Consider the following 103,757-nt stretch of genomic DNA (forward strand, 5'->3'; position numbering starts at 1 on the left):
CTGGAAAGTCGAGATTCGTCGCGCTGATAACATTATAAAAACAGTCTCAAAGGGTGTAAATAAAGACAGCGTCTGATGTATTATGTGAGAGAAAAGTTTTTCTTCGAAGTTTAGATTTAAACTGAATTGGAAGTTCAGATATCTTTTAGCAAAAAGGTTACTTTATAATTAATTTAAAACTGTGTAAATTTATTAAGTAAAGTATTTGAAGTAGGCTTTATTCAGTGCAATAATGAACCACTAATTTTAATCAAGACTAGTCTATGGCCTAAATAATAACTGAATAAGTTGTTACGAATCTTCTTTTTAAGCACTTTTTTAGTAAATCACTATTATTCTGTTAAATCCTATTATTATTATAAATGCGAAAGTTTGTATGGATGTATGGATGTATGGATGTTTGTTACTCTTTTACGTAAAAACTAATGAACCAATTGCAATGAAATTTGGTACGTAGACAGCTGGATAACTGGAATAACATATAGGCAACTTTTTATCCCGATATTCCTACGGGATACGGACTTACGAGGGTGAAACCGCGGGGCGCAGCTAGTAGAACTATATACCCTACATTATTTTATGTTTATTCCTAAGATTATTGTATTTAATCTTTTTGGCTTTAATATTCCATAACAAACTAACCACGTGACTAACGGGGTGAAGTTTCATAAAAAAAACAATTATGTGTATATATATATATATATATATATATATATATATATATATATATATAATATTTTAAATGTGAAAATTTAATTGATTGGATGTTTGTCCGTCAATCACGCTGAAATTACTGAACGAACTTTTTGAAAATACAACAAATTTTTGTTTATGAATTACCTCCTATTTCTCCTGTATAATACACGCGTGAAATCAAACACAAGAAAATGCTATAGAAACTTAATTCCCTTTAACTTTTCCATACTTAGTTATAAGCGCAGACATCTATTCACATAACTAACAGCAAAGGGCATATTTAACCCTTCTCAAGCAACTTAATCACTAGCAAGTAACCAAGTAATTATTATTTGCCATTAATCACTACTTGGACACTTTAATTGCGAACGATGTTTCTATGAGCTTTTTCTTGGCTTACTATTCGATTGGTATAACTTTTCATAAAAGTATTGTATACATGCGATATTTTATTATAGTCCAGCTGCGTCCGGGTTTCACCTGCGTAAATAAGTTTTTTTTAATTGCATATGATATGAAATATTCTTATAACAAAATATTCTCTGCTTGGGACGAGCACATAGTAATATTATAATCATATAAATAATTGGAACTATTATAGAAAAAAGTCGTTATAAATTAAAAGATACCTGTTATTTTTTTTGCAGACTTGCCAAAAATCATGTGGGTATGATAAACATAATTTGAAATATTGATATTTATTTTCCAGAAATTTTGGGTAAATCTCAACTAAACTGAAGATCTTAAGACCATTTTAATCATTTTGTTTAAGTGAAATCGTCAATTATCTACACGTTTACAGTTATAGCTGTGGCGCAGATTGATTAATTACCATTAAACTATGAATCCGATTCAAAGACTGCGATTCAAGACAGTAAATCTCATCCTTTGTTGTGTAACTGTTTATTGGCTTATGTTATATACCGAAATTACGTATTATAGAATCGTTTACTATTTCAAAATAAAATCTAGTTAAAAGTAATGCTAAGTTTCATTTCACATACATTTATTATTGAAAACAATGTCAATCCTACTAATATTACAATCCTATCCTACTAATGTCATAAATGCGAAAGTTTGTAAGGATGTATGTGTGTTTGTTGCTCTTTCATGCAAAAACTACTAAACAGATTGCAATGAAATTTGGTACGTAGACAGCTGGACAACTGGAATAACATAAAGGCAACTTTTTATCCCGATATTCCTACGGGATACGGACTTAAGCGGGTGAAACCGCGGGGCGCAGCTAGTTGAACATATTTTCAAAATTTTTATTCAGTACATGCTTCCCGCTCGCGGCTTCGCCTGCCTCCGTATTGTTCTTACCTTTTAAACCTTCCCTGGACTATTCAGAATGCACCAATACCATGATTATAAAAATCAGACCAACCATTCTCGAGTTTTAGCGAGACTAACGAACAGCAATTTATTTTTATATATAAGATTTGAGTACTTCCCAGTGATTATTATAAAATATCTTTACAACACTGAGGGTCCCGATCGCAATGGTTTAAAATTTGTCAAGGTCGTTTTAGAATTCTTTTTCTTTTTATCTATATTAATAGCTGTGCTGAATATGTCTTCACCAAACTCCAATATATTAAAACTATAGAATAGTTAGTCATAGTATTAGTAATACAGTTCCAGTGTGAAAGCGAAGCGAAATTGTGATATAAATACTCTGTGTCACCCCAAGCAATAAAGTGTGAAATATTTTATACTGATATCTTAATATGACAACTATAAAATTCGCTCTTCTTACTAGCAAGAGAAGTGAAATTCAGTTTATTGTCCACCATAAATCCGTAATGTCTTGTAATCGTGTTTCTGCAACTATTGTCTACCCCTTATGAGAGAGCCATTTATTGTCACTTCATAGTTTTCATTATGCATTTACTTCGAAAAACATTAACTTAATAGCATATCTATATAATATAAACAAGTTTTACTTTGATACGTACCAACGTTATTTATTATTTTTCCTTCGCTTGGTAACAGAATGCCTTGGAATCCCACAGAGTTGTATCTTAAAAGCTAGTCTGACCAGACATCGGCTCATTAAAAATCACTTGTTTGGCGACGAGTTACTGACAAAAATGTACCAAATAGAGATAACAGAATAACACCGTTATATTTATTGTGTCGAAAGTATTTTGCTTGTCTAATCATCTTATTTTTACCACATACGCACATCACACTATCTTGTTAAATTAATCGAAGTCTATATACTAAAAATAGAGTAATGTAAGAAAAGAATTATCTTGATAATTTGATCTATTAGATTAGTGTAAAGCTAGTGAATTGAATGCTTTTTATTGGTAATCAACGACACACACACACACTCACTCACGCACACACACACACACACACACCTCTTCACTCTTTATTATATTACCCCTTATTTTTTAAACTAATTTATAATACAATAAACAGTTTCCATTGTTTATATAAACATAACATTCCAAGAACGTTAAATTCATGTTAAATTTTAATTGTAAAATATGCCAAAAACTATTAAAAGCCTAATATTATTCCAAAGGTAACGCTGAAACGACGATGACGACACTCTTCGTTGCAGAGATAAGTTGGTTGCATTGTCAATTTTAGAGTACTATTGTCACTGAAACACGTTCATTACAATATCCTACATCATTACAATGTTAACTAATACTTTATGTATAAACAAGATTACAAAACAAACCGTAAACCTTTAAGTCCTTCACAATACGAAGGTTCATAAGTTAATCAAATAACACACATTTCTTACAACCCTTCATCCGCCGAAATAATTAGAGGCGCCGCTATACAACCAGTATTATTTCCCCCATGCAACCCATGACCCGTCTCAAATCGGGTCAGTGACAACCGATAATTTGCAGTCCTATCTATCGATTTTATTGTCATCTTCAACAGTAACTCATAAACATTACTGGAGATAAAGCGCAGCCTCCGACGAATAATATCACAATGTACGTTGGTTTTACTAATTTTCTGTATGCGAATATTCTAACTCTATTCGTTCATTATTTATCGAGTTTGTTTATAGACAAGTTAGTTTATTGCAATCTTGATTAGTTGCATTAATGTTATAAAATTTAATTATGTTTAATTGAATGGAATTTTGTTTCATTAACAGAAACTTGTCCTTACACACATATGTTACTGTGTTTGACACAAGTTATATTCCTTTTTCTTATTATATTATTAAATTGGAGTATTGCAATTTTTAAATAATTTATTATTAAATAGATAGCAACAGGTATCGTAGCGCGTAGCACTTAGCGTAGTTTTGAGATTTTTTCATTTAAGTATATGAAAATGTTAACACTTTCTAAATATTTTTAGTATCATAAAAATAACACAAAAATGCAGGCCAATACTACCTAACACGATATAACAAAAAGTCATAACACAAAACAATATAAACATTCGATATTTCACCGGATCTTTCAGTAGCCCCCTTGCCCACTGGTGTCATATTTGAGATAATATCGATCGAATTATCTGTAAAGATGCTTGTTGACTTTTGCCCTATTGACCTCATTCGTGGACCCCAAATTTGGTATTAATAATACATATGGTAGGGTCTTTGTGGACTTTTCAGGCGCGTGTGATCAGTATGAAAAATGACTTTGTAGATCTGGCATCTAATATATATATAAATTACAATGATATTATAGTATCTAGCATACTGTTATATTATTTTACATAGAGTATATATTCATAATATGAGCAATTGCCTTCAATAGTACTTGAAATATCCGATAGTGGTTTGAATGAATGAAAATTGCCGATTAAAATATTGAAAATTGTAGAGATGACGTTAATAATATTATATATATTGCAACAAAGTATACGTCACAAGTAATAAATCTTTAGACGTCACTATAAGTGCTGTATTAGAAGGCGAAATTTGATACATGGGTTCTAATTAACAAGTTTGGTAATTATTAAATACACACCAGAATACTGTGGAAATAACAACGTTCGGTAATTTATCGTCGTCTCACGCACTTCACAAAACTCATCGAAAACGTTTATTTTTCTCTATTTTCTTATAGAATAAATCAACATTAGTTTTCTTCTTCCCTCTAAATACGTCATTGGTCTCATAGACTGATGTTAAATACACCTTCTCTTATACATAGACTTATAAATATTAATCTCGTTCAACAAAGCCAACGCAGTGACAGCGTGCCGTTTCAGTACCGAATGCTATCGCGTCACAATTAACACATTTCCATTTGAATATCCAATCCAGGGAAATCATATTTTCGCGGGCAATTCCGCCGCGAAAAACTTGTAATAACTGGTATATGGCAACAACGCTTGCTCGTTATTAACTGCATATTTTAGATGTTAGATTGTTATTGAACCTTTTGACTTTATATTTTAAGCGCAATTATCATTGCCTTCTTAAATAAAAACTTTTTTAAGGATGCGAACAATATTTAAACATTAAACTAAAATTGGCATCAGACATAAAAAAACCGGTCTAAAGATATTTTATGTTAATCATGTAACAGAAATAATGTATGAAAAGTGTATAATATTATTGCGATAAGATATATATGTTCTATTATAGTTTATATGTGATATATTTCTTCCGTGCGCGAGTTTTATTTTGATTTTTTATTTATTTTCCAAAGAACTTATACACTATAAAAATAGAAGATATTAAGTACAACTTGTCACGGGACTTAACTCAAACGGCTGGAACGATATTAATTAATGTTGTGTGTCTTCAGGTGGACACGAGAATAGTTTATTGGCAGAGCAAGCAAAGAGCCATGGGCTACGCTGGCTTTTTATTTACATAACGTTATACTTGTGTTATTAATGATCGAATTATCTCAATATTCAAAACGCAAAGGTGACTTTCTGATCTATAAACGCACATCCCAAAATATTGGACAGATCGGGCTGAAATTTGTCATGTCATTCTTAGTGGATGCCTACAATGTTGACTAAGAAAGGATTTTGATAAATTCTTCCCCCAAGAGGATAAAATAGGGAATGAAAGTTTGTACAATGAAAATTTATTTTCACCACGCGGGCGAAGATGCGGGCAACAGCTAGTTATAATATAAGAACAACAGAAAGCATGTCATATATTATGAATTGTTCGGTTACCAAGCCATTCGGGTCTCTCGAGGCTCCAGTATCTAAATCTAGACAACAGCGCGCTTCGTAAGCACTGAACATAAATCTATGTAAATTCCGCCAAATTCCCGCAATATAAGAAAAAATATGACAACGTTTCTTCCAAAATAAGAATGTTATAAAGTTTATAATGTAATATTACGAAATGAGATCGATTAGCTTTTATATTTAAGTAGAGTAGTATTTTAAAACGTTTGAAACGCATTTTTACTATTCCATACTGAAATGAAAAGCTAGAGATTGTGTTTCTTTGTTTGAACGTGCAAGTCTCAGGAAAAACTGGACCGATTTTAAAAACTCTTTCGTTGAACATGATCGCTGAGTGCTACGTACTAAAATGTACCTACCGCGGGCGAAACCAGGGCTGACCATTACTTGTGTATTTAAAAAGAGATTAAATAATTAATGAATTTGTAGTATTGGCAGCGAATAAAAAATCAAAATCAAGATCGAGACTAATTCAGTCGGTTTTATTGGCATATTTTTAAACTTACGAGCATTAAACAATACTAACAGTTAGTTACCTGAAAGAGATCACTCTTTAGTGATAAGGCCGCCCACTGTGCTGGTTTAGTATTAAGTCATTTATTTTAAGGATGCGTTATATGCCAGCACAATAAAGTGTAAATTAATAAATATAAAAATTAAACATACATTTAGTAGAAAGTTATTCTATTAATAGGAAGACATTCTTTATGTATTAAGCCATTAAAATTAATTCTACGCATGTTTTTTGTCCAGTTACTTTACTCAAAGGTTTCTGTAGAATAGAAAATAATATGTAGCTGGAGACCTACTTGCAAAATTTAGAATAAAACCTATAATTTCACGATGTTAACAAATAAAAAAATAAATAAATAAAATTCTAAATTTTTAACTTTATGTCAAAGAACAGACCTTGACAGAATTAGACAGGACTCATAAAAATTTATTCAAATCTTCAAGTTTCTCAAAATGCCTGTTTAATTTTTTCTAAAATCATAAACAATACTATGGAATTGTAAATACGTAATAATAACCCAGTAAAACATTCACACATTCAGTCAATTTAAATACTAAAATAACCCCATATAGAATGGATAACTCAAGTGAGTATTATCAATATTTATATAACTTCTTATCATATGCACATACGTACATATTGTAATATCACACTATATTGCTACTACTACTATTTGCTTATGCAACTATATGGGAATATATGGTGTTATCACCATTACATTATATTCAAGACAGGATACACAAATGTACCCATATTTTACAAGTTCAATTAATGTCAATGAAATAGGGGACCAGCCGTTGCCATCTTGTCTTGAAATTAGCTGGTACTGGTGCATCTGTGGCCCTATTTGCATCCAAAAGAATTAAACATTTTCTAATCAAGATTCAATCGAAATAGACCCATTATTATTTAGTCTTTAAAATACAGCGAATAAAGCATTTTCTAATCAAGATTCAATCGAAATTTCCCATTATCTTGAATTATTTATTTATTAAATTACAGCCAATACAGTTTTGTTTACATTTTACTGATACATAAATCAATTAATGCTTTGACAACATTTGGTTTTAATATTTATTGGCTGGTTTGTTTCACTTCACATCACGGTCCATATAAAGGGCATGACAAATGTCACAATAAGTTCAAGAGACACCACGTCCAAAAGCTAGTCAAATATCAATAGAAATCAGAAACTTAAAGCAATTTTAAAAATCTTACACTGCAGTCGATAAGTGTTTGGTATCGTAAACATTGTCAAAGCGTTTGGAATTGTGTCCGCCGTTTAATTCGTATGCAGGAGGCACTTGATCCCCGAAACGTGCGAAGAAATTAGATTTTTCTTTTGTTATAACAATATTCTATTATTGAGTTAGACACTAAAAGGGCTAAGAAACTTAGTTTTGTCCTTTGAGCTGTGAACTTAACACTCAGTCAAAATACATTAGCTATAGCTGATGATCTAAAAATGATCCTGAATTCCCGCTAGCCTATATTTAAAACTCAATATCAATTGAGTAAAGCATTATTTGTTGTTCAAAAGAAAAATTTTGATAAACCTTGCAGATAGGACGTTAGAAGATTTATTAAACTTGACAGACACAGAGGAATCGACCTCGTCCAATTCCGGAATTTACGAATCTAATCAACCATTTGTACTAGAACTTCACGAGATCAAGAAAGACGAGCCTCAGAGCGAGAAGACCGAGAAGACTCCACCGACTGATTTGAGGATTAAGAAGAGAAGGAAGAAACGTGCGCAGCCCACCGTTGACAAGAGCAGCACCTCTGCGTCAAGCCTGTCGGATAGCACCCCCAAAGTCGAGGATCTTGGAAAGGAGGAGTTTTATGACGCGAACGCTAGTTTACATGATATACCAGGTAATAATACACAGTAAAATCTATTAACCACTTATTAATAAATGGTTAAACCTAACGAATATAAATGTCAGAGAAAAAGTTATTCTGTTGGCGTGAATAAAAACGTAATGTTTTCATCATTTTATGTTGCCCAAAATACTACCTACCCTGAATGATCTCTATTTTTATTATTATTGTTGTGCTTTATACAATTTAATATATTTTCTTCCAGATAACCAAGCAAAGCCCGCGGCGACAGTCGCCTTGGCCCAAGCACATTCGGAACACGGTCAAGATCCAAAGACAGATCAAATTACCACAAGTCAAAGAACATCCGCCAGCCCTCCCCAACCATCTGCTGTTACGGTAATACAGTGTACTTATATTGCTTAATTCTTAAAAGTTTATAAGAAAATTAAAACTTAAATCTTTGTTTATTGGCAAATTATTAGACCATTTACTATCGAAATTTTTGTTATTTAGGTTAAAAATTGTAAATAATTTTTAAGATGAGTGCCTATTTAATTTAATATGACGGTAATATTGTAATTTCAGAAACCGGTAGTGCCTCCAGATGCAAAGCAATAAGGTATTTTTTTTAAATTAAGGACTTTATTTTCAAAACTATATAAATACTTACTTTAACTTACTGTCCGCGGATTCGTCCGCATGTAAAACCGCGCGGCACAGCTTGGTTGTACCCATATAATAATTAATTATTAACCTCCATTAATCTCACGAGAATGCTTAACTAGTATTACTTTGTTTATTACGTTATATTATTTTTACAGGTCCTCTGAGAATCATTTACTTCCAAGAAACAATAATATATCAGTTACAATATAATAAAGTATATATGAAATAATAATGTGTTATTAATTCCCAATGTCATCACATTTCGAGAACACCTTTAATATTAATTGCTAATTTGTTGTAATTTAAGTAACGTTGCAGTACATATTCAGTGAATCTTAAAACATTCTTAATTTCAAGAAATTCGTACAAATGTTTGATGAAAGTTGAAGCGCTTATTTTAACATAACATGGATTTTCTCAAAAGTGAGATTTACTCCCATATGTATATGGTTGATGAACTATTGCTCAATAAAGGCTTGCCATGGATACAGGGCATATTACATGTTGATAAGCTCTCGCCCAATGACAAACAGTTTCAGCATCATTGTTCAACAAATGACGTTTACCATGAATACTATATATGAGGCTTATGCATACTATAGGTATTAACCTCATTATAACTCTGTAATTTATTAAAAATATGACAAAAACCATGAACCAATCAAAATGACACTGTCAAAGCGTACTCATATCGAAAATTTATTGTTGTGTTGAGATTAAGATTTTGAATATTAGCTTTGATTGATTTAAAAAACTATTATACTCGGGAGTCCCGCTGTATAGGGACCTCCCGGGCTATTGGGAGGTAAATTTTTATTAACAACTATCAGTAATTTTAGTGTAAACTCGAAAACATGTTCGCTTTAATAGACACATAAATAAAAGTCACGTACGAGTGTTATTGCAATACAGTTATGGAAAAGCCCATTCGCATCAAAAGTAAAAATAAAGCGGCTGCATCAAAGCAAAAATCAGCAAAGAAAAGAAAGAGTGATGGTAAATATTATTAACGCAAATTTGAAATAGAATGTTTAAGAATCTATTATTATTAAATCGTTTATCACCAGGTCCTACATGCTCAATGTTCTTAGCTGAATTGACAAAAAAGCTCATGTTGAAAAAGAAACAAGAAGCCGAAGCACCTATTAATATAGTCCGTTAGTGTACAAATACCTTATTCATTTCCATTACTCACATTATTATGGATTTAAGCAATCGAATTTTTGGTTTTATAGAAACAATAATTGAAAGTCTCACTAACGCACTACCGGTGAGATTATCAAAGAGGTCTCCTCCAAGAAAAGATTCTCCATTAAAAATTGAAACGTTACAATCTTATGCACCCGAATTATTACCGAATGATACTTTAAATGTACCGAGACCAGTTATCATAGCAGCAGATGAGCCTCCAGAAATTGAAAACCCAATATTAAAAGGCGGTTTCAAAATGCCTAAAATGCCAGTTGCCAGTAGTGATGTTTTTAAGCCATCAGAGAGGCGGATAAAAATGCCAACTGAAGATGTTGCAGTGAATACAGGGGGTGATCATGATGTTGCTGGTGAAATAGCGAAGTACGTGGGCACATTGCGAAAAATTTCACTTATAGCTGAAGAGTTTAATCAGAAAACAGGTAAGTCCGAAGTCCGTGGCGTAATCAGTCAAGTTATTTAAATATTGCTACAAAAATATATTTTACTTCTGATAATACTATTGATTTATTATCTGCTGTACCATTCGTATATCTTTGACTCAGATAGGTTATTGCAAGTATAAAATTTTATTTATAGTGAAGCGAAATCCGTTTCACCTTGGTATATTTTATGTATGTTTTACTATATATATCGTATTTCAAAAAGCAATAGAATATTTCCATTACCAAACACCAATCGTTATCTATAATTTAACGTCTATCATTTTTATTTCAGCTAAGAACTTAAAGGAGATAGTGGACAGCGTGCAGGAAGATCTTATTAAAAAGCTAGAAGAAATCAAAGCAGAACAAGGAACCAAATCAAATAATCAATTGAATGTTATAATCGAATCTGAATGTTCATCATCTAAGAAATAACTGTTGGTACTGGCAGATAAAACAAATTTGAAACCATAGCTGACAGCTTGTCAACATGAATTAAAGATTGTTTTGGGTTTCTAAAATTCTTTGTAAAATAAATCCCTAAAAATATAAGATTTATTTCGTTTTATTTACAAAATTTTAAAGTGAATGTGTGTTATAGCATGCATATGTTTCTATAATACTATCAACAATAAGAGCATCCAAAGGTACTTATTAGCTGTTCCATTTTTTATATGAAATACTTTCGAGATCTATTACTCAAATAATAAATTTTACCAATTAAGTGTTTATTTAAAGTACATTAATGTTAGAGCAAAATGGATGTTTCACGCGAAGTAACGTCCAATTTATCCAAGTCGAAGGATTACACAGTTGCCTTCGGTCGTATGACTTCGACTAGGAACAAAATAAACAAAGGTAAAACAAGCAGTTTCAAAAAAATATTTATCAATTGAGACATAAACACTTATAAACAATATAAAATTATAGATAACAAGCACAAAAGTGAGGACGACAAGAAAGAAGAAAATAGATTGTACAGAACCAGACAGCCAGTCAATTTTAGAAGAGTTATTCCAAATAGCAACGGTCGAATTGATATTGCAGGTAGGTACTTATTATAATTGCCAAAGTAACACTGTCTGTCTCTCTGTTTGTCTCTTTTTCGCGACTTATCTCTTAACCGATTTTGATGAAGTTTTGTACAGTGATAGTTTGAGACCTGAGAAATGTCATCGGATAGTTTATTCCGGAAATTATATGCGGTAACTATGTAGATAATAGGCTAGACTGCCTTTCTTTTCTTACGCGGGTTAAAAGCTAGTATTGAAATAATAAATTATCTATATTTCTTTCATATTATGTTGCTATTATATTGCCCTTTTACCTTCAAAGGTGACCCAACAACCATAAATAGACGTCCCAGGCCCTCGCCGTCTAATCGACCAAGTAAATAATATGTTTATTTAAATGCTCTTATGCTATTTAACTGCCTTTAGACCCAAAAAACGTTTTTAAATTTATCACATATTTTTAGAACAAGACAAAAAACTAAAACCAAGTCACATTCCAATGCGAAAGGTAAACACTCTAAAGAAAAAAGCATCAAAGGAGAAGAATCAAGGTACCTTGTCACAAAATAAAAATATCCAAAGACTACAAATATACAATACTTCACCGGGTGAGTATTTGAAATGAGTCAACTGTATTTTATATTTTGAATTAACACGGAATAATTTGTTAAAATATAATTAGAAGTTTCAGATTTTTCAGAATTGCATGATATACCAGTTACCGTAGCTACGACGAGACCTATACCAACTTTAGGACAAATTTATGGCAATTCAGTCATTAATAGCGACATATACAATGGTACTAGTATTTGTATATAAATAATTAGACGATTTATTTTATTCTAAGTGTTGACCTTAAATAGATTTGTAATATTTCCAATAAAAATTAGTACAATATCTTTGAGTCTTATGCATTCATTTCAATTCTTACTTTTTCAATCACATATTTTACACAATGTACAATTGCTTTTAGATTTTTTCCTGGGACCAGTAAATGAGAACTTAGAAGTTCAATTCGTGACCCCAGACAACAGCAATAACATAAGTGACATATCTCCTGAAAGCGGATTCAACGTGGCCAATAATAAAGGTTGCAATCTTGTGTAGATTAAGATATTTTTTCGAGCTTTAACACTTTTATTTTAATAAATCACTATTAAACCAGGATTTATAGGCTGTAACTTTATGCTGGGATATATTTTTATGGCAGAGTATGCACAGAGTAACGTGGGCCATCTGATACTAAGTGGTCACCGCCCATAAACATTCATAGCATTGGTGGTGTGTTTAGGTTAGGTTAAGGTTCTTTCGCTGTTTTCGCATATAGTAGATCGTTCCAAAGCGCCACTGGCGTAGGGGTAGTATAAATATCTTCGACATATATGTACTTCAAGAAAAGTTGTGTCGGTTACTCTATTTATAACTCAAGAACGGCTTAACGAATAATGTTGAAATTCGGTACAAAGATAGTTTGTGACCCGAGAAAGGATTTAGGGTAGTTTTTATCCTGGCAATCGAACGGGAACGGTAACTTTGCTAGTAACACGTGGTCCATCTTTCCTGCGATTAGGTACGCGGCTGGAAAGCCTTTAGCACGACTTAATTTAGTGAATAATCTATTTACTTCTCATCCCGGAAACCGATACGGTGTCTGAGAGGGGAGGGGCGAAGTCAGTCATTTATCGACAAACGTGTGTAATATAATTCTATATTCTAAAATATAATAAAAAAGTGTAATATAATTCTATTTATAGAACGAGTGACGGTCGACCACCATTCTTCGTTTACAAGCAACGCGAATCACCGAGCGAAATATTTTCAATCAACCAACGATAATGTTAGGGACTGGTTATCATTTGAACTCGATCATCCTACAAGAGACAATGAATCAGGTAAACATTTACTGTACTTATTAAGAAAAAAAATAGCATTTGCGTTTGCTGAGTGTTTAGGATTAGAGGGTTAAACTGAATCGTATTACTATGACTTCGCCGTCCGTCTGTCCGTCTGTATCTGATTTTACCGAGTTGATACAGCCGGTGCCATAGACCGTGATTAACTATCACGGTCAAGACAGTGAAAATTCGCAGAAAAGATTTTTTATGTCTATGACATGCTATTTTTCACGCCGGTTTTATGTGGGGGTCTGGTACTGCCCCGGTGTGAGCTAGCCCAATCCGTACCGAAAGCTGTCAGTCAGTCGATAGTGTCCCAATTCATATAGTCCAAATGTATTTAACCGATTATTTTTTATTTACAAAACTACCCCAATTTGGTAGTAGAATCTTAGTACATTATATAGTAGATTTTATTGATATTATCTCTTTATTACATGTTATTGCTTCTGTCAATATAGAACAATCTTATTTATCATCTATCATTTCTTGAATTATTTTATTCTATATGCAGGCTACCATTCCGATTGTCATGCAAAATGTATGTCAAGTGGCGTGAAATCCAACGGCTTTTTGGATCCGAGAGCAGAAATTATCAGAAAATATTCACTCCTTTTCAATAACAGAAATCAAACTAAGAAATCAGTATCCACGACGGATATTGAGAAAAACACCGATGGTAAGTGAACTATGACAATAACGTAGATCATTACTTTTTACACAAAATTTAGTAGTCAAATGTAAAAGGCACAACACGCAAGCTTTGGTCAGTTTCGGTTCTTGCAGTCAAAAGTTCCGAGATAAAAAAAAAACCAAAAAGTACAGTCCATTTGAGAACTTCCTTTTTTGAAGTCGGTTAAAAAGTTTTATAAATTAAAACTTTAGATTTCTTCATTTTTCGTTTTAAGGCTACTAATCTATGAGATTATTGCCGGTAAAATAAAACATCTTGAGAGATCAACAAAACGACAGTTTCCATGGTTACGCTAGTACCTACTCATTACTTTGCCATACGTCTTTGCAATGAATAATAGAATATAATTTTCTATAATTATTGGGGTCTCTTCACTGAATTGACTAATAACCTTGGTGATTTCCAAGATAAGAGATATAAAACTGAACAAATAAGATTTTTTACGCATTATTGTACATATTTGAATATTTTTTTTTAAATAGGAAAAATTTCGAACCCTCATTCTTCGCTGTCTCATAGCGACGCTTATACTCTCGGCAAGAGATTTGAAAAATTTTAAATCTTTATGCGCATTTGCTATACACTACAAATTGAAATAAAAAAAACGGTCGGTCAACGCGTAATTCATGTAACTGTAAAGCTATAAATGGCTTAATCAGCGTAATTAAATACCGGTATTGCTACCGGTAATTTCCATCGCTCAATCAGCAAATTGGACGATTGCTTCGTATATCTCACAGGCGTTCCATATTATTTAATTCCAGCCAAATCTATGACGGTACAACAAACTGTGATAATAGCTAAGGACTCTAAGCTGAAGCAAGTGAACCCGTTGCCGAAAATGAATACAGATACTAAGCCTTTGAAGCCTCCCAACGGTATCTATATTATTTATAGTTAACTTTTTAAGATTCGTAAAGGTCCATTTACCTTTTACTGCTGATTTTTTTCTCAATATATTTGTAAAAAACATTTGGGATATATTATGATCAATTTCTTAAAATGTGAAATATAGGGTTCCAATAATTAAATTCTTAAAATGTTTAAAATATATTGTTTAAAGGTCCTCTGATCATTGTGTTAATATGAATGGTTTAAAATCGATTTTATCGAAAAATGTTTATTGATAAATGTTGAGTTATTTTTCAATTGAACTTACAATCGTCTAATACAATTATAACAATATCGTTTTCCCCATTCAAGCTTCCAAAAATAAATAGCAATAAATTATCATCATTGTAATTGCTCGCAGATTTCTACGCTACCTTTAAATTCCCTTCAACGCCGAACCCAACTCGTAAGAGAGAGGCGTGCAACAGCATACAAGTCCCATCGTACATAGAGTGCCCTTCGGAAGTTCTACAAAGGACCACTAACTTTGAAACAGACGGTATGGTAGCAATATATTATAGGGGTCTTGACGGGGTGACTCGCTGTACACATTCCTTCGAGATTGAAAGTTGCTTTTGTATTATCCAAAATTACTGCATTGTTATTAGAAATCCAGATTTTACAACACTTAAGATAATAAAGGAGCTTTGGATGTTTATAGGTTGTAAAGCTTTACTCCATGAATTTTTGTATATCCGACTAAACGTTAAAATATACCAATATTACATCAAGTAGGCACTTCGAATTCCAAAAAACTCAGTCTCCATTTTAGTAACTTTAATTTTGAAGGAATGAAAAAACAAATAAATATACAGCATCTGAAACGGATGTCAATCTGTGCCGTATATAGAATACTAGCTGCGCCCCGCGGTTTCACCCGCGTAAGTCCGTATCCCGTAGGAATATCGGGATGAAAAGTTGCCTATGTGTTATTCCAGTTGTCCAGCTGTTTACGTACCAAATTTCATTGCAACCGGTTTAGAAGTTTTTGCGTGAAAGAGCAACAAACGCACACACATCCTTACAAACTTTCGCATTTATAATATTAGTAGGAAGAATCCACCTCACAAGCGGACACTAAACGTACGTAACGTCCTAATCTTCCTAATCACAAATAACAATACTCCACAAGGCAACGATACATCAAGCACAGGGAAAGACGTGGACATACAAGATGACCTCTCCAGCCACGCGTGCGAACACATGGACGACAGCAGTGAGGCCACTGACCAGGTAACCATCATATGTTAAGATCCGGTAAACGTTTGTTCAACAAGAAAGTTAAATTAGCACGTTGCGGAATTACAAAGCGGATAAAGCATGTTAAAAAGTTCTCGCCCGAAGATTGACAATAAATATAACCTTTCTGGCTAGATTCACGCTCATGATCAATAATTTTTATTGACAATACTTACGACAGTTACAGGTTAGTCATCTGATGGTAAGCGATCACCAACGCTCACTCAACGAAACACATAGCATTCGTTTTCTTATATTTCACTTCTGCAGAGATGTGGTATCTTCCCCAGCGCGAGGCGACCCAATTCCTGCTAAATCATGCACAACTCCCAAGATACGATTACGCATTACACTATCCTATTATACAACAAAGTTATGATCCAATTGTTACGTCATGGTTACCAGTACGACTGGAGGCTTCCGAGCTCACAGTGCAGCGCCATCTTCAAGTCATCTAAGTGCTCTGAGACCACGGATGGTTCATGGAGACGGAGGGAAGAACTGCGTAAACCGTCGAGCGACTTTTCGTCGCAGAAGTGTCCAGGTTTGCGACTATAAACTTATGAATTATACAGAATTATATTTTTTGGTATATTCGATAATAATACACAGAAAATATATCATCTTCATTAACCTCTGTCTTGATTTTCTTATAATGTACTACGTTCTGAGAAAATGAATAGATCTAGTAAAATAATACCTTAAAATATCCATCTGTCTCATATCTTATCATGCTTTGTATTCTTTCATACAAAATTTTAAAAAGTATATCTATGAAAGTTATTATATTCAAATAGGACTGGAATAACATAGAAGCTACTTCTTATCGAGATACCATTGAATGAAGCCCCGTAACATTTTAATTGCCTGAACTTTAAAATTATTTTCAATATATTATGTTTCAGCAAATTGCAGTTATCATGAATATTATTACCACTATTGCTGGAGAAAGGAGGTCGCCACACGAGACAACAACATTCAGAGACTTCGCGATTCCTTGGGAAGATGTAAAAAGTGTCAGAAGTATAGGCGTTTTTCCAATAAGAACAATAAGAGTAAGTTTCCGAAAAAGAAATTATATCAGTAGTGCATTCCAAATGTGTATATGCATGCGTGTGTCTATGTTACCCTGTATAAATAAATAGGTACTTTGTTTATAATTACCCCTGTTATTATATTATATTATGCGTAAAATTCAGACACTAGATGTTATATCTTTTCTATTTTAGTAGTAATATGTTTTTGTTAAATTGTTAATGAACATATTTCTTAAATGGAGGCGGGCGTTGACACCTGTGCCACAGCTAAACAAGCTTTTATGGGTGTCATCGTTAATTTTGGTTTAAGTACACTGTGTAATTTCGTTCCAAACAAACAATTTTTAATTTTGAATTTTGAATTGATTAAGCTTCTAAAAACATTTCATTTTACAGTATCCAAACGATTTGTAGACTTGAAAAACCGCATAGTGTTTGGAAGAGGGTGTAAGCATCGCTGGAATCGCGTTTGGAGAAAAACCACGCAACGGTTCACGAAATGGTCAAAGTCATCATCAAAATTCGCTAAATGTAAGTATAATCTATATTATGGATGTATATTATAAATATTTCCAAGTAACGTTTTCACACAAAAACTGCTGGACCGATTTCAAATATTATTTCAACATTAGAAATTTGCAACTTATTTAGTTACTTGTGAGTGTCATAGGCTATATATGTACCATGGGTAAAATCGGGACGGACAGCTAGATATATATACATCGGTAACTAAGAACGTTGCTATGCAATTTGTGTTGTGTTTAAAAAGTCCAAGCATTTTCTGTGCGTTAGTAGCGTAACTGACATGAATATATAATTGAGACGGTCTGTGTTTAAATTTCGTTGATGTCCTTGTATATAATATTCTCGAGATTTTTAGAAACAGAATATTCAGATCAGGATATTTGTAGAAGAAATCAGTCTAAAAAAATTTGTAACATGGAATACCTATTACTAACAACATTAGAATGTTCAAAATCTCCCTATTTCAAAATATAACATACTTTTATTTACAAATCAAATGATATTTTGTACACTAATATTCAGACATTGAATATTAAAACTGTTTGCTCAATTTATTATCAATAACAAAATAAAGGTGTCTAAGAAAAACCGTGGCTGAATGTAGAAATGAAATTTTCTCGGAGATCGACTCAAACTGCTGATCTTATTTACGTCTAGAGGACGAAAAACTGAATATCAATATCGTGTGAAATCTTATTTGGAGGGAATCGCACATTGACGTCTATATTGAATCAATCTTAAGGAAAGGTTTGGTTTGGAGAGCGCAGAACTTATGAGACCTACCCATACGGTAACGATAAAGGGAAATAATCTAGTAAATTCAATAAAGATTCCGTATTAAGTAGTATTCATTTATCGAATGATCAACTAACCTATTTTTAGAATTGATAGGTCATACAATATCCACAATTTACAATGGTATCGTACTATTACTTTATAAGAAACTCTTTACGATACATGCATTCATTTTATAAAAAAACTATTTTTCTCTTTTAGTTCGAATGGTGAATTACTTACAACGTTACAATTTGGACAACGCTGTCGTCCAGACCACTGTTTTAGTTTACAACGAAAGAGGTAATGAAACAAATGAAATATTTTCATTAATTTTTATTCAAGAGCGGACAGATATAGACACTCGTATATACAGAGCCAAGGCCTCTGTAGGTATGTTGCTTATATAATAAATTAGAGGACTAGGATAGGTTGGGTAAATGACGATGAAAAGACACGTAACATTTACATTTTGCTCGTGTGAGTAATTGAGAATTCTATGAGTGTGTGTACTTTCTTTCCTACGGTGCAGAGTTATCCTTATTCCCTACGTATGCTTATCTGAAAAAACTCTGGGAATAATAATTTATAAAAACAAAGTGAAATTCCATGTAATACATAATTTCATTTGATGTTTCGTCGTTGGATCATCAATATCGGCTCATTACTATCCCCAACGCATCCATTACGACTTTGAAATGTTAAGACAAATCCCGGGCAACCCTCTGGAAACGTTTTCAGAATTGATTTTAAGCACCGCGAACAATAAACACTTGGAAGAATCAAATGCCCGAATGAAAAATTCTCCGAGCATCGTTCAGCTGACATTATCTTAAGAGGTTTCAAAATATAATTTGGCGCATTAGCACGGCCATTTGAGACGCCGGATCGGAGTACATTTCCTCGTAATGCTGCGGATATTTTAACCCATGACATGATTTTACTTTTTAGGGACGGACGCGGTGTCAAAGGCGCACAGGTCTGCGGCCATCACCACGGATACTGTGCGACCGAGGAATGAATCCAGTATGTTGTTGAGATTATAGCTTGACTAATAAAAACTAGAACTTTGAACCTTTTTGGTCGCTGTGTGAAGACCATCTTGGTCGCTGTGTGAAGATAATAAAGCTAGGTTCTTAGAATACTTTGTAGTAATTATAACAGGAATTGTCAGAACTTAATTCTCTTAAAAATATTTATGGAGTAAAATTTTATAAGCATATTTTCATTCAATTGACATTTAGTTAACAGTCATCATTCAATATGAATAAGCCAAATTTCTAGAGAGTCTGCTACTTGAATACACAAGCAAATATTTAAAATTTAAATATATTTTCATGTAGGTGGTAAATAATAGGCTATAATATTCGGATAGCACTCTGACAACACGAAACCTTTTTTGTTGTAATTTGGGCTTCGCGAAACAAGGCACTATACGACTAAAGGCCAATTTCAAATAAAACGTAAACTCCTTTTCATATGATTGTGTCAAAATATCAGTCTACTACGTTTATAACAAGCCATTAATTGACAAGCGTTTTTTTGGTATTTGTTGATATTCATTATTATGTTATACTAGCTGCGCCCCGCGGTTACACCCGCGTATGGCCGTATCCCGTAAGTATATCGGGATAAAAAGTTGCCTATATGTTATTCCAGTTGTCCAGATGTATACGTACTAAATTTTATTGCAATCGGTTCAGCAGTTTTTGCGTGAAAGAGCAACAAACACACACACACACACATCCTTACAAACTTCCGCATTTATAATATTAGTAGGAAGTGAGAAGTAGGATATTAGGATTATTCATGTATGGTAAATTAATATATTTAATAGACCTTAAAGCGTGAACTCAATTAGATCCAGTGAATTTAATTGAATTATTCATCGTCTAAAATAAAAAAACGGATCATTGCAAATTTTTTTTTACAATTTTTTTCAGTCAATTCCGTTACTACGAGCATTAAAAATTGTCCGAACTCTCATCCGAATCACGTCAATGTTGGCCCATCAGAATTCTCATTCGTCAAACTATCAAGTAAGTATACTTAATATTCAGTTCTATAGCATTGAAATGCTTAATAATTATGAAATTTTTAAACAATAGAAAAAAAAATTGATCAAGAGGCGGAACTCGAAACCGCGTCATTTCGTTTACCCGTTGGTACTACGGCTACGGCAAGATGACGCGAGTTCGAATGTTTGAAATTAGGCTTCTACAAAGACGGACTCCCCAAACTGATAGTTCCTTTGTATTTATTGGGCCTATTATTTTATACAACACTAGCGGTCCGCCCCATCTTCACCCGTGGTACATATATTATAGCCTTCCTCAATAAATGGGCTATCTAACACTGAATGCATTTTTCAAATCGGACCGATTTTTCAGATCGGAGTAGTTTCTGAGATTAGTGCGTTCAAACAAACAAACAAACTCTTCAGCTTTATAATATTAGTACAGATTTGAAGGAGTCGCGTAGAAGTTGAAATTACGAGAAATACTACAAGAATTCAGCACCCAGTAATACGACACGTGCGTTGCTTAATTTCCCTCGGCGCATATTCAACTCAAATCCTAAATGCAGAGCTGTGGTCTTAATTTTTTTTCTAAAACGGATACTTAGGTTATATATTTGTGTGTTTGATTAGCTGCAAAGACATATAAACAATCAGATGACGCAGTTTTAGTTTTCACTGAGGTGAAAAGTTGTATCGGCAACTTATTCAACTGTTAACTTATATAAAAATTGCTTTTCTCATAGTCGGCCAATTCTTTTGTCATAGTCGGCAATGGAGCTGGTGGGTCGCCTGATAGTAAGCGCTACCACCGCCCATGAACATTTGGAGAGGCGTAAGTTCAATTGCAGACCTTGCGCCTCTACAAATGGATTGCCGACTTTAAATTGGGAAGGGATTAAGAAAGGATTGATGGAGGAATAAAGGAAAGGACTGGGAAGGGTAAGGAAAAGGCTATTGGCCTCCGGCTCCCCCACTCACCGTACGAAACACGATAGCAAGTTTTATCCAGAGTTAAATGTATGAATGACATGTTCTTTATTTATATTTATTCTGTCTTTCAAAGAACTACCAATGGTGTCTCAAACAACGTCCGTGGAGAAGTCGTCACCTTTTCAAGATTTGAAAACATTCAAAGAGATTATAAAACTTATGGATCAGTCAGCAAAATTAAGATGTAAGATCATTTTCACTAAATTCATAGAGACGTAAGTTGAGGAGGTATGGATGTTTGTTACTTTTTTACTGAAATACTACTTAACGGATTTTCATAAAACTTCGTCAAGTTATGAAGGCCCGTGGTTTCGTCCGTAAGTAGAACTGCCCGGCATAGCTAGATTATTTGTTTAATTAGTAGTTTATGAGGACGTTGTAAGAGTAAGAATAAGTTCAACAGAAAAAGTTTAGTTTTTTCATTTTATAACTGTATTTAAATATAAATTGTTGTTAATTATATTTTATAACCAAATTTCCTTCATTTATAAAATCTTGTACATTTTCATTTGAGTTCCACAACATAATATCATAACGTTACCGCCATCTAAGGGTTTTAAAGGATTTCAATTATGTTCTCTTTTATTTAATTAAATCTTCAGTCGCGTCATTATACTCTGAAGAAACCAAAAGTGTAGTGTTAAATGACCTTTAAATTTTAAGGTTCTGAAAAACAAAATATTTAGCTTAAAGTTGACCGCTCATTTGAATAAATATGTATTAAATAATCGAAATATATACATACTAATAATTGCATGTTAATATTTTATATAATTTGGGATATAATGAATTATTCATGTAGTCTCTAACCATGGCATTTATATTTACAACTAACTTAAATTTTAATGTCACATTGCGTAATTATTTGCATTTTACTTGACTGTGTAACTGTGTAACTCATTAATGTATTTTATTAAATGCAATTCGAATACTAATCTTATAACGACTTAGGTATATGATTCGTATTCAAATTATTATATATCTCCATCTATATTTGTAAAATTTTCGTGTCACAATGTTTGTTACCGTACTCCTGCGAAATGGCTGTACCGATTCTCATGAAATTTTGTGTGCTTATTGGGTAGGAGGTCTGAGAATCGACCAACATCTATTTTTCATACCCCTAAATCATAAGAGATAGGCAGAACAGCGTTTGTCCGGTTAACTAGTTCTATTATAGATATTTTACGGAATATTATTTCATTACGCTTCCTTTCGAAATATTTGCCAACTCATTGAGTGACATACCCCGTAAAGTCATACAAACCTCGTTGCAAACCAATATTCATTGTCACCTTTAATAATACTTATTCTAATTTCGCCTCGTTCCTCTTGAAAGATGAATAATGCGTAGGCGGCAGGACGACAATGACTCTTGTATTTCGCCATTTTTCTTTCACATTTTTCCATTTTTTTCCAGTGAGTCGTCAACTCAGTAAGTCGACGAGTTATGTGGTGATTCCGAATGACAAAGCCGAGAATGGGACAGGTATTTGTTGTTGTTTAGCTGTACAGCTTGTTTATTTGTACCGAAAGTGAAAATGTAGCGGATGTATAATAACCAGCTCCCGTGTCCCCTTCAATAAAGCGGCTTGACGGAACACAGTGTGGTTATAGTCGGTAGGAATCCGACATAGCCCACGGCTTCTTTTCCCGAAGGCCGTGTGTATCTATGTAAGATTTCCCCATTTAAAAAAAAGACAGTCTGGTATACTCCTGTAGGTATATGTCCCAACACGCGATCTGTAGATCGCAGTTATAGTATGGTGTTATATAATAAAAAAAATATAGTTTTACTATATTACAGTACATCCAATATCTAAGGCTTCTTTTACTTGAATTTCAATAGAATTTGTTGAACTGGAAAAGGTAATGGCTTTAGTTACAGAGACGCTTCCACCGCTGACGAATAAGATTACAAGCACCCTGCTAGCTGCACACCTGAAAGAGCAGTTGCCTCAAAACGTGTGCACGCAGATGATAATAACGTGTAACAACGCTGGTGGGTATAATATCTTCAATTTTTAATCCCAAATGAATTCATATCTCGGTTCGTCCGTGGCACATAAAAAGCCTATAACACTCGAGGCTCACTAACCTGTGAAAGTACGGTGAAGGATCTTTGAAATCGGTCCAACGTTTACTGAGATAAGCCCGCAAAACAAACAATCACTTCAGTTTGTTATCAGTAGTATAGATTAAAGATTCAATACAGTTGTAAAATTATACCCAATCACATTTTCACATTACTTTATCAAACACACACCAATGCAATTTGAATCCTAGTTCATAGATTAATACTCCTACAACATTCCTTCCTATTTCCGAATCATAAAGCTGTTAGATGCTTCCATGCGCCCTACATCATCGAATATTGTACTATTTGTCCGTGAATGTGAATCATTGTTTAGTTTCCCAAACCCTGGATACTCTGAAGTGAAGCATATATCTTATGTTAGTGTCGAGGTGAATGTGTGTGTGTGTGTGTGTGTGAATATAACTCAATTTTGTGATGTGTGCTCAAAATTCGTTTTGATGAGTCATTGTTAGTGCACTATAACAAACTTTTCACAATAATTATTCTTACTTTAAATATTAAGACGATTATCTATATTATGTAAAAGACATGTTTTTATATTTCTCCTTTAATCCGACTGCGTCTGATGTAGTGTTAGAGGGAAAAGTTTTTAGAGTGTATGTGTGTATGTATGTATGTGACTCTGTATATCCATATCTTTGGTATGACCCTACCGCTGAAACGACGGAAAGGTATTTACCAGAATTATAGTGATAATGATAATCAATGTACCAAAATTAGGTATATAAGAGCACGACGAAAATCTCAATTTTCGAAGGATTTGTTATTTTTTTACAGCTTCTACTTGAATTTTCTTAATACATACTTGTAAATACAACTCGTTCAAAATATTTTTTTTTTTCTTATACAGTTTGTCTTAAAGTAGTTTGTGGTTGGAAGAATATTCCAATTCATTGGTAAGCAAAAAAATTGCTTGTGTCAAGTGATTCCAGGAGCTTATGTAGAAATAAATTTTATCACTATAAATGTAGAAATAAAATAAAATGATTGTTATATTATATATAATGTTTTATAGCCACCGACATAAGATTCAACCCAACATTGGAAGCCTCGGCGACAACATCAGAATTATACTGCGATTCTAAATATACTGAAGATTTTAGCTCCGAACACAAATCAATGAGTAAGTCAAATATTTTTCACATATTTGTATACTATATATGTATATATAAGCATCTATATCGGAGTGGGAAGTTAGCTAACAACTGCGTTCTAGAAATATCATCAGAGAAAAATCTATTATATATACATCAAAAGTTCTAGAAATATCATCAGAGAAAAATCTATTATATGTACTTGGAAAAAACAGCTATCGCTTAATTCCACTTGGCACTTCTGTGTTTATTTTTATAGGAGAGGAGAGAGGGCCAAAAGCGCATGTAATAATTTCATTACTAAAAGCGATTTCTATCTTACCTTCTGGTTCCGTTCTGTTCTGTTCTGCTATATTATAAATGAGTGATAGAATACGTATGATCCTTTTTTGAGTAGTAGGTGTCTTTATCTGTAAGTAGCTTTTGTCCGCGGCTTTGCACGCGTTAAATTCGGCGTAGTTATAAGATGTTATTATTTATATAAACCTTCCTCTTGAATCACTCTGTCTATTAAAAAAACCCATTAAAATCCGCTGCGTAATTTTAAAGTTTTAAGTATACATAGAAACATAGGGACAGAGAGCGACTTTGTTATATACTATGTAGTGATAATTACATAAATGTGAGTATATGTGTATTCGAATTATCCTTGTAACTAAACAATGTATGAACTTATTTCGATTATTATTATTATAGAGATAGATTAGATTTTGGAGTTCCTAGCTTATCATTTGTTAGATAAATATAACGATGTTCAAGATTGTGAAATAGGATGAGAAATTTTGTATCGACAACGGCAAACGTTAGATAATATTCAAAAATCACTTTTGAAGAAGCATTATCACTATAATAAATAACCTGTGATATTATTTTAACAGTGAAATCGATGCGATTAACTCCCGAAGTGTCGAACACAAAAATATCCACGGGCACGATAACTTTCGATTCTGGATTCCTCAATACATCTAGTGTTGTTACAGGTGAAAATAATTTAATATATATTTAAAAAAAATTGTCCACAGTAAAATCTTTTTAATTATAAAGCGCATTTCGTAACGAAGGAGTTTTTATATACCACAGCTCAGAGGAATTAATTGATTTCGTCCACTTTTAAAACTAGATAATATAAAAAAAATATCATTTAATTAATAGGATATTACGATATGTTCAAAGACTAATAAAGTTGCCACCAACTGCGCATTTCCCATTGTTTATTTCCGTTTACGTAAATAAAGGCTTGAATACAAAATTGTTAAATCCTATCCTACTTCCTACTAATCCTACTATCCTATCCTACTATTTTTTATATTATAAATGCGAAAGTTTGTAAGGATGTGTGTGTGTTTGTTGCTTTTTCACGCAAAAACTACTGAACCAATTGCAATGAAATTTAGTACGTAGACAGCTGGACAATTGGAATAACATACAAGCAACTTCCTGTCCCGATATTCCTACGGGATTCAGACTTGCGCGGGTGAAACCGCGGGGCGCAGCTAGTATCATTTATAATATTATGAGGTAACATTTTATTTCAGATACAATATTACCATGCAAGAGACTTGAAAATAAGGGCTTTGCTACGTTGACGACTCCAAAAGGGACTGTGTTGTCGTGTGCTGGTAAATCTAAACTAATATTATAAAGCTGAAGAGTTTGTTTGTTTGTTTGGACGCACTAATCTCAGGAACTAATCGTCTGATTTGAAAAAATCTATCAGTGTTAGATAGCCCATTTATTGAGGAAGGCTGTAGGCTATATTATATGTACTACGGGCGCAGCCGGGGCGGACCGCTAGTAAACTGATACATTGCTAATTAGGCGTAATATAAGTAGTATATTGTTATAGCGTTTAGCGCACTTTTTTGTTTCGATATATCTGAAGGTTACATTAGCAACGATGGCATGGGCTAAAACTAGTGCAGGTCAAAAAATGTATAATCCAAATACCTTACTTGATTCGTATATCCACTAATGTTATAAATGCGAAAGTTACTCTCTCTGTTTCTTCTTCACGCCTTAACCACTGAACCGATTGCGATTTGATACAAATATAATTTGAGACCTGAGAAACTGTTTCATCCGGGATTTCGCGTGGGAACGAGAACTGTACGGCTGTACCGCCCGGACTGTCTATCTTTGCGTCCGAAGGCGCATGTGGAAAGATATAATATAAAAAATAGTCGCCAAAGTACCTACTACTGGTATTAAAGAAAATTCCATTCAGAATAAAAGCATATACAAACATTTATTTACAAAGAAACAAACGCCCTATAATAAATCGTATTTTTATTTCTAATATTATAGTACGTTTACTATAGTTTTAAACTATTTTCAGGTACGAAAATAACATCAGTGTCATCGGTCAATCTACAAGCAGGTTCCGTTTTTTGCAGTACCAAGTATATAACAAATACAGGTGAAGTACACTTTTGCTATACCTAAACCATTAAAATATATAGAAATATATCATAGAAAGCGTAAAAATAGAACGGAGAACTTCTTAAAAACTCATTGAACTTTCATTTTATATGTAACAATTGAGAATAATATAAATAGGTTCGATTATATAAGGTTGGATACGTACCGACAATTTGCGTTCAAAAATTTATTATTTTTATGAGATCATCATTTAAATTGTTTATGGTATAAATGTATGGTAATAAAATGTGAAATGCTTATCTAGCGAAAAAAAATTACAACAAAAATATTTGTATCTATGCAAAATTTCCCCACTCACAAGCAAAGAGTTGTAATAAATTGTTAAAAAATAGATAAAAAATAATTTTCAGCAATGTCTACGAATTTGATATCGACCCGAAACATGTTTTGTCACACGGCACCATCGCTCTATCAACGAAAACTCAAAGACGCATGCCTAGGTAAATGTTGAAAAGTATTTATATGATTTTTTATATCATTCAACTGCACTAAAAATGATAATATATATTCTTAAAAAAATTGTACTCATACTAATATTATAAATGCGAAAATTTGTAAGGATGTTTTTGTTGCTCTTTCACGCCAAAACTACTGAATCAATTGCAATGAAATTTGGTACGTCGACAGCTGGACAACAGGAATAATATATATGCAAATTTTTATTCCGATATTCCTACGGGATACGGACTAACGCGGGTGAAACCGCGGGGCGCAGCTTGTTACTATATAATAATTTTTATTTTTAAGAGATATTTTATAATTATATCAATACAATTAATTATATTTCTATATGCATAGATGAAAAATACGATAAGCTATTTCATCATTGTATAATCTATATGTAATATACTAACTATTTTAAATCGAAATTACAGGTAACGATTTTGATGTAAAATTATTAAGGATTGAATGATATTTATTGTCTTGTAGAAAAATTGTACGATTTTTTAAATATATATGTAGAATTCAAAATAATGTCGACACGAGAAAGTAAAGCAGAGTCCGTAGCCCTCAGTCGTGGGGCCAAAAAATAATAAGTATTGCATAGATAATAATAATAATAATATAAGCCTTTATTTATTCCTTACTTATATCTAATTACAATTTTATGATGGTTGTTAGTATGGTTAGTATTGACAAAAGCTATTATTAAATCTTTTTTCTATAATATTTTGTTGGTTTATTAGTACATCATGTATTGCATAGATACAAGAGTGAAAGGTTATTTCTCTTTCTATCTTTTCTTTGTAGGCATAGACATAGACGATATATATATGAAGAATGACGGCACTACGTCCACAACAGATATGACAAAAGCTCTAAATGCTACTATTGGTGAGTGTGATATAAATTTTCTACAGAATGAATAATAAAAAGAAAATAGGTTGATGTGGCTTACGATAATAATAATTATTTTTAACAATAAACTGAATCGCCTTCAAATTATCAAAATTGGACAAAATTGAAATGTGATAACACGGGAGGCGCTACCTTTCTAATAAAAAGGAATCATCGAAATCGGTTCACCCAGTCGAAAGTTTTGGAAAAAAGACAAAATAAAATCTACGAATACGATTACAAAAAAAAGAGAAAGTTACCTCATGTATTGAAGTCGATTGAAAAGTACGTATTGTATTAGTTTCTCAGTGGTTAAAGTCGAGTTTAAGATGGAATTTCAATCCAAATATCATGCATATCGCATTCGCAATTGCTTCAATAAATGACAGATGTGAAATTTAAATCAGAAGTTAACTAGGCATCTCGATCTGATGACGTCATAGTAATGCACCCTGACCGTACTGACGCGTTGAGGGCGAGTGCGGTAGGCGGTGGTGTGTGGTGGGAGGGGAAGCACATTCCACGCGGGTGCCAAGTTGATTTCGGCGTGACATAATTACGCATTTATAATTGTTACTAAAACTCTCATAGGAATCCAGCAGGTACACAAAACAACAATTTGAGCAGTTATCGTTTTTAGTGATAAATTTTAATCTGAATCTCTTAAATGTGAATCAATATTTCATAGGTAGACATGCTCGTTGGTTTTCCTGCAACATATTATAAAAACTGAAAATAAAAAAACACTATATATACTATAATGACTCATGTTACAGGTGTATCAACGACCCAACTAATAGACAAGTCGTCGTTCAACTGCGGATCGCCGAAAAATCAACGCAGTTTTAATGCAGGTTTGATGAGTAACATTAAATATCGTTTCAATATACAAAAAATGGTATTTATTTATGTTATAAAAGTGGAAAAAAAGTTATAAATTCCATACATGATAACATACAGTGTCCGCACTTTCTGTCTGTATACTTTATATATGTAAATCCTTAAATACATAATGAACTAGTGGTCCACCCTGATCTCGCCCGTGGTACGTATAATATAGGCTATATTATATCCATATATAGCACTCAGGGATTTTACACATTACCAATGGTAAAATTAATTTTGAAATCGATCCAGCAGTTTTTGTGTTGAAAACATAACATACTTACATACAAATCTTTCCTCTGTATATTATGGATAGATATTTAAGTTTTGTGCATATTGAAGATTAAAACTCACGCTAAAACATTACAAATTTTTTCAATAGGGTTATGTTACTTTAATCGAAAATTGTCAAGACATTACCTAGATCCTTCGTATCCAGTTAACCAATTTTATGAGGTCGTATAACTTGAGCTTAGGGAGAAATGCCAATTTTATCGCAGTAAAGGAATCACACTTCAAGTGCGGATGGCTTATACACAAAGTTTTAAAATCATTTTTTTTTTCTTTCTATGTGAAATGTTGAATATGGACGTTTTAAAACATATTTTTTATGTGTTATTTATCAAATATCGTTTGGCTTATCTATCGGAATATACCAATTATTATTTAAGTATTTTTAGAACTAGCATTAATTCAAATGGGACCACACGGAACGAACCAGCTTTCATATATAAATAAAGGACCATCAATATCACTTCACCCAGTCGAAAGTCCTGACTTAATAAACATAAAAATATTTAAACAAATTGTAAAAAACGCATTGAGCTTCTCTTATTAAAACAATAAATGTATTTTGTATAACATTTTTTTTACGGAATATATAATTTTTTCATAAAAAAAATCTCGTACGATTTTCAGTTTTCCGTCCAACAATGTGCTCAATGTCCACCAACACCGACTGGGCGATACAGTCGAGGGCGCTGATCGTGTCCAACGTGGCCGTCACGGAGCTGCGTAATGCAACCACTAACGATGCCTTCGTTCAGTATAGCGGTATGCAAATGGTTTATACGATATACTGAATAAAACTTATATAAAATGTTAAAGTTAATGTGGGAATCCAGCACGTTTGAAAATAATTTGGTTAGCTCGCGTCGGGGAAGGTACCACAAACCTATCAGAATGTAATTCTTTTATTTTTATTTTGATCGATATAACGAATGAAACTATTAATGTGGCTGTATGGATAAAAGATATAGCTCATATCTAAGAGGTATAAAAATAATGTCGCGCGAGACGTTTTTTCCACAGACGTTATAGAATAGTTTCATTTTTTTATATTATTAACGAAATTATTAAAAATGTAGCCCCACTTACTAACAATAACAAAATATAAAATAGCCTGGTACTAGCCGTAATCTACTAGTACAATTGCGTTGGAAAATCATCACATATTTATTGTATATTGTTTAGGTCATAAATAACGCCTTTGCCTTTAAAAAAAAAAGTTTTAAAACCACGTTTTATTTAAAGACACAGCAAAGTCAGTGGACTCCGGGCGCATCGGCCGCAGCCGCCTCATGTCTGTTCGCATGCTTGGCGACTCGTTTTCTGAAGTGGATACTCAAGCTAAACCGTCCACAACGAACGCAGGTAATTTTAGAATTAATTTTAACTATAAATACGTACGTGACATGGTTTATATTAGATTCATCTGTTTGAAACGAAATTATTAAACATTTATTATCCACCACTTGGGTAAAGCTAACTACCGACCCGTCCCGGCTTCGCACATGTGCAATAAAACATGATATATATAAACCTTTACCATATAAACCTTTGTCATCATCATCCTCAAATCTGTTGCATAATTTTAAAGATCTAAGCATACAAACACACATAAGGTGGAAGGCGACTTTATTTTATACTATGTAATTATTATATACATAAAACTACGACAATGTTATGAATGAATGAAAATTCTTTATGGCGAAAATTATAACTAACTTCCATCTCTGACTAAAGTTCTACTTATATGGAGTAAAATTGAAATAATTGACATTGCTCAAGATTTTACCACAATACAAGAACGTGAAGAAAATGAATTCATATTATAAACAACAAGTCATAATATGATTGTTATAGAAACTCACACGACACCAAAGGGCATTGTTTCGGCTTGTATGCTGACGTCTCGCTTTGCCTTCGATAGGACTGCCAATATGATGAAAGCCTCCAAAGAAAATAATACAGGTTTGGTTCTTTATTATTCTTAAGATTTAGTCATTGTTTGATTGAAAAGTATGACATGTTTTTTCCAAATATGTATGATTTTTTTACATTTAATTTATGTAGTTTGCCTACATGCGATAACGATAAATCTTTATGTTATCTGTTACATGTAGTACAATTTAATGGTAATTTTGCAAATTTATATTTTTATAACCCAAAAATAACAACTCGTTCAACATCACCTCACAAATGCCCTTAAAGTCTAGTGGAAGTCAAGTCAATCCTTTCTATCACATTTAAAATTGCACTTGACATCTACAATCTAACGAACTTCAGATTGGTTATGTTGAATTAAACGTTTACAAACAGATGCACCAGAAATCAAAGTTAACAAGACGTGGAGCAACATACCATCCAGATTGGGGAAGCAGTCCGATACGCCAGGTTTGTAAAATATTGAATTCGTCGCAGAATTTGTAACAATTTTTCAGCCTCCACGTTCTAATGACTTTCCGCATTCAACTGCTAATGAAGATTCGTTAGGAAGATCTGCATTGTAATACGTAAAGAGCAATATTACAAAAATATCATACAATAAGATTACCAGCATCAGCAGCAACAGCATATATGCTCCTAGTTCGTAGGTAATAACATCACTAGATTTTTTTTTGTTTTGTGACGTTTACTAAGCCCAATTCAAGGAACAGTCAACAGGAAAGTAAAATATAATTTCATTACGTGTAAATTTATCCCATTGCTATAAAGCAAATGTTTTATATTCGATTAAATTTTCCGGATATTCATATAAATTCCTCGTAATATAACAAGCAACCGAAATAAATGAATTGCGATTTTTAAAATTGCTGTTTTGGCATACAACAATTTTGGTTATATGGAATATCTCTCATCGCTACAGTCGTGGAAAACAGTCCCAAATCAAAAGCAAAATGTATCTACCTATTTATGTTCATCCTCACGCACAACAGTTAGTTTAAAGTCTTAATTGTTTCACATTGTTTAAGAGCACATGACTGAACTTTGCTCGGTCTATTTTAACTTGATATAAGTTAACAGTAGCCTTCTGCCTCGATGGTTTTTAACCTGATATAGCGATATATTATTTCTTCATTCTCTTATTAGTTCATTCTTCTTAGTTTCTTGATAAAAATTGTTGTTTTTAAAAAAAAACAAACCAAACCGCCGCATTAAACTGTTAGTACTAGACCACATTTAAATGGGAGTACGTGGCAGGCACCAACTTACAATAAAAAAAAATATCATTAAAATAGATTCTCCCAACAAAAATTTATGAGATGACAATCACAAAATACAGTATAATTGAAAATCATCTTCTTTTTTAATTGAATAAAGCAAATTGAGGACCTTCGTCGTTCTTGGAATTCGGAAAAAAAATTATTTGTAACAAAAATTGTTTTCTATGGAAAGTATTTTTAACCTGAAGAAACATAAAAAAACAACTATGAAATATTTAGGAATTAAAAACTTTTTTACGGATTTTAAACGCGATTTATTCATTATATTATTTAAAATCCGTTAAAAAGTTCCTAATTTCTAAATGTATAATACTCGCGTAAAATCAAACACAAGAAAATACTAACTATGAAATATTTTAATCTTATCTTATACCTTTAAACGAGCAATTCTTGTATATATATATATATATATATATATATATATATATATATATATATATATATATATATATATATATATATATATATATATATATATATATATATATATATATATATATATATATATATATATATATATATATATATATATATATATATATATATATATATATATATATATATATGTATATATAATTGGAATCTCGGAATCGGCTCCAACGATTTTCATAAAATTTAGTATATATGGGGTTTGGGGGGCGATAAATCGATCTAGCTAGGAATTTTTTTTAGAAAATGTCATATTCGTGTTTTATTCGTGTTTTTTTTTCCTGACATCTATTGGTGAATAATAATACTATTTTGCTTCGTAGATAGCTGGACAACTGAAATAACACATAGGCACTTTTTATACCGATATTCCTACGGGATACGGACTTACGCGGTTTCAACCGCGGGTCACAGCTAGTAATATATAATTAGCGATGCTTCATGTCATTGAAAATAATAATTCATCTACCCACCGCTTGAGATATTTTAAATAGTTGTTATTTTGTTTTTACGTCTTCCACCAACACACGGCATTATTCAAGTCTCAGTTTTTATTACTTTACGCATGAAACTATCAAAATTACGCCAATGAAACAAAATGGATTTTATCATCGTTTTTTGGAATCTAAATGTTTAATCCTCAAATGACCATAATATTACTATTACCATTATATATACTTGAGGTTTCGCTTATAGATTATTCGTTATAGCATTCATTTTCTTGCATATCATATCAATTGCGTCATTAATTATTTATTGAATTATAGAAAAAACAGAGAGTAACACGAAGACAACATGTCGCGTCGAACAGAAATCGAACAATTCACTAGCTCCGCCTCGCAACCCCAGTGTTGTTATATCGAGCAATTTGAATGCCGCTAAATGGATGAATGGATGTTCAAAAGACGGTATGTTGATACATTATACTTATAAAAAGTATCCTTCATCCAAAATATATAAATATGAAAAGATGTTTGCTACATTTGTATAGTTAATTTGTAATTATGAACATATTTATTCAATTCTAATTATTATTTCTTTATATCCCCTCTTATTTTATTTATTCGGTATACTATATTATATTTTGATAAAGATCAAGGCATATTTTGAATCCAAGCGATATCTATCTGCATATCGCATTCATAACTCACTAGCTGTTCGCCCCGGCTTCGCTCGTATTACATACACACATACACCTACACATAGCCTATGTCACTCAGTGAAGAAGTTTTTAAACGGTGAAAGAATTTTTGAAATCGGTTCAGTAGTTTTTGTGTGAAAACATTACAAACATACTCATATATATTATAATGTTATATTTACAACTCATATCTATTGTAAAATAATAATATCAACTAATTACTAATAGTTAAGCAAATAATAGTTCTAATGACCAACATCTAATTAATCATTTTTTTTACAACCGTATATTTCAGAATACCAATCAATTATAGATATAAGTGAAATGACAGTATCAGAGTCGTTGGAGCGCGCGACGCTGGCCGTCGCAAACACAAGCACATACAAGCACACTTCTGAAGTTATTAATTCTCAACAGGAAGCCGCTATTAACTGTGGTATGAGAGATTTTCTGGCTATGAATTTTATATTTGTTATATATAATACTTTCCAACTGGAAAGGTAAGGGTAAGACGGGGGATTTAAGGTAGGTAGGTGTAGGTATTTCACGAACAAAACCCTTCGTTGTTAAGTCAGTCGTCAGTTCTAACGAGTACTGTCTAAATACCGTCAGATGATGTGTAAATAAATGTTCTAATGACACTGCCTTATATGCTTGCTATGGTGGTCGTTACCCAATTCAACTGCTCCGTCTAACTCCATAAAATGTGAATTGTTTGTTGTTTCTAAGGAAAATTTCTTAATGTTTATGATTTCATGTTGTTTAATTTGATATGGATTTTTTTTAATGCGTTAAACTTTTACAATTAACACAAATTGAAAAATCAATTTATTTCCTGCACACTCGCCTGGTCTCAAACCCCAACATGTCGATTTTAAGTCCGTGGTCCTCACCACTGAGCCACGCGTTTTTTCACTAACACACTCATTTTACTAAGAAAATAATAGTATTTATCGTGCCTTTATGTTATCTTTCATTTGTAGTTATAGCATTACTAGCTGCGCCCCGCGGTTTCACCCGCGTAAGTCTGTATCCCGTATGAATATCGGGATAAAAAGTTGCCTATTTGTTTATCCAGTTGTCCAGTTATCTACGTACCAAATTTAATTGCAATCGGTTTAGTTCTTTTTGCGTGAAAGAGAAACAAACACACAAACATCCTTACAAACTTTCGCATTTATAATATTAGTAGGATATGATTTGGTTTTAAAGTGTTTATAACGTTTCAGTAACAGCAGATAACATAAGTACAATCCTAACTGACAATATTATGACTGATGAAATACCAGTTAAAGATGAAACTAAGGAAAATGTTGGGGTTAGAGAGTCTTGTGATATTCAAGCAGACCTCGGGGCTTCAGGTAATTCTGCTTTTGAATATTACATTATATATTTTTTTTCCTATGTAAGGGAGCAGGCATCCGAGCTAGTGGTTTAACTGATGGTAAGCGATCACATTGCCCACTTTTAAAGAAAGAATTGACGACGGGAATAAAATAATGGACTGAAAAGGTTGAGAGGATAAATAGGGAAACGTAGCGCAATAGCAGTCTCGTGCTGCTATATCTTGCCGCTCGTTTGTGGGTATTAGGATTGTTTTTTTTCTTACGGACAATGGATTTTAGATACAAATTCTTCAAATAATTATCCCGTCATTGAATATTCTATTGACGAATTGAAATAACGTTTTAAATATTATAATTAATGGCGCACGAAATTAAGCATTTCCAATTTCAGATAATACAAAGAATTTAGATAAATCTTCACTGCAAGTTCGCCCTAACATATGTGATGCAGGTATATACCATATCCCTTTATCGATTAAGTTACATATTATGAGGTGTACGAAGTATATCCATAACTTCTATTATGTTAATACCAATGCATACAAAATAACAAGTAATTTTGCAATTCAAATTTATTATTTTCATAAAACATTTCGAACATCGTGTTGAAATGGTGTAAGATAGTTTAAATTGAAAAAGATTTTAATGAAATTAGAAATAATAAACCTAGTGTATCTCTTTGTATAAATAAATCTAATAGAAGAATAAAGGGAAGGCTTACTTTAGGAGTCAAAATAAACACAATTTTTGTATAATAATTAGGTTCTTAGTAGCTGGTTAGTATCGTTTTACTGTTTTAATTTAATGTAACATAAACTGGTTGTCTATTTGAATGCAATGTTTTTCTCCATAGAGCAAAGAAGTTCAACCAAACGCAACTCGAAGTTTGGTATTATATTAAAGTTGGACCGTATGCATAAGAGTAACTGTGTGATCACGATTAATATCGAGACTAGCCCTAGAAAATCTAAATAGGTAGGTTCTTACATACAGTCACATATTACCTACGCGTTTTTATTCGTCGAGAAAATTAATTTATTTCTGTGAGAGTAGTAATGTTTTTTACTCAAAGATGTAGGTGATTAAGGATTTCATTTTTTGATATTGCATTTTACTGTTGAACGTGTTTATTTAGTTTTAAAATTGATTTATAATACTAACTGCTACAGTAAAATTATCCGATGACCTATGAATGAAAATGTAACGTTCACAAATAATCTGGTAATGGAAACCACTAAGAAGTACATATTGCAAACGATAATGCAGACTCTAATGAATCTCTATTTCGCCGTTAACAAAATGTAAACGTGTTTTCTATGTTTCTAGAATGATTTTATATTACAGAAAAAAAATCAAGAGTAAAACGCAAATCGGCCTCCGTTCTCACATCGCGCCATTTTCTCGCCAAGCCACTGGAATGTAAACATCAGAGCAAAGATCGCACAGGTAATCTATAAAACATATAATTTCTCATATATTTATAACAATCGGTCCGTCCCGGCTTCGCCCGTGGTACATATCCATATAGCCTATAGCGCTCAGGTATCACGCACCTACGTATCCAACGGTTAAAGAAATTTTGAAATTGGTCCTGTAGTCCTCAAGATTAGAGAAAACAAGTCTTCAGCGTTATTATTATTATTTATAAAGATTTAGTTCCTGGGACAATAATTGAATCATGTAATAAATAGGAATCGTATTTTTTTCTTTACAGTGTCATAGATTTTTTCCAAAAATGAATATGATAAATCGTATTTCTCCCAGTTTCACAGCTCTGTGTACTCAAATAGATCGTCTTGTAATATAAAATACGGAATAAAGTGGATCTAAGTTTGATTGATTCAGCGTTTCGACTTCGTAGATTTACTAATACATTTTGTAGTGAGAATAAATGACATTCTCGCTTTATGACATTGAAATATTACAATGCAAAGGCTATTATAGTACAGATAAATAGTTTAATGGAATCGTGTTTAAAATTTCGACTATGCTTTTAATTCTAAATGAGGTTGCTCTGTGGCTAAATCTATAGTTTTGAAAGTGTTTTATAGTAAGGTATTCTATTAATAGTTTTCCAAAAGAGTATAGGGAGTCATCATAAATCAACGTGCACATTGGCAGGTACGCTGCGGCTTATCAGATAGGAACCTAGACCCCTACAAGAGCATCTATACTTTTAATTACGTTTTAGTATACTATCTGGACATTAAACATATATTAATACTAACGTTACTCCGTATTCCGTAGGAATATCGGCATAAAAAGTTGCCTATATGTTATTCCAGTTGTCTAGCTGTCTACGTACCAAATTTCATTGCAATCGGTTCAGTAGTTTTTGCGTGAAAGAGCAACAAACACACAAACATCCTTACAAACATTCGCATTTATAATATTAGTAGGATTAGTAAGATAAGATGAGATTTGTCTCTTATATAATTTATTATAAACGATGATGATTATGATACTGATGCCGCTATCGAGGATAAAGCAATGTACATAGATACTGTATAATCTCATACATACATATGTAACGCTCAAAAAATACCCCATTTCTGACGCAGTCGGTTAAGAAATATCGTTTGTTCCAGAATGTTTGTTCATATATGATCGAGGTAGATGCATTGTCCACTCGGAGAGAATGGACGCAGGCGTACAAAATGAATCCACACATTCGCGACTCGGGAAAATATTTAAACGTTAGTACATACTTATATATATTTTTTAATTTTATTAATTAATATAGAATTAGCTTTCTGAGAGAAAGCTAAAAACATACCCTAACAAACAAAAACAGAATCAGTGATTTAGGCGTGAAGAAGGTTCAAACAGACCGACAAAGTTACTTTCGCGTTTATTATTTTAGTAAGAATGCACGTAATTTGTTTTTTATATTAGCATTTATTAGCTGTTCGTCTTGGCTTCGCCTGTGGTACATATATAGCCTATGCCACTCAGTGATGATGCAGCTTTTTAATGGTGAAAGAATTATTGAAATCGGTCCTGTAGTTTTTGAGTTTATCCATCACAAACAATCAAAAATACAAATTCTTCCTCTTTATAATATTAGTGTAGATAAATTTATCTTAATTCTTAATAATTTGATATAAATACATTCTAGTGTTAGTTTTGGTGGTTCAGTTGGCGTAAAAGCTAACTAAACGATATAGGTAAAAATGTTTAATATGTTTCTTCCATAGCAAAGAAAACTAGCAACAAAAACAGCCGTACCATTGGTTTTGTGACGTCACGACAACTGCCCATCAATTGCTGTAAGCAAACGAGCGCTGTGATTGGTGGAATAAATTCACCTGAAGGTTTGTATTCTATTTTGTAATTTAAACTACATATACATACACAGAAAGAACTTAGAGAAGTTTGTTAAAATGTTATCTAGTATTATAATCTTTAATATATAAAATTCTCGTGTCACAGTTTTCGTTGCCATACTCCTCCGAAACGGCTTGACCGATTTTGATGAAATTTTTTGTGCTTATCCAGTATCTATGAGAATCGGCCAACATCTATTTTTCATCCCCCTAAAGGATCAGAGTAAGGCAGAACAGTGTTTGCCGGGTGCAGCTAGTATTATATATTATACTACCTTTTGCCAGCGGCCTCGTACGCGTTAGTTCGGAGTAGTTAATAGATGTTATTTCACATATAAACCATCTTATTGAATCAGTCTATCTATTAAAAAAAACCTCATCAAAATCCGTTGCGCAGTTTTAAAGATTTAAGCATACATAGGGACATAGGGACAGAGAAAGCGACTTTGTTTTATACTATGTAGTGGTACAGGTTTGATTTAAACGGATTTGAGGATTTCTCTTTTATTTAAACTATGTGTTCGATACACAAAAAAATTAATTTAAAATATTGCTTTTATTAAAGCACTGTATCGTCTTTGATGAAATTGCAACATTGTAAACGTGTAGTTATTTTCTTAACATAAAACAGGTGAATGTTACAAAATGTAAACCTCAGCGTCGGCGGTAAAATAATGGATAATAAATACCCTATTGATAGCATGCCCCGTAATAATTTTCATAAACTACCCAAAAGCCGAAAGGTGCTGTAAAATATAGTTTCATATTCAAAGACTGCCTATCTATATTCTACACTAGCTGCGTCCCCACGGTTTCACCCGCGTAAGTCTGTTTCCCGTTAGAATATCAGAATAAAAAGTTGCCTGTCTGTTATTCCAGTTGTCCAGCTATCTACGTACCAAATTTCATTGCAATCAGTTCAGCAGTTTTTGCGTAACAAACATACACACATCCTCACAAACTTTCGCATGTATAATATTAAGTAGGATTTTATGAAAACTAACGATGCAATTGTTAATTTATTGCAGCGTATATGAATGCTCTTAAACTTCAATCAAACGGATATGTAGACAATAGAACTGGTATGTTATATTCCTATTTATATTATATACATTGTTAATTTTATATGTTAACTAATCAGTGACGTGAGAAATTTTGAAATAATAGAAAAATTTGATCCCGCCTCGTGATCAATTTTTTTTTATTCTTTAAATTTAAACCATAACATCTCAAAGTCACTACACGGATATCTAAAAAATTTATTTAAATGGCCCTGTGTTTGTGCTTATTCCGAAAATGTATCTTATTGGATAAAAAAAATTCTATACTAATTCTCAGTAATGCTTTTCTTTTTTCAGAAAAACACACACAATCGATACAAGCTATACTCGGTTCGCTACCATTTATATGTCCTTACTGCTCTAGAAAATATAACAACATGCACAAGGATTCCGGTGAGAAACTGGGACAGAATTGTATATGCTGTTTTTTTGTCACTTAAAACGGACCTTGACGTCTAGTTAAATCTCGTTAAAGTAATGATTGGCTACGCAATAGCATAAACCCTTTTATGACGTGTTTAGTTAAATTCTTTTTGTTGTAAAACTATCTACGAATTTACCAATTATCCTCAAAAGATTGATTTGTATGCATTTACTTTACCGCACTCTGAAAGGGAGATTTCCTTGTAATTTTCTTTCAAAAAGTAATTTCTAGAAAGAAAATTGCAACAGAAGTTCTAATTAATTTTGGGTACTTCTAATTTAAGTCCTCATTTATAGATATTCATATTTTCCTGTTTTTAGTACAAACAAGCAGTAACCATATAGAAGCTCAAATGGCAACATCATGCCGATATTACAGTGATCTCTTATCGAAAAAAATTATACGATTTAAACAGAATGGTAAGTTCAGATACAGTTATATTATCAGAACTAAAAATGTTACGACCATTTCTTTGTTACCTCGATATTTTTGAAACTGTTTGTATATTATAATCCTAACTAAACAATGTTTAAACAGTAAAAACAGGGCTCGAGTAAAAGGTATTCTCAAAGTTAGTGTTAAATATTTTCACTGATCATAATCAAACAAGGAAGATCACTTTAAAGGGTATTTATTTACATATATTTGCAGTTAAAAGACGTCTAGGAAATGAGCCAATACACGATAACACGTTCTCTCCCACATCAAATATATACGTTGAAGCGTGTACAATGAAACCGAGTGGAAGGCAAGATGAAAACTTGCAAGTGAAAATCAAACAACGCGAAATCTTCAACCAAAACTGCATATTAACCCCTACGATTAGCGCTGTGGATATTAGGAGGAATGAAAGTCATGACCTGAAAACTCTCTACTATATGCTAACTGCCATTGAAGGCAGGATGCGTAGGTTGAAACAGAATTTGTGATCGTACAGTTTAGGCTATCAATATTTTATGTAATAGTTAGTGGTCGTGTATGGCGTTAATAAATTCTTATCAAGTGTTACGTGTTTTATTTACATGTTTGCGTTTTTCAAAATCAAGTGCATTCTAAGGTTATTGTAGTGTATATTTTATTTAAGTTATTATATTTGTGAGAATTTACTATACCTACATATGAACGCTTTATCAAGAAAAGAAAGGTAAGTGTTTTCTGTGAGTAGTTAAAATCTTCGTATTAAAATGAAACATACACTCCGTAATGCAATGTTATACAATACATACGAAGTGTTACGGTTCCCGGAGGGAACAGAACGATGTCCCTGTATGTTAATTTGTAGATGCCACATTTTTGAAATCGGTTTATTAGTTCCCAAGAGTAGCGCGTTCAAGCAAACACGTCAGCTTTATTTTACTAGTAAATACATGTGCAGCATTATGTTATCTGTGGATAGATTATAGACGTAAAAATGGCAAGATGATTTATGAATGGTTAATTGATAGAATACTTATTTTAATGGTGTTATTTAATTTTAACCATTGTTCTCTAATTTAAATTATTTGATATGGTGTACTTGGTGTACTTATCTGCAATCGACCTTACCCCTCTTCAAATGTACAAGGGCGGTGGTAGCGCTTACCATCGGCAACCCACCAGCTCCATTGCCGACGGTGACATAAAAAAAAAACGAATACTATGTCTAACACACGTTGACAGATTTTTATGTAGACAAATTTTGAGCGAGATTTCTATTCAAGTTGTATATCATACGTTAATGCGACTAGCATGTATTCCTATTTTGAATCTTATTATTATAAATTATTGACAGATGCCTAAATGAGAGAATGCTGTTTTGGCGCCAAATTAGGGGACTTAAATCCACAGACCATTAAAATATGCCCTAATCTTCATATGTCGTAAAGCCAAATAAGTATTTTATCATTGAATAATATAAACTTAAGAAATTATATTTAAAATAATTGACTACCAACCTCAAACTTCTGAAATTTCACAGATGTCTCAACGAAATGAAAACAACACCAGTCTTATAATATTTTAATATTTTTGCCACCAAATATTCAGAGATTAAATAACAAAAAGTAGTTTGTATTTAATATATAAATACTATATACAACGGAAGGTAAAATTTACAAATTCATAAACATGCGGAAGTGTACTATAAAGTTTTTAAGATAATGTGAATGATCTCATAAAAAGGATATCAATTCAAAAAAAATTTGTTTGTAGTTTGCCATAAATGCAGTTTCATATAAGATAAAGAAAAATATTTACAATAACTAATGAAATATAAGTGAAAACATTGACTTATATAATATATAGATAACGTTATCATATAATTATATCGGTAATGCAGTGTTAGACAAGTAATTAAACATGTAATATGTTATATTAAATAACGTTTACGAATTATAACCTTTAAATCTATCGTATTCGTGAAACAACGAGCATACAACATGATTGTCATGGCGAAATATGTTAATAATTATTGTAATTACAATATCTTTAACACCTTGTTTCAAGTAAATAAAAATTGTTTATGATTTACTATAGAAAATTGACGTAATATTGCGAAATATAATATCTATTATATCTGCTATAAATATGTATACTTGCAAGAAGTATATTACATGTCCATGTTTCTAACAAAAAACTTCAAATAGACAGACCTAAACCAAACCTCCACCTCCTCATTTTTTGAAGTCGGTTGAAAATTAAAATAACGAATGTAAATGCTCCCATTACGATATAAACTTATCATATTTGAGATTGACAGAGAAACCAATAGTGTGCGAGTGAAATAGCACATATTGGACGATAAAATACTAAATCGTTATTCATTAGAAATAGATTAATTATGTACAAAATAAGCAATTATCGACATTTACACAATTCATTAAGTAACAATAATAATATATGTATACGATTATATTGGAATGTTAAATTTTTTTAAATTTTTTTGCGATTCAATAACTCATTCTGTTATTACTAACCAAAATTTTTGTAACGCCTTGAAAGAACAAATAGAATAATTGAGACACGGATTTTTTTATTTTTTTCTTTAATATCCGTCCTCATATCTAACTATACAGGATGTCTGGAAATTACATAAGATGACAAATAAAAAATTTCATATAAATGAGAAATTTTGAGTAAAAAGAACCGAAAGTCATGTACGTAAAAGCGGAACGTATACGCACAAAGCGTGTGCGTATCGGTAGCGCATATCAACATAATACCAATTTATTTTTGTATACGAAAAATTTGCTAAAAACAAAAACATTAATTATACAATTAAAACGAAAATCGAGTATATATATTAAGTATCAATAATCAATTCAGTTTTATGAATATTTCTCCAGCCATACCGTATATTAAGAACGCGACGAAACTACTCTGAAGTCAGTTAAATGCTTGCAATTAGTAATAACAGAAGCATAATATACAACAATAGAACCGACGATACAATGCCTATTCACTGGCGATAAAAAATGCTTAATTTTACAAGACTTACGGCTAAAAATTATAAAATATTTAACAAATATAAAATTGTATTTACACGCCAACCACCGAAATTCATTCTTTTCCCTGTTTTTAATTTCCATGCCCAATATTTGAATAAATAACTTAATATAAGGAGACATTAGAAATAAATTTATATGTAAGCTATAAAAAAATAAATGCACATTCGCAAGATTGTGTTTTTCGAAATACTTGCTTAGGGCGCAAATAAACTAAAAATTTCAAAAGGCCATCCACTGTTCGCTTAAATTATAAATTCAAAAATAATTATACAATCTGTGACGTCACAGAACTTCCCCTGTTAATATTTTTACATTAATTCAAATTACGAATGGCTTCTATTGGACGAATATGTCATTTTCGATGACGTCATAACTCTATAAGACTTATGCACGAATTAATAATAACAGAACAGCCCCCAAATAAAACAAAAATTCAAAGAAACCTCAACTAGCTAACAAAATAAAGACCTTTTCACTTGATACCACAGCCATTGATGTAGTTAGATGATATAAATTCTCAGACGAACATCTGAAAACAAAAGTATTGCAATCGTAAGTCAAAATTACAAAGTTAAAAAGACGATTCAACTGATATAATAACAAAATAATATATGAGCTCAACACATAGTCCATAACACATTTGATAATATTTAATAATGGCTTCAAGTATATTAAATCGTTTTGATTTTTTGTCAAATTATTATAGTGATTTATTGGACTTTTAATAATGGTGCTAGTTGCCGCACTACTCGGTAACGGCTTGACTGATTGTTATGAGATTATAACTGCATATTATGTAGTTATACGTCTATCTTTCTTCTAACTTAGTGGCAGGGTAAGCTAGGATGTATAATATGAAGATTTGTATAGTGAAGTTCCTAATAGATACACTCGCCATTAGTAAACGTGTCAACGAAGACGTTTAAATAGATGCTGGTCTAAATATGTGTTTGGCCACTCATACAAACTCGTAGATGACTGATACAGGTAATTCTTCTTCCAGTGCATTCAGCCAACTGAATAGACTTCAACAAAAAAACGTTCTACCCTAAAAAATGCAGCCCACCGTTTCTTCTAGCGCATTCAGCCAACTGAAAAGACTTGAAATAAACTGACGTTCTACTAACTACCCTCCTAGACTACAAATAAAAACGTTCCTACCCTAACCAACTACCCTCAAAAAACCATAGCCCACCGTATCACGCGGTGCGTGCGCGGTCAGTAGGCGGCGAGCGAGCGCGGCGTGAACACGTGCACGAGCGAGTCCCAGCCGCAGTCGGCCACGCGGTGCGGCCGCAGCGCGCTCCAGTCCAGCCCGTACGTGAACTCCGAGTGGTGGCGGATCGTCTCCAGCGGCTCGCAGCCGCGCTTCACGTCCCATATCCTGCCGTTTGCAATATAAATTAACATTTACATATGGCCTGTCTATTGCAATATAAATTAACATTTACATATGGCCTGTCTATTGCAATATAAATTAACATTTACGGGCTGTCCAATGCGTTATAAATTAATATGTGGGTAGTTGAGCACGCTTCGCAGCTAGTTGGACCAGATCGTACCGAAGTACCACATCCCCACGTGCTTTGTATTTCGTACAGCGAGGGGGGGGGGGGAGCTGGAGGCTCGTTTCCTTTTCCACACCCTTCCTAGTCCTAAATATCCAGTAATAAACTCTTAGTCTTTAAAATCGGACAACGCATTCGCAGCGGCCCTATCTCTGCTAATGTTCATGGGCGCGGGTGATCGCTTACCATCAGACGATCACCAGCTTAGCAAAAAAAAAACAAACGATGGCGAAACATGATTTCATGTGCGTCTAAATAATTAGGGCATTAAAAATGCACAGTGGCTAAATTATATATTTTATGTCGTCAAGAAATGGGTACGGTATGGAGAGACAGCGTCCCTTAAAATTTGACCCTCATGGACCCAGAACACTCACAATTACAAGATAGGAAGTTGCTGACCCAAAATATCAGCAGTTAATCATATCCTGCATTGAATGCATGCAATGAAGCTTAATTTGTCGAAAGGTTAACTCACTACGTAAGTAAGTAGTATAATAGCAATTGTAGTTAATTGGAGTATAAAGATGAGGTTTGTAAAACAATTCTCACCTCGTAGTGAAATCATATGAGACAGCAGCAACTACCGAAGACGCGTGAGGCGAGAATTGAACTCTCCTCACAGCGCACTCACAACCTGAAAAATAATAAAATATATCATATGAAGCAGTAAACGATGACTAAACTTTCTATATAGTATATACTATTCCACAATCTATACATTTTTATGGTACACTTTGCTGAGAAACTGTGACACTTAAAGGTTAAGGTTTCAATTGAGCCTATGTCGTCATGCCTAGATGTGTTATCGATCTTCAAAATATAATTTTAACCACATAAAAAGTTGAATGTTTCACTAGTTAGAAAACTTCTCGAGTCATCCTAGAGAAACGCTTTTCCGGTTAGTATTATATCCCATTTCAAATTCTTTATACATAAAGATATAAAGAATTTGAAATGGAATACAATATATTAAACTAGATAGATATTTAACTTTTTAGACCCATGGATGCACAGATATATAAAATATATATTTTTTTACTCTCTTTGACTCAAACCGACAAAAATACCGCAATTCAATTCAGGTAGAACTTTTTATACCTACCCCAGAATACCGAATCCCATCCCGGCCAGAAAGCCATTACTTCATGATTTAATAACCAACTTCCGAACACAGAATTTCAGAATAATTTTAGCAGAATGCATGTCTGTCAAAACGACATTATTCATCGTCTCTTATGAACATCCACACAGAAAAACACACAAAATTACAAAATCACTATACCTTTAAGTGTGAACATAGGTGCTGTAAGTCTTCTAAGGTCCCAGCCTCGAATAAGTCCATCAGAACCTGATGTAGCTAGCACGTGTGCCTCCGCTTTACTCCAGTCACATGACAGTACCTACAATTTTGCAAATTTATTTGTCTTGTCGGCCATCTTAAATTAAAAATTTTATATAGCATTTTACACGTCCCTTTTCAGATTTAGGGAGTTGTGGAAAAATGTATAGGTACTTAATCCGACATTTTGTGGAGGCCGCCATCTTTGGCCGAATTTTATGAAGCATAGTTAAGAATATATGAAGAAGAATAGCAAGGAAACTAGCTTTCAAATTAATAAGCCGGATAGAAATCAGTCCATCTATTCGAGAGCTATGATTCCAAAGATAGATCACAGGCAGATCCCTCCTTGCGTCGGGGGTTAAAAATTAATGTCCACTCTATTCACTTGATGAAACGATATCAAAATACAATGTTTTGTAATATTCATTACATTATATCAATATTATCATAATTTTATAAGTAACAAAGAATTTTGTAATCAAAACACGAACTAAAAGTGGTACCTATGTATGAGACATACCACATTTAGTTAATTATTTTTATCTTTTTTTCCGTGTTTTCTTTTCACGTAAGCGCGAGAATCTGAACAAATTAGTCATCCGGATTGACGATGGGAAAAATGAAAGGGCTTTTCCGCCCACGGTTCTAAACACAGTAGCATTCGCATGCTATTAGATTTAGTATCTTCCCCAAGGCTCAACCGGACTCAATTCGGGCCTAAGCGTGTGTGACTTCCACCATTGTTTTGGGTATTGTGTTAATAACTATAGTATATGGCTATTTATCGTACTTCTAATATCAATCTTCCGATACATTCTTTTCACAGAGAAAATTTTGAAACATATTTTATTTTATACATAGTCTACAAATCATAAAATCCTTTTACAAAACTACGTGCCAAAATCCACCAACTGCAAACCTAATAAACACACAAAACTAAACCTTATTGCAACCACATAAAGCTCACCTCAGCGTCATGCGCCTTGACAACGGCCGCAGGTCTGGAAGGTTCCGTACAAGACCACAGCTTGAGGTGTCCATCGCCGGACACCGACGCGAAGGTCGCCGGAGAATGGGGGGAGAACGCAGCGGTGTAAACCAGCTGCGAGTGACCCGCGAACGTGCTGAGACATGTCTCTGATTCGGGGTCCCACTGAAATGATTGGGATATTTATAGTAACTTAGATGAAAAGTTGTTTATAAGCTTTTAATTTAAGAAAGGTAATTAAATGGATTAATATGCAGGAATATCGTTCAATACTTTTACTATAATTTATTACCAAAGTGCCACTTAAATGTATGGTATTTTTAAGCCATCCTACTAATCCTATCCTACTAATATTATAAATGCGAAAATTTGTGAAGATGGATGTGTCTGAGTATGCTTGTTACTCTTTCACGCAAAAACTTCTGAACCGATTGCAATGAAATTTAGTACGCATCTACGTATTGTTCCAGTTGTCCAGCTATCTATCCCGAAATTCCTTCGGGACACCGACTTACGGGTGAAACCGCGTAGCTCATAATCAATTTTTCGAAAGAAAGTAAGATACACAGTGAAAATGGTTTAAAATCAAACATTATATTATATTTAGGAATATTTATATCTATTATTGGTTATTAACTTCTATCGCTACACACACCGGATAGACTAGGAAAAAAAGTCACGTAGTCACAGCAATCGGGAATTATGAAACTTTCTACTGGTGAAAGGACATTTTACATTGTATCAATAATTTTTGAGATTATTTCTTACAAACAAACTTACATAATGTAGCGATTTATAAATAATATTATAGATCGGTATTTATAATAAAAAGATAGATATTCCGTATTATTCGATAGTATATTCTTAATAGTATTATTATATATTGCCAGTTTTTTTGCTTTACCATTAAATTTTAAAACCATTTATCCATTGTTTAATTGTCAAATCAAATTATACCTAATACCAACTAATATTTGAATGATGTTAGTTGCCATACGGTGGTTTTTTTTTGCACACTGACATAATGCCAGCCCAATATCAATACAAAGGTGTTTTATCAACCATTTTACATCTTGAAAGATTATGTACTAATGAATAAATTAGTCATCGACTAAAATATCTTAGATTTTAATTATTTTATGTCATAGTATATCTGAATATTACTCTGGCTTTTTTAATTAAAAGCAAAGCGATGTGTATATATGATATCATTACGATTTACCATCCAAACATATGAACGAATATTTGATGAAATAAATATCACAACAGAATGGTAAAAAAATGTTAAATAATTGACAGAGTGTTTATTATTGAAAACTAATATTCTATTGTGGAAATATTAACGATAAATAATAGATGTACGATTTTCTCATCAAGGTAACCAGAGAAAGATAAAACAAACAAACTGTTACTTTCGGTTTAATTTGAAGACACAGCAAAGAACTTATAAATAGGCAAAAAGTGAAAAGAAATTTAATTATAGTTCAATTTTTGTTTTTATGTTCTAGGATCTCAGAAATACAAATTCATCAATAAAACAAACAACACACTTGAATTTATTACCTGACTCGGAAAAAAAAATTCTGCCCTTATTACACCAAGAATACTCTAATATGGACTATAAACTCACGCAATATGTTGATTCAAGTATGTTGCCAAACAAACGTATATCCCAATGTATATGGGGTATTTATGGCTATTAGAAACACCAACCTACTTTAATACCTACCAAATATGTGCATAAAATTTAAAAAACGCATAATCGCACTTGCCTTTTCCCAGAAGTATGGCAACTAACATTGTGACATGAGACTATTACATATTTATAGATTTACTTTGCACTGATGCAAAGAAAAACATTTTATTTAAATCCCAAATTTAATTACTTTTTGTTGACGCTAAAAACGTATCTTTTAAATTAAGTATTACTACTACCTACCTATAATAATATAAATTACCTATAATAGATTGTGCACTTTCATTTCTGATTTTAATAAGAAAAATTTCTTATTGGAATTTTTTCTTACTAATAAATTAAGAAAATAAGGTATGCTCTATATAACTCAGAGAAGTGACAGGCTGGTTGGAATATAATATAAGGCAAATATCTCAGATTTTTTTAAATGACACAAAAACGTAAGGTAGGTGATTACACCTACCTAGGTATTAACCTAAATTACGTTTTCGTGACCTTATTTAACCAAATCAACTCTTATCAAACTAAATGGGAGGGATGTGTGATGATCAAACAGATGTGTCTGAAAACCTTTTGGTCAAATAATAATTTCGCTATTACAAATATATTTAACGAAGCATGGTGAATGACACTTAAACTGAAACAAAGGACCGCAAAGTCCACATAAGATTATAATTCAGTTGATATTAATTAATCACCTTCTTTTATTATTAAATTTTTAGGCGTAGAATAAATATCAAACAAAGTATTTTTGAAACTTTAAGGAAATTAAAAATGTTTACAAGAATTTTGTTTATATAACATAACAAAGCAATATTAAACATACCTATATAAAACAAGAATAAATCTAAGGTGTGTGAACATTGTACCTCAATACAGAATTAATTTAAAACAAACAAAAAATACTGCAACGAAACAAACAACTCACCAGTTTCACCGTCGTATCCCAGCTCGCGCTCAACAGATGCGTCCGCAACCAATCCACGGAGCACACTTCGCTGCGGTGCGCGCGCAGCACGCGCAGCGGCGCCGCGCACCCCACGCGCCACACGATGACCGTGCCGTCGCCGGACCCGCACGCGGCGACACTGTCTGACGTGCCCGACCACGTCTGAAAGAGTTTTGGAACATTCTAGATGCCAATAATCCACAACAATTTAAAACACAACACTCAGGGTTTCGATAGGACTTGAAATGGCTATCGTGTCAATCCTGACCAACTATTTCATGTAACTGGGAACGGTCTATACTCCACGCACACGCAGAAACATTATATGGCGTGTCTAAACACATTTATGAGCTATTTGAATAAAACCTTTCGATTTTTACGCAATTTTAACTGCATATAATGTTCTAGAACATTTTAGATTAAAGACCCTTACAATATGTTGGTTTTTGAAGTATATCAAGTAAAAAACATAAGATAACATTCAGTCGAATTGAGATCTTTATTCGTTTTTGGATTTATACTTTTTTACATAGATATATAGATAATTCATGTAAAAGTTGCTTTTTGCCATAAATACTTATATAACAACTTAAAACACGTTTTCATGAGTAGGCTGCATGGGAAGCCTAATCCCAGTTATTTTAACTCTGCTCTATGTAAACTAGTTTCAACTAGATAGAAATTATACACTTCACATAGACACTACTACATATCTGCATGCTACCTTAATATGCATAAAGGTAGCATATTTGTAGTTTTACATAAAACATCATCTATTTCAGTACCCAATGCCTTAGATAGAGCTACAACAGAAAAGTAGATGGGTTTGAATTTCTTTTGGTTGGAATTTCTTTATATTAATAAAAAATAATTCAATTAAGTATAACTTCGATTACGAATTGTACTTTGTTTTTCCAATGTGCAATTTTTAAATAGATGACTATCAAGAAATAAGAACGCTTAAACCCTTGGCTTCAATCCCTAAAGAAGACTGAAAAAAGGAAACCACAGACAACCAATAGACTGAAGAATTTAAGACTGTCTAGGTAAAATAAATGCTTATAAACAAATCAATATGTCAACACAACAATATGCTTGTAAAAATATCAATTTTTTACAGACCGTACAATGTAAATTTAATATTTTATAGTGCATGATAAATAAACATAAATTCAACACACGCAATAATTATATAGTTTATGTAAAACAGGTTGTAAAAACCATGTGGTTCAACTGAAGCAAAATTAAATGAAGGTAAATGAAAAGATAAGCCTCTTACAGGCCCACGTCAGGCGCTCGCATAACTGCACTACAGAGGCTTCAAAAGGTTACTCATACTATATTTTGTTCTCAATCGTGACCTAATGCAATAAACTTTAATGGGATTGAATCAGTTAAACGGGCAATTTTAATAAATATTGTAAAATATTATGTTACGGCATGTTTTTAATTGAGTGGGGGTGGGTGTTTAGGTACACTTGGTATTTATTTAATACTTCTGGAAGTTTTTATTTACCCACATATATTCTGGGAATGCTAATAACTCTCCTTTACTGTAAAATAGGTTGTTGTCACTAAATATATTTATATTTCCTCAATGCATGAACAATTTTTTTTCATGTATAGACTATTTTCAGTTTTGTCACAGTTGTACACACAGACTGCAGTTTCACAAAAACTTTCATGTTTTGTTTCACAAGCAAACTTGTGAACATGTAATTCAAAAATTACATGTCATTTTAACATATTTTCATCAATTTCAAAAATGGAAGAGGTTATCAATTATATTTTGATTTTTTATTTAAATCTGACTATTAAAAAGTATATTAGTTTCTTGTTAAGAATAGTTATTTATAAACTTACCTTTTTTTTTACTATTTCTTATTGAAAATACACAAAAATATAGATAAAACATTTATATCAGTTTCTCTTTTAAGCTATTTTAGAAGATAAGTATTTACATTCTAATGACAAAAAAATGACATTCTAATAGTCTTTACTCACTCACTACCGTCCTGAAAAGACAATGTTGATTGAACATACAACAAGATATGAACAAACTTTTGATGCAGTTTTGTCCAACATCAGTAAATAACAGTCTGATATACTCACAACGTCGAACAATCCATCAGTCCATTCCAACTTCTGTAATTCCAACACACTTGTTCCATCTGATGCAATTTCCAAGAAAAATAAGGTGCCTCCACCAGCCAGACCATAGTACTGACTCGTAGCTACTGCCAAGGCATCTGGACGAGTTCTAGAAAACCTTACACTGTAGCCATGCCGGCCAGGTGTGAGGAAAGTGGGCATACTGAGGGTGTAGCTGGAATATGAAAATCATATTTTAGAATTTAACTTTAACTAAACTTCAACTTTACACTGTTGAAACTAGCTTCAAAATAGAATACTAAGAATCATTTAAATAAATAAATAGGAAATAATTTGAGTAGAATTATGGAACAAAAAATGAAGTATATTGTTTCATTAGTGGGTGCAAATAGTAAAGCAAAGTTATTATTAACCATATCATAAAAAACTAGCACAAACTGAATAGACATTTATAGTAAAAAATAATTACTTGTTTATATACTACCAATTAGTTATATAACCAATAGAACTTATATCAAATTACTAATAAGTATAACCTTGTAATAAGCTAAAGAGGCACATTTAGAAATAAGATATCGAAATGTTTAGCCTCTTGCTTCGTTAGTTTGTAAGCTAGACATGAGTAAACAATGGTAAATAATTGAAGTTCTAATAAGATTATATCTAAAATTTAATTGGTTGAAATTTTATGGAAATCTGCATATTTTTGCATGCAATCTGGTATACAATAAATACAATTAAAAAACAATAAAAAAGTAATTGAAAAACAATCTACAGTCTATTGAAAGTATTAAAGACCAATGAAATACATCGATTAGTTTAACAGAAATAAATAAATTTAATACTGACACATCCAGATATTCTCTTTTCGTTACATATGCTAAGAATCCCGAAAACCTTAATTCGTTATCATATAAGATTCCAATTGGATTAGAAGTGGTATTTATTTTTAAATCTTGATAAATAAAACAATTTTCACCAATTTATCTCGATCAGAACTGTCAAAACACGCACGTCATTTTGACTTTTCCTTGACCGATTTCCAAATTTTTTGCAGACGTAGTGTTGTGTACAATTTATCGATTTTATTGTTACAAAACAACGTCATACGAGTTTAATCCAATTTGTGTCTCCTACGAGTTAAATCTCATTACGTTGCTACTTTATTCTCAGGAAACCTCATAGTTTGCTAGTATAAATAGGTGGAAGAGGCCTAGACTCATCACTTCTGGTGAACGCCTCACAGCCTAAACATTCCAAAAACAATCCAACTAAATACGAAAGTATACTAAGTTCAATTTTTCCTGTGGTCTTGTATCACTTCCCTCAAGCAAAATGCTTGATTACCTATCCCTTATCTTTGTGGTTGCCGTGAAGGTTTTCAAGAAAACCACCCCCAATGGAAAAGTTACGGTGTACCTTGGCAAGCGTGACTTCATTGATCATATAGATTACTGCGATCCTATCGATGGAGTGGTGGTCGTTGATACTGACTACCTGAAAGGAAGGAAAGTTTACAGCCAGGTATAAAAGTGTTGTGAAATAGTGAAGTTATGTGAATTTTGTGATTAGTGAAGTGCATTCTCTGGATTTATATTATTTGTATCTGTGCAGCTCGTGACCACTTACCGCTATGGTAGGGAGGAAGATGAGGTTATGGGAGTCAAATTTTCCAAGGAAATGGTCATCGGTACGGAACAGGTCGTCCCAATGGTCAACTCCAAAATGGAATTGACACCTGTCCAGGAAAAACTTCTGAAGAAACTGGGTCCTAATGCCTTCCCATTCACCTTCAACTTCCCAGAGATGTCTCCCAGCTCGGTAATGAATTTATTTATTTTAACTAAAAGTAACCCAAAAAAAGTAACACGGAGGAAATATCTTTCACGCAATAAATTATACTTTTTCATCCTCGATTATATTTATTAATTGCTTCTCATTCAATAATAGGTAACTCTGCAAGCATCCGATGAGGACCAAGGCAAGCCCATGGGCGTTGAATACTGCGTCCGCACTTACGTTGCTGAGAGCGAAGACCAGAAGAGCCACAAGAGGAGCTCGGTCACCTTGGCGATCAAAAAGGTTGTCTGAACTACAGCTTTATAAAATACTTCGTTTTCTAAACCATACTGCTAATTTTGTTTTTTGTAACAGCTACAACACGCACCTGCCTCCCGAGGCCGCCGCCTTCCTAGCTCTCTCGTCAGCAAGGGCTTCACTTTCAGCAATGGAAAGATCAGCCTCGAAGTCACTTTGGACAAGGAAATTTACTACCATGGCGAAAAGATCTGCGCGAACATCATCGTTTCCAACAACTCCAGGAAATCCGTCCGCAACATCCGTTGCATGGTGGTCCAGCATGTCGAAATTACCATGATCAACTCGCAATTCAGCCGCCACGTTGCTTCCCTGGAAAGCCGTGAAGGTTGCCCAGTTACCCCCGGCGCCAGCCTGTCCAAGAGCTTCTACCTGGTTCCCCTTGCTCGCAGCAACAAGGATATCCGCGGTAAACAGAACACATGAAATTTTTTTTGCCTCTTTTCTTCAAATCCAATCATTGCATAAATCAATTCAATATTTTTTCGCGAAACAGGTGTGGCTCTAGACGGCCACCTGAAGGAAGATGATGTCAACTTGGCCAGCTCCACCCTGGTGACCGAAGGCAAATGCCCAGCCGATGCTATTGGTATTGTCGTGTCCTACTCCGTCCGTGTCAAGCTGAACTGCGGTACTCTTGGAGGCGAGCTCGTTACCGATGTGCCATTCAAACTTCTTCACCCTGCTGAGGGTAAGGCATCGTTGCAAAAGTAATAACACAGTTTTAAAAAGAGGTTTAATATTTATTGAATCTGTCCATTCTAGGATCTGTTGAGCGCCAGCGATTCAACGCCATGAAGAAGATGCAATCCATTGAGCGACACCGCTACGAAAACTCTCTGTACACCAACGAGGAAGAAGACAACATTGTCTTCGAAGACTTTGCCCGCCTCAGGATGAACGAGCCAGAATAAGCAGACGGAGGATCGTAAATCGATAAAAAAACCAAAAAAAAAGAAAAAAAACTTATAGAAAAACAAAAAAAAAATTACACGTAACCAAGCAAGTCAACCTCGTAACTTATCTTCATCGATTGGCAACTATTGGCGACCCTTATTGTTACCTTATTATTATTACCTTAGAGTATACATCAACTCATTTGTATACTACCTTCATTATCATGACATTAAAAAAAAATAGTTTATCGTTTATAATATTCAAAAATGTGAGGCATATATATTTTATTAACAAATTATGTATCTAAATAAAAACATCATCCTTCATTGTATCCAACTTACCTTAGAAAATTAAATAAAAAAATTCACCAGATTTACTGAGTTTAACTTTCACTTCCGACCTTTAACCTATTTCAACTTCTAATTTAAAAATGTAAATGTTTAATGTGATCACTATAAAGTCCTGCACTACACTAACACTGTTTCGAAATGCAATTCAACAGCAGATATGACCACCTAAGCCCACCTTTTATTGTCGTTTTTTTAATCGCAAGGGTCTTCATTCCCTACTTGATGTATGCACCTTTTTTATCTTGACTATCATAACATTCTTATTCTAACGATTTGCATATATTAAATTTGATGCATTCCCGACCACAAAATATACTATTAAAACTGGCGATATATTAATTGCTATATTTATTTAGAAGGCGCCCATATTTATAATTACTTATTTACACCACTTGTAAGTCAATAAAGCCTGAAGGGATTTTAAAGATAATTATTAAAGATATGTTGGATTTGTGTGGCACAAACATAGATTATTATACATAATGTACCTAAACACTCTACATATAATGAATTAAAATGTGAGGAGTAGTTGCTACGAATTAAAATTTTTCGACAAATCAGAATTTTATGATGTCATGTCCATTACACAGCTACTGAAAGATTTTCTCGCTAATGGTCAAACAAGCTGTGACTGACTGAAGTTCCCATTGTCCTTAAAGTTACTAGGATTCGTCCAAAACCAGTTTGACCGACTTATGTGAAAAAGGACTGTCGAATAATCCTTTATGTGCATGCCTTACTTTTACTATATGAGTTTTGTGGAAATTGCGAGTAATTTTCGTTAACTAGAAAGAGACATTACGTATAAACTATATTGTTTGTGAATTAGTATAAAGTTATAAATTGTGTTAATGCCACAAAAGGCTGAAAAAAATAAAATGTAAGCCACTGTTTGTAATATCAACAAACTTCTGTGGAATGCATGATAATCCACCACATTGAATTGAATTTATCGGCATTCTCGATAGGCAGATTCAAAGACATTTAAGAAAAACTTAGAGTAGAGTATATTCTGAAGAAGCTTTCAATAATATATAATATTTCTAGGGTTTCATCGTCAGAAGCACTGATCCGATCATGAAAATTGCTTCACTAACAGAAAGATAGATATCCATGAGTGGCAAAGGCATTTTTATCAACACGGGTCAACCTGGGCGAAGCCAGGTCAAACAGCATATTACATAAAGTTAGATTCAGGTTTCTATTATTTTGAAAATATCATAAGATACGTCTGCTTTATGTATTCTATTTTATTTTTTAAAATAGCGATTCTTATGATTTATTATAAATATTTATAGAAAATGTTTATTCCGATATCTTTATAATATATTTTAAGTAGACATTATGTCTACAGTAAGAAGTTAAAGGTGATGAAGTGTAAAATTCAATACAAACAAACAAGAAAAGGTGATCTTTTTTCATCTCAGCGCGTGGCTTTATTTAAACATCAATAGGGTACACGCAGTCTCCCCTTTCGTACAGTCAAGATTTAAGGGACGTTTTATTGTTTAATTTATAATTATTATAATTGACTACAAAGCGTATAGAATAATAACTATTCGAAGATACTTGAGAAATGTTTAATATTGTTATTAAGAGGAAAGATTTGTATGTAAGTATGTTTGCTATATTTTCATATAAAAACTGCTGGGCCGATTAAAAAAATTCTTTCACCATTAGAAAGCACGTACACGTAGATAACTACGGGCTATATATGTACCACGGGAGATGCCGGGGTGAAACAAAAACATTAAAAAAATTAAGCCGAATTGGTCGTTCGCTTTACGCCTCGTTTGATTCATTTTTACACGCTTTTTATTAGCTTCACCTGTATGTTTGTTTGTAACCGACTTCTTTGGGCGCGATTTTGACCCACTTTAAACGGCCAGATTTCGTTCAAACTTTGTAGATTTATTGAGGACCGATGACAATACACTAATTTGATAAAATTATTCCATTTTTCAATTTGCAAAATATGATAAAAGCGTGTTTTTTAGTTTTTTTAAACTATTATAATATATTATTATTTATGTAGATGTTTGGTAACCAAGCAACTTCAAACAACCTACTGATATTAAAATTTCCATTGAAACTTTCGGTATGTTTAAATCCTTATCTACAAACTTATCATTAGTTTTTACGAACAAATTAAAGCCCACATGTTAAACAAATCACATAACGGTGATAAAAAGCTGATAACGCATCATTGTCTGAACTTACCTTTGTGTAGCCCTCATGAGAAATTTTGTTATTGCTTGACCCTTATTTTAAATATTTGAAGAGCTGTAAGGACAATTTGATAATAATATGTTATTAATTAAATGCGTAACTTAAGTTTTACATAATTAACATTCATAATGCAATTTTAAATTGGAAATTAATTTAATAAAAAGAAAACAATTTAATAGACAACCATGCTATTTATTTGTAAGGCGTCATCTTTCAATCCTTGGGTTAAAAACTATTCCTTGAATTACTATTACACTAGTATTTCAATATTTAAGTTTTAACAAATATTAAATCGTTATTCTTATCTTATGTGTAATCAATGGAACAATAAAAAAATCGTAGAAGACAACTATGCAAAACTTTCTCAGGCCAAAGCTGGCCAAACCAGTTGTGGACAATGGTGTCTATGAAGACACTGTCCCTTAAATTGCAAGGGTTCGTCCAAACCAGTTTGACCGCTTCGTGTGGGAAAGGACAGTCAAATGACCCTTTATTTGCATGTCTTCGATTGAAGGTGAACTATTGTTATGCAAACGATACAACCCTTCCGCGTGGCAAGTGTAAAAGGGATCATTTGTGCTAAAACATTTTATGGCATACTGTATCAAACCTTATGTGAGAGTGTTATAGCTGAAATTAGGTTGCATAATATGTTTGTTGTACTGAAGACATTGCTATCAAGAACTGGTTTGGATAGAAAGTGCAGGAGGGGCGGACAGGACAGTCCTAGAGCGTGACAACCGTTATTGTGCAAGGATTGTTAGTAGTCTTATGGGAATTTCGATATCAATTTAATTTGGTCAAAATTTATAGCCATATTGTTTATATTGTATTGTGTTTTCTAGTATGCTTTGATTAATAGTGCTATATCCAAACTTCTGATAGAAGAAAGTTGCTTATATTAAATGAAGGTAACAATTGAAGGGGTGTCTATCGGATCTTTTATGTCTCTGATGGATAAGTTTTTCTATATTACTAAGATTAGACTTGATTACAAACCATAATAGGTACTCTAAAGTGTTTTACGGCAACCGTCAGCAATAATTAGAAGCCTTGAAACTAACTAGACAAGTTTTCTTTTTGTTCAGATTTAAAAAAGACTTTATTTATTAATTACTTATAATTTGATATACAGGGTGTGGCATAATAAATGAATGGATGGCGTTCAGGGAAATATATTTCGTGTTTTGCAAAAGTCTCTCGGCTTATTTAATTGTATAGTGCGATTGTCATGTCAAATTATTTATTTAAAATATAGCATATATAGATTTTAAATTGATATAGTATGATCAATTTAGGATGTTTTTAGGTTAGATGAGAACTACGTTCCGAAACTTAGTATTTTCTTGTGTTCTCCACCTATTTCTCCGCAGTTGGTATGTTGAGTTATTTGATTGTTATTATATTAAAATTATGCATGTTTGTTTTTATGAAGTCTGTAATATTTAATTAATTACGTATGTATAGATGATGCATTGTATATAATACAATAACATTCTCACAATTAAAGTACGTATGTATGTAAATTGAAGAGACTCTTTTTTCCATGAATACAATTTAGACAAATTTTGTTGTGCTTAGTTTTCGCATGAGATCATCATTATCAAAAATAAATATGCTCTCGGAAGCTTTCCTTTTTCACTATCACGGTTCATGAAGTATGTCAAAGGTTGTATAGTGTATACCCTGATGACAGACGGGTGTACCTACAAAAGAAGACTAATTGGGTCCTTTTTACCCGTTAGGTACGTACGTGAAAAGAGAAGTGAGATTTTTGGGATAAGTAGGGACATAAAGTAAAGAATGAATACTAAATTTAAAGATAAAATGTTATAAATTAATTAAAACATCAGATGCCAAAGTTCGAATGATAATTTATAAACGCATTTTTATCAATGAATACAAATTCTTATCTACATAACATACGCAAAAAATTCTTAGTACAAACACATTTAATTCTTAAGATTAAGTGAAAAGTATAGATTTGCATGTTTCATTATTCCTTACTGATATATTGAATTCGATTACGTATGGACTTCTAAACTTAGTTTTAAAATTATGATCGTCTCTGCAAGTGTAACTTACACAATACTGTTCTGGGGGTATGGCAGTAGCCCCGCCAAGTCAAAGCAAAGGCACGGCCAGTACGTATCCTTTTCTCGAAGCAATTAAGACCATTTTTGTACCCCTGCAGCTTTGATGTAGCTTAAAAACAGATCCTGAATTTTCAGTAGCAAAGCTAGTATATTAAATATTATAACTAATGTTTTGTTTTTTGTCAATCACTTTAAAAGATATAGAAGTTGCAAATAAAGAATACTTATAATTAGTGTTTAATTTACAAATCAAGGACAACTAAGATATCTTGCAATTTTAGTATATTTTTGTAGATGCACCAAGTGCATAATAAATTTTGTAGGTACTCCCATATAAATACATACGGTTACAAAGTTGTGTAAGAGCAGTGCAACATTATATTAAATTTGAGAATTACTTGAAATTATAAATTTCGTTTACCAATATGAATTTGACGATCAGAAGCGATCAAAAGACTTACTCATTAGTTTATAAATAGTATTTGCCAGCAGTTTGGATTTTGTTTGAATAATATTAAAACATACCTTTATACACTAACAAAAAGGAGACTATCTAATCGTCTTCCAGCAAAATCAGCTTCAGTAATCGTAGTGGATTCGGAAATTTATTTTAAATAAATAATCAGCAATATAATATTATTTTATATTAAAACATAAAATATTTTTAATATTTATTCGTATGGTCACTGTAGGATCTTGTTATATAAATTAATTACGTAACTATTTTAGACAGAAGGTTTAAATAAGTACAGATTGAATAAATTAAAAACCCTCTTTGTATTATTACATTAATATTAGAACTTTTTACATTAGAAGAACTGTGTTGCGAGTTTTTAACGAAAGTATTTTTCATGCGATATTTTTTGGCAGATCCAAAAGAGCATCGAAATTATTTATTACTATCTGTATTTATTACTATGTTATAGTCGTCAACGCTATCTGGTTATTATTCACGATTCCGATCGACTACATGCATTCGAGATATAAATTAAAGGTATTGAAGTAATCCATGTTTTTTTTACACCTTTATAATATATTAAAAATAATAATACCTTTTTATTTTTGAATACCTTTTTCCTCATAATATGGGAGTAGGTACATTTGCACGCCAATGTCAAGTATCATATAATTAATAAAGTTGTTAATAAATTCTATCTATCAGTTTTATAGATACAACTGCAGTGAACAGTCACATAAAATGTTGCTAGAGGAAAATAAAATATTTCGTTTTCATTCGGACACGATCGATGTGGTCAGGAGAGAGATTAACTTGTCACAAGAAGAAGATATGAGAGAAGCCATTAAGATTCTTAGGGAATGGGTGCACATACAGCCGCACTTCAAGATAAAAGACTTCCGTTAGTATATTATTGTTTATTTTACTATTTAGTTATACTTACATAATCAAAATACACATTTCATAATCTGGGAGGATTACGAGTTCCTAAGACCGATGTTTTCCAGTTAAAGGGCCAATTTTTATACCTACTATGCCAGAATGAATTAAATAAGTGTAGTCAATTATTTTATGTATATCAAAATAAACAAGTTTATTATTAATTGCCATATGTCACTAAGTGATATAGTCGAATGTCTAAAATTATTGTTAGGTATATATGTGTAATTGTATAATAGATACATTCCTGAAGAATTTGGATTGGATTTGAATGGTCTCAGTAAACGTTTTAACTTTTGACAATAAATTGAAATGTAGTATGTACGTGATTAGTACCCAAATATAAGATAACTATAAAAATATCAATTAATTATTTCTTAATTAATTATGGCATAGTATAAAATGGCTAATATAATAATATTTTAAAACATCTTTCAACTAAGAACCTATCAAAACAAATTAATAAACAAAACAAATATAACACAAACTTGTTTATTATTATAATTAATACATAAATTTCCATAAAAATAAACAATAAACAATGTAAATAAACAATGTCAATGGCCGAAAAAAAATATCACAACTACATTATATCATATATTAATAATATAAATAATCAGAACCAAGGCCGTATTCAAAAATGCTATGTTCCCAAAACTGGATACATTTTAATAATCTTACTCTTAAACGACTAGACAAACCTACATATTTTGCTATGAACTATAAAATAACATATAATCTCAATAATTGCTGAATAAACTTTTCGTACCCCAGGAAGAAAAATTCATTCATTTTGTCATACGATTAATTTCAGTCCGAAACATCAGACAAAATGTAAACTCTGATATACCTACCTAAATTCCAAAAACATCCACTATTCAATTTCAAAAAGCAACTTTTACATAAAAAAATATAAATATCCCCACACCTTTGATTTAATAACAATAGTAGTATATTCGTTTCATTGTAAACCCACAATAAACAGTGATTCAGAACAATTAATTTAAATCGTCAATTAATTCGTTTTTACCGAGTTCTTTTGTCAAGGTCGCCAGACGTGATAATTTTTTTGTATCTAACGAAACTTCGTATTTTATATCTCAGCATGTCAGTATGACCTTTAAATGTATCAATATCAGATAAAAGGTATTCGGAAAAAATAGCTTCACTTGCACTTGGACAAATTCCTCATTATCTTTTGCTTTCGTTTATTTTCTTCAAAGTAAATCATATCATATCATGGAGATCTTAGAAAGGGTTACGCATAGTTCAATTCGGTGATGTTATTGTCCTCAAATTTATAATAAACTTCAGAGAGTCAACTAACATATATAAAGACAATAAGACAATATACATAATATTGTCTGTTGGATGTATTAGGGCTATGATCGTAACTTGAAGTAGTCGTGGATTCAACCCCGTAAGTCCATATTAACGACTGGAATTGAGTGATGGGCTGGAAGGGTGAGGAAAGGGGCCTATGGCACTCGACTCGCCGAATGAAACTCAGTAGCTAATTCACTTCTACTATTTCTCGCCGATCTTCTGTGGTTCTGTGCTGCCTTCTTCATTGCGAGCTGGCCCAATTCGTACCGAAGCGTTCTGGACGCTAGTGACTTTCTTTTACAATCCGTGGTTGAAATAATTTTTATAATTTGTTCAAAAGCTATAAGTTTCTTCTCTGAAATATTCTCTGTTTACCGCTTGTCCGTCACGTGACGTGAAATGAAAACAAAAATAAAATAAAGCCAAAAATAATCTTACTTTCTACTAGTGAGAGAATTGACAAAATCAGTTTCTCCATTACAGAGAATATAAGTAAATCCATTCGTGCGAAGCGAGGCGAATGGCGAAGCGGATAGCGAACACGACTGTTTAAACGCTTTAAAATGCGAACAAACATGCTTATTCGCTTTGATATTCAAAACGCATAACAAGATTAACCAAACAAGTAAATTTCAATATATTTTAATAATCTCTTTACAGCTGATTCATATTTAGAGAGATGGATTGTTGCGTCCAAAGGGTCGGTGGAGAAGGCGAAATCACGCCTGGACAGAATGTGTACCATACGAACTCTAATACCCCATTATTTTATAGAGACTGACGTGACTAGGGATTTTAACGATATATTTGACAAAGTGTAAGTTGTTGCTTGTTATTGTTATTGTTATTTAAGAATGCGTTATATTTATAAGGAATAAACCACACCACACTGGAGACACGAGCTTTCAAATAATAAAGAATGATCAAAATTTGCTCAATTAAACGATACCTCGATACGATGTTGTCTCTTGCTTTACAGCATTCCTGTCATCTGTCCAAAGCTTACCAAGGAACACCATAGAGTTATCGTTACAAAGTCTCTAGTAAGTGACGCTGACGCAGAATTTTTAACGAAGTTTTATAAATACAGCATATACGTAAGTTATTATATATTATCTTGAATGTTTTTTTTAACTTAAACCTTTTTTCCATGTACAGTTTTTTCAATACTTACAAAATATTTTTAATATAACATGTATTTTACATTTTTATACATATTACATACAATACAAAAGTAATGTGTAGTTTTTTTGCGTCTGTGCAATATTCAAATCAGTCTGTCTGTAAAATAGTCAGTCAGTCAGTCACATCTAGTTTTTATAAATTACTTAGCTGACCCGGCAAACGCTGTTCTGCCTAACTAAAATAGATGTTGGCCGATTCTCAGACCTTCCCGACATGCACAAAAAATTTCATGAAAATCGGTCCAGCCGTTTTGGAGGAGTATGGTAACTAACATTGTGACACGAAAATTTTATACATATAGAGATATAAATTTCTTGAGAAATGTGAAAAAAACTCAAATTTATTTTGATTTCAGATCTGTGAACTTTTGAGAAGATACGATTATGGGATGGGTCTTCATTCCGTCTACGACGTGCAGTCACTAGATATAGTTAAATTGATGACAAAGATAAATGTAGTCGAATTCAGAAATATTTTGACCATTCTTCTGGTGAGACAGAGCTTCAAATTACCGTGGAAAACAAATGTCCGATTTCTTTAATAAAATAATCTTATAATACAAGTTATGTTTGCATTGCATGAAAGACACGAAAAACATATACATAAAATAATAGTTATACATTGTTATCTAAACTAATAGGTTTTGTATTTTTTTTTTATGCTACCATCGGCAATGGAGCTGGTGGGACGCCTGATGGTAAACGCAACCACCGCCCATGAACATTTGGAGAGGCATAAGGTCCATTGCAGACCTTACGCCTCTACAAATGGATTGCCGACTTTTTTTGCGAAGGGATTAAGAAAGGATTGGCGATAGGAATAAAGGAAAGGACTGGGAAGGGTAAGGAAAAGGATATGGGCCTCCGGCTCCTCCACTCACCGAACGAAACACAGCAGAATGCTATTCCACGCCGGTCTTCGGTCTATGATTTTCATACCTTCAAAGTCGATTTTATACATTTTTTTACAATTTTAGTCCCATATTTTTGTAAAGATTTTATAAGTTTACCTTCAATCGCGATATCGCAGTTCAATTATCCTGGAAACTATACCGTTTTCCTAATTGGAAATCATTTATTTCAGGAGGGATATGGTATGAGAGTTAAGGGTATACATATAATAATACAGTCAAAAAGCATTGAACTGTTACTTAACATCGCCAAAACAATTCTAAAACCTAAGATAATTAGTCGTATACACGTTCATAAGTCGTATGAAGAACTACACGAGATTATTGGCAAAGACGTGATACCAATCGAATTTGGAGGAAATGAAAGATCTATTTTTGAACTCCATGGTAAGTAATTATTACTATTTTATTTGATCAATCATTAAATTATAATTACTATTTTGTTGATGGATAAGTGAGAAAAAATATTCCTTTTATTGAGGTTTTGTTACGAACGCCGCGTTCTTATTTAATTAGTTATAAGTTTTACAAAGGCGAGTGAAATAATATAAGTTGTGTTTGAATTCCAGATGATCTCATAGAAGTGGCATCAACGAAAGAATTCAAGGAATGGTATTCCACCATGTTAAACGCGCGAACAGATGAAGAACTTCGACCTAATGGAAAGTTCAACGAGGAATATGCTGGAACACCTGGAACATTCAGAATGCTAAATTTAGACTAAGTTGAGGATTTATTTAATTGAGGTTATTATTTGTTTCATTTAATTTTGTGCGGGCACAGATAAAAACGAGGATTTTTTTTGACATTGACAATGCAGGGCTAGTAGGGAATAGGGACAGTCATAGATTAAAAAGTGGATCTTCATATTGTTTTCTCGGTTATAAGTTTATTAAACAAAATTAGATACTAAGTTTACAAGCAATGTTTTATATTCTTGTTATTATCATCTTACACGTTAATCTAAAAAGCACCTAAAAGTTTAAACGAAATTATTTGAAAAATAAGAAGTACAAGATTTCGATTTAATTTATTTTAGTGGGCGTAGTAAATATATACGTGACCCACGCCTAGTACTGAAAGTTGAAATTAAATTATAAAAACAAACCTTAAATTATCAAGGTGTTATCATAAACGGTAAATGGGTGTGGGATAAACAAAGAATCATATTTACATAAAAGCTTTACTTAAATATTAATATTCATACTCTGTAAATTAAAATAAATTTGTTTAAACTTTTCAACAACTTTTATTAATTTGTAATATGCAATCTATAATTAATTATTATCTATTTATTCAAATCTATATATATTATTTTACTAATCTGATTCCCGAGTCATTATCGGTTTTGAAAATATATTGTTCACACAAGCCAGTACATAAATCAATCTTTAACAGATTTCTCCTAAATGATATCTATTTAAACATATGTGAAACTTTGCACTGCCGGACGAGTATGATTGGCCCAAGTAAGTATAAAGAGAAAGAGTACACAATGCCAACTTATTTTAAAATTATGTCGTCCATGCCTTCAAAAGTGGATTATTTTACAAAATTATTACAAATTCCTTTGAAAACAGAAAAAAATCAGTTAGATGCGGTTACGAAATTATATATTTAGGTAGTTTCGATACAGTTAAATAAATTGATAATTGTTATTTCTTAAAAGCTCGACTAATCTATAATTCTTGACCTTAATTTGCAATCTTAAATCTTAAATCTGGCTTCTTTTAAACAAATAAATTTAAATTGTAGAAAGGGCTGAGAATTTAAATACTGACAACCCTCATTTTCAACAGTTAATACAATTCATATAAATTACAACAACCTAAACAAAGCCACAATAAATGAATACAACGATTAGACTGAAACAGGTATATATAAGTATTTGAAAATGTTTAAAATTCATATAAATGACAGAAGATGGTCTTATCGCTACAAGCGATCTCTGCAAATCAACCCGCAAAGTAAATAAAATGGTAAATGGATAAAAAAAGCAACTTACCACCCATGTCAGTTAAAACATAAATTTAAATTGGAAAAAATATACCCATTATGTGGACACGTGACGCCGGTTAACTTAGTCTCCCCTTAATTTCATCCACTGTCATTATTCAAGTATGTATTGAAAAAGGGTTTTCAGTAAAATACTCTTAATACTCTTAGGTATAATTTATTTAATACAAATACTGTGATTATAGCAATTTTTCTGAATGGAAGTGGAATAGTAATACATTTTTGTATTATTTATATAATATAACAGGATTATTTTCAAAAAATTGACCAATCACCTATGTCTTTGAATTCAAATTTTATTTATTTATTAGTAAAATCACGAAGTGTACACCTATTTCATAATCACAAAATTATTAAACTTATTAAATGTGAGGTTATTATAAATCTCTGTTACTCCTAGGAAATAACAGTAATATAATACACGAATAACAATGACCAACGCTCAATAATGATAGTGAAATTCCCACATGACCGCTAACAATCCTTGCTAAATAACGGTTGTCACGTTCATAGACCGTTCCTGTCCGCCCTTCTTGCACTTTCTATCCAAACCAGTACTACAAGTTCCTAGATGGAAATGTGTCCAGAACTATAAATTCAAGTTGCAATCAAATTTCAACTCTAACACTGTCTTATAAGGATTTATATAGCATATCATAAAATACTTTAGCACAAAAAATCCCTTTTACACTTGCCACGCGGAAGGGTTGTATCGTTTGCATAATAATAGTTCACCTTCAATCTAAGACATGCAAATAAAGGGTCATTCGACTGTCCTTTCCCACACGAAGCGGTCAAACTGGTTTGGACGAACCCTTGCAATTTAAGGGACAGTGTCTTCATAGACACCATTGTCCACAACTGGTTTGACCAGTTTCGTCCTGAGAAAGTATGGCAAAGGTCTAATGTTCTTTTTTTTTGTCTAAAGATTATGCAATAGCTGTTAAGCTATAGCCCTAAAGCCATTCTTATCAAGAACAGAAGAATAAATAAAAAAGTAAACGTAATTTCGGGGTAATTTCGGTTATAATCGGTCTTACGATTATAATATAGAAAGAGTAAGAGATTTTTGTGCTTGTTGATATACACCATTTTTTGTGTGATACACATATATACAAATATAGTAGCTGTCAAAACAAAGCGGTCAGTAGTAACAGGAGTAATTTAATTTACTTGACTAAGTATGATCTTGAGTAGCCTTTCATCAAGAAGAGGATTTTTTCATAAGTAGATTTTCTAATACAACGAGCACACGACCTATACCAATACCCATTCGAACTTTAACTTTTTTAATCGTCGTAAAATAATTTATATCATTGAACATACATAACAACAAAAAAAGTATTATACTTCATTGTGCACAGAGTAAAGTGAAAAAAAGGTGAATGAGCGACTTTTCTTGGACAATTATTGGCGACCTTATGGCTATAAGCTGTCTTCCAGGCAATCACAGGGCATTGGATAAATATAAAAGAAAACCATCGGTAATGTAAACTTCAAAATTAACTATAATTTATAATATTTTTGCGGTATTTCTTGTGTTATACATAGCATAGTATGTTTTTAACTATTTTATAAGATTTTATTATTTGGTTATTATTTAAAACAAGGGGTCAAGAGATAAAATTAATCCCACGATGGCACCTCAAATGTTAAGAAATAAAACGTTACCTGATGTTAATATCAGCACCTATTGTGTTTTTTTTTTCACATGCGAGCTGTATAATGTTAGTTAAAAAACCAAATCAACAATGTATAAATGCCACTAGATCAGTAGAATAATCAATCCTTAGCAATATATTTACTTTCCACCCAACATTCCAGCTTCGCTTTATACGTATTGGTTTTATAGGTATTCTAAAACAATAGTAAACAACAAACAACTAGTTGAATGAAACATTTAAAAGTTCTTGTCTCTATTCTTCATAGTTTCACTAATGGCAGCAGTATAGGGACATGTAGTTTCATTGATTATTATCTGACCTGAGAATAGATTAAGATCAGTATAAATAATTTGCTATAACATAATAAAAAAAGGAACAAAACCTCAAATGACCGAAAGAAAGATCTTTAGTAAAATTATGAACCAGTGGTGACAGAATCAGGTATTTGAAGGAGGAGAAAAAAAAAGATCCGAAAGACCTAATGACTAAACCTAACATCATCGGTGATATAAAATTACGTACACTGCACTGGCTGTATAAATAATGAGAGAAGATCGTGCTGTGAAACGAGCATAATTGGGACAGCCGATTGAAAAATGTTGAATAGAATAAATCAGTAAAGAGGTCTGCTTGTTGACTGAAAACTGGCAAGATATTACAATCAGAAAAACAGTTAAATGGAGGTTCTCATTGTTGAATGCCAAGACTCACTTTGGGTCATTTTACTATACTCATAAGTATTATTGTGGGAGTCGAGCATGCTTCGGCACGAATTGAGCCAGCTCGCACCGGGGAAGTACCACACCCCCGTAAAAAAACCGGCGTGAAATAGCGGCATGCCACTGTGTTTCGAGGCCCGTTTCCTTTTCCTCACCCTTCCCAGTCCATTCCTTCTTTCCAGTCGTTAATCCTTTCTGGTATTTCTTTACACACAATCATAAGAGTCCTATTAGATTAATATGTAATAAATGCTCATATTTTTCTAATTAGTCTACACTTAAAACTCTAAAGGTTCCGGGCATACCGACGTAATCATCGTTGAGATTGTGTCTTGGCCGAAGCGTTACATCAACACCTGCCTTGTTCATTTCACGCATATAATCGATATTTTCTTTCTTTGATAATTCAGACAGCCAGTCATCTGCAATTGTAACTTTTTCATTATTATATGAAAATTATTGTATTATTATATGATATTATTGTACAAGGAGTATGATATGAATTCTTGCTTTTCTAACAACAACAAAAAAATATAGACACAAATGCAGCTGCGATATTTAGAAATAAGGAACAAAGCAAAATGATGTATTATGTTACCATATTCCTATTAGAAAGCAAATTTATAAATGGCACATTATTAAATTTTTAAATTCATAAAGGTGGCAGTGTGATTGAATTTAGGACTCAAACGTTTCTTCCTTACCATGAATTTCTTTGATAGATTTTTCGTATCCTCCCAATTCTACTGGTAACACCTCTTTTCCTACAATGTCATGTACCTCCTCAAACGTCTTATGAGTCGAAATTCGACTGGCCAGCTTGGTCTTTAATAATTGCTTGATGATATTGACAAAAATATCAACGCCTTTGGAATCTGATACTATATGAATACCTTTTATTTTTAGGCCATACCCTTGCTGAAATAATAGAACGATTATATCAAACTATTTTTACGTCCTCGGATTCGCTTGCGTAGTCAAAGGACAAAGGACAGATTTCTGGAATAATGTGTATAATAATGAGAAAGAACATAGCATAGGAAAGACATAGTTCCTATACTATGTTATTTCTCGAGTCTCAAATTATCCCTGTACCAAATGTCATAAAAATCAGATCTTTAGTTTATGCATGAAGAAGAGACAGAGAGACAGAGCTACTTTCCCATATTACTAAGGATTTGTCTCTAAAATATGACAATGACGTAGCATTTTTAATGTGTTATTGTTGTTTCTAAACTTATAGTTATTCTTATCTTTATTATTATTTTTATTTAATTTCGAGCAACTCAGACTCATTTTGTTAGTAACAAATAATTCTTAAAACTATGTTAGTATATTATGCATAAGTCATGACATAAAGGCGTTTGAAATTATTGATTTTTTTATTTTCGATTACATAACATTTGGAAGTAAAAATATAATTTTTTTAAGCAATACGTTCTTAAAGTAGCAATTAGGTACTTTATAGCCTCAGAATGATTTTAAATTTTAACGGTAATAATCAATGAGCGCATAACACTAAAGTTTTAAACAAGATTGTTTAATTCAATAGCTTCGTTAATACAAATGTTATGAAATGTTATGTGTGTTATAATTATTATCTTTATGTTTCTGCAGTGTTATAATTATTACCCACTATTTGTGACGTTCCCAGAAAATTTTATTCATGAAGTCACATAATTTTTAAGTCATGTTAAAATAAACAACCAGCCCTTATATTCTGAGTCGTATCTTTTACAGTAACCAAAACCATTAAGTGAAGTCCCGTGTATGGGGCAGATGATATACATCTGTTTCACTGATCGATTTTTCTTATGGACAAGTAGGTAATCAGCCTTCTGTGTCCTGCCACGCCGAGACATTTTTTTTTGTGCGTCCCCACCGGGATTCGAACCCAGGACCCCTCGGTTTTACGCTCACGCGTTAACCACTGTACCAAAGAGGCGGTTATTTCTCATTTGTTCATTTAAGTAAGCCAAATTAAAAACAAAAGAGAACAATCCTTAATAGTCCTTAGTAACATCATAAATGCGAAAGTATGTTTGATTGTTTGACCTTTCACGTGGCAACGGAACAATTTTATGATGTGATTTTTGGGTATGGAGATAGTGAGGAGGCTAAAGAGTGACATAGGCTACTTTTTAACGTTAAACTTCTTACTTTGGGAAGAATATAATGCGCATTTGAAACACTAAAGGTACAACAAATTTATAAATTCGGATAGAGGGCGCTATATTAAAATATGACATGTATAGCATCTGTTAATATTCTTTAACCACGCTGGCGAAACCCCCGGAAACAACTAGATGACTATGAAACCCTGGAAACAACTATATGAAAATTTAAAACATTATGGTGAAATGATACCTTACCATAAAAAGGGTTAACGCATGTCGAGTTTCAACAATGTTCAACTTGGACACAAAATGTAGAATATCAAATTTTCTGAAGTCGTAAACAATACGGAAACTGGCGATGTAATCGTATCTTCTTGCATATTCGGCCAACTAAAAACATAAAATAACACACGTAGGTAGGTAGATACGAAGACATAAATAATGATTGCTTTTTAGAGCCTAAAAAACACAATAATTAGAACTTCAATTGTCTAATATTACGCGGAAATAAAATACTTGAAACTGGTAATATTAAATTTTAATAACTGGTAATAATATATTAAATTTAATATTAGGTACATAAATAATATATTATTGAACAAAGTAGTTTTCGTTGACTTCCGTATTCATTTTTGACAGAAAAATTGAACGTGAGCTGCCTATTTAAGTACGCTTTATTTATTGATATTTATTTCGCTCCAGATGTAATGAAACGAATATAGGGTGAATAGTCGTGTATCAAATCGTAGAATACATTAAAAGAAAGAAAAGAACAATACACAGATAACATAATACAATACTTATAGTTTCCTTTCGCTCTTAAGTACGTAGTTAAATTACTCAATTATTTTTAAAGATTGATTTCTTCAATATCCTAGAAAACAGTTATTTAATAAGTTTTATTACAAGAGATTTAATTCATCAGAATATGAATGTTTCATAGTTGACATATAATAAGTTATTATTTATATGTTATACTTACTATACTCATACTATACTTTATACTATTCTTGCTATATATCCTATACTACTATATATACTATCCTACTATAATCCTACTAATATTATAAATGCGAAAGTTTGTAAGGATGTGTGTGTTTGTTGCTCTTTCACGCAAACACTACTGAACCGACTGTAATGAAATTTGGTACGTAGATAGCTGAATAACTGGAATAACATACAGGCAACTTTTTCTCCCGATATTCCTACGGGATACGGACTTACGCGGGTGAAACCGCAGGGCGCAGCTGGTATGTAAAAAGCGGTTATTACAATGTAACAAACAGTCGCTTCAATTTTATTAATTGTAAGGTATAGATGTAAAACTTACATATACTCCATATTTGTAAAACAAAGTAATTAGATTTGAGTGAGTAACATTCCTGTAGGTTTTAATTACGAAGACTCTTTGATGTTCCTTCGTTAATTTCGGGCAGATGGTCAAGATGCTGCAATAAATTAAATTAATTTTGTATCTCTGACATAAAAAATATTAACGATGATAAATAAAGCTTAAAAAAACATATAACACGTTTTAATGATATAATCTACTTAATTATTCAATAATATTATTTAATCAAGGTGATCCTTTTCAGAATAATAAGACAAACCCATGAAATTAATATACTGTCACCTAAACATACCATCGTACACAAAAACAAAATGTAGAAAAAGATTCTCAAATTTATCTGAAGTAACCTTTTTTAATCAAAATTTCAAAACATATCGTTATACAATATTATATTATATTTTTATGGTGATAAAGTCCATTGTCGCCATGTGGAAAGAACGATCACAGGACTAGATAGAGGGAGGTCAAGACTCGAACAATCGGTTCTTAGTTTAACTATTTATTTGTAAATGCAATAGACAGATAAGTTGTTTTTTTATTTATAAAAATATCGAGCTTCGGCCTTCAAAGAATTCGACCTCAAAATTTAAACCGGTTTAAAAATTAAAATCATGTTCATTGGATCGCACCCTAGCCCTTGACTCGAACGCTGACTCAGACTTTGAAGCCTAATGTATTGAATGAAGCTATGAAACGTTTATGGAATCCTACTAAACATGACATTTAGCAATGACCTAAGCACCATCGCTTTTATAGAGAAATCATTTCAATTATCCTCGATCCTTCCTGTAAAGCCCGACCAATTCTATGCAAATAAATATTCACCAAAACATCATTTCATGTAAATGTCTGTATTATTTTGAAATTATTTGCTAACTAAACAGTTACTAAGTAACCTAAAGGCTGTCCATTAATAGAAATATGGTAAGATTACCGCTAGGGTTCCACAAATCCAAAGAGAAGAAGCCAAATCGTATTTACCGGCGTATAGCCCAATACTATGAAAAATTTTGAGGCGCGACGCCAAGCATAGACAATGACATATACGAGTACATTAGTCAAGCTTCACGCATAAGGAGCCTGTCTACGTAAATCTGTTATATTTACTAAAATACTAGATTTTTTTTACGATTTGTGATTTACAATACATTTTGAGCTACGACGTACATCATGTTTTTCTGAACTCAAAATAAACTCATTTATAAAAAAAAAAACTACTTTGTCATTTAATATGTTATCGTATACTTACACTGTATCAAACAGTTCCTTACAATCTTTCGCTATATCGATATTTTCGAAGAATTCAGGCATTAGAGTTCTCATGGTGCAAATTTTGTCCAAACGAATTTTCGCCTTCTCTACTGACCCTTTAGATGCCACGATGCATCTCTCCAGATAAGAATCGGCTAAAATTATGGAAAATAGATTCCTTATTCACTACAAAATATTTCACGTGTCATTGACATTGACCTCATATAACCAATATTAATTTAAAGTCATCAAAAATAAATTACAGTTCAATCAAATTCAAATATTGAAACATTATATATTTTAAAAAATATATTCATATTTTAAATGTCTCATAGTCTCAGGTACTCCATTCGCATCAGTGATAACATTCCGATTATATGACATCATAAACGTACACAATATAAAAAGGTAATAAACATAAATATAAAATCATAAATGTCATGAGAAGATCCTTCGTTTAAAACTCAAAATATTATTTTTATACAGCCAAACTAACTAAAAATTTTCGTAAATACCTACATTTGTAAGTAACAAAAAATCAAATTAAATCCTTACTCATTGTTAAGTACACTAGATATTTTTACAGTTTATAATAATAAAAAATGCATACTAACCAAAATCTTTCTTCTTAAAGTGCGGTTGCATCTTCACCCATTCCTTCAAAACATTAATAACTTGTTTCATTTCATCTGGATTACTTAAATTAATTTCCTTTCTCACAATTTCAACAGTATTGGGGTGCAAAAGCAAACACTTTTTATTTGCCATTTATTCAATTTATATGTAGCGCGTGTCTCCACTTTGAAACGTTATCACCGTATAAGATTGCTGACTATAAAGGCTCAACATTTTGACTTTTCATTATGTGCATATATTTAAATAATTAATGTTTTTGTTAATTATACGTTTTTGTTGTAATAAAAAATAAAGTTATCCATTAATAAAAATATCGTCGAATAGTTGAGTCCACAAGATGATTCATTTTCTTCAAATTGCTAGAGAACTTCTTCAGAATCATCAAATCGGTTCGCCTAGTCGAAAATTCTGAGTTATCTTGGGTTATCTCATAATCTCAAAGCTAGTCAGTTGAAATAGTCTCAAATAGTACTCGTCGGATCGGGAATGACGTCTTGAAAATGTGAAAAAGCGTGAATTAGCAGATAAAAAAGTTGTAATAGGTTTATTATTCATTTAATTTGAAAACATGTCATCATAAACGGCTATACCAAGGTACTATACCTACTGCTGTTTTTAGACGTAATTTTAGGTACCGAGCAATTAAGTGTTTGAACAATATCTCTCCATCTCTCCAAAGCTCTAGGATACAAATTATTTCATAAATTTTAGAAAATATCGAGTTGTGACATTTCATATATCTCATTGTATGTATACTTTTATTTTTTCAATCATTAACAGAAATATTTGCATTTCGCTTTGTAGTGTCCGACATTTCACACTAGTTTATTCATATATTGTTTCTGCTTATCTTTGGCTAAATCTAATTATCCAGTATTATAGTGAAAGTGCAGGAAGGATGGTGTAGAAAGACGTGCCAACTGTTATTAAACGCAAATCGCATGCAGTCAAGTGGGAATTATGCTGTTTTAATATTCATTAACATAATTAAAAGTATCACACCAGAAATTTCAACACGCCTTTGATGGTAGTTTTATAAATAAAGTAAATCTTGGGCTAGGCTCATATTAATGACAAAAAATGTGTTTGTAAAGAGTTAAATGCAATACGTATAGCACGTAGTGAGCAAAGAGTGTCTTCAATCGATTATACATAATTGAAATTAATTTAAAACAACATTTTTTTAATAATATGATACATAATATAAAGACCGTTTGTCACAAAACAAAGAAACACGAAATCTTTAATGTAAATATTTATTGAACATTCAAATAAATTAACACTTAACAGAACATAAAATTACGTTTCATAAATAATGTTTTTAATTATCTCTAATGATTAATGATAACTGGCTGTAACATATACGCTTGACCAGTAGTTCTATCTATTACATGACCCGTGGACGATTCAAAGAAAAGCCTTGGAGCTGATGCAGCTACGGAACTTTCTAGATTTTGATGACGTCTAACTCCTAAACGACTCTCGTAGGGCACGAACTGCTTCATATCCTTTTGTCTATTAGGCTCTCTTTCTCTTTGGTTTACCACTAACACTATGTGGTGTTTCTCCCTTGGTTTCTTTTGTTTTTTACTAAATTCTCCGCCGTTTTCATTAGCGTAATGTGCTTGATCATATTGACCTCTCGGTGTTTCTATTTCTTTTCGCGCTTTTTCAAAATCAGCCCTCTTTATACGTTCACTTTCGTCGTATGTTTGTTTTTCACTAGATTCATATGAAGGCGATAGTTCACTGGGTTCATCATACGTGTCATGGTTATATTGACCATCAGAATCGTAATCACCATTATCATGGTCGTCTGTGTGACCTGCGTGATTTAGATCCCAATAATGTTCTCCATATCCTCCTTTCTTGTCGCCCCAACGAACCTTATAAACGTTACACATTAATACCAATATAATAGAAAAGTTAAACTAATTGTAAAATAAAGAAGATTAGTAGGAAAAAGAAAAGTTATCAGTCGCAAGAAACATTGACAGCGTAATCTTTATAAAAAATAAAATTAATGATGATTTATACTGTTTGAATGTAATAACTCAGTAGTATGATACTACAAATGTACATTTGTATCAAACGTAATAAAGCAGAAGCGTACTTTAGCATTGAATAATCCAGATGAAGGTCTTGATCGTTCATGCCTTTCAGTGAAGTGGTCCTCACTGCCCAATCGGTGGCCTTGGTCAAAATCCTCCGAAGTAGGCATCTGCCTATACCTTGCCAAGCGAAGCGAAAGACAATAGTTAGATTCGATTTTAGATCAACTACTAAGGAATGTGCTTATAATATTGTTTTTCTTTTTTGAAACTAGAAAGAGATATCAACGATGCAATTTTAAATAAATTCCAGTGAATTTTAGTTTCAAGGTCAATTACTTTGAAATTAATACACATTCAACGTAGTTGATAAATAAGAGCATAGAGATCGTTAATGATTCATATTAATTACACATTTTCTATAAACCGTTAACGATCAGCGAAGAAGGCGGTAAGAAGGCAAAGCATAATAAATGCCGTTTACTTTTCCCATGTCCCTGTGGTTTTTATAATCTTTCCTCTCGTAACGTTGCTCCCACGTGTTCGGATCTTCGCAAACATGACCAAACTCTATCTTGTATGGGCTCAACTGTACTGAGAAAAAGTCCCTATAAATGATGGTTTAGTATTTAGTTCAATTAGTTTTAATTTTAGGGTAGATATAAACTTAGGCATTTTATTGGGCTTCAGAGAACTAGTGTGGAAACTATCTAATAATCAAAGAAAATGTAAATAAATGTTATCATGTTTTCTATTCGAATGTTTTATTTATAATGACATTAATATATTAGTCACAGAATTAATATCCAGCAATGTATTAAAATATTTAAATTTAGTTAATTAATTTTAACAAGGCTGTAATTTGAGACCGTGAAAATTAAAACTAATTAATTATTCAAATAATTAAGAGTTGTAGATACAGAGTTGTAGATACCTCCCAATTTTTTTGTATTTACTAGTAATTTACGAAGTGTTTGTTTGTGTTCATTGGCAATATGGATATTATTTTTATGATCCATTTACTTGTTCCTGTGTTTAGGAAATAGATGGAAAAGTCTTATAATTATAATATACGGAAAACTTACTGGAAAAATTTTGCTTGAGATTCAATAGTACTTGGTCTGTTTTGAGGATTCGGAGCAGCTTTGACGGGGTTCCATGCAGATCCAGAATAAAATACAAGGAAACACCAAAACCATTTCTGAAATTAATATTTACTAATACAGTATTCTACTATTATTTTCGAGGTAGATAAATGATTTTCGGTAAACATTTATTTAATCTTTGCGCGCCTAATTTGAATTTAGAATGCCGTTTTATGTTTTTCTTGTTGTTTTTTTTTTTTATAACCCGGCTATTGTTGACTTCTTTCTGATTTTATTTATCCTTTAAATGATGATAATGATTTTTTGTGAACTAAACTATTTAGCCGTTATATTATGTTGTAGTTGTTTTAATTCACTATCGGTAAAATCGTCTATAGAAAAATAGAACCAAAACAGATGATACACTTTTACAAATTTAAATCGATCACTTTCACTAAACCACATTCACTTATTTCTGTAATAATTCATGGTTTCAAATCTATAATACCATTTCGTTGAGACGTTGTGACATCTTGAGATATTGACAACCTTTGAAACACAATAGTGGTTGGCAATTTATTTATAGGCTTTTCGGTGACAGTTAAGAAATAGGTTGAAGAAATTTCCGATACTTTTCTTTGTTGACTCTTTTGAAAGCTGAGGGCAAGGTCGTAAGACATCATCGAAAGAGAATGTTTCGATTGGATATAATGAAATAATTTATCTGTAATATTTGGAAATTTATCCCCATTTTTATAAGCATCTATTTAACATTCATGTGTTCTTTAAATTAAAGACTGAATAATAAGTACTAGTCCTTTTATACTACGATTATCCTGAATATCTTCATTTTCTTACTTAATATTACTAGCAAAATGCGGTGCTTTAGAAGAATTCGAGAAGTTATCTACCTAATCTTTTTAATACAATAGGTAATATGATTACGATTGATATTATCTCTAAACATAAACAAATGGTGTTGCCAAAGACAAATCTTAGAAGTGTTATTTTCTGAGGCTTGGCTATATAGATAAAAATCAATCGCCAGATATGTTGCTAAGAGTATAATTCGAGAACGGCTCGACCAATTTGACAATCTTTTTAAGGTTTTGTTAAGGAACAAGGAAAGCTCTTGTGGAGAGAAAAAAACGTATCACGTGTGAAACCAGGACGTACCGCTATATCAATTTGATATACATAGAACATAACAATTTCAAATGCCGGAACAGATTACGTCATCCTATAAAGTTCAGTTTTCTTCATGAGCGCCACATAACTTCCTACATTAATTACTTTGTCACTGCGCTTGCGCAACTAATTACAATTAAGTAGAGCGTTCATCGCCATAACTGGCATAGACAACAAAACTTCGATATCCGACTAAATGCGACCAACAACCGTAAAATAATAGATTATGTAATATCCCATCATTATTTACCGCTTCTTATTTGTAAGGTTTGGGGCACACTGGGTACGGAAGGATTAGAAAAACTTTGGCTTCAACTTTTTTTACCAGATTTAGTCTAGAAGTATAATATATGATGTACCTTTAGTAAAATTTAATCTACCACTCCTTGTACTCTGTGATGTTTTAAGTATATATACCTACTTACTGTAATAATAAATAAATGAATTTCTTATCTTACTGTTTACATTTACAGTATTAAAAATGAGTACATTTTATTTCAACAATAAATTAAGTGTGAGACTGGTGCCTAAGCCCTAAACTAGGTAACTGGACAAGCTGTATTTTAGGTCACCAGTGTATATAATGTGTAATACACTACGATAACAAATAGGAAATAGAAAGTTTAGTATTTGAGTACCTTTACTTTTTAATTTAATTTAACAAAGAAAATTATGGAAAGCAAATAGTGACTAGAAAATTCAGCAAATTTATTAATTGACCTCGATTAAACAAAATCATCTATATTAGAGTATGATACCAACGGATCGTATTATATTAAGCGCATTGTATCACTGGCTTAACTGTAATATCAATTTACCGGTTTCTTTCCGATTTCCTTCTGGTTCCCGCCGTAATTCCTCTCTTTGCAATTGGATTAAATAACTTGTAGAAAGTTATCAAACTTGTCAATCCAATAATTATATATTTACGTGTAAATATCCTTTAGAATTATAATTAACTACTATACACAAATATAAATACAAAATATATACATATACACAAACAAAAATTCATCATTTTACATTTATACACTTCATCGATCGCTGCTTAAGCTATAAGATCCTTTTGTGCTCTTCATACTGCTGTTTTATTTACATCTTGTTTGTACTCTTCTTGTGAAGGTGCACAATAAAGAGTTTTTGATTGATTGATTGATTGATCATTCAAATAATATGAATTATTGTGAATTAATTCAGCAAATAATTGAACATTATAAATACATATTATAATAACTATAATTCAACATTTGATAAATCCTACTAATCATACTAATATTATAAATGCGAAAGTTTGTAAGGATGTGTGTGTGTTTGTTGCTCTTTCACGCAAAATCTACCGAACCGATTGCAATGAAGTTTGGTACGTAGATAGCTGGACAACTGGAATAACATATAGACAACTTTTTATCCCGATATTCCTACGTCTGTATCGACTTACGCGGGTGAAACCGCGGGACGCACCTGGTACGTAATATAATTACGATTCAATGTAGATGTGTGTGTATACAACTTGAAAAGTGCATGGGATTAGATATACGAATATATAAACGAAACACTTTTTACCTGCTTTTGGTTGACTGTTATTTGCATAGAATGCATTAGTGTTATTTGTTTACAGTGTATATGCAAATATAAAGTGATTTTATCATGACGTAATTTCTACTTAAAGCTTGTTTAGGACTGATATCAAATACTAGCCGTCTGTCCCGTTTTTGTCTTGGTTGACCCGAACTAAAAACAAGGCAAAATATATTACTCGTACATACACAAAATATATGGTGAAAGAGTTTTTGTTATCGCCCCAGTGGTTATTGTGTGAAACTCACTGTGGGAGTCGAGCACGCTTCGGCACGAATTGGGCCAGCTCGCACCGGGGAAGTACCACACCCCCACAGAAAACCGGCGTGAAATAATAGCTTGCTATTGTGTTTCGTACGGTGAGAGGGGGAGCTGGAGGCCCGTATCCTTTTCCTCACCCTTCCCAGTCCATTCCTTTTTTTCAGTTATAAATCCTTTGCTCATCCCAGACTCTATAAAAGCGGATAGCGCATCGCAGAGACACTATCACTGCGTATATTCATGGACGGTGGTGATCGCTTACCATCAGGCGAACCACCAGCCCAGTAGCCCGCTATGATATTAAAAAATAACTCCATTTCACGTTTCAGAATTGCTAATTAGGTTACAGACAATAAACCATTATGAAACGAACGAAAGTGTGCCAGATAATTACAGTCAGGGACAGAAGTGTTGAAAGTCATTAAGCATTAATATCTTTTATTCATCGATATGGTCATGATCTGGTGAGCAAATTGCATTAACATGTCTATGCAGAGTGTGGTAACAAGCTTTTGTGCACTTCGACATTCATTACTACAGTTTCATTATATACACAAAGTCAACTCGAAGGGACTACTACAGTATAAATAGTATTTACAAAAAGTATCTATATTCTTGACATGACTGCTGAAATAGATGATAGATTTAAATACGATAATGTATAGAGTGTTGGTTAGTGGGGATGGATTTATTTTAACCCTGCAAAAGAAACTGATTAGATTAGTATGAAATTTTTCACATTGATGGATCAATATGTAATATGTAATAATCTCGGCGAGTTACATACGCTTTTGGACCAATATTCCATTATAATAGAAAGCAGAAAATAATGAAGAATGTGTCTAATGTAAGTGAACTTCTGTGTCCCCTGTTGGTGTATGGGGCAGATGATATACATCGATTTTCTTTCCGGACAATTATCAGCTTTCTGTATCCTACCAGACCGAATTTTTTTTTGTGTGAGTCCCAACTGGGAATCAAACCCAGGCCCCTTAGATTCTACGCTCAACGTTAACCTGTGCACCAAGGAGGCGGTAAATAAAATAAAGAAGCAAATTTCTAATAATGAAAAATTCCTATCGAACATACATGATATAATTGGTTAATGGAACTGCACAATACTAGCAATAATGAAGAAATACATAATATGCACATTAGTGCGTTTATTAAATGCAAACGTGAAACAAACATTTATCTCCGTAAAACAAATAACCACATTAAGGAACTAGATATAAACAATAAAATAAAAAAAAACACATTTGAATTTTATAGTATCTATTATTTATTTATTTCTAGTTTCGTGCACGACTGTACTGACATGTCCGGTTGCATTCACCTATGAAATTAATTAAATACGTTTGATTTGAGGTGTAAACATTTATTGATTATTTTACATTGTATATTTCGACGACCGCCTCCTTGATACAGTGGTAAACGCGTGAGCGTAGAACCGAGAGGTCCTGGGTTCGATTCCCGGTGGGGACAATAAAAAAAATGTCTCGATCTGGCAGGACACTGAAGGCTGATCACCTACTTGTCCATAAAGAAAATCGATCAGGGAAACAGATGTATATCATCTGCCCCATACCCTAGTAGGGGACACGGGACTTCACTTTTTACATTGTATATTTAGTTAATTATTTCAAAAAAAATAAAATGAACATAATTATTAAACAGTTAAAATAATTCGTAAAGAACAAAAAAACGTTATGGTTATTGTTATAATGTATATAAAACCTCGGCTTTTTGTTTTTTCAAACACAAGACGCCATTATTAAAAGTGGAGAAAACCAAATAGAAAGAAATACATTTCAAAGTATAATATTGTATAGATAATGCTCTACTGTCTACACAATAGTGAACAGGTTGAAATATATAAAATTAATTTACACCATATATCCCAAATTTACACCCCTCTCTCTGCCCCAATAGTCTGTGTATAAATAAGTGTATAACGTCATATGACATCTACCAACCCGCTTGGCCGGTGTGTTGGATTATACCTGAACCCTCATAGGAGGCCTGTGTCCCAGCAGTGGGAACATATATAAGCTGATGATGATGATGAAGACGAACTTCTGAGTATCTTACCAGCTCTCCACCGTAGAAACTTTAGAAAATGTTATATTATGACGATTCAAAAGTGCTTCTTTGAAAAGTGTAATTGTATAAATAAATAAATCTTTATTTCATCTTAATAAACCTAAATAAATAAATAAAATAAATTGTATAATTATATTGAGAGGTTCTGGCCCTCTAGGTAGATATAACCTGTGTTAAGAGAGCAAAAAAAAAGGTTTGAGTTTGAGTATGAAAAATGCAATTATAATAAACTTTGTTGAAAATGGGTTAATATCATACCGCTTTGGTAACTGGCGATAGCTTTTAAAGGTTTTTGTAAGCAATAGACATTTTCAGCAAACGCAAAAGTGTAGTCGTGGTGGGGTATGGGGCAGATCATCAGAGAACATCTGTCTCACTTGTTTTTCTAATGAAATAGTAGGTGATAAGCCTTCTGTGTCCTGCCTGACAAAGACATTTTTTTTGACACCCCACCGGGAATCGAACTCAAGACCCGTCGGTTCTACGCTCAAGCGTTAACCACGGTACCAAGAAGGCGCTCCAGCAAACAAGAAGACTGATGTAAATATTTGTAACATTGCAACTTACTGGACCGCTTTAAAAATTGCTCTCATTCTTTAAAACAACAACGTGATTTATATTTAAAATATAATATTAATTTCACGCGTATAAAACGCAATTTTGTTTAACAAATTAATTATGCAACAGTATAAAACAACTCTTCGATGCTGCTTTGCGTACGCAAAAAAGTAAAAAAAAATTACCTATCGACCCAAAATCACAGCTGCATATTTTAAAAAGATGTTTTACCATTTTTTACCAAGGTCAACGGGAACAAACATATTGAACAAAAAAAATCGTCTCCTAAGTGAGAAATCGTTTGAAAAAGGGAGTAATTTAGATATATTTGATTTTGAATACCTATTTTTAGCTAAAAGAGTAGACGGGACAGCTAATAAAAAATTTTGAGTTTTTATATTGTGTTCTCAGTGCAGGTTCACGCTTTCTGTGACGACTCAGACCTTAATCCACGCTGGCCAAGTGCGAGTTGGCAGATTGCGATGTTTTCTTTCGCCGTTTCGGGCCGTGGTGGCGTGAATTAGTTGTAGTTCTTCTAGTCTGGAACCCTCGACTTTTTTATTAAAAACAAAGGCCACTAAACCACCACTGCTTTAGCTGTTGTGATTTATATTTATATTTATTCTTCTCTTATATTTTACTTTTTATGATAGATCAAGCAGCACTTGCTTGAACAAGTAGGCCACCTGTTGTTAAGCGATTTCCTTCAACTATAACAACCAGAATCAGGAGCTGTTTCAATACTATATTTATGTTTTAAAATTTGTAAAAAAAAATCACTATTAATATAAAAATAACTTCTCAGCTACACGTTCTCTTAAAAGTTTACTACTATATATATACTACTATATTTACTACTATATAGATACTCTTTGAAATGTACCTTTTTTACGCAATGAACATAAAATTCGTAAGCCAATTACTCAATTTGTAATAAAGGATAAATGCGGCCAATCGCGACACGACAAGATTGAATTATAAGATTAATTTATAATAAACATTCTTTGGATTAACGTTGGATTCACGGCGGTGTAGGGATTTTTTATATTAAATAATAGCTGCGCCCCGCGATTTCACCCGCGTAAGTCCGTATCCCGTAGTAGTATCGGGATACAAAGTTGCCTATATGTTATTCCAGTTGTCCAGCTGTCTACGTACCAAATTTCATTGCAATCGGTTCAGTAGTTTTCGCGTGAAAGAGCAACATAGACATAGACATAGACATACATTTATTCACAATCAAATACACACACAACAATTAACAAAAAAGACAAAACACTGAACATAACACAAGTCAATTGACTCATGATGCTGTTAATTCTGCCAGAACCCAGAACCCAACAAACACACACACATCCTTACAAACTTTCGCATTTATAATATCACAAGTAGGATATGTCTAGCTTTGTATTTTCATAGCTGTGCAACAGCACAACAAGGGCAACAGATGGCAGTCCGATATATTTTGAAGAATACGCATTCAATAATATAACAAATCAAAAGATGGAATATAAATAATACAATTAATCTATGTAGTACCATAGTATTGTGGTATTTATGCTAATACATATAAATACATAATATTATACAAACATTTAAGATCTCAGTTATGTCACATGTTCCAAAATATACGTAAAAAAACTTAAAACATGCTTTAATGATAGAAATTTAATTGTCTCGCGGACTCTAATAGAGATAATACCTAATAAAATAGAGATAATACCTAATAAAATATAAATAATCCTAATTAAGATAATAAGATAAACTCATTAAATTGTCACCGATCTTTGATAAGTGCTTCAAGTTTTGAATTAAACCTGTTGTTTAAAGTGGGTCAAAATCGAGTCTAAAGTAGTCGGTTACATACAAACATAAAAGAACGTACTAATTACAAAACAACACAGCAGATGTTACTATAAGTCACTGTATCAGCTCGCCGTATCCAAGAAAGGTTCATTACGATTAGAATCCCAACTGTTATTCCGTCAAAATTACTTTTAACTAGACCTCGCAGACGGTAAGACCAATGCAAGTCGAATTCAAATTCAGTCAAGCGTACAACCGATAGAAAGTGTACAAATTCGTTTCTTTCTTTATAAACGCCGCATTTACACTATAGGCTTCATTATTTCGTGTGATATGGATTGCTACACTTTGGTAAGTGTTTATGTAAGTTTATTTTGACATTTGGTGATTTCTGGACCGGTTTTATGTAGGGCTGGTCAGTATGCCTTTGGGTGACACGGTATGTGATATATATTACTGTCTGATTGCGAACTTAGCCCGCGGTTATACACCTTTACGTACAACCACAGATAACATAATCCTATACGTATAACGTACTAGTTATAGCGCAAATGACATACAAGTTTATATAAGAATTCGTCTGAAGCAATTTTGAACTGGTCATAGTAAAACTTGAAGTATTTTTTTCATTATTACTTTCTTTATCTTTCTGCCTGAGTAATATTAATAATGATGATATAAAAAAAAATTATTAAAAATGATGATATAATTTAGTAAATATTAATAGAATGAAAAAGAGAATGTCACGTACTCAGAACCTCTGTTTTTTGTAGGAAAGTTAACGGTCGCTCCATATAAAAATATACAAAAAAATAGGACGTGGCATAAAATACATCTAGGTAGCTTTTACTTTTTATTGTAACTTTTTGTTCGTCATCGTTAAATTTCTTCATTAAATTCAATACAATTTATTTGTTATTTTATCTGAAATCATTGTGTGACATCGTTTATTACAGCTTCTCCTGGCAAGTGTGGTGGTGACCAGCTCAGCGTGGTCAGCGCCGTTCTTCACTGTACACAGGCCGCTTCGTGTCACCAGATACGCTCCCTTACCACCTTTTCATAGAATTCCCAGTAAGCATTATTTTACTTCACAATATATTTGAGTTTCTAAAGAAATCTGAAGAAATTTGGAATCAGTGGCTACTGATTACTGTGGATACTGATACTAGCTGTACCCCGCGGTTTTACCCACGTAGCACCTGATGTCATATAGCCTCTCTCAAGAAATGTGCTATGTGCACTGAAAGAATTTTCCAAATCGGAACAGTAGTTCCTGAGATTAGCGCGTTCAACTAAACAAACAAACTCTTCAGCTTCATAACATTAGTGTAGACCAGAGCTTTTTAAAGAACAATATGTCATTTTATCTTAAATTATGAATATTTTGAGAGACTTCGCCCGCCTCCGTATTGTTGTTACCTTTTAAACCTTCCCTGGGCTATTCAGAATGCACCAAAACCATGATTATAAAAATTAGACCAGCGATTTTCGAGTTTTAGCGAGACTATCAAACAGAAAATGATTTTTATATATATAATTATATTAAATTTCATTTAAAAAAGTTTTAGTTTTTCGCGTAGACAGGCCAACCCTTCGACAATCTTTACAATTTTAATGCAATGAACATCGTCACAAAACAATGAAGTCAGGGAACATCAAACATTCTCTGCTTATAAAATTAGTTAAAAGCAAACAAAATTGTTAAAAAGCAGTTAACATAATACTATCAAAAATGAAATATGATATATAGCTAAAACACCGTGTGTTACGCATTTTGTTTGCGGTTAGAAACACAAGTGGCCGATAGATTGCTGGAGTTATTGTTACAAGGTTGATTTTATTGGAAATATGAAAACGTAAAGCAAGTGTTTTTATATAATAGTTGCAATCTGATATAATGGTTATCCATAGAAAGCAAAGCCACAGATTTCTAAATAGTACTCGTGAAAAGCATTTTATTGTAAGTACGTTTTATGTTTAGTACGCTTATATTTGGGCTTAACGGCATAATTTTCATATCATGCGCGTTATATAAGTGGTGTGTATCCATAAAATAGTACAAGATACACCTGCCATACTAAAACTTCGAAATGGAACTAAATGTTTCGGATAAAAGTAGTATAGTTCATATCTTTTTATAAGTTACAGCGGGCAAGCGAGCTGGTGGTTCGCCGAGTGGTAAGCAATCACAAACGCCCATGAATATTTGCAGAAGTAGGGCCTCAGCAAAGCGTTGCTCACTTTTAAATGATAAAGGATAAGGAAAGGATTGACTACGGAAATAAAGAAATAAACTGGGGAAACTAGCTATAAATTTGATACGAACGCGTGTATCGCGTAAATAGCGTGACAATATCGTCCCGTGAAGGAAGTGACGTAATAAATCGTCCTTTTAATTTATGGATGTTTTGTTTTGTGTGTCACATCAGATTTAAGGAATAAAAAGTATAAGTTTATAAAAAATAAAAAAAAATATTATCACCAGGCAGAATTCGAACCCGCGTCATTTTGTCACACCGTTACAAAATGCAAAATGACACAGATTCCAAAACCGTCTCGTGTTTTTTTTTTCTATTCATAAATAATCTCTCATTTATGAAACAATGCTACAAATCCATAATTTAAATAAAAAGTATATACAATATAATATATTCTTCCAAGACATTCCTATTGTTCTACATAGTAGCTTATGAAAATAACTAGCAATCATTTTGTATCCTCTTACCACACGTACAAATCTGCTGATTAAATTAGACCCTGAAGGAATAAGTGTCCCGTACGCAATAATTTTATCTAGCTTCTCGTTATTTTAGTTCCAGTTCGCTACGAAAGATGGCAGCGGCCGAAGCGAGGTGAAGATGAATTTGACCACGACCGCGACCACGATCACGATGACCACGACCACGAAGATGGTGGCGTCACGGGCCCGGTCCACACGTTTGTGAAGACAGACAAGAACGCAAACTACAAATGGGGCGTTAGACACCACGTAGGAAAAAAATATAAATCGTAGCGGAGTTTCAATGAATTTTGTTTTGTTTTCTATCTCATTATTGTGTGCGAATTCATTGGATTGCTTAATGTGATATGATAATTTTAAAATATAAAATATCATGTACATATATAGTAATCGAGTCGTGGCTTAAAGCAATTGAGTGAACCGATGCTGCTAATGATAATTATATGTTTATGTTTTGATATCTAATAGAAAGGGATGAATGGAAAATAATGTTATCATTTTATGTGAAAACCTTGAATAGAATGTTCATTTTATTTATATTTTGTGAATGTTGAAAAAAAATACATGTTTTCATATATGCAATCGTAGTTTATTTTCAGTTCACTGAAAAATGAATGACCACCTAATAGTTTTGTTTTTTATTTAAAATGCCTACGAAAGTCATGGTGTTTAATCATTCATCATCATCAGCCCATATATTTCCCACTGTTTGGACATAGGCCTCCTATGAGGGTTCAGGCCATAATTCACCACGCTGGCCAAGTGCGGGTTGGCAGATGTCACATGTCTAAATAATTATAATAATGTAATAGCAAGACCAAACTTAGCTCAGAGGCATCTAAAACGACTATTATTTAAAATTCATAATAAATTAATTATCAGCTTTTACAATGTAAATACCATCCAGGTAATTAATATCATTTTAAACGATTTATAGCCTTTATTAATTTCGTAGCTTTCAATCCACGAAATCAAAGGAAAAGATAAATAGACCTCGAATTTAACTGCATAGTTCTCGCTCCCGTGGAATTATCAAATAAAAAACTATTATATATCCTCCCTTGAAGAAGAGACAGACATGTAGATAGTACATCTCATTTAATATTTGTCGGGATCACTTACCAGAGGTTGCCACTTCAAAAATCTTGCGTCGTATACACTTACATAACTCCTTCCCAATTTAGAATGCATATGAAAAAATCGGTTGTAATTGACCATTTAAATAGTTGTCACGTAGCAGTCTAACTGCTCGAGTTAAAATGAGGTGAATATAATAATACAAACATAGAGTAGGCACATACGAAATACCATTTTGTATGATTAAAAAGAAATCGATACCATGAATGCTATGAGAAATAAATTAACGGCGACTAGATATTAACTTTTTATTTGAAATAAAGTTGCACTTTTAGATTGGTCTATGTATCTTATTTTATACGAATTCCCAAAGGCATTGCTTTACTGGAAAAATTACATGATATATTTTTTTTAGTATTTTTATTTACCTTGGGAAGTGATGTACGCAGTACGTTTTCACTGCGCATTAAATGTGTATCCTTCTTTAAGTAAAATACCAAAATACTTTTGTAATTGCTGATTGTTCATTTTATTGCTACTGGATAAAGTGTTATCTGTAGTAGTATCTTAGCGAAACCTGATACCCATAAATAACTAAAAGTATTAATTACATCTTCCTTGAGGAGACCGGGAGTTGTCACATGATAAAAAATTACTAATGGACTAACTTTAACCTTCTTACTAAGTACGTATGAATGTTTTAACCAAAAACTCACGCAACAGAGTACTAGGTATTTCAGCAGAAGTTTACGAAAGCTTTATTAACAAAGACTTAATAAATGTCACACGACCGCTCTGTAAAAAAGCTTAGCTGTTGGTCGAGTGCTTGATAAATGATGATAATATTCATATGATATATTCTTATACTTTTAGTATCATATACAAATAAATTGTTTACACACAGCCCCTGCACCTCTTATGACTCACCATTGCTAAAATTCGGTCAGGACATTTATAGTTACAATCGATAATTAATGTCATATAGAACCAGGCCACTACAGATAAATAATTGTTACACTAAATAGTTTGAGTATTGTATAACTATATCAAATTACTCTGCGGTCGACACACACGACTACCCAAATCCGTTCACTTATAATTACGACACTGAAACTCGTATGTTACGCCGGCGTCGGCCTGTAAGGCTGAATACTATCTAGCGGAATATATGCCTCGCTTCATTTCTCGATCATTTGTTTGAATTTGTGTTAAGATAAGTATAAAGTTAATTTAAAGGAAGACAACAACTCCACATAAAAATGGTCTGAGAGATCAATTTACTAGCTTGGGCAACTTAAAACAATATTTTTAAATAGACAAAAATATCGACTGTGCAAAAATATGTTAATATATTTGCAACTCCAGCTTATATAGTCTGTTTCAACGATATATATTGATACAAATAAACGTATCGTTAATTGATTATCTATGGAGTTGTCTCTGGTATGTAAGAAGAACATAAAATAAGCAATTAGTCCAGTCGCTACAGATGTCGTGTTTTATGAAAAAGTTACATAGAATTGCAATCATCGCACACTCTCTATTGAAATGTCTGAATATTGAATAACCTTAGATAATAATACTTAAAAACTTTAAAGCTTCAATTCATTCACGATAAAATCATACCTTTAAATCAAATAATTGCAATATCGTGTTTTATTAAACCCTGTACACAAGTATAATAATTGTTTAAAACATATTATAATATTAGTTGCGGTGAACACGATCATGAGCAAGCAACCTTACAATGACATAATAATTATAATAATAACATAGTGTTGCTTATCTAAATTAACTCGTAGTTCCGGATGCAGGTCAACTAATTTTTGACCTATCAGTCAAATTGGTTTCATATAAATGTATAGGTACTAATTATATATAGCCGGAGAGTTAGTTTGAACGCGCTGAACTCAGGATCTACTGAACCGATTTCGAAAAATCTTTTATTGCCATTAATAAGTACGTGATCCCTGATAGACTGAATACGTAGCTCGGGCGAAGCCGGAGCAGAGTCTCTATATATATAAAAGAAAGTTATGGTAGTTATACGACTAATAAGAAGTGAAGTAGTTTTATTTTTATTTTATCTACAAGTTTTGTTTCGACATTTGCCTACAGTATATAACAAAATATATACAATTAAAGACAAAAGAAAGAGTATGCAAATTGCTCGAATGATAAATAAATTGAAAACTTAAAAGCAAAGTTATTTCTCCTCAGTTTTTCTTAGTTAGTTCTTTATTCTAAACGTTGCAGGAAGTAGAACTTGTCTCTTTAGTCATATATTTTACAAACAAGATTTAAGATATATGTATGTAAAATTTATGATGTAGGTATGTAAAATGTATGACTATATTTTTGATACATTGATACTTAATTGTAATTATTTCGCCAAGTCGTACAACATATAGTTTGCTCCAATTTTATAATTTAGTAACGACCAAAAACACTTATACTATAAAGGGATATAATATGAGAAGGTCGAGTCTAGTTCTAAATGCATTTGGTGTGACAGTTTAGAGGTATAACCTTATCCCAATTGCAGTGAGGTGTGGCGAATGGATACAATGGTTGTTGCTATGTGCTCAGAGCATTACAAATTACAATACACATTTGGTACACTTGCAAACATGTGTAACTGATAGATACATCTTGATTGTGAGGAACGTCTTTAGTCTGTGTTGCAACCTGTAAATTTAACTAGTACATACATTTAACTAGTGTTTGTTGTTTGTTTTCATGTCGGTTATGCTGAATTATAATCGTTTATTATAAAGTTATCGAATTTATAAAGCGTGACTAACTAATATGGCATTAATAAGGCGTTTTGAATGTACTATCTTGCCTGTGATTTTAATACATAGGGTTTTATTGTATAAATGAGATCGAGTGAAGTACTTGAGATCATGTACTGTAAATAATTAGAGATAGAACTTGACTCTAAGCTTCAATTATTAACATGTACATATACATATAATAACATTTTATTAGTTTTTATAGGTAGTAAAAAGTGTCTACTTTAATCAGTTTTTCAACAAACTTCATGTTTGATAGCTGACAGAGAGGGGATCAAATGGAAAATAATGTGATAATTTTGTGTTACAACCAATTTAAGATATATAATACGTTTATTTTATTTAAATACGATCTTGTGTAAATATTTTTCATTCGTTAGTATTTTTTAAAGTCATAAGCGGGCATCTGAGTTCGTGGTTCGCCTGATGGTAAGCGAAGAACACCGCCGATGAACATTCGCTGAGGTAGTGCCTCTGCGAATGCGCTGTCAGCTTTTAAAGGAAAGGATTGACGACAGAAAACTGCTCTGTTCTCCTCCGGTTTTCTGTGGAGGTGTGGTACTTCTCCAGTGCGAGCTGCTCCCAAATATACATTTGTTCTTTGACTGTTTTTTAATAGTATAGTGACAATAAATTAACATAATGTAAGCAATACATAATTCAAATGAGATATAGTCATATAGTATCAGATGCATTGAAAGTAACTATGAATCGAATATAAGATCTGAACTTTAGATACGTGTACGCCATTGAAAACGCTAAATGTTAAAGCCATTTAAACTCCGCCGTCACTTATTAGGCGATAAAAATCACAAATGCATAATGCAAAATTTAATAAATCTAACATCGCCTTTGTGTTCAAAAAGACATATTCTTTGTTTTAATGTGTAGCAAAGTCAAGGGAAATAACAAAGATATGAAGGAAGTTCAAGATTGGCTTGATCGAGGCGATAAAATCTAAACAGAAGAAGGAATACATCGTCGTATACAGTTAGTTGAATGGAAAATGAAACGCAATTTCCGCAAAATATAATATTAGCCTATTTAATTATTCATTAACCTATAGTCTTATATAATCCTACTAATCCAACTAATAAATGCGAAAGTATGTAAGGATGTGTGTGTGTTTGTTGCTCTTTCACGCAAAAACTACTGAACCGATTGCAATTAAATTTGTTACGTAGTTGGACAACTGAAATAACATATAGGCTTTTTATCCGATATTCCTACGAGATAACGACTTACACGAGTGAAACCGCGGGGCGCAGCTAGTCTTATATAATCTCAATTCAGTTCAAACTTAAATGTACAATCTAATAGACAATCACTTATTAAGGAAAATTTTAGGTACCTGTAATTTCGCACTTAACAGTTAACAAGCACTTGGCATATTGCCGAGAATCATGTTTATCCGTGGTTTGATTAGAAGTTTAGTATTATTTAAATAAAGAACTAAATCGTCTTCAAATTGTCAGAACGAAACCAAAATAGGACCACATGGCACTAGCTTTGAAATGAAATAAGAATCGTAAAAATTTGTTCACCCAGTGTAAAACTATGTAAACAACATAAAAAATACAATCGGATTGTTCACCTCCTCCTTTTTTAAGTCGGTTAAAAGCTACACATAAATGCCCAACCGCACCCGGCTCCTTGTAGAGCTTTGGATAAAGTATTGATACTATAGTATAAAATGGCAAACGCCGTTTGAAACTTCATATTGCAAACGCTTGGTCGGTTTAAAATATACTTTTTTTTAATGTCATTGTCGGCGATGGAGCTGGTGGGTCGCCTGTTGGTAAGCGCTACCGCTAGCCGTCCATTGCGGATTGCTATACGCTTAGATCTTTCACATTAAGCAACAGATTTTGGTAGTTTTTTATTTAATAGACAGACTGATTCAAGAGGAAGGTATATATGTAGATATCATGTATTATTGCACACGTGCAAAGCTGGGGCGAGTCGCTAGTTTTGACGTGACAACGTCTTAAATTAGGTTGCGGCTCGGAGTCACTCATGAAAAAGTGTAACGCCCGGTAACGTTACGATGAGTCACCGAACTATGATCGGTCCGCCGCGCGCGCAGCACTAGAGAATTAGGCGCATTGAATCGGCGCGTGCTTGTGTCTCTGTCTCTGTCTTTCTCGAGCGTTCTTGGCGTTGTCACGTAAAATCTTCGCCCGTAAAACCGACTTTACAGGCAACCATTTTTTATGTAATTAGCATTAGTACCAATCTATTAACGGAATATGGAAATATCTCAATTATTGTATTCTAACAATATTACAGAGGAAGGATACTAATGCCCTTTTCATTTTAATGCTTACCACATTTGTAGACTTCCTTATAATTAGCAAGCCTTGTAATCTAGCTACGAGTGCATCAATGACCGATTAAAACAATTTGTTGAATAGCGAAATAAACGATAAAGAAGAATGACTAAAAGTTCACTCTATTATTAATAAAGTATATATAACTAGCTGCGCCCCGCGTTTTCACCCGCGTAAGTCCATATCTCGTAGGAATATCGGGATAAAAATTTGCCTATATGTTATTCCAGTTGTCCAGCTGTCTACGTACCAAATTTCATCGCAATCGGTTCAGAGGTTTTTGCATGAAAGAGCAACAAACACACACACATCCTTATAAACTTTCGCATTTATAATATTAGTAGGATGTTACAGTTGATGTTAAGTTTATTGTTTTTTATGCAAATCCTTAAGTGATTAAGCTTTAGGCTTCATGAAAATTTTGTATAGGGATGTGCGTGGCCTCAAATTAATAGGGGGCATTTGTCCCAAAAAATATATGGGCTGATGATAAAGCCAGCATTGAGAGACAGTTACGCTAATAATGTCGTAACACTCATAACTAGTTGGCATGCTAATTAAAACAAATGCATACATTAAACTACTTACTATTTCTGAAAGTCGGAAAAGATACAGTAATAAGGAATATCAATTGACGCAAATTAACAATCTATGGATATTTTAATACGCGAATGCGAAAGCCGTTATGAAATTATAGAGATAGCTTATCGCCTGTTTTACTTGCTTCAGATTCTTGATAGAGAAATCTACGAAAGGGGTTAGACCGTTAGGAACTAAACAAGGATGACGTTGGGAATGATAGCTAGTTTCATATAGACTTATATATATATATATATAGAAATAAATAATATTAGAGCGTCTGTTTTTATTATTGAAAACAGTAACAGTTTTAAAGATGTATACAAGTACATAATAAACTAAGTAACTAACTACTATATAACTTTCACAATGTTTATCTGCCCAACTTACCTCTGGATCGGCTTGACCGATTTTGCCAGGAATTTCACTGTTAGATAGTTAATGTAATGTACAATTGTTTTAAACATTAGCTTTCCGCGAAGGTTCGCTCGAAGGAAATCTCGACAGACCCAGGGTGTGACCGGCCAAGTTCCCGTTCTCGTCAAATCGGTTCAGTCGTTCTTGAGTTATAAATAGTGTAACTAACATTTTTTTATTCATATGATATATAGATATGATTTTTTCTTAATCTGAATTTTGCTTCTTATCTAGCGTAAATATGCGGCATAACTGAAATTTTTTTAGGTTATTTCTGGATATAGTTAGGAGGCTAGAGAGATGAGGCAATTTTTCTATCTTATTCCTTTCGAAATTTCCTTTGACTCCGAGAACAAAGCCATCAATTATAGGTGAATTAAATTTCGATTGGTCTATTTCACAGCTTATAAAGAAACTAATCATTTAGTCTCATGTGAAATAACACTTTCTTCCAAACGCCAACAATTCGAAAGGACCTATTCCATAGGAACCGAAAATATTGGTCCATACGTTCGATTATCTCATACCCCCACTAAATAGAAGGGGTGATTGTATATATAGTGATGGAAAGCACGCAATTCACTATACGTGTTAGTAGGCGTGTTGTGTGTGGACTTTATTGTATTTGTGTGTGACATGTTTCGTAAGTGTGTTATTTTGGCGGTGCTGGGGTGCGCAGTGGCAACCCCCGTTGCGCAGTACCAAGTACAGGTTTGTTGTTTTGTGTTTAAATGCTTCATAACGGCTGATCATATTTGGACGTAAATGGCGCTTTTTATTTATAGGCTACATGTATTGTGTTGACACTTACATATTGGATGTATTTCCAACTTATTTAAAGTAATGCATTTATAGATAATTTTTTCATTTTTGATGTAACATTGTGTGAGGATTACAAAGTCAAATATAATAATCATAAATCCACATTTATTTAAGACGTATTCAGCGTAAAGAGGAAATAAGGAGTGCCATCATTAAAGAAACTGCTTGCATCCTTGCTAACATTGTTATTATAAAATTATGGACAATTATTTTGTCGAGAAAAGGTTTCAAGTGTAATTTTAGTATATTATTAGATGAAGTAACGTAGCTTTATAAATACGAATAAAAATTTCAAGAAAAAATAATTCCAGTCGATATAATAAATTCTCGTTTTCTACGTTACCAGTTGTATAGAAAGATACAAAAGTTTTTTTTTGTGACTATTATCCTCCGGATTCGGAGCACATTTTTACATTTAATTTATTAATTATTCATCTTTAATACATACACAAACACCATCTCGCAAAGAACTTGGAAGTTCTTAGACATAAATTGATTTATGGGCTTTTTTGTAAGAATAATTTATGTAAGAGCTGATAAATTAAATAATCCTTATACATTGGCATCTACTTATATTTAAATAAAATTAATGAATTTCTTTGTTTGTTACTTTTTAACTCAAAAACTATGAATGAGATTGTTTAAAAAACATATTTTAACGTTTAAATCTCCATTTTTACAAATTAAATATTCTGTTATTTTTTTTCTATCCTGTGTCACCCAATTGTTGAGTTACTCTATTAAATGCAACTAGCAAAGATAAATAGAAACACAGATAAACAGTTAAATATTTTTTTGTTGCATTACGCTACTTTTTTATATAACAGATCTACAGATAATTAATTTTTTTGTTCTATTACGCTATATATACTTCCGCTTTATACGTCTGTTACAAAATAATGTACAGTACAAAGATTGCGTGATCAAGTTCATTGAACAAAATTGTCGTGAAAGTTTTCGCTTATCAGACAATCACAAACTCCCCTCACGCATAGTAATTACTGCATTTTAGTTTTCACTGTATTCTCAAGATCCCTTATACATTTGAGTAATTTTTATTTTAAATAAAACTGTATTAGCCTCCAATGACCACTATACAAGATAATTCAATGGCATTACTATTAGAAACAAAAGAGAAAACAATAATATACATCCAATAAAAAGCTAAAAAAATAAGAATGACAATCTATTCGTATAATAACTCAATTATTTATAATGCAGTATGCTATTCAATTACTCATATAATATTTAGGTCTGTAATTAAGTTATAACTATAATAACACTGCATTAACACATGAATCACGTCACATCGCGTGTTAACGTCATATACGAGAGCAATTAATAAAAATTAATTAAATTATAACTATAGTCCCACTAGTTACATAACCGTAGACAGTAGGTTAACCCGATTTAGTTAACAAGCATAACTGGTTCATGTTACATAACTATATTTTGAGGTTAATTATATCGAACATAGAATTTCTTTTATAAATATGATGATTGACGATTTTTACATGATTTGTATCGATTTTTAATTAAATTATAATTTCCATAGAAAATATTATTTTGCCTTTTTGGTTTAGATAAGTATGATGTATTATAGAAATAAATTGAATATAATACTGAAATTTTCCTAAATATTAAGGAGGATAGAGGAGATAATTCAATTTAAATTACTGTACCTAACTATTAGCCTTAGCCTAGACCAATGTCTATCCTAAGGCTAATAGTTACAGATATGCAACATCACTATCGATTGCATAAATAATTTAAACTCACATCTATTAACTAAGATATTACTAAGTAGAAACAGAATCTATGGAATTATGTATCGTTTTGCATTTAAATTTATTTTTTATCACCCTAATCAAGTCATTTACTCCCAAATCACAATCTAAACAACAGGCCTCATATAAAATTGTATCAAAAAAAGTATTGGTCTCAAAGAGCAGTTCATGGCGATAGCTTTTATTTTAATATGAAACAAAATTCAATAAGTAATGAGCCATGACCACCTCTACCAAAATAAGAAATATGTAAGATAATGAATAAAAATGTTACTAACAATGTACTTTTACCAGCAGGAAGAAGGCATTCCCCCTCATCTATTAAGGCAGTATATCGGCCAGGGTCAGCAACAGCACGCACCCCGTCCCCAACATATACCGCAAGCTGCGCCTGCGCCAGCTAGATTGGTAAAGAAACAATAATTTAAAAAAAAATCTTCGAACAAGCTATGATTAAATTTTTCCCTTCTAGTAATTTGATTGTGATAAAACTTATGGCTATATCTCGGTATATGGATAGTACCTCAGTAGAATATATAGTTATTAACACTCGTGAATGCATGATATGGTGTTAAAAAATTGTCTACGCAATTGTGAATCTTAAGTTACAATTTCAAAACTACGGGAAAATTCAATTTCATTTCATTTCATTGCAAAGTAAATTTAATGATATTTCAAATAGGTAAAAAGCAAGTCTTCAATCAACATTGTCTAGGGCATTGTTTTTATTTGTGGTATTATAACAAGTCAGAAGTTTATATCTTTATTATCCCCATCTAGCCATACAACATTCCAAGTGAAAAGCAGTACCAGCCCCGTCCTCAGTACCAGCCCCAGCCACAGTATCAGCCTCAGCCTCAGCCCCAGCACCAACCACAGCCTCAATACAGACCCCAACCACAAAGGGAAGAAAGGCCAGAAGACTTTGATGTAAGTAATAAAGCTTCTAAGGAATTTTAATAGTTCAAAGCATTAATAAATATACGTAAACCTTCTTCCTCTAGAATCACTATTAAAACACCCCATCAAAATCTGTTGCGTTATTTAAAAATTCTAAGCGTACAAACAAACACAGACGACGGAAAGCAATTTGTTTTAAAGTATGTAGTGAATATAAAGAAAATATAAATTATGTAATTAATTAAATACGAAAATTTTTATTCAACCATTCAACCAATTTTATATGCAAATTTGTAGATCTCTAAAACAATATAAAAAGTAAATTACAGTTTAAGGTGTTATTTCTGGTGGAAACTTTGAATAGATGTAAAATAATCATGCATACTCGTAAAGAAAACAATGGATTCGCGAAGTACCCGATAAAGCAGTATTACAATAACACGCATTACTATATGTGAGAACTGGTTACGTCTAGGCAATTTTGACCAATTGCAATTTCACAACATTTCACCAATACAGGTTGACCACTGCAAATCGCTTCGGCACAGTCGCATAATACAAGTTGTAGTCGCATAGTACATAGTTGATGCAAAACTGTTATTTATTGTATGTATTTTCTGTAATATCAAACGTGTTTCAAGATTCCGCCACAATGTAGTGATAAAACATAAAACAATATAAATAAAAAAATAAAATAAAAACATATACGTTATCGGGAACGTTGGATTGAGAGCTGCGGATGTTTTTTTTTTTTATTTAAGTCAAAGTCACAGTTAATGCTAATATTTAATGTTATCAATTACATAAGTGCTATTTTCTTCTGTTATTTTATTCATTATCAATTTAATAAAGCAACTGCAAGGTAAAGAAGGACAGGCAGGTCACAATTGGCTTATCATTCACAAAATGGTTAAGGAAATCGTCCCACGAAACGCCTAAATTTATACCACTTATGTAACGTGAATTACTGCTACTGAAAAACCGCCCGTTAACATCAAAGTTTTGTTACACATTTATATAACCTAAATTTTGGAACTGCGATCACGTGCGGATCACTTCATCTGGTTTCCTCACACATTGCTCCATTTATATTCATTTGGAGAACGTGTTTAAAGCAAGTTTCGAGTGAAAGTAGATCATTTGATCCCGTGGTTATACTGATGCAGAATTACGTTGGAAATTATGTCCTAAGATAATGAATAGTTGCATGTTTTGTAATCTGATACCACATAATATAAATATTACACATTCTTAGAATAACTAGACGAGTTGAGGAATAATTTTCCTTTATTACAATTAGGGTTATTGTCTAAGTGATATAGGTGACTAGTTATTAGTTAAACTTAAAAAAATATGCATAAATACTTAAAAATGGATATTTTTAGTTCGAGTTTATATTTTTATTAAATAATAGCTGCGCCCGCGTTTTCACCCGGGTAAGTCCGTATCCCGTAGGAATATCGGGATAAAAAGTTGCCTATATGTTATTCCAGTTGTCCAGCTGTCTACGTACCAAATTTCATTGCAATCGGTTTTGTAGTTTTTGCGTAAAAGAGCAACAAACACACACATATCCTTACAAAGTTTCGCATTTATAATATAAGTATGATAGAATAGGTAGGTATAAAGTAGGATTATAATCACCGTAATATGTAACACATTTAATCTGCATGTATGTGCAGAAAACATTTAATGAATTTTTGTTTTTATGCGTGATAGATCTGAATGAAATTACAAAATCCGAACATATCCTCCATTACTCAATAAATTTATGTATTTATTAGTACATTATTGGTTTCAATATTACTGAACAATAAGCGGTTACTTTCATATAGGAATCTATCCTTGACTTTTAACCGCGTATTTATGACCCAAAGGTTAACGTACTGTGTGAACCTACGTATACCGTTACAGATGTTTCTTAGACATTCGCAAACTATTGCTAATTTATAATACTGGTTTGTATAACGCGTATTTATAAGTACAATTCGAACGAATTGTTTAACATATCATACGTAATTGATAACGTCTCTATCAGCTAGTATAGAACAAAAAACTTTAGAATTGAACAAGAAGATATGATCTTAAAACAGTTTTAATATTTTTATTGACTTTTACTGTATTACTCATTATCTCTGCTGTGCTGCTCACTATATTTTAAATTAGGACAAAAAGTATCCTACCACCCAAGTCAGCTCATACCCTATCTGAATACCAAATTTCATCAAAATCCGTTCAGTAGTTTCAGCGTAATTGACGGACAAACATCCAAACAAACAAACTTTCACATTTATAATATTAGTGTGAAGTGTCGTTATTTCAGAGATTTTATTCCACAAACAATTCTCACTAACCAGTCCTAAAGATTTTAACAATAACTAGACTTAAAATGTCTTGCAGGCCAATCCATCTTACCAATTCGGTTTCGACGTCAACGATGATCAGTTCACCAACTACCAAAACCGTAAAGAACAGAGAGACGGTGACGTCATCAAGGGGTCTTACTCCGTGGTAGACAGTGACGGTTTCATCAGAACTGTTACGTACACCGCTGACCCGAAGGAAGGCTTCAAGGCTGAGGTAAACTTGGTTTGAGTAAATTTCATTGAGCAATTATGTAATGATGTTTTTTGGGAGCAAACTTTACAGTCATTGTATACAATTTATATGATAAATCTCATTAAAAACGATAGATTTGATATCGTTAGATTACTTACATTTTACAAATATTTTATGATAATTTACACAATTGCCAGTAGTAACAATATTCAGTGCATATATATAGTGATATAGGTAATTAAAGAGAGTAGTGTCTTGTTGCTTTACTTTAAAGACATCCCCTATTACATTTAAATAATTGTTTTCAGGTATCCCGCCAACCTACAGACATCGTGGTCAAAATCCCCACGCCGAAGCCCCAAATCCAGCAGCAACATGTCGCGCAACCGCAACCCCAGGTGCAACAAGTCGCCCAACCTCGGCCGCACCCCAACCAACAACAGTACTACCGTTACGAATAGTTCTAGGCCATTCTAGACTCATCGAACAATGTCTACGGCATCATGATTAACTTTCTTTTTTTCGTATAACAAAATGATTAGGTATCTGTTTCGCTTTTGTTAATTGCCAGTTAAGAAATATTTCATAGTCTGCATTCCTTTATTTTTCATTTCATTATAAATTTTCATTCATTAACTATAGCATGCCATATAAAAAATGTTGTGTATGCTTCTTTATCTTTTTCAAATAACTTATTAGTTTTATCTATAATATTCACACGATTCAACCTATATAAATCTATACGTTTTCTTCCGTAGATATTGTTAATGTAGAAAGTATTAGCTTCTAGTTGCGACCTATTAGATTAAGATTTGATTCTAAGTCCTAAAGATTTTGTATGTTATGTATAAAAATATTTAATGTTTATTTAAATATCACATCTATTTCTATGAAACAAGATTGAGGTTACACTTGCCAATGGCACTTTACGCTTCGTATTGCGATATTACTTTTTTATAGATATTGAATTGTTGAACATTAATTAGTGATATAATAATAAAATAAAATTTTAAAACAATGTCTTGTTTACTTTACCAACCTTGATACTTTGATATACTCGGAAATAGTAGTAAACTGCACTCTAATGGATACATACATTATATGCCATATAACATCTTATTAAATTATAAATATATAGGTCATTATTGTTTTATTTGTGTCTGATAATAAAAAAACAAATACAGCACAAGAAGAAGAATAAAAATAATACAAAATATAATTCCTTAAAATTTCTTTTATTCTCACAAAAATTCGATGTTTTCGTTAACAATTAATAACTTACGATATACATTTAAGAACTATCACAAGGGAAATAAATATATATAACTATTTTAATAATTTAACAAAAATACCTACATTCAGTCTATAAGCAAGATGTAAATAATTTGATATGCAATATGATAACTTTTATACAATAAAAATTAAAATAAAATAAATTATGATTGTAATAGTTTAGTTACTGAGAAGGAATATTATTAAATGCATGTCTGGGTAATAAAAAATATGATTATAGACATAATCATTACTTGCATCGATTTTGGAGGAATATCATCCCATTATTTGGTCCTAATATAGTTGAGCTACGTAAAGAAAATGCTTTTGATCTTAAAGCACTAAATTCATAATAGAATATTATGTAGACAAGAAATAGACACCTATAAGTCAATTCAATTCAGTATTTAAATATAAGTACTTAAATTTTGACTATTTTTCAGATTATTGTATCAAATACCATAGTCCATAACTCATAAAATATTTAATTGACGTTAAGATAAGCGGGAAATGTCATCATGACAATCGAAATTAAAACAACAGATTATAAAAATTTATTAATCTACACGTAAAAACACCTTACGAAAAAAATTCTTCGTAAAGGAAGTAGCAACTGGAATGTTTCTACATAATGTTGACAAAACAACAAATTTCTTTTACATTTGAAAATGATTATGTAATCGACGTTATTATTATAACCTATAAAGTTCTCTAAGTAAATTTAGTTTTGAAAAATGTATCAAATTCCTTCAGAACCACATCTACTATTATATTCCGATTCCTTATAAATATAAAAGTGTCGCAAAATTG

The 103,757-nt window shown here is 32.4% G+C and overlaps 11 protein-coding genes and 1 long non-coding RNA gene across 15 annotated transcripts in view; 9 read left to right on the top strand and 3 right to left on the bottom strand.

Moving 5' to 3' along the window:
* The first annotated feature begins 6,934 nt into the window (after positions 1 to 6,934).
* Positions 6,935 to 8,806, top strand: LOC119831229. Its single transcript, XM_038354519.1, has 4 exons — positions 6,935 to 6,947; positions 7,925 to 8,239; positions 8,451 to 8,584; positions 8,774 to 8,806. The coding sequence occupies exons 1-4, from the start codon at positions 6,935 to 6,937 to the stop codon at positions 8,804 to 8,806; spliced, it is 495 nt and encodes a 164-aa protein (XP_038210447.1).
* Positions 8,807 to 9,768: 962 nt separating this feature from the next.
* On the top strand, positions 9,769 to 10,923 carry LOC119831232. Its single transcript, XM_038354522.1, has 4 exons — positions 9,769 to 9,850; positions 9,922 to 10,011; positions 10,090 to 10,485; positions 10,781 to 10,923. Exons 1-4 carry the CDS (start codon positions 9,769 to 9,771, stop codon positions 10,921 to 10,923), a joined length of 711 nt encoding a protein of 236 aa, XP_038210450.1.
* Positions 10,924 to 29,138: 18,215 nt separating this feature from the next.
* On the top strand, positions 29,139 to 36,817 carry LOC119831234. The gene is made up of 11 exons (XM_038354524.1): positions 29,139 to 29,223; positions 29,312 to 29,389; positions 30,339 to 30,473; positions 30,954 to 31,073; positions 31,566 to 31,673; positions 32,022 to 32,096; positions 34,123 to 34,263; positions 34,792 to 34,932; positions 35,726 to 35,857; positions 36,234 to 36,293; positions 36,696 to 36,817. Exons 3-11 carry the CDS (start codon positions 30,353 to 30,355, stop codon positions 36,815 to 36,817), a joined length of 1,020 nt encoding a protein of 339 aa, XP_038210452.1. The 5' UTR covers positions 29,139 to 29,223; positions 29,312 to 29,389; positions 30,339 to 30,352.
* A 376-nt stretch (positions 36,818 to 37,193) lies between these two features.
* On the top strand, positions 37,194 to 39,138 carry LOC119831510. Its single transcript, XR_005287891.1, has 3 exons — positions 37,194 to 37,288; positions 38,431 to 38,538; positions 39,040 to 39,138. It is a non-coding gene; the product is annotated as an uncharacterized LOC119831510 (long non-coding RNA).
* A 1,393-nt stretch (positions 39,139 to 40,531) lies between these two features.
* LOC119831236 lies at positions 40,532 to 41,582 on the top strand. The gene is made up of 3 exons (XM_038354527.1): positions 40,532 to 40,622; positions 40,974 to 41,072; positions 41,305 to 41,582. The coding sequence occupies exons 1-3, from the start codon at positions 40,607 to 40,609 to the stop codon at positions 41,580 to 41,582; spliced, it is 393 nt and encodes a 130-aa protein (XP_038210455.1). The 5' UTR covers positions 40,532 to 40,606.
* A 2,857-nt stretch (positions 41,583 to 44,439) lies between these two features.
* LOC119831314 (peroxisomal targeting signal 2 receptor) lies at positions 44,440 to 53,808 on the bottom strand. The gene is made up of 8 exons (XM_038354616.1): positions 53,646 to 53,808; positions 52,797 to 53,010; positions 50,664 to 50,846; positions 48,019 to 48,204; positions 46,992 to 47,109; positions 46,259 to 46,343; positions 45,334 to 45,522; positions 44,440 to 44,667 (listed from the first exon to the last, which is right to left on the bottom strand). The coding sequence occupies exons 2-7, from the start codon at positions 52,995 to 52,997 to the stop codon at positions 45,357 to 45,359; spliced, it is 939 nt and encodes a 312-aa protein (XP_038210544.1). The 5' UTR covers positions 52,998 to 53,010; positions 53,646 to 53,808; the 3' UTR covers positions 44,440 to 44,667; positions 45,334 to 45,356.
* Positions 53,809 to 54,131: 323 nt separating this feature from the next.
* Positions 54,132 to 56,162, top strand: LOC119831313 (arrestin homolog). Its single transcript, XM_038354615.1, has 6 exons — positions 54,132 to 54,320; positions 54,411 to 54,617; positions 54,747 to 54,878; positions 54,951 to 55,302; positions 55,390 to 55,584; positions 55,659 to 56,162. The coding sequence occupies exons 1-6, from the start codon at positions 54,132 to 54,134 to the stop codon at positions 55,805 to 55,807; spliced, it is 1,224 nt and encodes a 407-aa protein (XP_038210543.1). The 3' UTR covers positions 55,808 to 56,162.
* Positions 56,163 to 61,632: 5,470 nt separating this feature from the next.
* LOC119831233 lies at positions 61,633 to 66,478 on the top strand. The gene is made up of 6 exons (XM_038354523.1): positions 61,633 to 61,823; positions 63,848 to 64,004; positions 64,167 to 64,284; positions 64,728 to 64,862; positions 65,456 to 65,669; positions 65,852 to 66,478. The coding sequence occupies exons 1-6, from the start codon at positions 61,664 to 61,666 to the stop codon at positions 66,004 to 66,006; spliced, it is 939 nt and encodes a 312-aa protein (XP_038210451.1). The 5' UTR covers positions 61,633 to 61,663; the 3' UTR covers positions 66,007 to 66,478.
* A 3,470-nt stretch (positions 66,479 to 69,948) lies between these two features.
* On the bottom strand, positions 69,949 to 75,084 carry LOC119831238. The gene is made up of 5 exons (XM_038354528.1): positions 75,015 to 75,084; positions 74,399 to 74,555; positions 73,129 to 73,246; positions 70,386 to 70,599; positions 69,949 to 70,103 (listed from the first exon to the last, which is right to left on the bottom strand). The coding sequence occupies exons 1-5, from the start codon at positions 75,082 to 75,084 to the stop codon at positions 69,949 to 69,951; spliced, it is 714 nt and encodes a 237-aa protein (XP_038210456.1).
* A 1,231-nt stretch (positions 75,085 to 76,315) lies between these two features.
* LOC119831527 lies at positions 76,316 to 78,732 on the bottom strand. Of its 2 annotated transcripts, none has more exons than XM_038354932.1 (4): positions 78,681 to 78,732; positions 78,173 to 78,288; positions 77,150 to 77,267; positions 76,316 to 76,922 (listed from the first exon to the last, which is right to left on the bottom strand). In XM_038354932.1, exons 1-4 carry the CDS (start codon positions 78,702 to 78,704, stop codon positions 76,368 to 76,370), a joined length of 813 nt encoding a protein of 270 aa, XP_038210860.1. In that variant the 5' UTR covers positions 78,705 to 78,732; the 3' UTR covers positions 76,316 to 76,367. The 2 variants fall into 2 exon arrangements, with proteins under 2 accessions (XP_038210860.1, XP_038210858.1); XM_038354930.1 differs by lacking the exon at positions 77,150 to 77,267 and adding an exon at positions 77,572 to 77,695.
* A 7,145-nt stretch (positions 78,733 to 85,877) lies between these two features.
* On the top strand, positions 85,878 to 89,006 carry LOC119831397. Its single transcript, XM_038354722.1, has 3 exons — positions 85,878 to 86,017; positions 86,623 to 86,740; positions 88,483 to 89,006. The coding sequence occupies exons 1-3, from the start codon at positions 86,000 to 86,002 to the stop codon at positions 88,680 to 88,682; spliced, it is 336 nt and encodes a 111-aa protein (XP_038210650.1). The 5' UTR covers positions 85,878 to 85,999; the 3' UTR covers positions 88,683 to 89,006.
* Positions 89,007 to 96,172: 7,166 nt separating this feature from the next.
* The window catches only part of LOC119831379 (DNA translocase FtsK), a 9,305-nt gene continuing 1,720 nt past the window's right edge, over positions 96,173 to 103,757 (top strand). Inside the window, exons 1-5 of one of the 3 annotated variants that reach the window (XM_038354695.1) lie at positions 96,173 to 96,318; positions 98,511 to 98,624; positions 98,997 to 99,146; positions 101,517 to 101,696; positions 101,984 to 102,693. In XM_038354695.1, coding sequence (XP_038210623.1) covers positions 96,244 to 96,318; positions 98,511 to 98,624; positions 98,997 to 99,146; positions 101,517 to 101,696; positions 101,984 to 102,136 — 672 coding nt within the window. In that variant the 5' untranslated portion in view covers positions 96,173 to 96,243 and the 3' untranslated portion in view covers positions 102,137 to 102,693. Of the gene's footprint in view, positions 96,319 to 98,510; positions 98,625 to 98,996; positions 99,147 to 101,516; positions 101,697 to 101,983; positions 102,694 to 103,757 lie in introns of those variants that run through there. The other 2 variants (XM_038354694.1, XM_038354696.1) reach the window with 2 other exon arrangements.

The sequence above is a fragment of the Zerene cesonia genome, chromosome 13, assembly GCF_012273895.1.
Source record: "Zerene cesonia ecotype Mississippi chromosome 13, Zerene_cesonia_1.1, whole genome shotgun sequence".
NCBI classification, from domain to species: Eukaryota; Metazoa; Arthropoda; class Insecta; order Lepidoptera; family Pieridae; genus Zerene; species Zerene cesonia.

Excerpts from the sequence above, each read along its gene's own strand:
- LOC119831229 (XM_038354519.1), top strand. Across the intron at positions 8,240-8,450 it reads TAGTTTACATGATATACCAG|ATAACCAAGCAAAGCCCGCG; the intron begins GTAATAATACAC and ends ATTTTCTTCCAG. Across the intron at positions 8,585-8,773 it reads CCCAACCATCTGCTGTTACG|AAACCGGTAGTGCCTCCAGA; the intron begins GTAATACAGTGT and ends TTGTAATTTCAG.
- LOC119831232 (XM_038354522.1), top strand. The coding sequence starts at position 9,769 with ATGGAAAAGCCCATTCGCATCAAAAGTAAAAATAAAGCGGCTGCATCA. Across the intron at positions 10,012-10,089 it reads AGCACCTATTAATATAGTCC|AAACAATAATTGAAAGTCTC; the intron begins GTTAGTGTACAA and ends TTGGTTTTATAG. Across the intron at positions 10,486-10,780 it reads AGAGTTTAATCAGAAAACAG|CTAAGAACTTAAAGGAGATA; the intron begins GTAAGTCCGAAG and ends TTTTTATTTCAG.
- LOC119831234 (XM_038354524.1), top strand. The coding sequence starts at position 30,353 with ATGTGCTCAATGTCCACCAACACCGACTGGGCGATACAGTCGAGGGCG. Across the intron at positions 31,674-32,021 it reads CTCCAAAGAAAATAATACAG|ATGCACCAGAAATCAAAGTT; the intron begins GTTTGGTTCTTT and ends GTTTACAAACAG. Across the intron at positions 32,097-34,122 it reads GAAGCAGTCCGATACGCCAG|AAAAAACAGAGAGTAACACG; the intron begins GTTTGTAAAATA and ends ATTGAATTATAG.
- LOC119831236 (XM_038354527.1), top strand. Across the intron at positions 41,073-41,304 it reads TATACGATTTAAACAGAATG|TTAAAAGACGTCTAGGAAAT; the intron begins GTAAGTTCAGAT and ends ATATATTTGCAG.
- LOC119831314 (XM_038354616.1), bottom strand. The coding sequence starts at position 52,997 with ATGCCCACTTTCCTCACACCTGGCCGGCATGGCTACAGTGTAAGGTTT. Across the intron at positions 50,847-52,796 it reads CTGATGGATTGTTCGACGTT|ACGTGGTCGGGCACGTCAGA; the intron begins GTGAGTATATCA and ends AAACTCTTTCAG. Across the intron at positions 48,205-50,663 it reads GGGATACGACGGTGAAACTG|TGGGACCCCGAATCAGAGAC; the intron begins GTGAGTTGTTTG and ends CAATCATTTCAG.
- LOC119831313 (XM_038354615.1), top strand. The coding sequence starts at position 54,132 with ATGCTTGATTACCTATCCCTTATCTTTGTGGTTGCCGTGAAGGTTTTC. Across the intron at positions 54,321-54,410 it reads GAAGGAAAGTTTACAGCCAG|CTCGTGACCACTTACCGCTA; the intron begins GTATAAAAGTGT and ends GTATCTGTGCAG. Across the intron at positions 55,303-55,389 it reads CAGCAACAAGGATATCCGCG|GTGTGGCTCTAGACGGCCAC; the intron begins GTAAACAGAACA and ends TTCGCGAAACAG.
- LOC119831233 (XM_038354523.1), top strand. The coding sequence starts at position 61,664 with ATGTTGCTAGAGGAAAATAAAATATTTCGTTTTCATTCGGACACGATC. Across the intron at positions 61,824-63,847 it reads CTTCAAGATAAAAGACTTCC|CTGATTCATATTTAGAGAGA; the intron begins GTTAGTATATTA and ends ATCTCTTTACAG. Across the intron at positions 64,863-65,455 it reads ATATTTTGACCATTCTTCTG|GAGGGATATGGTATGAGAGT; the intron begins GTGAGACAGAGC and ends CATTTATTTCAG.
- LOC119831238 (XM_038354528.1), bottom strand. The coding sequence starts at position 75,084 with ATGAAACAAGTTATTAATGTTTTGAAGGAATGGGTGAAGATGCAACCG. Across the intron at positions 70,600-73,128 it reads TTTACAAATATGGAGTATAT|CAAGGGTATGGCCTAAAAAT; the intron begins GTAAGTTTTACA and ends CTATTATTTCAG. Across the intron at positions 70,104-70,385 it reads ATCTATCAAAGAAATTCATG|ATGACTGGCTGTCTGAATTA; the intron begins GTAAGGAAGAAA and ends TTACAATTGCAG.
- LOC119831527 (XM_038354930.1), bottom strand. The coding sequence starts at position 78,704 with ATGTCACAACGTCTCAACGAAATG. Across the intron at positions 78,289-78,680 it reads CACAACGTCTCAACGAAATG|AAATGGTTTTGGTGTTTCCT; the intron begins GTATTATAGATT and ends TATTAATTTCAG. Across the intron at positions 77,696-78,172 it reads TCTCAAGCAAAATTTTTCCA|GGACTTTTTCTCAGTACAGT; the intron begins GTAAGTTTTCCG and ends CATCATTTATAG.
- LOC119831397 (XM_038354722.1), top strand. Across the intron at positions 86,741-88,482 it reads ACCTTTTCATAGAATTCCCA|TTCCAGTTCGCTACGAAAGA; the intron begins GTAAGCATTATT and ends TCGTTATTTTAG.